General features: G+C 41.8%; 1 protein-coding gene across 4 annotated transcripts; it reads right to left on the reverse strand.

The window, feature by feature from the left end:
• Positions 1–46,195: 46,195 nt before the first annotated feature.
• On the reverse strand, positions 46,196–111,041 carry LOC103177660 (beta-amyrin 11-oxidase). 4 transcript variants are annotated; one of them, XM_007891921.2, is made up of 12 exons: positions 110,893–111,041; positions 106,432–106,649; positions 103,593–103,670; positions 93,727–93,811; positions 90,474–90,509; positions 86,637–86,776; positions 85,546–85,669; positions 82,696–82,840; positions 74,133–74,243; positions 72,126–72,253; positions 54,856–54,943; positions 46,196–46,684 (listed from the first exon to the last, which is right to left on the reverse strand). In XM_007891921.2, exons 2-12 carry the CDS (start codon positions 106,619–106,621, stop codon positions 46,544–46,546), a joined length of 1,266 nt encoding a protein of 421 aa, XP_007890112.2. In that variant the 5' UTR covers positions 106,622–106,649; positions 110,893–111,041; the 3' UTR covers positions 46,196–46,543. The 4 variants fall into 4 exon arrangements, with proteins under 4 accessions (XP_007890112.2, XP_007890111.2, XP_007890115.2 ...); XM_007891920.2 differs by lacking the exon at positions 103,593–103,670 and adding an exon at positions 103,788–103,865; XM_007891924.2 differs by lacking the exon at positions 103,593–103,670.
• Between the last annotated feature and the right edge of the window lie 8,620 nt (positions 111,042–119,661).

Here is a 119,661-nt window from a genome sequence, read left to right on the forward strand (position 1 = left end):
AGGCGGAACTTGAAAAAGGGGAGAGGGGGGGCAAGGCGGAGGGATTGAGAGAGAGTGTTCCACAGTTTTCGCGCGTAGTGGCTGAAAGTGGGACCTCCAATGGTGGAGCGGAGGGTGCGAGGGACGAGCAGGAGGCCGGTGCCAGTTGAGCAGAGGCGTTGGGTGGTGGATTGGGGAGTGAGGAGGTCGGAGAGGTAGGGAGGTGCCAGAGAGTGAAGGGATTTGAACACCAGAGTGAGGATGAGGATCTTGAAGTCGTTCCGTTTGGTGATGGGGAGCCAGTGGAGCCTGGCCAGAACTGGTGAGATGTGGGTACAGAGTTTGGTCGGGGTTAGTATGCGGGCGGCAGAGTTCTGAATGAGCTGGATCTTTTGAATAGTGGAGCTGGGGAGACCAGCGAGTAGAGCGTTTGAGTAATCCAGGCGGGAGGTGACAAATGCATGCACGAGTGTTTTGGCTGCATTCAGAGTAACGTACGGTCAGAGGCGGGCAATGTGGCAACCAGCGTGATCTCTAAAAGTTACTTCTTTAGTCACGGGTGCTTGGCCTGTTGCCTTAAGATTATCTATCTTTTAAGGTTGTGGATATTTTACCGTATAAAGCTTGTCAACAATAATAATAATAATAATAATCCTTGCATTTGATATAGCGCTTTTCACGTCGGGAGGACGTCCCAAAGCGCTTCACAGAACACACTGTAAAGTGAATTGACTGTATATTTGTGGGCGAACGCGGCAGCCAATTGCGCACAGCAATGTCCCACAAACAGTCGTAGATTGAAAATGACCAATTTATTATTGTTTTGTTTTGGAGGGATTATTATTAGGCTCTGTGTGGAGTAAGGAAACTTGCCCAAGGTTTCGCCCTGCCTGGAATTGAACTCAGGTCTCTCGCTTGCAAAGCGAGTGCTCTAATCACTAAGCTACAGGACTCCACTTACACATCAGAGGAACGATTCACAGAAGTTCAATGAAATTCATCTTCCCCATCAAGAACAGTGAAACTTTTTGGCTACAAACGACAACCTCCTAAAAATAAAGAATAATCCTGTCTTGAGATTTCCACTGGAATTCCAATGGGTATAGCTAACTCAAAACGGAACATCTTGTTCCCTTTGCACAAGCAGTCACTGCAAATTGTATGAAGCTGTCACACTGTCTGAAAATAGTCAATTCTGCAGCTATTCTGAAGTCAAATAGAATTGTTGAAATTATGCATCAAACCACTAAACCTTGGGACTTTCTTGTTCCACAAAATATTTTCAGTGAAAGCGCCTTGGGATGTCCTCCTGACATGAAAGGCACTCTATAAATGTAATTTTGTTGTTGTTGAAAGCAGCTTCTTGTGATAGATCAAAAAGGATACTTGTGAAAAATAAAATACCTTACTTAACCCAGTTCTAAACTCGAGGGAACATTTTAAATACCTTTGACAAGGTATCCCTTGCCTCCTTCAAGATCTGTCTCAAGACCCGCATCTTCGACCGTGCCTACAGTCACCCTCATACCCCTACCCTCCCCTTCCCTCCCCGCCCTTCACCCTTCCTGATTCCAACCACCAGCTCGGGTGCGGATCCCTGACTGGCCAGCGCCTTGGGACATCCTCCTGATATGAAAGGCGCTATACAAATGTCGTTGTTGTTATTCTTGTGTTGAGATAATTTACCCCTGAATACATTTCTACAGCCGAAATCTCATCTTAGATTCCCCATTCTATGTGACTTTGCCTTTAAATTTTCCCCACATCATCCTTGTGTCATATTGTTGTTCAACAGGTGGAGAAATTATTTTCTATGAATACCATTATACAAATGTGTCATATTTAAACAAAAGGGCAGTATAGTTTTCTTACTATTGAAGGTGAAGGCAAGCAATAAGTGCTGAAAACACCCATTTAAGGCAGGTTTTATGGCAATCACCCGATGCTAAATTATTAAACTGTTAACAAACATCACAAAAGTAACTTTGTTCTCTATCCCTGGAGGAGGTTTGATATTCAGTTGCTGGGATGCAGTCTCTTACCCTCCAGTGTATGAGTAGGGTCTGACCTAATCTGATTGTACAAGGCATACCAGGGGGCTGAGTGCTTGAACTGTTTATCTCCTGCATTGTTTTCATGTAAATATGAGTCATGTCCTCATTTTATCTCGTGAATATCCGGTGGTTTTGGCAGAATCATTCGTTCAAGTCCTGAATGATCCAGACTCACTGACTCCAGCTCCATGTCTGACAGCAAGCAGATGATGGCAACCATTCTGTTAGGAAGACACAGACAGGAGATTTTACTGCATATTTCCTGCAGCAGGAAAGTGGAAACATCGAGGCAAATACAATAACAACAACAAAATTACTTTTGTATAGCACCTTTCACATCGGGAGGACGTCGCAGGGCGCTGGACAACAACTTGCACTTACATAGCGCCCTCCACGCAGGGTAGCGTCTCAGAGTGCTTAACAGTGGTGGGTCTTGACTCCGAGCTGGGGGTAGGGGGCAGGTGGCCATGAGCATGGTCGAAGAGAAAGGTTTTCAGGCGGGACTTGAAAGAGGGGAGAGTGGGGGCAAAGCAGAAGGATTGAGGGAGGGTGTTCCAGAGTTTTGGGATGTAGTGACTGAAAGCGTGACTCCTGATGGTGGGGCGAAGGGTGCGAGGGACGAGCAGGAGGCCGGCACCAGTCGAGTGGAGGTGCCAGGTGGTGGATTGGGGAGTGAGGAGGTCGGAGAGATAGGGAGGTGCCAGGGAGTGAAGGGATTTAAACATGAGGAGATAGAACACCATTCTGTATAATAACTCAGGACATGCTGCCAGACTTTTTCTACATTACAACAACAACAACAACAAGATTCCATTTATAAAGCGCCTTTCACGTCAGGAGGACGTCCCAAGGCGCTGCACAGTTGGGTCATGACCCGAGCAGGGGGGAAATGGTCAGGGTGAGGGGAGGGAGGGAGCGAGAAGGGGGAAGAGAGTCGAGAGGGGAGCTGAAGGCTCGGTCAAAGCTGATACATTAAGCTGATAACTGGACTCACATGATCACAAGATTGGATGTTCAACATGCTCATTTGAACACCTTAATCTTTACATTTCCACCCTTCTATCCTCCCTCAGCCTCTGCTCTGACCACATCCTCATTCTGAGCAACTTCAATCTTCTCTTCACCCCTTCTTTCTCCACCTCTGCTGACTTCTGTTCCTTCCTCTCTTCTCTCAACCTTTACCTCCACATTAACTCCGCCTCCGCCCTCTCCCTTCTCCCAGCTCCACATCCTTTTCCCCCTGTTAACTGACATCCTCAACCTCTTTTTGTCTGCTTCCACAATTCTCATCCCCTACAAAATAGTTGTCATCACCCCATTCCCCCCAAAACCTTTAACTCCAACCTCCATCCCATTTCCAACCTTCCTTTCCTCACCAAAGTACTGGAAAGAGTCATTGCTTCCCAGGTTTACTCTTTCCTTTCCCTGCACTCCCTACATGAAACCTGCAATCTGGGTTCTGTACTGCTACAGACTGCCTTGGTCAAAGTCACAAATTACATTCTCACCATCTGTAACCAGGGCTGTTTATGCCTCCTTGTCCTCCTTTACCTGTCTGCCACCTTCGACATGGTCAACTATTCTATCTTTCTTCACCGCCTCTCCTCTCAGCTCCACCTTCCTGTTTCTATCCTTTCCTGTTTTCTTTCTTACCTATCCCAATGCCTCCATTTTGTATCTGTCAACAGCTTCTCCCTGCCTCGCACCATCACCTGCGGCGTTTCTCAGGGCTCTACCCTTGGTCCTCTCCTCTTTAATATTGATAGGCTCTGGTTCAGCAATATCATCCGCAGACATAAGGTTAACTTCCAAATGTATGAAGATGACACCCATTCTATCTCTCTGTCTCCACCCTTGATTCCATGACATGACAGATGCTGTCCTAACCAATTACTTGTTGGACATCAAAGTCCTGGATTAGAGCTAACTTTCTCTCATCTTTCTCCAGGAAAGACAGAGGCTCTCCTGCTTCTCGCCTATGCCGCCATCTCTTCTGAGGCCGCCGATACCCTGATCCATTTGCTTTTATCATTTCCAGGTTTGACTATGCTAACTCTCTGCTCACTGGATTTCCAATTCTTTCCTACACAAGCTGCAGACACAGAGGTACAGAATTATCTAGATCATTTCCTCTCCTGCCCCAGGCTCCACAAGTGTGTCATCCTCATCTTCATTCCCCTGCATTAGATTTCCATCCCCCAGTTCAAGATCCTTGTTCTTACCTTTAAATCTCTCCATGGTCTCTCTCCATCCTATCTCTGCAACCTCCTTCAACTATACTGACCCAGATTTCCTCTGTTCAGCCTCAATCATGTCCACAGCCCTGTCTACCCCACCATTGGCAGGCGGGCTTTCAGATGTTCCTCTTCACCTCATTTGACCACAGTTTGGGTCATCTTTTCCCTCCCCACCCCCCTCAGCTCCTACCCACAATTTGGATGCTCACCCAGCACTGTGAATGCACTTTGGGATGTCCTTCCAATATATAAATGTAAATTGTATTTTTCAGTATCAAACAATTCAGAATTGTGTCAGAAAAAATATGCACAATGTAAGTAACCTTTACCGCTGTGAATCACTTTATGGAAATTGGTTCCTGAAAATGGAGTTGTTGGACAGGTGGAGAGGAGTGGATTTGGAATATGGTCACTCACGGGAAGTGTCAACATTCTATTGAAGACATGTCTGTGCCCTGGCCCAGTGTGGTTAGAGGATACCTGTAGATACCTGCCAGCAGAAATGTAAGTTAGTAAATCATTGAATCATAGAATTATACAGCACAGAAGAAGGGCAATCAGCCCATTATATCCGTGCGTGCTCTTTGAAAAGAGCTATCCAAGTCAATCCCATTGCCCCACTCTCTCCCATAGCCCTGCAAACTTATCCTCCCTAAATAATTATCTACTTCTCTCTTAAACGTTGTTATCGAATCGGCTTCTGCCACCCTTTTAGGATTCCAGATCCAAACAACTCGCTATGTGAAAAAATTTCTCAACTCCCCGCTGTTTCTCTTAGCAACTATTTTAAATCGGTGCCCTCGGGTTACCGACAAACCCTCCAGTGGAAATAGTTTCTCCTTGTTCACCCTAATGAATCATCTGATAATTTTGAAAACTTCTATTAAGTCTCCTCTTAACCTTCTCTGCGCCAAGGAGAATAATCCCAGCTTCTCGAGCCTCTCCTGATAACTGACGTCCCTCACTCCTGGCACCATCCTGGTAAATCTCCTTTGCACCCTCTCCAATGCCTTGACATCCTTCCTAAAGTGTAGTGCCCAGAACTGAACACAGTACTCCAGCTGAGGCCTTACAGTGTTTTATAAAGGTTCATCATAACTTCCTGACTTTTGTATTCTATGCCCCTATTTATAAAGCCTGGTATCCCGTACGCTTTTTTAACAGCTTTATCTACCTGCCCTGCCACCTTCAAAGATGTACCTATTTGAACCCCCAGGTCTCTCTGTTCCTTCACCCCCTTTATGATTGTACCATCAGCTTATATTGCATCTCCTCATTCTTCCTCCCAAAATGCATCACTTTGCATTTCCCCACATTACATTTCATCTCCCACGTACTTGAGTTAAATACAAAATACATGTCACCCACAAAATAAATAAATAGGAATCCGGTTGTTAGTCGATTGGCAGATCGCTTTTCCGGGGCTAATATATCCTTAAAAAAAAATTCACTCAATCCACGACTGTTTGTAGTACACTGATGTGTGCAATTGGATGTTTCGTCCACAAAATATATAGTGAATTCACTTTACAGTATATTCTGTGAAGCACTTTGAGACGTCTTGAAGACATGATAAGGCGCTATCAAATGCAAGGATTATTATTATTATAAGATAACTGAGTTGGTAGATCCTGAGTTAGTAGATATATTAGTTAGTAGATACATGACTCAGTAGATACGTAAATAGTAGATCCATGAGTTAGTGAATAACTGAGTCCTTCCTTGTTTCTCACCTGCAAAGCATTTCTATTAATGGACTTTAAATCACACAGAGTCCAGTTGAATGTAAGCTGTGACAAGGGCAGGGACCTTAGAAGAATGTCTCTTGTGCTTGCTGAGACCTGCAAAATTGGTGTTGGAGACCCAGGAGATGTGCTCAGACATTTCAACCCTGACTCGGTAATCGATGGAAACTCCACACTTCATCTTCTGTGTTCACAAAACAAAGTTCCAATTGTTTCCAGGAGAGAGTTGCATAGAAAGGGAAAGGACTACCTGAAACTTGTGTTAGCATCAGACATTAGGATTGATAGGTGATGGAAGTGGAACAGAGCACCCAATGGCTTATTATGCTTCTCAGACAAAATCCTGCCAAGGTTTGCAGCCTGTAACACCATGACCTTGGAAGGATAGTTGTACTTGGATTTCCTATAGTGTCTTGTAATGTGGAAAATGCTAAACACAATGAGTTACTTTGAGATACAGTAGCTTTTCTTAACTAGTCAAATACATAATTTGCACCAGCAGCATCACATAAGCAGCAATGAAGTGAAAAACATTTTTTGGTGGTTCTGTTCTAAAATTGTACAAGAGCAGAGAATTAGAATTAGTCAGTAAGAAACATAGCCTCAATAGGTCTCCTGTGCTGAGGAGGAAAATGAGCCAGAAATCTGTACTCTTATTTGAAATATTACAAAGAGATATTTTAACCTCCCACAACATTGCCAAAGCAGTTATTCCTGTGTTCTGAAAGCCCATGTAAATATTTTAAAGCAAGTTTGCATGCTGAAGCATTGAGAACTGGCCTGCCTCTACATGTAGTTTTTAACACTGCACAGCCTAAATGGAAAGAGAATTGCACAAAACAACTATTGAGCTCAGCATACCAATTCATCCTCCCTGTGTGTCAACCATCATTAAATTCCTCCAGCATGAAAGCACTAAGATTTTCAGCTAAAGATTAACTTGACAGGTTATGAACAAGATGTGCTGTCGTTTTGTATACATTAAGAGCTTGTGCAATATTTCTGATTATAAGTGGTAATCGCTTTGCCGACAGGTTGGGATAAAAAGCATTGTGCACCCAATTATTTTGCTTATTGTGTTTCAAAAAGAAAGTCTAGAATGAAGAAAGTATTCAGTATATTTCTTCCACACACCAGGTACAATGGGTTTGTACCTTCTTAACTCACCCCCTCTCTCTGAGGGGAGAACTCTGCACAGATACCCCCTGACTCCTGCCCAGATACCCCCTGACTCCTGCCCAGATACCCCCAGATATATCTACACACCTCATATTGTGACACTGACCCTACAACAACAACAACAAGATTACATTTATAGAGCGCCTTTCACATCGGGAGGAAGTCCCTAGTCAGTTGTGCAAAGAGTACAGTTGGTTTCCCCAGGCCCAGCAGCACAACAATAACAACTTGCACTTATAAAGCACCCTCCACGCAGGGTAGCGTCTCAGAGCTCACAAGCTGGTTGGCAGACAGATCTACCACCGTGGTAAGAAATCTTGGGGTCATCTTATAATACTGGTGGTATTGATAAACTGCAGCAGATCTTAATTCATCAGTTTTCAATTTCAATTCTTTATTTGTCTCCACGAACAACCATAAGAAGATAAGAACATAAGAACATAAGAATTAGGAGCAGGAGTAGGCTATTCGGCCCTTCGTGCCTGCTCCGCCATTCAATAAGATCATGGCTGATCTTCTCAACTAACTCTGATTACCTGCCCTATCCCCATATCCCCTAATCCCTCTATTTTTCAAGAATCTATCAGTCTCAGCCTTGAAAATGTTCAAGGACTGAGCATCTACAGCCTTCTGGGGTAGTGAATTCCATAAGTTCACTACCCTCTGAGTGAAGAAATGTTTCCTCAACTCTGTTCTAAGAGGCTGACCCTTAATTTTAAGACTGTGACCCCTGGTTATAGATTCTCCTACCAGGGGAAACAGTCCCTCTGTGTCTACTTTATCAGCCCCTTAAGAATCTTATATGTTTCAATAAGATCCCCCCTAATTCTTCTGTACTCTAGAGAATACAGCCCTAGTTTATTCAGCCTATCCTCATAGGTCAGTCCCCTCATCCCAGGAACTAACCGAGTGAATCTACGCTGCACCCCCTCTAGGGCAAGTATGTCCTTTTTTAAATAAGGACCAAAACTGCACACAATACTCTAGGTGCGGTCTCACCAAGGCCCTATACAGTTGCATCAAAACTTCCCTACTCTTATATTCTAAACCTTTCGAAATGAACGCTAACATGCCGTTCGCCTTCTTAGTTGCTTGCTGCACCTGCAAACTAACTTTTTGGGACTGGTGTACAAGGACACCCAAATCCCTTTGAATACTAACACTATCTAACTTCTCCCCTTCCAGAAAATAATCTGTTCTTTTATTCTTGCTACCAAGGTGAATAATTTCACACTTGCTAACATTGAATTCCATCTGCCACCTACTTGCCCACTCCCCAGCCTATCTATATCTTGTTGCAATCTTTTTGCATCATCCTGAGAGGTCACTCTGCTACCTACCAAGACAACAACAAATTGCATTTATACAGCAGGAGGAAGTCAAATAGCGCGAATTTTGAAAATTAAAAACGTATCGCTTGGTTCAGATAAACAACAACAATAACAAATTGCATTTATATCACGTCTTTCACGATGGGAGGACATCCTAAGGGGCTGGACAGTGAAGGTTTGCAACCGAGCTTGGGTGTGGAATCAAGAGTGGTGGAGAGCAAGGCAGGTGAGGGTGGGAGAATGACCAAAGGCACGGTCAAAGAGGAAGTGTTGAGACAAACCTTGAAGGAGGCAAGGGAGAGGGCAAGGTGGGGGTTTGGGGTGGGGGGGTGGTGGGAAGGGAAGATCTTTCAGATGCTGCAACCTATCTACCAGAGTTACAGCAATACTCCCAAGACTGCTAATAACTCAAATCAAAGTGACAATAGCCATGAGCAGGTGAGTCACTGCCATCAGTTTGTATTCTTGGCCAGCTTCAGGTTGTAGCTTGCATTTAATAAGGTGTGGAAGTGCTGTTTCTGCAGAACTCTGCCAAGAGTCCTAGGTTATAAATTTCGGAAAGAAGAATAAGGATTTCTTCCAAAGAATAACATGGAAAAATCTTTCAAGCTGAGAAGGCAGGTGGACAAAGCTATCAAAGAAAGCAAACGGAATCCCAAGTTGTATAAGTAGAGTATAGAACATAAAACCTATACTCTACAAACTCAAATGCAAGGATTATTAGTATTAGTAGCGTGAACCAAAGAGGTAATGCCAAACTTATATAAATGTAAGTTGGACCTCAGTTAGAATATTGTGTCCAGTTTTGATCACCCCACTCCAGGAATAATGTTAAGGCAATACATTTACAGAGCACACAATCTGTCAAGAAACAGATGATTTATTGGGATGATGCCAGGGATGAGCAATTTGAACTTTGAGGGGAGACTGGGGGAACTTGGACTTTTTCCTTTGGAACAAAGAGGGTTGAGGGGTGACCCTAACTGACTCAGCAAAGGCCCTTCAGAATTCTCATGTTTTTCATCCATCAGGTATTTAGGAGCATTCAATATGGGTCAAATATCCAGCAACTGAGATCATTCATGCTTACATCACTGACTTCCAGCTTGACCACTCTGCTTACTGGACTCCCCAGATCTTCCCTAAACAAGCTGCAATCTATTCAGAATTCTGCAGCTCATGTCCTCTCCCACCCCAGTCTCCGTGAGCCTATCATCCCCATCCATGCTTGACTCCACTGGCAACGCATCTCCAGCAGATCAATTCTTCAAATTCAAGATGCTTGTTCTCACATTCAATTGACCCCCGACCCTCCCCTACCCTATTTCTGTGACCTCTTACAACCCTCTCTCTGCTAGGCAAACATTGGGCTGCTTCAGGCCCCACACCTTATCCATCCCACCATCAGAGAGCAAGTTTTCAGCCATTTTGCCCTTCCTCTCTGGAACTCCAGAGTCCCTCCAAGTGACTCCTTCCCTCACCTTGTTCAAGGTCCATCACAAAATCTACTTCTTTGATCGCACTTTCGGTCATCTTATTCCTACCCGTGCCCTCAGCTCCCACCCCCAGCTTAGGTATTGCAGCAGTGTGAGGTGCTATGAGATGTCCTCCTGACATGAAAGCTGCTTTATAAATATAAATGATATTATATTGAATCCCTCCACATATCTTGAAGGATATTCTTGACTTGTTAGTGAGAAACAATCATTCTTTTAGTGATTTTTGCAAGAAGACCACTGGATCTAGAAATAGGATTTGAGAGTTCGCTGTTCAGACATTTTGAAGAGCTACCTTTTATTGAAGCAATGCATCTGCTGCTGGTGTTTTTGGAATCAGAGCTGCTGGTTTGTCTCAATCCATTGTGTATGTGGTACATTTGTTTTTGGTCAGCGGGGAATCTGACACACCATGAAACCCATTACCAGGCTTAAGAGTTTTCGAATTAGACACATATCCACATATGCACGTCCCTCACATATGGATAGTCATTGGCCATTTGATATCCAACATACACAGGTTTGAGTCCTTATGAGGTGTATAGTAGGTACCAAGAACTCCCTGCAAGTGTCCCGACTGAGCAGCACAGCTCAGCATGAAATATTGTACACTTTAAAACAATATAATATATGATAATAATCCTTACATTTGATAAACATCTTATCACAAAATGTCTCAATTTTGCGGGCAGCATTAAATATGTTTTAAACATTTTAATATTTTGTTCAGGGAAACAACATTGAAATATTTTTATGTTTTGTTCAGAGAAAGACATCAATAGAAATGTACTGGTATTATTTGCAACTCTTCCAATGGCAATGGCTTCTGACGTTTGTCTGATAGGATGATCTGTTAAAGAGCTGCACCTCACTGCAGAGAACTGACTTTTGTCTAAAAGAGTATTGTGGACGACAGCTACAAAGCTGAAAGTAAAGTTTCACTTAAAGGAACATGTATTCCAATCTACCTGGACAGAAGGGACCTCAGTTTAATATCTCATGCAAAGGACAAGAAGTTTCAATGTATTTTAATGTGATACAATATGTGATAAATATAGTAATATATATTCTTACCGTTTGTTATATATTACATTGGAGCAGGACTATTCATGCTGGGGAGCTATATATATGCTCTGAAGAAGCTTGTTCCATTCTCCAAGATTTGCCTTTGAAGGTTGTCAGACAGTCCACTCCACGTAAACATTCGAGGCAAGATTCCCTGTCGTGACCAAGTGAGAGAATTCTAGTAGTGTAACAGTTCAATTACATTCAGGAGAACGAGTTCAAACAGGCGGATGTGGAAAGCTTTTGTGAATAAATCAAGTGTTATCTTTCTGGGATATCTGAGCTCTAATATAATTATGCAATGATGTAGAACCTATGGATTTATTTTATTCTAACCTGCACTTGATCTTGAAACAAAACAGATGAATGTTTCACCATGCAGTGGTGCAATTCCGTTCTGCTGCTCAGATGCCCATTAAGACTGCAACAATAGTGGCACTTCTGGCCTTGGCACTAGCTCTGATTGAATCTGACTAAATAAATCAAAGTACTATGAATGTCAGGCAGCAAATGCATTTTTCATCAGTAAGTGATTTTTTTTTCATGCTTAGGAAGACAGCTATAATATAATGTGACTCATGCGCTTAAACTGCACATTGCTTCCTCTGCTGTCCTTGAATGACAAAGTGACAATGATAGATGTGCTTGCAATTTTCAATCCAGTTTTGCTAAATTCCATTCAGTGTTAAGATGCATATTTAAAGTAATTTCAATTGATTGGAGAGAAAACTCTCTACTTCTAGTGTTAGGCAGACATTGGAAAATCTTTTAGTAAAAATATTACAGGCAGGAAGGAACTTAACTCCTCCTGGTCTCCAAAGTGTAATGTCTACATCAGCTGACAAAGTACTTTTCCCTTTGAGCAATGAGCTAAGACGGGTCTACCACAACCCTATCTATGCCACCGAATTGAAGCAGCCAGTTCTTTTCATGATTGATGAATCTAACTTGATCTTTGCTAAATTGAGGTAGTATATCCTGAGGGGTGTATTTGTGCAGACCAAGAAATGTACAACAATTGTGAATGATTGTGACCGCTTGTCATTAAGGGACAGGTGTTTTCCCATCACACAGCAGCAATGCCTCTTGTCCCCAAAGGAATCATTGACTTCAAACATCCAAACTAATTGAAGAACAGAACACAAGATCTTGTCCCACATTAACAAAGTTCTTCTGCACAGCCTGAGTATAACAATAATCCCTCCAAAAAACAAAAACAATAATAAATTGGTCATTTTCAATCTACAACTGTTTGTGGGACATTGCTGTGCGCAATTGGCTGCCGCGTTCGCCCAGAAATATGCAGTCAATTCACTTTACAGTATATTCTGTGAAGCGCTTTGGGATGTCCTCCCGACGTGAAAAGCGCTATATCAAATGCAAGGATTATTATTATTATTATGACCCTTGAAAACAATCTAAACTCAATTAATTTAGCAATGCAGCCCAGTATCCTCTTTGAATTCTTTTTAATGTCTCACACTGCGTTAACATAGTGAGCCATGAGTCAATTAACATCCATCTCCTTCAGTTTCTCGTGTGACAATGTTTATCTCATCCATGGAGTACATATGTCTCCTGTTCTTGCATCCTATATGTGTAGCTTAGTGGTTAGAGCACACACTCTGCAAGTGAGAGGACCTGGGTTTGATTCCTGGGCAGGGCGAAACATTGGACCAGTTTCCTTACTCCAAACACTTCTGTTTACCTAGCAGTAAATAGGAATCTGGTTGTTAGTTGATTGGCATATTGCTTTTCCGGTGGTAATATTCCCTTTAAGAAAATTTTGTCACTCAATCCACTATTGTTTGTGGGACACTGCTGTGCACAATTATAATAATAATAACAGTCCTTGCATTTGATATAGCACTTTTCATGTCTTCTAAACGTCTCAAAGTGCTTCACAGAATATACTGTAAAGTGAATTGACTGTATATTTGTGGGCAAAACGCGGCAGCTAATTGCGCATAGTAGTGCCCCGCAAACAGGTGTAGATTGAAAATGACCGACTTATTATTGTTTTGTTTTGGAGGGATTATTATTAGGCACGTGGAGTAAGGAAACTTGCCCAAGGTTTCGCCTGCCTGGAATTGACCCCGGGTGTCTTGCTTGCAAGGCGAGTGCTTTAACCACTGAGCTACACGACTCCCAATTGGCTGCTTCACCCACAAAATATATAGCCAATTCACTTTACAGTATATTCTGTGAAGTGGTTTGAGATGTCTAGAAGACGTGGTAAGCCCCACTATATCAAATGCAAGGAATATTATAATTTGTGTAGTACCTTGATTATATTCGTATTGAACTTCATTTGTCAGTTACCTGCCCTCTGTTTGCAGGACATGTGCTGCTTCCTCTGATTCTACAGTTCTCCCTTTAATATAAGAGCACATGCCAATGAAATGACATATATACAATATATACAATAAATGTATACAATACTATATATTATTATATTATATTAATATATACAATAAATAGGAAAGGGCCTATACAGACCCTTGAGACACCCCACTTTGTACCTCTCCCCATTTTGACCTCCGTCACCTAACAAGGACCCTCTGCTTCCTTCCTTTCAGCTAATTCTGAATCCACATCTTGCCCATGATAATCAATTACCACATTTTGTGAAAGAGTCTTCCTGTGGTACTTTGTCAAATGCCTTTCGGAAGTCTAGATACATGTCCTATGGCTTCCCACAGTCAATTTGGAATTTCACATGGTCTAATTAAGTTGGTCAACCAAGAGCTTTCTGAACACATGTTGGCTGTCATTTATTAGATTATTTTATATAAATAATATTTCACATCCTTTCTGATGAGTGACTCCCTCATTTTTCCTATTATTGAGGTCAGGCTAATGGGACCATAGGTTTAGTTTGGTGCCCCTCTTCAATTTGGGAACAACATCTGTTTGGTTCCAGTTTGTTTGATCCTCCCCAGTCCTGATTAACTTCCTTGTGATGTCTGTCAGTGCTACACAAATCTCCTGCCTTGTCTCCCTATGTACCCTGGCGTACAGTTAACTGTCTGTTAGTTTCTCACCAACAACTTCCTTCTGTTACAGTTTGTACAGGTGTTTGGCCACCTGCTAGCATACAAATATCAATTATACCTAGTCACAAGCCACATTTATTCTTTCCTCAGCACCTTATAGTTTTTTTCCTTTCATTAGACCAGTTCAGTGCTTCGGTATTCAAGGCTAGACGGTACTCCATTCCTCCATCACCTCTATTCTGCTACCCCACCTTCACTCTCAAGACAGTGCATAAAGAAGAACTTGTGCTCTGAAGGAGAACACAGCATTTTAATTATTTATTTTACCTACTTCTGATCCTTACAGCTTTGAAAAAATACACATGTCTTATGGTTATTGTTTGGATCTTTGTACTGCAAGTAAATTATTGATACAATCTGCTGTGTGTGTGTGTGGTGGAGGGGATGGGGGAGAGGGAAATTGATCTGAATTGCATGATTGAGTCATTTCATTGGCATGTGCTCTCAGCAACAATGTTCCAGTATAGGACTTGTGAACCCATCCATGACACTTGAAGAGTTAACAATAATGTTCATCATCACTTCAACAACAAGATTGCATTTATAGAACGCCTTTCACGTCGGGAGGACGTCCCAAGGTGCTGGACAGTTGGGTCGGGACCCGAGCAGGGGGGAAATGGTCAGGGGGAGGGGAGGGGAGGGAGGGAGCGAGGATGGGGTAGAGAGTCAAGAGGGGAGCTAAAGGCACTTGTTTCAAGTGCTTTACCTGCTAATGTTCACCACCAGACTACTGTACATTTCAAAAGAAAAATGAATAGCAGAAATCTTGCTGTGAGCTTTACCCGACATGCTGAATTTCCACATGTAACAATTGTTTTATTCTGGGAGTCTCAGTATCCATTTAAAAGATGACTCTCTTTGAAGCGAAACTACTGCTATGAAACACTAAGGAGTGTTCATTGTTATCATGTTATTTTTCCTTTAACCCCTGAAGTGCTGCAGACAAGTTCATAGCCCTCAAGTTCCAGTTTGGACACACAGTGAGTCTTGAAAGAACACCTGGTCTCACCTTGCAAGACCATTTTATCTTAAGATCAAACAGATTTGCCAAATTACTTTGATTCAATCTTGATTTTGAAGCTAGTTTTCTGAAGTTCTTGAAATAAACAACAAGCTCTAAATCAAGACTGAATTAAAGTTTTTTTTCACTGTTCTGAGTCATCTTACAGATTAAGACAAAATGGTTCCACATGTTAGGACAAGATGGAATTTCAGCCTCACTGTGTTGAGGAGTGACTCAGTTGTGGGACTGTCACACTTCCAAGTATCAGCTTGTCGCGGACTGCAAAACCCAACATAAAAAGAGCCCAGTACAAATTACCTTTAAAACACCCACCGAAATGGAGGGTGGAAACTGGAGGGAATAAAAATGAAGGGATGAAAAACGCGACATGGGAGAGAAAACTTGCAGCATGTACTGTATTGTGATAAATTATCAGTAGTTAAAATTATCACTCCAGGGCGTAACATTTAAAATAATAATCCTTACATGTGATGGGACAACTCAAAGTGCTTCACAGGATATACAGTATAGTGACTGTGTATTTTGTAGGTGAATGTGGTGGTCAATTTGAACCTCCAACCATGACTTCCGTACAATGGATTGCCTCAAAGCCTCCATGGCCATCAATGGAGCTGCCACTTAACGGTGCTGGGTTGAGATAAACTTGTGACATGGCATTCAAACACTCCACAGACAGCAGCTCCAATCATTCTGCCATGGAGGCAACAGCCCCTACCATTCAGTCTGAATTGGGAGGAGGGGTGAGGGGATCACATTGATGTTATATCACATTTTGTCCAGGTGATCATTATCAACTGGTCATAAATTATCACACCAGATGGCAGATTTTTTTTTCACTCCTAAATTTCTACAACAAAAATTACATTTGTATAGCACCTTTCATGTCGGGAGGACGTCCCAAGGTGCTAGACAATCAGTGTTTCGGACCCGAATTGGGGGTTGGGATTGGGGAGGCTGCAGGACAGGGGCGGAAGGAGGGTGACCAAAGGTACGGTTGAAGTGAACGGTCTTGAAACGAGTCTCGAAGGAGGCAAGAGAGGGGGTGAAGCGAAGGGACTGCAGAATGGAGTTCCAGAGAGTGGGTGCAGAGTGGCTGAAGGCCTGCCCACCAATGGTGGGGCGGACAAGGCAGGGGACATGAAGGCAATGGGGGACATAGAGGCAAGGGTCTTCAACTGTATCCTCTGTGTGATAGGAAGCCAGCGGAATCGAGCGAGGATGGGGGTGATAGGGTCATGGTGCCTGGTGCGGGAGAGGACATGGGTTGCAGAGTTCTGGATGATCTGCAGCCTATGGAGGGAGGAGTTGGAGATGCCGACAAGCAGGGAGTTTGCGTAGTCAAGCCTGGATGTCATGAAAGCGTGTATGAGGGTTTCGGCGGCCTGCAATGTGAGACTGTGGCAGAGCCGGGCGATGTTGCGGACGTGGGGGAAGGCGGAGCAGGTCATGGCATGGATGTGGGGTATGTAGGACAGTTGAGGGTTGAACAGTGCATCCATGGAGGGAGATGCTGTCAGCGTCCGAGGTATGGAGGTGCTGACAGGAGCCAAGCAGAAGACCCTCAGTCTTGTTGACATTCAACTGCAGGAAGTTAGCTCTCATCCAGGACGATGTCTCACAGACATTCTGTTACGAAGCAGTGATCCTGGAGTCAAGGGTGGAGGCAGAGAGATAGAGTTGGGTGTCATCCACATACATGTGGAAGTTGACCCCATGTCTGTGGATGATGTCACTAAGCATGTAGATATTGAAAAGGAGAGGGTCAAGGACAGAGCCCTGAGTGCGAGGGCTGGGATAGAAGCTGTTACTGGCGACAAAGAGGAGAAGGTGCAAGAGGGAGGATTTGAACCAAGCAATGACAGGCCCACGAAGATTGAGCTGAGAGGAGAGGCAGTGTAGGAGGATCGAATTGTCAACAGTGTTGAAGGCAGCAGAGAAGTCAAGGAGGACAAGAAGGCAGAGAGAGCTCTGGTCGCAGATGTTAAGTCACACTTATATATCATTTATATATAATTTGAAGTGGCAAATAGTCAAAGAAAATGGTTGAGGTAGAAAATAATAAAACAAAGGATCAAATTAAAAAGAACAGGAATAGGGAAAAAGAGGAAACAAGAAAAAGTGATGTCAGGAATGGGCAAAGATAAAGAAATTGTGGAGTGGTTAGAGTTTGAAGCAGTTTAAATGATTGTATTCCTTAACATAATCCCCTCTTTAATTAGCACAGGCAACACTTTAAGGAAAACTGCAAATTTCTCTCATATAAAGTGTTTTATGGATTATCTGCCAGCGGACTGAGGGAAGTGACTGTGGGAAATGGTGTCTGGGGGCAATGTGATGAGTTCAGCAAAGTATTTTTCTTTCTTTCTTTCTTTCTTTCTTTCTTTCTTTCTTTCTTTGTTTGTTTATTAAGTATTTAGTAAAGGTGATACAGGGTAAGTCATGGGGAAACAATTGTGAGTTTTTCATAACGTATTCCTTGTGCTAATTAAGACAAGGAACGTATTAAGCAATAAGGCAATGTTTGTCCCAATGATATAGTGATAATGTACCCTAATGGAGGAGTTTCTTTACCGTTGTAATTATTTATTTCTAATGTCACAGTGTTCAAGGTGAAAAATAGAGAGGCAAGCAGCCCACAGATTGCAGTTGCTGGGTTACAGTTAGAAACTGTTAGTGAAAAAGTTAGAATAAAAAGCAAATAGTAAAATTAATGTAATCCTCCAGGACAATTTGCTGCTGATTCTTAACCTATTCCTAACTTTATTATTATACTTAGCACTTGCACTGGATTATTATCATGCATCTGAACAGGCAGACAGGACTGCATTAGTATAGCACATACAATGTAAACATATCTCCAAGCGCTTCACATGTAATTTCTGTGAAGTATAATTAGAGTATTTTATAGGCAAACAGCACTCAAATTATACATATCACTGTCCCCCAAACTGCCAGGAAATGAATGACCATGTATGTGTTAGTAAAGAATAGAGGGAGGGGGAATGTGATCTTATGATATTGACCACTGCAAATTAGGCTTGAAGCCCTGAGCAAATTTTTGATTGCATTATTGGTCGATGTGATAATTATCAATGTAGAAATATCACATGGAGCATTGCCCCTGGAGATAAGAGGCACATTGCTGTTACTTGCACAGACAGATGACTCACATTGTTTGGACAGCTGCTGGCGTGACTGAGGGCAACACCAGAGCAGAGCAAACTTGTGACCAATGGTGTTTTTAGGTGAATGTTAAGAAAGTGGTCATTGGCGGTCACTGTGCGGGGACATCTTGAGTGTTATTTGCACCAATATTTCATCATCGGGATTTATGAAAAGATACTAACATTTTGAAACAAATAGTTAATTATGCATACCATTTGGCAAATTAATTATGAAGAGAGAAAGAAATCCTTCTGGGAAAAGGTTGCACATATAGAAAATTGGTCATCAATTTGCATGTACAGTATTTAAAGCTGTGCCCACCTCCATGATGCACACTGGTACTAATGATGTTTGAGGGATCAGTCATTCAGCAGCAAAATAGAAAAATAAAACTGGGTGTCAGATAAACCAGAAGTTTTCCTGTAAAATGTGCAGCTGGCAACCAAACAAAGCTCATAATTCTAAACACAGTGACCCATTCCACTCTCCTATCCTCAATGGCCTGACTCTCACCAGTGAGATCAGCATCTGAAACGATACTCAAAAGCAAACCAGTTCCCTTAGATCTGTTTACTCTGTTGTTTTGACTAATAATAATAATAATAATAATCCTTGCATTTGATATAGTGCCTTATCACGCTGTTGAGATGTCTCAAAGCGCTTCACAAGATATACTGCAAAGTGTATTAACTGTGTGCTCCACAGGCGAAACTTGGCAGTGAGTTTGTGCACAGTGACGTCCCTGCAAACAGCCATGATAATAATAGTCAATGCATTTGATATTGTGCCTTATTACATTAAAATTAAAATACCTCAAAAACTTTGTGTAACTTCCTGTTGTTTGCAGGTGAACACAGCAGCTATTTTGCACACAGCAATGCTCTACAACTGCCCGTAATTGAATGACTGTTTTATTTGCTCTTTCACACAGGGCATGGGCGCTACCCTAAATAATGCAAGTTGTTGTTTTAAATCTGGGGGATTATTGGCCTGGACAAATGGCAATCGTTTTCGAATAGTGGCACTGGATTATTATCATGCATCTGAACACGCAGACAGGACTGCGTTTTAACATCTTCTGACCCAGAGACGAGGGTGATATACCAACTGAATCTTAGTGGGAAGGTCGCAAGTAGAATTCAATACAATTATAGAAAAGCGGTGTTCCAATGGGAAAATAGCGTGAACAGTATCTAACAAAGCTCAGACTTAACTTCAATAAAGTCTTCTGACTAACGTTTCCTGAGTCATTTGTACTCTCCTAAGTGATAGTACATTGACTCATGCTAACCTCAGCCTATTTGTATGTCCTGAGATTACATACACTGTAACTCCCTGACACATAATCCAACCAAAATTGCAGCATTGCTAAAACATTCTGTTCCTTTATTATCACTGGTGCTCACTAAGAAGCATTACAAATTTGAGAACAAGTCCTAAACATGCTCTTCTAAAGATCTTCTAATGATCACCCCAACTTTGGGAGAATGATTTCTCCATGAGTTAATTTCTGGAATCAAAAAATCATAGAAATGTACAGCACATCTGTCGATGGGCTGAATAGAAGGTCGATCCCATTGCCCACCCTGTCCTATCCCCATACCTCTTCAAGCCTCTATTCTTCTACTTCCCTCTTGAAAGCTACAATGGACTCTGCCTCTACCACCCTACTCTATGTGAGGTCCACATCTCAACAACTCTTTGGGTGAAAAAATTCCTCCAAAATTCTCCTTTCACTATTTTTGTTGCTATCTTATAATTATGTCCTCCAGTTACTGATTTCCCTCTCAATGGAAATAGCGTTTCCCTATTTACCCTACAAAACCCCTCATAATTTTGTACACTTTTATTAAGTCCTCTCCAAAATAAACAGACCCAGCTTCTCCAGTCTCTCCTGATAACAATAGCCCTTCGTCCTTGGTAATTTGGGGCAGTAAATTTTCTTTTTAACTTTTTAACTTTAAAATTTTGCTTCTAAAACATTTTTTAGACCCAGCATCAGCAAAGAAATGTGAAATCCATGACCTATGCAGTCTGATGAATCTACTTTTCCATTTCTAGACCTAATTGATGTACTGTTCACTTACCTGTCAGACAACAAGGCCTGAATCAGCATCAATTTCTTGCAATTCAATACAGCCACCCTTCTTGGCTCCCGCCACCATCTCCTCACTTTTGACTCTGAAATTCTTAACCTCCCCAATCTCTCTCTCAAACTCAGCAAATCAGTAAACAACCTTGGGGTGTGATTCAACTTACAACTATCCTTTCTCTCTCAGATCTGCTATCTGACCAAAGTTGCTCCTATTCACCTCTGCCACATTGCCTGCCCCTTTTGCTCCTGAAACCTTTTCTCGTTGATCTCTCTAGCTCCACCATTCATAAGCTCCAGCTAAATCCAAAACTGCACTGCCAACATCCTCACCTGCACCAAACTCCATGTGTCATCACGCCAATCCTCGCCAGGCTTCACTGTCTGCCTAGCACTGACTTTTCTCTTTGATTTCCTACCCCATTCCTTCCCATTCCAATGTGGGCCTTGAATCCACAACCTTCTGACTCAGAAGCGAGAATGCTACCAACTGAGTCAGGCTGACACATAGTATTATTCTATGTGAAGAGCATTATGTAGTCCTGTAGAGCATATTGGTTGGATCACTCGCCTTGCAAATGAGAGGACACAGGTTTGATTCCTGGGCAGGGCGAAGCCTTCAGGAAGATTCCTTACTCCACATGCCCGTTTACTTAGCAGTAAGTAGGAACCCAGTTATTAATCGATTGGTGAACACTTTGTGGGGGTAATAATCCCTTCAAAACTTTTTTTTAAATTAAAATTTGGTCACCCAATCCACAGCTGTTTGGGGTACACTACTGTGATCAATTGGCTGCCGCATTTTATCCACAAAATATACAGTCAATTCACTTTTACAGTACATTCTGTGAAGCATTTTGAGACATCTCAATGGTGGATAAGGCGCGATATCAAATGCAAGTATCATTATTATTATTATATATAATTATAATTTGTTGATTTTAACTTTCAAGCACTTTTGCTTGACCAAGCAAGGTCAGTCTGAGCTTCTCTGCCAGATACTGGCCTAAAATGATTTTAAAAGTAACATTTTAAAGTTAAAAACCTGTTCTAGTGAGTGAGAAGGCATCAAAATCCTAACTCTCATTAAAATATAAAACATGGTATCCAAATTGATTGTGAGATACCTGAGGGAGAACCCATTCTCTCAAAGTCCAGAGGCTGTTCAGTCTCAAACATTTCCTTAAAGTCATTTTCCAGCCATAAAAGCCGTATCACCATTATCCCTGATGATGATGATTAGGGAATGGAATGCATTTAAGAATCCCATAATTGTGACCCTAGTATTCCTGTCCTAGGGCTGGCCAGTCCTGGGCTGGTGCTATCAGTGGAACTTGCTGCTGTTGGGCTATGTTCCTTTGGAAAATCTTAAAATGAAAAGTATTTTAAATTTAAAAAAAAACAGAATTGATTGTGAAAGAGGCTGTGACACCATTAAACAATCCCACTCACATGCCCTGAAGAAATGCTGATTATGTTGTTTAACAGGGAAAAGGCTCACAGCTGTCTATTAACCTTAAAAGAGCGTTTGTTTTCAGTGTGAAGCAACACTAATTAAGGCAAAGAGAATGCTAGTATTTCCAAATCAGCTGAGTGCAGATTCCCCTTGGAGTCCTCGCCCCGGCTTCACTGGCTTCCCATCACTCAGAGGATACGGTTCAAGATTCTGGTCCTCACCTTCAAAACCCTCCATGGCCTTGCGCCTCCCTACCTCTGGGACCTTCTAACCCCCTACCAATCTATCCGTTCCCTCCGCTCAACGGGCTCTGGCATGCTTCACATCCCCCGCCTCGCCCACCCCACCATAGCCAGGCAGGCCTTCAGCTTCTCCATCCACACCAACTGGAACTTCATCCCACAGTCCCTCTGCCTTGCCCCCTCCCTTGCCTCCTTGAAGACCCAGCTCAAGACCCTCCTTTTCGATCGTACCTTTGGTAGCCCTCCTACCCCTACCTTCTGCACCCCCCACCCCTCCTGATCCCCATCACCAGCTCAGGTGCAGATCTCTGACTGTCTAGCGCCTTGGGTTGTCCTGTCATCCTCCTGACGTGAAAGGCGCTATACAAATGTAATTTTGTTGTTATAATAAAATAATAATCCTTGCATTTGGTATAGCGCCTTATCATATCTTCTAGACGTCTCAAAGCACTTCACAGAATAGACTGTAAAATGAATTGACTGTGTATTTTGTGGGTGAAACGCGGCAGCCAATTGCACACAGCAGTGCCCCACATACAGTCGTGGATTGATTGAACATTTTTTTTATATTCCATGCAGATAACTTCTCCCCTACATTATTCATTTTTAACAAAGATGATAAGACAGCCAGGTCAGTTTTCTGCCACGCTAATTGAAACTTTGATTCCCACAGATTGCTGGCAAATTCTTGTTATATATTGTGAAGAGGGAGGCGGGGGGGAACACTGCTAAAACTTGTTTAACCACTGGCTTTTTCAACTTTTTCCAAGGATTTTTTTTTGAAGGTGGGCGGGGGGGCGGGGGAAGAGCAAGAAAAACACTGTCCGCAATCTCAACGTCCGTCCACTCTGCCAATACTGCCTTTTCAATCCCACTGTGAAATAGTAATTATTCTAATAAAAATATTCAACTCTCAGTTGTTATTTGAAATGCAATTGCACAAAAAAAAGGTTAGAGCGACTACTTCCTTCGCAACTTCCACAAGCAAGAAAATGGAAAGACAAGCTGATACTTTCTACTGAGCTCCAGTTAAGATGAACATGAGTATTGCATCCAGGTCTGTTCACAGTAGCATGAGGGGCTGTACGGGCCCCAGGGGAAGTGCATAGGTGAGCAACAAGGGCGATGCCCAGTGTTGGAAGATAACAAACAGATAAGCTATAGGTTTTCAACTTGAAACACTCTGGAATACTCTCCCTGAATCCTTCCACCTTGCTCCCGCTTTCCCTATGAAAATCAAATACAAAAAGTTCAATAAATGTAACTTTTGAGAAACCATAGACAAGATGCCAATGTGTACACTGCCTGACAGCAGCTGCTTCCTATTCTGAGGAAACAGCACAAAAACAGTCACTATACTTCTCATGATATAGATTGATACTCCCAAGTGTAGTGCTGTGGAAGCTGCAAAGTCTGAGGTGCCATCCTTCCGATGAGGCCTACAACATATTCGGACACTTTACAATCAACCCTGAAGTGCTTTGAGACTCGTCCCACTTGAAAGATGCTATATTGAATGCAAGAATTATTGTTATTATTTATTGTCCAATGTGCTGTTGAGGTAGATGTTAAAGATCCCATGGCACCATTCGAAAAGAGAAGCCTGCCACATTCACTTACAAATACATGGTTACTACATTCTACAGTAAATCCTATGAAGATCTTTGAAACGTTTCAACAACATGATCAGGCATTATATCAAGTTCAAGTCTGATTTCTTAGTATTTATTATGTTTTTATTTTGAAAGGGACGGCTAGTTGTTGGTGTTTGTGTAATGTTTTGACTCACTGGATATTTTAATTTAGATCACCAGAACAGAGGGCACATTTTCAGCACATTTTGCTGAAGGAAGAATTTGATTTCTTGAATCCCTGCCACTAGAATAGCTGTTTGATTTCAAACCTTTTACTTGAATTTTTTCTAAGATCACTACTTGCCAAAGAGGGTTGTATGCCAGCCAATATGAAAACCCTGAATCAGGAGAGAGTGCAGATTTCACATTTCTTGAAGTAGTTCAAAATATTGCCATTAATGGTTCTCATGGCTGTGATTCAGCCCCTAAAGAACAGCAATTTGAATTCAGATAGTGCCCTTCCCAAGCATCCCGGAGCACTTAAACACAATGGTTTCCTCAATAATTGTGAACAGGTCAAGGACTGCAAATTCCGTGCTTGTGATTATCATTACGAGTGATAATATCACCTACCACAAATGCTCCCCCCATGTAGTATACAGTACAACAACACAACAACAACAAGATTCCATTTATAAAGCGCCTTTCACGTCAGGAGGACGTCCCAAGGCGCTGCACAGTTGGGTCATGACCCGAGCAGGGGGGAAATGGTCAGGGTGAGGGGAGGGGAGGGAGCGAGGAGGGGGGAAATGGTCAGGGTGAGGGGAGGGATGGGAGGGAGCGAGAAGGGGGAAGAGAGTCAAGAGGGGAGCTGAAGGCTCGGTCAAAGAGAAGTACAACTATAAGAGAGAGCTGTCCATTAAACAGAAGTCAATGCCTTAAATTGCTTTGCTCGAACTGAATTAATTTGTTTAGTAACTCCAATGCATGCCTTTGGATTAGTCCCTGGAGTGTATATAAGATGATCAGGGCAGTACTTAAACTCTGTATCCCAGTAACCTGTTAAATAACTTCTTTCTTCTGGCTGATTGATTGGCACCTTCACAGAGTCAGAAAGGGTGCTGCCTAGTACTGTTAGTCATGATCATAAGTGAACATTCATGCATTGTTCATGCTGTGGAAACCATTAATCCCGCAGGTTTATTGATATAGGAATATAGCAACAGAGCTGCCTTTGGTGATAAATCCATTGACACTGTTCACACATGCCAGTCACTTCCCTTTCGCAAGAAGTCTCCAGAGGCACATGCAAGTGATATGGGATTTAGTGTCACAGTTGCTATGCCAACAGCTTATATTTGTCATTAAGCCTTGACAAGATGTAACGCATTTCTGTGAGTTCCATTGGCACAAGTTTTGCAGTTTATTGCAAGTGAGTGTATTTGCTCTGTTTACAGAGGCAAACAATAGCTGAGTCGTGTGAGCAGGGCTGGGGAGAACAAGCGATTGAAGTTTGCAATACACCCTTATTATGCTAGTACATTACTCATATTGTAATATGAAAGATTTTTCTGACACCAGATCCCCTGAGTCCTGACTGAATCTGATTGTATGTTACCTCCTCAAGCACGAGATATGACTTGATAGTGAAAAGCTGTTAGTTACAATGCATTGAGCTGGTGTTGTCGTCTGTTTTCAGGCCTCCTGGCCTCCATTACTGTTACTTAGTTAGTAGGGATAACCTGACCAAATTCTAATGGTGAATTATAGAAATATCTTAAAGTCAACACAATATTTATATGATGACTTTAAGATTCTGCACATACGCAGACGGTCTCCTTCCAGAGAGCTTCTGAATACATTGCTCCTCTTTAGCACCAAGTAACTGGGCTTGCATCTCTCTTTGACTGATCTAGGCCACGAAATAGCTGTTGGACAAACATACCATAAGTTAGATATTGCTTCAACAACATATTTACATTTGGAAAGCTGTTGTTTCAGACATTTGAGCTGATTTACGAGGCGAAGCTGCTCCACCTAATGGCAGTTATCACACATCCTTTTTAAAAAACACAAAGAATGCTAGAAAACCTCAAATTCTACCTAGAGCCGTTTTGTCATAGGTTTTTGCTCATTGATGGATTAATTTAATGCCATATTACATTTAGTTCAAATTTATTAGATGTTTTGGGAGTTAGACGGGTGTCTAACATATGCTTAAGAGTATCCAAACCAAGTTGAGATTTCCATGCATTCCACCTACACATGGAAATTCCAGAGATAGATTGTTGGAATGTGATGTGCACCCTCTCTGCCTGGAGGGATGCATCCTGTTTACCTACTTCCAGTAAGTATTAAGCGCAGATTGGCAAGAGCCAAGGATTTGGATCACCAGAGTGTACGTTGGGGTATTGCTGGAGTCTAACCAGCTATAACCTCATAGCTTGCCACTGATAGCACTGTCTGGCAAACTTCTTGTTCAGCTAGGACCACCCTACCCATTAAGGCTTTGGCTTGCAGGGTTAACAGGAGCTGAGTAGAAGGATTCCCTGCCCCCAGTGACTGGTCACTTTAGATTCCAACAGTTGAAGGTGGGAATATGGAACAACAACTTGCATTTATATAGCGTCTTCACGCTAGATGGTGTCTCAGAGTGCTTAAAAATCTTTGTGGTTCTTAATATTTTTATACTTACTCCAACTCATGGAAAGAGTGAGTATAAAGACTTTAAAGACCACAAATATTTTGGCTTTACATCCAAGGTCCCAGAGCCCATCTCCAACACTTTTGTGGTTCCAAATTTGTCATTCACCCCAGCCAGAGCTTATACCTTGAGAAAAATGCAAATTTGAAGATTTATCAGTCAGTTTAAGAAAGGAAAAAGCTCTCTTCAACCTGATTTAGGTGTAAGATGTGAGTGAGAATAATTCCAAACTAATAGTGAAGGATACTTTGTTACCTCCTGGTCAGATGCAGCAAAACTGCAAAATTAATGAGCTCTTTTCAAAGGAATGTGTAAGTTGTGGCGTGAAACTCAGACCATGATATCTTGCGTAAAAGTTTCACGTAACACAAAGATCAACATCAGGTCACTCTCACCAATACAGTGTTTATTTATGTGGCACAAGGTTTTGAATGATTATTGTGAATGATCGGTTAGCACGCAAGTGAGTTAGGTGTTGGAGTATATCAGCTGTGAGACAGACATTTAGATAAGTAGAGAGCTAATTATCAGCACTAGCTAGAACCGGCCCAATTACAGTGCAGATAATCAGACATCACACAAATTACAAACAGGATTCAATGCTAACTAAAGCATTGATCCATCAGGAGTATCTATACTTATCCATCAGAAGACATGTACCGTCCCTGAAGTACCAGACTTCCAGCCATTATTCCTCTGTGCCACTTTCTCTGAGACTCTCTCTCTTTTTCTGTAGTCCTTTTTCTCTGGTGTATTCTGCCTCTTTCTTTCTCTCCAAGTCTCTCTCTCTCTCTCTGCATGTGAGGCTCCTAGGGACATGATTTGCATGTATGGACACAAAGCACGTGTATAAACAGGATATTTTTTGTGCATATCTCCCAGACATGCATCCAACCAGAGATGTGAATAATCGTTGTGCAGATAACCTGTGTTCTACTGGATATGTCATAGAAGAACTGAATGGAATTGCTTAAAGGAAAATAGGTTTGGAGTCAGCAAAATTGGTGCCCAACTGTAATGACTCCACAAAGGAACGTAGTAAAAACTAAATAAAGGGAATCTCCAAGAGGGTGAAGGACAGGAAGTGATGCAAATGAAACATTAATTAAGTTGGTCACCAAGGCAGATGAGACAGCTTATCTGGAAGGTGAAGGGTCAACATAGAGTGATAGGAAGGAAGCATGCTGGAATGTGCATGAGGACTGTGATTGGGACAATGCTGGGACTATGCAAGAACACTGGATCACTGTTTGAAAGTTTATACCTAATAGAAGCATTAGCAAGGACTCGTTGCTGAGAGTGGGTGAGTGCATTTGGTTTCCCATTTAGCCTGAGGAAAAGGGGGCAAAGAGGACTGGGTATGGTGAGCGAGCAAATTTAACTTTTAATATCATACAGTGTTCATCAGGAGTCCTGGTCTCCAACTCTGGCCTTGGTTACCAGCAAATAATATTTATGGCCCCTACCCATCCCTCCCCCCACACCTTCAATCCTATCTGTCCCTCCACTCTCACCACCATAGTGAACAAAATGAAACCCACCACCTGCTCTCTCGACCCCATCCCTACCCCTCTCCTTACCTCCAGCTCCACCTCCTTACCCCTCGACTCACAGACATCATCAACCTCTTCCTATCCATTGGCACCATTCCCACCCCTTAAAAACAGCCGTCATCACCCCCATCATCAAAAAACCTCTTTGACCTCTCTGCTGCCTTCGACACTGTCAACTATTCTATCCTCCTCCGCTGCCTCTCCTCTCAGCTCAACCTTCATGGTTCTGTCCTTGACAGGTTCAGATCCTATCCCTCACACTGTCTCCACTTCATCACCACAGATGGCTTCTCCTCTAGCCCCCGCATTGTCTCGTGCAGGACTGTGATTGTCCTTGGTCATTTTCTCTTTAATATCTACATGCTCCTTCTTGGTGACATCAGCCACACACATGGAGTCAACTTTCACATGTATGTGGATGTACTTTATCTCTCTACCCCCACCCTCGACCCTAGGACCACTGCTATCCTGACAGAATGTCTATCAGACATCAAGTCCAGGATGAGAGTTAACTTTCTCCAGTTGAACATCAACAAGACCGAGGCTCTCCTGAGTGGCTCCCGTCAGCGCCTCCTCACCTCAGGTGCTGACAGCATCACCATCCAAGGATACACACTCTACCTTATTGAGCCAGTCCAGAACCTTGGTATCTTGTTTGACACTTAACTGTCCTTTCTACCCCACATCTGTGCCAAGATCCACTCTGCCTTCCTCCTCCTCCGCAACATTACCCGGCTCCATCACTGTCTCTCCTCCTCAGGCCGCTGAGACCATTATCCATGAATTCATTACCTCCAGGCTTGTCAGCCTCTCAACTCTTCTCTCCACAAGCTGCAGACGATTCAGAACTCTGCAGCTCAGGTCCTCTCCCGCACCAGGCTCTGTGAACCCATCAACCCCACCATCGCGCAACTCCCCATTCCCAAGAGGATAGAGTTTAAAATAAAGCCCTCCATGGCCTTGCTCCTTCCTACCTCTGTGAACTGTTAATTCTATATCGACCTGTCCGCTCCTTCTGTTCAGGAGGCTCTGGCCTGCTCCACATCACTCGCCTGGCCTGCCCCACCATCGGTGGTCAGGTCTTCAGCCTCTCTGCCTCCACCCTTCGGAACTCCATCCCAAGGTTCTTTCGCCTTGCTTCCTCCTTTGCCTCCTTGAAGGCACGTCTCAAGACTCTCCTGTTCGACCGTGCCTTCTGACACCCTCCTACCTCTACCCTCCCTGCCCTCCACCCTTCCTGATCCCAATCCCTCCTCGGGTCCACATCTCTGACTGCCCAACGCCTTGGCATGTCCTCTCAATGTGAAAGAAACTATGCAAATATAATTTGTTGTTGTGGTTGTGGAGTGTTGACAAACCTCCTCAGCACACAATGAAAACTGAAAGCTTGTAATCCTTTGTCTGTTGATCTAAATCTGAATCATTTTTGACCTTGTACAACAATAGGACTGGAATTGTAAAAGTGAGACAATAAAGGCCCTCCTGGTGAAAGCATCTGAAGGGACTGATCGTGTCCCTGACCTGGACAGGATTTGCAATGATTGTACAGTTAATCAGCCTCTGTCCCGAGTGCCCTGAATTGCTAATTTCATTCTTCCTGAACCAAGACAGCTATTAGCCTGAGGCTTGGCTTTATTTATTTACTTTCAATAGCTTGTAAACAAGAAGGTCTTTTCAGCCATGATAATGAATTTGACGCCAGCTACTCTCAATACTTTTCCTGTCTGATCGACTTTTCATCCTTTCACAAGATCATCTTTGAAAGACTACTTGTGAACTCAACTGGGCTAGTGATACAGATTAAAATGCTCTTTACATCATTGTGGGTCCATTTATAGTTATTCAGGGTCAACAGGGTTCAGTTCTAGTCATGCATGTCATGTGGCTTAGGCTGGCATCATAAATGCTCAGTGTGTGGAAACTTATTGCATTTAAAGGAAATAATAAACAAGGTTTACATTTGAAATCTCAAGCTCACAACAGAATCTTGTCAGGTAATTTGTGACCTTTAATTTGAATGTGTAGACTTTGAGTCAAAACCTAATTATCTGTAAAGAAAAAAGACTGCAGAGTAGTTTTACATAAAACTCCAGCTGTGGTGCTCACCCTTTAAACAGCTTTCAGATTATTTAGTATTTCTCTCTGTTTACCACAAGATCACAAGAGATTCAAATTAAAAGGCCTTTAGATGCTGCACGACTTACAGTTAAACATTTCCAAAATAAGAATGAATTGAAGAATTTTCCACAGTTTTGAGCGATCATAACTTGTAAGACAAAATTATTTTACAGACTACGATTAAGTGAAATTTCAGGCCAAGTGAGATTAGTTATTGTAAATTATTCCATAATTAATTAATTCATGGCTACTTCAGTGTCAATGACACTCAGTTATTGGTAAAGGGTTATTGAGAGAAGACATAAACCAAGAAATTTGCAATCCTAGTTAATAAAGCTAGAATAAACAAAATCGATAAAATCAGGAATGTGAAGGAGAGTCTAAGGGAAGAAAACAAAGGTCATCCTCTTGTGTCCATTGGTATTGGAAGTGAGTCAATCGACACTCTTTACCTCTGTAACCTGCTGATTCTATTTGAATAAGCGTGCTGATCCATTTAAGATCACAGACACTCCAATTCTCTCTCAAATGCTATCATATATAAATGCAAGTTGGTGTTGTGGTTGTATATACAAATCTAACAACGTAACAAGAATATTTAATTTAAATATTTTTTATACTAAAACCTTCATAATTTCTCCAGCCAATTCAGGGCATGCAGCTTAATATATAAGTAAACAAAATATATTAAACAGTGGTGTTAGGATCTCTCATCAGGTCATAAATTCTTCTCAATTTCTATCATTGTGGAATGGTCATCGGATTGAGGCAAGAGTCAAGGTTTGGGAATGCACCATCCCACAAAACCACGGAATAGGAATCGATTGAAAGATTCAAGAAGGAACCTTCTAGAAATATGCATGATTTTAACAGAGGTTAAGAAAATGAACCCAAAATAATATTTTCAAGTAAACTAAGGGAGCAGAACAATAAGACTCAGGTTCAGGGTTGCAAAGAGCAACTCAGGACACATATCAGGAAGGTTTTTCTTTACCAAGAGAGTAATTCATAATAATCCTTTTAGTAATCATTGCAATTGATATAGTGCCTTATCACGTCACCGTCAAGATGCCTCAAAGCATTTCACAGGATATACGGCATGTATTTTACATATCACAGGACTGTGTGTATTTTGTGGGGGAATGTGGCGCCATGTGCACACAGGAATAGATTGAGTGACTATTTTTTTATTTGAGAGATTGTTGGCTAGGACACCAAGAGAAACTCCCTTCTCTTTTTGAATAGTGCCATGGGATTTTTAACATCCACCTGGATAGGCAGCCGGACGTTGGTTTAAAGTTCAATTGAACAGGTTGCCAAGAAGCGTCGAGACCAGAAGTTTGACTCATTTTTGAAAAAACTTGGTGATGTGATGGCAGGAAGGTCGGGTAGCCATTCTAAAAGATGGATCAGATTACCTGAAGGAGCTTCTTCGTAACGTTCTCATCATGTTCTTCCTGAAGGATTAATGATTCTCGTCGAATCAGTGCAAAATGATTACATGTATAACCAGTATATATATTATAAATATTATAAAGCTTGACTTTGTGAGTGATTGTTTCTACCACATTCAATAATAAACTAAAACCCAAATCATTGTTTGAAATGTTTTACTTTAGCACGATTTTTTCAATCATTTAAACTATTTCTAAAGGTGAAAAGGGATCAACCATTCAGTGAGAAGTAATAAAAAACGAGTTTCAGGGCATCACCTACATGACGATTCTGCCCAAAATCAAACAAAATAATAATTCTTGCATTTATTATGGCGCCTTTCATGGTCAGGAGGATGTCTCAAAGAGCTTCACAGGATATACTGTAGAGTGACTGTTCTGTGGGCAAAATTACAAATCAGCTTGGTTCATATCAACAAAACTGACCCACTCTCTGAAATTCCATCCTAGTTTAAAAGTCGCTCTCCCTCCCTCCCTCCCTCCCTTCAAAACTCATCTTAAGATTTATCTTTTTGAGCACCCTTATGATTCCACCCCCGCTTTCAGCTCTCCCTACCAAACCCCATGACCCCAGACTTAGACTCCCAGTCAGCTGTGTGAAGCCTTTTAAGACATCTTTTTGATGTGGAATACAATAGATTATTGAAAATTATAATTGTTTAGAAGCAATGGGGTAAATATGAGAAGTTTTCTTAATTAAAAAGATTCAAAAGGAAATTCCTCTCATAACTGAAGTGCATGAGATGGATTGGAGGGAACCTCACTCCAATATTGATCGAGATTGAGCAGTAGGGTCGACCCTGCCTCCTGTACTTCCAAATTCTTCATTAAGAAATCCAATGAAGAAATATTGCAAAATTCACCAAATACAGTCTAGACAGAAAAATCTGATCATGAAAGCAGTTCCTATTTGTCTCTAAAGTTCTTTATCACACTAAGGAAAAGAAAATTCCTCAGTTTCCTCACTTGAAATTTTAAATAACTAAACAGCTGAAATTATAATTGAGACCAAACACAGACTTGAGGAAATCAGATTTTCTGACACATTGCTTTAAGACGTCTTCCTGGTGTGTAAGGGGTACTATGTAAATGTAAACTGTATTGTATTGTTTAGAGTTAATTATCATCTGCACACGTCAATCATAGACACAAACAGGCAACTCTTTGTAAATTCCCTAGTAGACAGGTTCTGTCTCAGTCAATAGCTTCAGAGCCAATGTGGAAAGTAAAGAGACCAGAGGTGCTGACAATCTGGAATCTCCAGGAGATATTCCCTTGCTGCTGAAGAGTATGGAGGAATTATGGCTCGAGTTTAATGGATTTTACATTCAGAAGGAGAAATCTCACCTGTGTCTATACTCTGTATAGCATTTCAGTGTCCAAATTGTTGGCAAATTTATGAATTCAGACTTAATTTTCAAGCCAATTTTCTACAGTTCTTAATAGATCTTACAGAAAACTGGCTTCCAAATTAAACTCTTTGAATGCTATACAAATAGAACTTTTTGCCCCGAGAGAGGTTTGGGGCTGTGGTTTTTTTGAAAAGTTTTGCTTTCAGTAGAAGTCACATAGAATTCCACAAAAGGATATTGAGGAAACATTTCAATATTTAAGGCAGAGTTTATTTCACAGCTATTTCAACTTTTAGTTGGGTGATTGGAAAAGTCTCACAGAGAATAAGCCTTGTCTTGTCTTGAGTTACAGAACAAACAAACTGGTGGGCATGGTTCAGGTAGAACACAGCATCAACTGCAAAGAACGGTTATTTCATAGTTACATTTGCTGAATGTTCATAACTACTTTTCATCATTCTATCTTTGTTAAATACATTTATTTATGTTTCAATTTTTTTTGCCAGCATGACATAATTGAAGGCTGATGCTTCACTAATTATTGATGGTCAAATTGCTAAGCCAGGTGACAGTTTATTAATAATAATAAGGTTTGTTTACCCAAGAGAGATGGTTGCTCCAAAACAAGGTAGACACCTCATCTGTTCATGAGACTTAAGTATTTTCTGAAGTTTTCAAAACCTACTGACTCTCCCTCTCCAGAGCCAATCCTCCTCCTTCCCCAGCATGATCCTAGAGGGAGAAAACAACCTGAGACTCCTCTTCTCTTTCCTCCCTCTACCTTATCATGGCCTTTTCAATCTCACCTTCAATGCCAAAAGCAAAGGTGTCATGGACTTTCTCATATCTAAAATTGAAACACTTATCCTCCATGTCCTCTTCCCTTCCTCTCTCTCCCCCACATTTTCTCTACTGCCTCACTCTTCACAACTTTGCTACCAGTATCTCCCTAATCTTTTCCATCCTCATTTCTGAAATGAAACCCTTTATATGCTACATTGATTCAATTCTACAACTCCATCCCCTCTGCATCACCATCAGTGGGTGAGCTTTCAGTCATTTTGGCCCACTCTCCTGAACTCTCTCCTTATATCTTTTTGCAAAACTCCTTCCCTCTCTGATTTCAAACCTTCAAACATAAACATGTATCAAATCAGGAAAGACTGGAGACAGAGAAGAATCCTTGTCTGCACCTCCTTGGATCCCTATGATTCTCCCCATGATTCGTGAACAAAGTGAATTCATTCCCAGGTTAAAGCAAAGCATCTTACAGCATGAGGGAAATAGCAGACTGAATTGATTCAGTTGGATCATATATACCCCCTTACTTATTATTTCCATTTGGTAGTTTAGTCAATATACAAGTACCGCAAAGGTCACAATGCCACCAAAATACAAATTCAATTAAGTAGTGCTATAACATTTAAAATCACTGTGGCTGCTTTATCTTAATTCCCATTGATTTTTCTTTTTTTGCTTTATTCTCTTCTTATTCATCCAATTTATAAATAATCCATGTCAGTGCCCAATGCCAAGAAATAAGTGCAACTTATTACAGCCCGAATATATCATCACATGTATTTGAGTTATTTTGCTCAGGTTATTAATTCCAAAATGTTTACTGCTTAAATGATTAAACTAAGTATATTCCAGACTTTCTCCAGGACTGGAGAAATTGTTTTGATGATTCTCTGGATCATGGCATTGCGTCATTTTCTTTAGGCTGGAATTCTCTTTACAATAACAACAACTTGCACTTATATGGCACCCTCCACACAGAGTAGCATCTCAGAGCGTTTAACAATGGTAGAGCCTGACTCCGAGCCAGGTTGGGGGTGGTGGGGGGGGAGGTGGTCATAAGCACGATCGAAGAGAAAGGTTTTCAGGCGGGACTTGAAAAAGGGGAGAGAGGGGGCAAGGTGGAGGGATTAAGGGAGAATGCTCCAGAGTTTTGGAGCGCAGTGGCTGAAGGCGCAACCTCCGATGGAGGGGTGGAGGGTGCAAGGGACGAGCAGGAGGCCGGTGCCAGTCGAGAGAAGGTGCTGGGTGGTGAAATGGGGAGTGAGGAGATCAAAAAGTTAGGGAGATGCCAGAGAGTGAAGGGATTTGAATACAAGCGTGAGGATCTCAATGTTGATCCATTTAGTGATGGGGAGCCAGTGGAGCCTGGCCAGAACTGGTGAGACATGGGTATGGAGTTCGGTGCGGGTCAGTATGCTGCAGCAGAGCTCTGAATGAGCTGGATCATTTGAATAGTGGAGCTGGGGAGACCGGTGAGGAGTGCGTTTGAGTAATCCAGGTGGGAGGTGACAAACACGTGCACAAGGGATTCGGCTGCATTTGGGGTAAGGTGCAGTCAGAGGCGGGTAATTTGGGTAACAAACTAAAGCTCTTCTACCTTTACACACTAAGGTAGAAGAATTCCTCCATTTGTTATGAATGGGGATGAAATTTTCAGTCCAGACTCTGATGTTAAGTTTTGGAAAGACTTTACATCCTCTTTGTTATAAATTTGCAAATGTAAGTTTCAAAATGCAAAAAGCATTAATAAATCTACCAATAACCAACAATTCTCCATATGAATTCATTATTCACCTCATGCCTTCTGACAAAACATATAAATATCTGCTTCTTAATACCGATACAAAATAACTGTTTGTTACTTAATAATCTGAAAGGTTGTGTGAACAGAGAGTGATTTTAATTCCTTTTTCCAGGCCCTTAAATGTTTGATTTCATCATGGATTTGTTGTATAAATACAGTATTTCAATCAATTGTTTCTTTTATTTTCCTACATTAGATTATAATTTAACAACAGTGCTTTCTCAAAATGCACATACAATAAGCAATTTGTAATTGTGCTTCTACTTCAGAACATAGGATAAAGAACATAAACTGTCCTGTGCCAGTGACTCATATTTTCTATTTTAAGTGGTGAATGACGTCTCCCAGGCATTTAAAGGATTAATGGGGGTTTTAGTGTTTATATACCTTTATATTTCATCATGCATGCACTTATTCCTCCCGGCGACTTGTGGCAAATGTGCATCTTATAATATCAAAAGCATTGCATTATCATTATCACTGAATGCTTATGGTGCTTGTTACGGATCCCTGGATCTGGTTAGCCATTTGTGTTGATGCATTAAATGAAATCTTCACCTTCTCTGAACTGCCATCAGAGGTTTCTCAAGGTCAACATAATAAATAGCACTAAGCGGGGGCTAATTGCTCTGCATCTTGGTTGATTGCACTGATTGCTTAGATGGCCCGGCATCAAAGCATCTTTGTTGGAACATCTGGTCTCCTGTTTACATCCTGTCAATTAAAAGAAACACTTCCTGTTTTATTTGCTGGACGTGTGCCAACCTTATACCTTTCTCAGTTACATTAGAACTGTAAGTATTACAATGAAATGTTAGATAAAGAAATAATAATTATCCTCACAGTTGCACTCGAGTTCAACCTTCAACAAGGTCCATCCTTACATTTCCCACTTTTAACTTTCCGCCTCATCTCCTCTATCTATCTTCAAATACAACCGTAAAACGACTTCTTCATCCGGACCTTTGGTCACTTTGCACTTTCCAAAACACCTCTGCCCGTGTTCTCCTCCACACCAAACTCTGCACAACAATCATACCAATCCTTGCCAGGCTCAACTGGTTCCCTGTCTCTGACTAGATCAACTTCAAGATCCTCACTCTCACATTTAAATCCCTTCATGCCCCAGGACCTCCCTACATCTCTGATCTCCTCATACTCCACTCTGTCTTATGCTCCTATGCTCAGCTAGCACAGGCCTACTGTGTATTCTCCCATCCCCTCTGCACCACCACCTGTGGCTGTACCTTCAATCATTATGTTGCCAATCTCTGGAACTTCCCACTTCTACCCCTCTGCCTCGCCTCCTCTCTATCAGTTGTTGTCGATGATGATATAATTTCAGGACAGATATCAGGGATTTTTTTTCTGTATGCAGTGGGGTCTCCTTGGAGCTGAACTGGTTCCAAGGTGACACGCTTGGCAATGGTATGTCAGAATCGAGCCAGTCCTCTGCGGCGGTCTCGGTATTCCAGTTCCTGTGCCAGGCGGGTCTGCAGTATTCCAGGGCATAGTGATAACAGTGCAACCAGCCTGGCTCATCAGCAGAAGGGCAGACCTGTCACTTAGGGCAGGGTGTCATCCCACTCAGCTCCTGTTAATCCTGCAAGCCAAAGCCCTAATGGCTAGAGTGGTCCAAGCTGGGCAAGCAAAAGGAAAGCTTGCCAGACAGCAATATCCATGGCAAGTTTTGCAGTTTTAGCTGGTTAGACTCCAGCAGTTACTCCAATGCACACTCTGACATCCTCAAGCCTTGTTCTTACCAACCTGCACCTAATACTTTCTGGAATTAGGTAAGCAGGATGCATCCTAAGAGTGCGCATTCCATTCCAACAATTTATCTCTGGGATTTCCATGTGTAGGTGGGATGCATGGAATTCTCAATTTGGTTTGGATACTCCACATGTGTCAGACAACCGGCTAACCTCAAAAAAATGTACGCAGAGATTAATAACTGAAAGAAGTAGCCAGGAAAGGTAGTAGAAGCCAGGTCACTGAGTCATTTTTGAAAAAAGAATGGGCCAAAGGGTCTTCTTCATCCCAACCAATCTTGTGAACCTTGGTGTCTTGTTTGACCCTCAATTATCCTATCTATCCCATATCCGTGCCATATCCCACTCTGCCATTCCCCACCTCCACAACATTGCCCGACTCTGCCACTGTCTCACACCCAAAGGACGCTGATTATTTATTTCCTTGCATTTGATATAGCACTTTTCACGTCTTCTAGACATCTCAAAGCGCTTCACAGAATAGACTGTAAAGTGAATTGACTGTATATTTGAGGGAGCTGAGACCCTCATACATGCATTCATAACATCCAGGCTCGACTATGCATACTTCCTTGCCTTTCGCCCTCCCCAACTCCTCCCTCCATAGGCTGCAGATCATCTAGAACTTTGCAGCCCATATCCTCTCCCGCACCAGGCTCCGTGATCCTTTCACCACCATCCTTGCCTGACTCCATTGGCTCCCCATCACACAGAGGATACAGTTCAAGATCCTGGTCCTCACCTTCAAAGCTCTCTATGGCGTTGCTCCCTCCTACGTCTGTGACCTTCTATCCCCTACCATCCTGCCCACCCCTCCGCTCAACGGGTTCTGGTCTGCTTTACGCCCCCCGCCTCGCCCAACCCACCATTGGCAGGCGGGACTTCTGCCACTCTGCCCCAACCCTCTGGAACTCCATCCCGCAGTCCCTCCACTTTACCTCCTCCCTTGCCTCCTTCAAGACCCATCTCAAGACCCTCCTCTTCGACTGCACCTTCGATCACCCTCCTTAACTCCCTGCTCTCCACCCTCCCTGATCCTGACCCCCATCTCGGGTCCGAAACACTGACTAGCCAGCACCTTGGGACATCCTTCCAACAAAAAAAGGCTCTTTATAAATGTAATTTTGTTGTTATTCCGATCTCATTACTCGTTTATAGGACCAAATATTGGCTCCTCCAATGCTTTAAATTTGGGTTCCAAAATATACTAAAGTCTGCAAAAATAATACGCCTGATACCTTTTTAATTCTGCAACTGATGATAAAAAAATGTAAAACATACAAAAGATAAACATTTATTTAGAATAACATTTATGTGGGAAAGCAATCTTCACTGTCTATCAAAACAGACTTAAATGCAGCTAATGATAAGTTATGATTACTGACTGGTCCTTGACATGGAAGCGACATGTGATGCTGTAATTGGAGATCAGTGAAGGTGCAGTTTGTGGGAAATATTTATAGCCTAGACATACGGTTGCTAGTGACTTATGGACTGATTGACCTGGACTGATTGTGACTAATGGAAAAACTGACACAGACAGGAACGTGGCTCTTAGTGAATAATGGAGTGACTGACATGTACTAGCAGCATGGCTCACACTGACTGATGAATTCAATGATATACTCCTGAAACTGCTACCACTCATTTTGTATTTCGCTCTTCACAGTCCCACCAGCTACTTTAAAATGCCAATTTTGCCTACTTGTTCTGACATTATGCTTTCGAGCAGTTATTTTCATTGACTGTTGCTAGAGGCCATTGGGTGATCTGACAATCTACACTGCAATTCAAGCTCACTGTATCAGTTTCCTGTCAGCCTGTATGTCAGTGCAGATGATTGGTTTTACGGTTGGTTGTGGGGGCGGGGGGGGGGCAAATCGGCGTTACCCCTACTCCAACAGCTCTCGGTGCTGGGTCCCTGGAGTGATCGTCGGGTTCAACATCCTCTGTATTGAACAAATCCATCTGCACTAGCCGCCCGCACCCTCCCCTCCCCCACCTCTCTGGGTCTGCCGCCACTGTGTCAGTGTACCATCTATCAACACCAGAGTGGTTGCATGTGAGCTCCTCATATGAATGTAATGTTCTGTGAGCTCATATTCTCAGCTTGGTTATTGTCATGGATGCTACGTGGAAGCCAATGATCCTTGCTGGTATCGGGTCAACCCTCTGGGGCGGTCTCTGATAGTCACGATTTGGAGGGAGATATCAATCACTAGGAGAAGGGATTGATCCTAGCAACACCGCAAGCCAAGGCCCTATTGGGTATAAAAATAATAACAATAATCTTTGCACTTTGATATAGCGTTTTTCATGTCTTCTAGACGTCTCAAAAAGTTTCACAGAATATACTGTCAAGTGAATTGACTGTATATTTGTGGGTGAAACGTGACAGCCAATTGAGCAGAGCAGTGTCCCACAGTCGTGGATTGAGTGACCAAATTGTTATTTTATTTATTTTCTTGAAGGATTATTGTTAGGCGTGTGGAGTAAGGAAACTTGTCTGAGGTTTCGCCTTGCCGGGAATCAAACCCAGGTCTCTCGCTTGCGTATAGTAGTGGGATAGTAGCAGGAAATGTACCAGACAGTGCTCTCAATTACATCAGTGTCTTTATGGTTTGTCATTGTCTAATGGGAGAACATGTGTAGGCCAACTTGTGATTATATCCAGTTATTAATATTTTTGGTGGTAATGGTCACTGCTGTCTAATGTGCCTCAGTGTTCAGGATATTTTGACGCCATAACAGGAATATCATAAATCATGAATATCAAAATATATATTCATTTGTAGATAGAATATATATTTACACTATCTCAAAGAAACAATTCCAGTGTCAGAAAGAAACAAACAATTCATTATTATCCCATTACGGGATGCAATAGAGCTGGTCCCTTGTGGCGGGGGTGGGGGGAATGGGGGTTGTCTCTACACACTCCACTTTGGTGGAGGGACCAAGGCTTCCCCTGCTCGGGTTCTGCTGCCTTTTGCAGGGCACAGTTACAAAGTGGATCTTGTCACCCCCTCCCTGACACCCTCCCCTCTCAATTTCTGTGTGTCTCTGTATGTGTCTCCCTCTCTGTTTGCGTGTGTCTTTGTATCTCTCTCTCTCTCTGCTGTGTGTGTCTCTGTATCTCTCTCTCTCTGTCTGCCTGTGTGTGTCTCTGTATCTCTCTGTCTGCCTGTGTGTGTCTGTATCTCTCTTTCTGTCTCTCTGCCTGTGTGTGTCTGTATCTCTCTCTCTGTCTGCCTGTGTGTGTCTCTGTGTGTGTCTCTCTCTCTCTCTCTCTCTCTCTCATTACTGCTTTGAAAGTGATTGACAGGTTCTGCTGCTAACTGACACCCTGCGGTGCTGTTTTTCCCATTGAGTCAGACCAAGCCTGGGGTCCGGACACACAGTGTTGGGACCAGAAGAAATCAATCCGCGGGCTGGATGCAGCCAAGAGCCATCAGTAGGACACCCTGGACTAATGAACATGGACTGGTTGAATGATGAGCAGTAAATGAAGAACATTGTCATTGGATCAATAAATCCTGACCTAGTTGCAAGCATGGATAGCAAGTGAAAAATAAAATAAATAAATTGCCAAACCTGAAAATACTGAAGTCATTGTTTACAGTGGACAATGTATGTTACTGGCTTGCCTTCACTTTGTAGTGACATTTCTATAAGCCAATGTCCACCCAGCCAAAGTTATGCATTTTCATTAGATTGGCTGCCAGTATCAGGCAGTGTATGGTCTAGTGACTAAATGGTAAAAAAAAACACTTTCTAACTTCTCTTTTTGCCAGCTGTGCCCAGGGCTGGTACAAGCACAATAAGCAATCAAACTTGGACTTTACCACCCAGAAATGGACCATCTCGGGTCCTGAAATCTTAAAACGTTACAGCACAGAAACAGGGCATTAAGCCTGTCTGTGTTATTTGTGATAGTTGTGGTCAGATGAGAGTGAAACTATAAGGGAGGAGAAATAGGAAAGAAAACTTGAAAGATGCATTATCTTGGATGCCTCATGTTCACTCGTTGAAGACCAATTATACCTTGAGATCAGCAGAAAGTTGTGAACAAGTTGCCTTTCTGCTGTCTTTGTTGGACAATGAGATTTTGTGTCTGAGTTGAAAAAGATAACCCTGAGAAAGATAGGAATACATAAAATATTTGAACTTCAAAACCACATCTGGTACTGTGACAATTAGGGAGCAACCTGATCTTATAGCTTGGTTATGTATTGATGTGGGGTATTAGAGGGATAAAAGAGACACAAGGCAATATTCAATATTTCAGAAATGAGAAAGTAACTAGCATGCATAAATTGTGTAGAAAAGCTGGCTGATAAGACAGTAGATAAGCAGTGAGAACTTTCAAAGCTGAGATAACCAAGGTACAAGATTCAATAACAAAGTACATATGTATAGCATCTTTCATGTCAGGTGGATGTTCCAAGGTGCTAGGCAGTCAAGGATTTGGACTTGAGCTGGGGGTTGAGATAAGGAGGGGTGGAGGGGTAGAGGTAGGATGGTGGCCAAAGACACGGTCAAAGAGGAGGGTCTTGAGATGGGCAATCAGTGTCTCGGACTCGAGCTGTGGGTCAAGATAGGAGAGGGTGTAGGGCAGTGGGGGAAGGAGGGTGATCGAAGGCACTGTCACAGAGGAGGGTCTTGAGATGGGTCTTGAAGGAGGCGAGGGAAGGGACTGTGGGAAGGAGTTCCAGTGGGTGGGGGCAAATTGGCTGAAGGCCCGCCTGCCAATGGTGGGGATGTGAAGCAGACTGGAGCCCACGGAGTGGAGGGAGCTGGTAGGTTGATAGGGGGTTAAGAGGTTGCAGAGGGTGAGCAAGGCCATGGAGGGCTTTAAAAGCGAGGACCAAGATCTTAAACTGTATCTTTTGTGTGATGGGAAGCCAGTGCAGTTGGGTAAGGATGGGGGTGATAGGGTGGCGGGGTTTGGTGTAGGAGAGGACACGGGCTGCAGAGTTCTGAATGATCTGCAGCCTTTGGAGGGAGGAGTTGGGCAGGCCAACAAGCAGGGAGTTTGCATGGTCGAGCCTGGATGTTATGAATGCACGTATGAGGATCTCGGTGGCCTGCTGTGTGAGACAGTGGCGGAGTCGGATGATTTTGCGGAAGTGGGGGAAGGCAGAGAAGGTCATGGTATGGATGTGGGGTATGAAGGACAGTTAAGAGTCAAACAACAACAACAACAACAACAACAAGATTCCATTTATAGAGCGCCTTTCACGTCAGGAGGACGTCCCAAGGCGCTGCACAGTTGGGTCATGACCCGAGCAGAATGCTGAGGTTCCATATTGGCCCTGTGAGATGCAGAGTGCATTCATGGATGGTGATGCTGTCAGTGCTTGAGGTGTGGAAGCGCTGATGGAAGCCAATCAGGAGAGCCTCGGTCTTGTTGACGTTCAACTGAAGAAAGTTATCTCTCATCCAGGACTTGATGTCTGACAGACATTCTGTTAGGACAGCAGTGGTCCTGGAGTCGAGGGTGGAGGCATACAAGTAAAGTTGGCGTCATCTGAATACATGTGGAAGTTGAACCCATGTCTGCAGATGATGTCACCAAGAGGGAGCATGCAGATATTGAAGAGGAGAGGACCCATGACAGAGCTCTGAGGAACGCTGCACAAGATGGTGCAGGGGCTAGAGGAGAAACCATTTGTTGAGATGAAGTGGGGATGATGTAAGAAATAGGATCTGAACCATTCAAGGACAGAACCATGAAGGCTGAGGTGAGAAGAGAGGCGGTGGAGGAGGATAGAGTGGTCAACAGTATCGAGGGGAAGCATGTAGATATTGAAGAGGAGAGGACTAAGACAGAGCCCTGAGGAATGCCACATAATATCACGTTTGCCCACAAATATACAGTCAATTCACTTTATAGTGTGTTCTGTGAAGCGCTTTGGGACGTCCTCCTGACGTGAAAAACGCTATATCAAATGCAAGGATTATTATTATTATTATAAGATGGTGTGAGGACAGGAGGAGAAGCCTTTCATGGCCACAAAGTGGCATATAAAGTAGGCATATGCCTACATCAATAAAGGGGCTACTGCTAAAACTAGGGTTCCTTTGATGACTAGAAAAATTAAAATGAAATAAGACTTACAAGAGAGGCATACAATAAATATAAATAATACCAAAGAAAATCAGGCAGTGTATAGGAAATAAAGAAGGGAAACAAAATAGCTAATGAAAAGGTAGGGCCAATTAAGCATTAAGCAAAGTCTAGGGTAGAAAATTAAGGTATTGCAGAGATACTTAATGAGTATCTGGCCTCAGTTTTTACAGAAGAGAGAAATAGTGAGGTTATAGAGTGTACAAGAGGAGAATGTGCAATTGGAAGTGAGAGCTATAGAGAAGGAAGTGCTGCTAAAGAAACTCAAAGAGGACAGGTCACCAGGGCCTGACGGCAGCACCTGAAAATGTTGAAGGAGTCGGGGAGAAAATAGCCAATGTTTTATAATTTTTCGAATATCTTTGGATTTGAAAGTTGTGCCAGGAGACTGGAGGATAGTTAATGTAATGCCTCTGTTTAGGAACGGAGAATGGGAAGAGCCAAGTAATTATAGACCAATTGATCTTAATGTTCATAGTTGGCAAACTTTTAAAGGTTATAATAGGGGATAATATTAAACCAAATGTAAGGATTATGTTAATATAAATAACCAGTTGGAAATAAATGGGTTGATTAAAGACAATCAGCATGGATTTGTTGAAATCAAGTCTTGCCTGACAAAGCTAAAAGTTTTTTTTGATAAAATAACCGAGTAAATAGTGAAGGCAATGCTGTGGATGTAGTATACAATACAAAATTACATCAGTAAAGTGCATTTCACATCGGGAGGACTTCCCAAGGCGCTGAACAGTCAGGAATTAGGACTCAAGTGGGGGGTTGGGATCAGGGAGGGTAGAGATGGTGGGGTAGGAGGGTGGCCGAAGGCACAGTCAAAGAGGAGGGTCTTGAGGTGTACCTTAAAGGAGGCAAGGGAGGGAGCGAGGAGAAGGGAATGTGGGATGGAGTTCCAGAGAGTGAGGGCAGAGAGGCTGAAGGCCATAGTATATATGGATTTTCTGAAAGCTTTTGCTAAGGTCCTGCATTGGAGGCATGTTAAAAAAGATTTAGTGCGAATGGTATTAATGGAAAGATAGCGACATGGATAGAAAGTTGGTTGGTTGAAATAGGCGGTGGGAGCACAGGGTTATTTGCAATGGAGAAATATAAATAGTAATGTCCCCCAGGGGTCAATGTTCAGACCACTGCTGTTCTTTTATATAAACGATGATCTGGATTCTGTATCAGGGACACAATTTCTAAATTTTCAGATGACACAAAAATAAGGAGTGTAACTAACATTGTAAGTAACTTCAGGGGGACAGAGACAGATTAGTTAATTGGGCAGGGAAATGGCAAATGGGATTTAATCCACACGAATGTTGAATTATACATTTTGAGAGGAAGAAAAAGGAGCACACGCATATGTCGGGTGGTAAATATTAAAAGGGGTGGAAGATCAAAGAGACTTGGGAGTTAATGTACATAAATCCTTGAAGGTGTGAAGCAGGTATGCAAAGCTGTTGAAAAAGCTAATGAAACTCATCAAGGATAACTTATCAATCTTTCCTTCAATACTCCAGCTATTCAAGTACTTTGTAGTTTTGAGATACTGTACTTTGAATAACTAGTCTACTCTGATAAGTAGGCATTTGAGCCATTACTCTTGGGGTGGCAAGATATCAGAGTTTCTCTGCAGGAGTGTATATTATTAAAAGCAAAGAGGTAATGCTAAATTTATATACATCATTAATTAGACCGCAATTAGAATATCGGTTTCTAGTATTGATCACCCCACTCAAGGCAATAGAGGGAGAACAGAGAAGATTTACTACGATGCTACTAGGGATGAGTGGTTTGGCGGATGAGTGGAGATTGAAGGAACTGGGACTTTTTCCACAGGAAAAAAAGTTGAGGAATGACCTGGTCTTTAAAATTACAAGGGGCTTTGATAAAGTCAATAGGGAGAAATTATTTCCACTGGTTGGTCAATCAATAACTAGAGGGCATCAACTTAAGATAATTTGTAAATAAGCAAATGGAGAGGTTAGGAAATTTTTTTTTATAGACAGAGAAATTAGGACATGGAATGCCCTGCTGGGAGCAGAGGTTGAGATAAAATCCATACTGGCCTTCGAGCAGGCACTCAACAAATACTTTAAAAAGAGTCAGCTACAAGGTTATGGGGAAAGGGCAGATAAGTGGGACTGAAAGGATTGCTCAAGGGAGCCAGCACAGACACAATGGGTCAAATGGCCTTCTTCTGGACCATAAATTTCTATGGTTCTGTAATAGATAGCAGTGACAGAAGAACTAACTCAGCCCAGAAACGTACCTGGCATGATAAAAGGAAAAAAATAATACAAGGGCTTGGTTAATAAGATAATCTGGTAATAAAATGGTTTGTTGTCACCATGGATAATGTGAGTCATAAATATAACTTGTGTTGCTAACATGGTAAATAGTAACAGAGGGACTAATAAACAGTGCTAGTGATTTGAAAGTCATGTGACAGAGGATGACCTTGACTGACAAAATTGAGCAAGACTCACATCGGTTGCTAATATGTATGGTAATGATTGAAACCAGCTTGCCTTGGGCTAAGTTGCATACAAACAGTGATGTATCCACTAAAATGGATCAGAACCATAATTGGTTGGGTGCTAATGAACTGTAATCATACTTCTTGACAGATTAAGCCTGTTCAGTTTATCCCTCTTTCATTTGTTGGATTTTACATGTCTTGGAGCACAAGTAGTTGGAATGAAGAAATTTGTTTCAGTTATAGAGCAGCTATTGGCACAATTCTATGCATTCCTTTATATTGATCCTGTTGACAGATGAGGTAATCAGGTGATGGTATAGTTGACAGTGATTTATTGATTACAGCAAATCTTAACATTACTCAATGTGCTACCAATGTTTAATAACTTACTATTGATTCCAAAGTCACACCTTTCACAATCAAATTAATAAATCTATATGTTGTAGTAAAACACCAACAGGACAGATCTTTAATTTTTTTCTGTCAAAGATAGTACATGATGGTGGCTGTTGTATATTTGATGATATAAAACTGAGAAAATCAGGTGGTGTTATTGAACTCAATTCCATCCTATCCTTTGAGACTGGAGTTACATTATGACTTATTGATCACGCAGATCTGTGATTGTTTGAAAATATGTTGAGTTATCCGTGTAGTTCACAACAGCATGACTTAGTGTTAGGTTTGGCAAAAATATGACATAAACTTAATTGTGGGATCTTCAGCAGGTCTAGAGACTGGAAGCCACTTGTAGTCCAGAGTTTGGGTAGGAGGGTCCAAGCTCCATGTGTAATGGCTCAGCAAATATCTGGCAGCAGCCTTAGAGAAAATCAGACATAGATCAGTTTCATCAAAGACTAATTCATGGGAAAGAATAATACAGTAACAATGTATACAATGAAGAGAAGTGGGTGGGTTGGAGCAACAGTGCAGAATTGTGTATGCTAATAAACTGTCAAATTTAGGATTGTCTCACTAGGCTCTGTATAACGAATTTACAATATTAGCAAAGGAACATTTTTTTGGGGGGGTGGGTGTCAGCTGGGTATCTGACACATGCAGAAACCCATCCCTATGCTTCAGAGTATCCAAACCAAGCTGAGATTTCCCTGCACCCCACCTATACATGGAAATCCCAGAGATAGATTGTTGGAATGGAATGTGCACTCTCTCCCTGGAGGGACACATCCTGCTTACCTGATTCCGGAAAGTATGCAATGGTGTGGTCTGCCCTTCCAGGTCCTGCCATCAGCAGTGCCCTGGAATACTGTGGACCCACCTGGCTCAGGAACTGGACTACCGAGACACTATAAGGACTGACTCGATTCCAACATTCCGTTGCCAGGCATGTCACCTTGGAGCCAGTTCAGCTCCAAGGAGACCTCGCTTACCTCCCCCCAAGGAGATTAGTCACTAGTTGGTCGTTTGACATCCGACAAGCCAGGTTTGCGAACTCACAAGGTGGTCAACACAGGAGTGGGATAGTGTCTCAGGACGCTTGAATAGGCAGACATCTGAGGATAACACAGTGCTCTCCTGGGGTGCTGGAGTGTCAGTCGAGATTATGAGCTTCTCCTGACATGAAAGGTGCTATACAAATGTAATTTGTTGTTGCTGTTATAAGATTTCATGAATTATGTTAAATAATTAAAAAATTACAGTCACCTAATAAAAATGCAAACTCATGTATTTCATAAAACTCTAGATGAACACCAATCCTAACTAGAAGATCAGGAAAGTAAATGCAGAAGTGGAAAACAGTTTTAAAATTTGAATTAGTCACCCCAAGATTTCATTCACAGTACAGTATTTATAGTGTAACTACAACAAGAACACATTAAACCTATGTGTCACTTGCATACAAATATATTAAAGTGCAAAATTGTCCATGTGTTGAATCCTGCTCTGTTGCATACCAAATGCTATAATGTACAAAGTTTTCTTGTGGAGAAAAAGGCTGCCTGCCAAGGCCATATGATTAAAATAAAAACATATAGCACCTTCAGAACAAACCTCTCAAAATGACTTTCAAAGACAATGGAAACCATCAACCAGGGAGGAGGAAGGAGTTTGGGGGATGTTGAACAAAGGCAGTGGTCAATGAGAATTTTGTAACAAATATTTGTCATTTTGCAAAGGTTAAGGCAGAAACATTATGTAAAATGTAACATCAAAATCAGAAGCTTGAATATTACTTGTCCTTAATCTATGAGGGATTCCATACAAGTCCTGGAGTCCTATAGGTTAGGGGTTAGAGCACTCGTCTCGCAAGCGAGAGACCAGGGTTCAATTCCTGACAGGGCGAAAGCTTGGGCAAGTTTCCTTACTCCACATGCCTGATAATAATCCCTCAAGAAAAAAAAACACGACTGTTTGTGGGACACTGCTGTGCGCAATTGGCTGCCGCGTTTCATCCACAAATATAGTCAATTCACTTTACAGTATATTCTGTGAAGCGCTTTGAGATGTCTAGAAGATGCCATTCACGGCCTTGCTCCCTCCTACCTCTCCAACCTACTATCCCCCTACCTACCTGCCCGTATCCTCCGTTCCTCTGGCTCTGGTCTGCTCCACGTCCCCCGCCCCAACCGCCCTACCATCGGTGGTCGGGCCTTCAGCCTCTCAGCCCCCAGGCTCTGGAACTCCATCCCCCAGTGCCTTCGCCTTGCTTCCTCCCTTTCCTCCTTCAAGGCCGGTCTCAAAACCTTTCTCTTTGACCGAGCCTTCAGCTCCCCTCTCGACTCTCTTCCCCCTCCTCGCTCCCTCCCTTCCCTCCCCTCACCCTGACCATTTCCCCCCTCCTTGCTCCCTCCCTTCCCTCCCTCACCCTGACCATTTCCCCCCTGCTCGGGTCATGACCCAACTGTGCAGCGCCTTGGGACGTCCTCCTGACGTGAAAGGCGCTTTATAAATGGAATCTTGTTGTTGTTGTTGTTGTTGTTGATGTGATAAGGCTCTATATTAAATGCAAGGATTATTATTATATATAACAAGATACCTTTAAGCATCATAACATTGTTTATACATAATCTGTTATCTATATCAAGCGAACATTTGATACAGCATTTTAGCCAAATATGATGTATGAATAATTAAGAAGAAAATTTATTCCATTGCTTGTATAATGAGTCAATTCTTTTGTGCTCCATTTGAAGCCATTACAATTTAGAAGGAAATATCACAATTTATAAACATATCAAAGAGATAATGCTTTTGTAGCTCTAAACAAAAGTAGCCTACGCCCAATGGATTTATGTATACTGCTGAAAATAAATGTATTTAATAGTTTAAATATGTAATATTTATTTTAGTATTCTCTGATTTTTAATTTTGATATAAAACGTACTTTAAATATTTATTTATGGTTGAATTCTTTTAAAAAATAAATAGCTAGTAAATCAAAGAAAACCCCAGTGGAAAAAACACCTGGGTTCCTATTTAATGCTAGGTGAACAGAGGCGTGTGAAGTAAGGAAACGCTTCGCCCTGCCGGGAATCAAACCCAGGTCCCCTCGTTTGTGAAGCGAGTGTTCGAACCACTAAGCTACAGGACTCCACAGACTGAGTCTGATGCCGTGCATGATCCATGAACCACAACAGCATTGAAAACCCCCACTCTCCTCCCCCCGGCAGCATTGAATCAGCTTCTGAGTGCAACCGTATCATTAAAATATCATATCTTGCAATTTTCACCCCAGGTCTACTGTCTGTATGATATCGGTGGCTTCTGGAAGACCTGTCAGCTATGCAGAGAGCTCCACGTAAGGTATGATTAAAGTACTAGCTCAGACCCAGCATCTGTAAAAATAACAACTTGCGTTTTATCCAAGGTCTTTGACAAGGGTAATGTCTCGAAACTTGGTACAGAGAAATCCCCATCAGAGAGAGTGGGAAAGAATAAGATGACCATAGCCATGCTTGAAGAGTTTTTCAGGCGGCTCTGAAAGACAGATAGAGAGGGGGCAAGTCAGAGGGGTTTAGGAGGGCATTCCAGACAGTAGAGGCATAGTGGCTGCAGGTTGTTGGGGCAGCCGGGATGGGAACATACAACAGATCACAGGTATATGTAGGGGTGAGAGCAAGTAACAATTTGAAAATCAGAATGAGGATCTTGATGGTAGTCAGGAAGTTCTGGTAATGGGCATGCAAACTTAGTGTGGATAAGAATGTGAGCTACAGAATTTTGAATGAGCTGGAGCTTGTGGATGGTACATTTAGAGAGTACATTTGTGAAGGAGGGCATTGAAGAAGTCCAGTCAGGAAGTAACAAGGAAATGGACATAGATCGTCTACCATATATATGATCATGTTTTATAAAATTCTTCTTATAATGTGCCAATCCACCGATTCAGTAACCTTTCACACATCCTTTCTATGTCATACGTCCAAGTCAATGATGGTGCTAACAACAATAATACTTGCATTTGGTACAGTGTTTTTCATGTCAGGAGAACATCTCCAAGCAATTCACAGGATATACTGTAAAGTAATTTTAGGTGAATGCAGCTGCAAGTTTGTGCACAGCTGTCCTTCCTTCCTCATATCTGATCCCTGACCAGGACCGCTTTCCTCCACCTTCGCCACATTGCCAACCTCTAAACATACTTTACATCCAACGCAGCTGAAACCCTCATTCATGCTTTCGTCACCTTGAGTCTACTTTCTCCAATGTCTTCCTTGACTGTCTCACCAGCTTCAACACCACAAAATCCAACTGATCCCAAACTCCACTGCTCGTATTCTCCCATCTGTTCAGGCTCAGCACCATCATCAACACAGTCCTTGTCAGGCTCCACTGGCTCCCCATTGCAGAACTGATCAAGTTCAAGATTCCCACACTCACTTACAAATCAATTCATGCCCTAGTACTTCCCTACCTCTCCAATCTGCTTGCAACACCTCCACCACTCAGCCTTCTACATGGCCCTCATCCCCTCCACTCCACCATTGATTGCCGTGCTTTCAGGAACTATGCCTCGAATCTCTGGAATGCTCTGCCTGAATCCCTCTTGGTGACATCATCCACAGACATTGGGTCAATTTCAACATGTGGATGACACCCAACTCTACCTCTCTGCCTCCACCCTTGACCCTAGAATGTCCGTCAGACATCAAGTCCTGGATGAGAGCCAACTTTCTTCAGTTGAATGTCAACAAGACCGAGGCTCTCCTAACTGGCTCCCATCAGCGCCTCCACACCTCAGGCGCTGACAGCATCACCATCCATGGATGCACTCTCCAAATTACTAGGCCAGAACCACGGCATCTTGTTTATAATAATAATCCTTGCATTTGATATAGTTTTATCCTCAACTATCCTTTCTACCCCACATCAGTGCCATGACCCGCTCTGCCTTCCCCCACCTCTGATACACTGCCCCACTGACTCACACCTCAAGCTGCCGAGACCCTCATACATGCATTCATAAAATCCAGGTTCGACTACGCAAACTATCTGCTTGTTCGCCTCCCCAACTCCTCCGTCCATAAGCTGCAGATCATCCAGAACTGTACAGCTCATGTCCTTTTCCACACGAGGCCTTGTGACCCTATCACCCCCATCCTCGCCTGACTCCACTGGCTTCCCAGCACACAGAGGATACAGTTCAAGATCCTGGTCCTCACCTTCAAAACCCTCCATGGCCTTGCTCCCTCCTACCTCTGCCACTTCCTAAACTCCCTACCAACTTGCGCGCTCCCTCTGCTTAGTGGACTCTGACCTGCTTCATGTCCCCCACCTCACGCGACCCACCATTGGCGGGAGGGGTTTCTGCCACTCTGCCTCCACCCTCTGGAATTCCATCCCGCAGTCCCTCCACCTCGCCTCCTCCCTTGTCTCCTTCAAGACCCTTTTCAAAACCCTCCTATTCGACCGAGCCTGCGGTCAACCTCTTTTGCTCCCTGCCCGATCCCGACCCCCTGCTCAGGTCCGAAACACTGATTGTCCAGCGCCTTGGGATGTCCTCCCTACATGAAAGGTGCTATACAAATGTAATTTTGTTGTTGCATGACTTTAGATCTCATCTGAAGTCCTTCCTCTTTGATCATGCCTACAGTCACCTCCCCTCTCTCACTGGTTCACATCAAGCTGTTCCACTGTTAAGTGCTCTGAAACGCTGCCTGTGAGAAGGGCATTCTATAAAAGCATGTTGCTGTTGAGCTGAATCTGCCAGCTTGTATAATGCTGAGAGTAGTTCCATTCTCCAGCACTGAGAACCCTCACTATCACCCAAAATTGAAAAATGAAAATTACTTTTGTCTGAGTTTCCTCCCCAGAAGAGAAGCTGCGGTGGCAATGAAGACAATGGCAGCCTTGGCTGACTGAAGGCACAAAATATAATAGGAATTTTTTTTGGAAAGTTTCATATATAAAAACTTTAAAAGGCAGATCATATGCATATCTGATAGAACATTCATACTGTAAATGAGACGCTGTCCGACATGAAGTGTTGTGCTCGTTGTTGTAATAGTAAGTACCACCACCGGCCTTGATTGTCTTCTACAGTGGAACAACTAACTCACTCCGTTTCTACCAGAACGGTCGTCACGTAATTAACTGTTATGTATTCATTCACTGCATGGCTAAAATTATACATAATGATAATGGCCCATATGGTTCCACCTACTCAGCTCCATCAAATGCTGTTAACTTGACTTGATCAGCATTTCTAACAAACACTTTCGACAGCTAATCTTCGTCATGCTGCACTTCCTGCTCCCTTCGGCATTACTAATAAAATGAATGACACAAGGAAAAAAAAACTGTTCCAGTGATTAATGTGAGCAGCATTTATGCTGATGCCTTGTGGCAGCAAACCATTTCTCAAAGCCAGATGAAGATCATTGAAAAATGCAAAATCAATTCTGCCGCTCACTGAACAGGAAGAATTCTGACGAACTCATGGGCAAGAGTAAAAGAATATAATACTGTGACGTTGGCAGTTGTACATTTACTACCAATGAACTGGTAACAATGGATTTGCATAGTTAAGTCTGGATGTTATGAATGCGAGTATGAGGATCTTGGCGGCCTGTGGTGGAGCCGGGCAATGAATACACAGGAACATAGGAATTTGAAGCAGGAGTAGGCCATTCGGACCCTCGAGCCTGCGCCCCCATTCAATAAGATCATGGCTGATTTTCTAACCTAACTCCATCTGCCTGCCTTATCCCCATATCCTTTAATCCCTTAGTCTTTTAGAAACCTATCAATCGCAGTCTTGAATATGTTCAAGGACTGATCATCTACTGCCTTCTGGGGTGGAGAATTCCATAAATTCACTACCCTCTGAGCGAAGAAGTGTTTCCTCAACTCTATTCGAAAGGGCTGGCCCTTAATCTCAAGACCGTGATCCTTAGTTCTAGATTCTCCTAATAGTCTCATACTGTCTACTCTGTCAAGCCCAATAAGAATTTTATATGCTTCTATAAGATCACCCCTAATTCTTCTATATTCTAGAGAATATAGGCCTAGTTTACTCAACCTATCCTCATAGGTCAACCCCCTCTTATAATAATAATAATAATCCTTGCATTTGATATAACGCTTTTCACTTCGGGAGGACGTCCCAAAGCACTTCACAGAACAAACTGTAAAGTGTAAAGTGAATTGACTGCATATTTGTGGGCGAACGCGGCAGCCAATTGCGCACAGCAATTCTTCCCAGGAACTAACCTAGTGAATCTACGCTGCACCCCCTCTAAGGCAAGTATGACCTTTCTTAAATAAGAAGACCAAAACTGCACACAATATTCTAGGTGCCGTCTTACCAAGGCCCTATACAGTTGCAATAAGACTTTCCTACTCTTGTATTCTAACCCTTTTGCAATAAATGCCAACATGGCATTATCCTAGTTGCTTGCTGTACCTGAATACTAACTTTTTGTGACTGGTGTACAAGGACTCCCAAATCCCTCTGAACACTAACTAGTCTCTCCCCCTCTAGAAAATAATCTGCTTTTCTGTTTTTACTACCTAGGTGAATAATTTCACATTTCCCCATATTATATTCCATCTGCCACCTTCTTGCCCATTCACCTAGCCTATCTACAATCCCTTTGCAATCTTTTTGTATGATCCTCAGAGCTTACTCTCCCACCCAGCTTTGTATCATCCACAAAATTAGATATCTTAAGTTTTATGTCCTCGTCTAGATTATTGATATAGATTGTAAATAGTTGAGGCCCAAGCACTGATCCTTGTGGCACTCCACTAGTCACATCCCAACAATCTGAGAAGGACCAGTTTATCCCTACTCTCTGTTTTCTTCCCGTTAACCACTATTCAATCCATGCTAATATATTGCCTTTAATTCCATGGGCCCTAATCTTGTGTAGCAGCCTTTTATGTGGCACCTTGTCCAATAGCCCAATCTGGAGACAACAGCTGATCACCACCCACTTGTCTGACTGACAGGTGACCTGGCTGTCCCCCCTCCCTCATTTAATCCTGTTTTGGGGGCTATTTTATTGGGTCCTAGTTTAAAGCTTCTATTTCCAATGATTAAGTATCATTGGTGTTTATGACTGGAAAGAGATACTTATTGGGTACCCAGACACTTAGACCCTAGCATTGGGAATCACAGATACTTGGTTCCTGGTACTGGGTGAGGGGGCAGAGACAGGTTACAGATACCTAAACCTCTGTATTGGGGACCCAGACACTCACATCCCAGCAATGGGGGTTTCAGATACCCTGATCCCACCATTGAGGGACCTCGACACTTAATTCCCAGTATTAGTCATTCCAGTAACCCAACCCCTTGCACTGGCATTCTGAGAAACCCGCTCCCAATATTGGGGAAAATACTAAATTTAAATACAAAATATAAAGTCTGTCTACTACACTTCTCCCCACTGGTAACATCAAAGCAAGGAAAACCAGAATCAGATTTAGAATATATTATTGTCTGGAGTTCTGAAATATGGGACTTAATCCTCATTTTGAGTTGCTGGAATTTATCCCGCAACATAAAGAGTAGAAATAAATACCTTCACGATCATGTTGTTTAGTTCAATGCCAATGCAATTCCTCGGGCCATTCCCAAAACAACATAGAACATTTTCTTGTCCGGCATTTCTGGAAAACAAAACCATTTTGATTATTACAGCTTTTTGCAGTATACTTTCACTTTTCACATAAAACCACATATTTTAGATATAAAACTATAGACAGAAAACCACATATTAAACAGTCCCATTCGGAGTCCAATGTTGTATTTATTTCTCCGTTGCTAATTTGGTTGAATTTAAAGAGTATTTTTCTTGTTTATAATAATCTTTGCATTTGATATTGAGCCTTTCACATTGGAGGATGTCTCAAAGTGCTTCATAAGATTAACTTCATTATTTATGATTATATTTTGAGGCGAACACAGCAGCCAATTTGCACACAGCAGTGTCCCACAAACAGCCATGGAATGATTAACCAATTTTATTTGGGGGATTGTTGGCCAGGACCCTGGGACAATCCCCCTTCTCTTTTTGAATAGTGCCAAGGAATCTGACAACAACAACAACAGTTTGATTTATATAGCGGTTATATCAGGATAGTGTCTCAGAGCGCTTAAAAGTGGCAGAGCTTGACGCCAAGTCAGGGAGAGAAGGGAGGTGACCTTAGGCTGCACAGGCAGGAGGGAATTCAGTTTAATGCAGGATCCGAAGGCTGCTACCTCCGACATTGCAGCACTCCTCCAACACTGCATTAGAGTGTCAGCTGAGACTGTGTTCAAAATCCCAAAGTGTGGCTTGAACCCACAATCTTCTGACTCAGAGATGAGGGTGCATCTAACTGAACAAGGCTGACACCCGTTAGTCAACAAACGTATCTGCATTAAAAAGAATCATTGTATTAGAATACTTTACATTACTTGAATTTAATTTCAAATTTAAATCGCATAGAGGCAACAATCGATAATAATTGATGTACCAAAGGCTTTATGCTATTTTTATATTGTGGTTCTGGAAACTTAAGTCTGGAGTGAAAGCAGAGCTTGTATAACACAACCTCTTCAGGCAAACGATATTCCACGTCCACGTGAAAATCTTCATATCATTGTCCAAATGATATCAGACTATTTTTCCAATTCCCCAAAATACACCTATTGGTGGTTTGCATATATGTGAATATCTATACATGACTGCAATGCTCTCACGATAATGTTAAGGCATCTGCACAAAAACAAATGGTTATTGGGCTCACTTGTCCTGCAACTTGTCACCAGAGTCTCCATCTATAGACGTGTCTTCTGTAGGTAGAGACAATCATTATCTCTATTGTCAGATCTGCATTTGAGCAATTCTGAACTCAGGAAAACCAGCCATTCCAAATCCACAAGTATCCTTCAGCATCTCACCCAGGTGATCTTTCTGAAGTATGACAGGAAGTGCCTGCAGGCTCTATTGCACTTTAGACAGCACCCTGTCATTACCCAACTTCCATCCACACAAAGCGTTTCAATAGAAATCACTAAGTAGGATCAGGAGTGGAGTGTACCTTGTACTTGCCCCATCAAGTTTAATCCTTGTAGGATTAATCCTTGTGGAGTCCTGTAGCTCAGTGGTTAGAGCACTCGCTTTGGAAGCGAGAGACCCGAGTTCAATTCCAGACAGGGCGAAACCTTGGGCAAGTTTCCTTACTCCACACGCCTAATAATAATCCCTCCAAAAAACAAAACAATAATAAATTGGTCATTTTCAATCAACAACTGTTTGTGGGACATTGCTGTGCTACCGCGTTCGCCCACAAATATACAGTCAATTCACTTTACAGTGTGTTCTGTGAAGCGCTTTGGGACGTCCTCCCGAAGTGAAAAGCGCTACATCAAATGCAAGGATTATTATTATTATTATTATTATCCAGCCCTGCATGTCCCCGCTCTGCCTGCTCCACTATCGGCAGTCGGGCGTTCCACCTTTCTGCCCCCACCCTCAGGAACTCCACCCTTCCGCCTGGCCCCCTCCCTTGCTCTCTTCAAAGTCCATCTCAAGACCTGCCTTCTTGAACGTGCCTTTGGTCACCTTCCCTCCTCCACCAACCTTCCTGTGGGACCTTCCTGGTGTGTTTGGTTCAATGTACACGCCGAGTGTGCACACATTGAGCCATCAAGGCTGCATCACTCTGCTTTTAGAAAACATAATTCACAGATCTGTAATTTTAGCATTACAGAAGTATCATATTTCAGAATAAAACTACATAAAATCAGAGTAAAAGCACATAATGTAATTGTAACATGGAAACAATGCAAGTATAAATGGCAGGAGTGGAGCTGAGGTAAAAAAAAACTTTTCAGACTAGGAAATCCACCAGTTTGGCTACAAAGATCAAGCTGATTTTATCTGTGAAAAGGAGCAGTGACCCTATTAGAATGTGGCCAGTTGTATACCAGCCAGCAGAAAATCGAGGTCATAACAATTACACTAGGACTAAAATCAGCAGAAAATAAACAGCTGAACACAACATATAGAGAAACCCTACCGTAAAACTATGCCCTCATCTATCAAAATAATTTAATTTATAAATTTCAGTCTAACGTTTTCATATCAATCACATTTGCACAAGTTAAATGCTGTTTTAAATCCCCTTCTGCCACTGGCAACACAAGGAAGAAGACAGCATGAGGTAATATTGTCTTTGATTCTCTAATGAACCAGACAGGAGCTCTTTAAAGAGCCTGGCATTACTCTACTGATTGTCTGCTGAGCACATCTGATTCAATCTAAGATCGAGCACATCACAGTCAACAAGAGTAACACACTACACAGTGGAGAGGAAATTAAGCGACTTGATTTTGTATTTTGAGTAATAGGTGCTAATTGTATCCTGTGGCCTGGTATCTCCCATTAATCAGCAGGAAGGAAGTGAATGATTAGCCTCGATCTAGTCTCATAGTGTATGATTGGGCTTTCAGATTGTCCAGTTTAATTCTCAAACAAAGGCTAATGACGGGCAATGTGACTGATACTGTTCTGTGGATGACATGTGCTGAATGATTTGTTTCATTTGCTACAAATGCCCCTTCCATCCTGTACTCTTCCTGGGATTGCAAGTCATTGAACAAGTCCCCTCTGTTCTCCGTTCTGAACAAATTGTACATGGTATAAACAGGAATAACGATTAAGATTTATGCTTAAGGATATATTTTCATGGGATGGTTCCAAAAGCATTTGAGATTGATAAAATTGAGCTACAGCACAAAAATAAACAATCTTTGCAGCTTTCAGAAGCTATCCAGAATCTCAGTTAAATCAGAATAAACAGCACTGTGGACAACATAATCTAGTTATAACATTTTTAAAAAACAATAAATGTTAGGAGTGCAGCTGAGGTAAGAGAAACATATTCAGAATAGGAAACAATAATAGCTAAGATCTAACTCCAAAGGAATATAATCAGAAATTTGGAAAATGTACAAAGTGAGAGCTGTATTTTTATAGTTCCTTTTTATGTTCGCTAAATGTAATGACTGTTTTTTAAGGCAAATCTGATAGTCTTTTGCAGCAGCAAAATCCCACAAACAGCCACCAAATGAATGACCAATTAATTTGGAAGATTGTTGGACAGGACACCAGAAAAAACTCTTTTTGTGAATCGTGCCTTTATAATAAATAATAATAATAATAATCCTTGCATTTGATATAGCGCTTTTCACGTCAGGAGGACGTCCCAAAGCGCTTCACAGAACACACTGTAAAGTGAATTGACTGTATATTTGTGGGCGAACGCGGCAGCCAATTGCGCACAGCAATGTCCCACAAACAGTCGTAGATTGAAAATGACCAATTTAATTATTGTTTTTGGTTTTTGGAGGGATTATTATTAGCGTGTGGAGTAAGGAAACTTGCCCAAGGTTTCGCCCTGCCTGGAATTGAACTCAGGTCTCTCACTTGCAAAGCGAGTGCTCTAACCACTGAGCTACAGGACTCCACGAATGGCACTTTGAATCTTTAACGTCCTCTTGAGCAGATGGGACCTCCGATTTTTAACTGAGGGAAGGTAGCGAAGGCAATGTAACACTTCCCAGTAATACACTGTAGTGTATTTGGGTTGAAGCCACAAACCTCAGGCCTAGAGATGAGAATACTACTAAAGGAGTCATGCTGACACATAAGGATCTTAAAGAGATGGGTCAAGATTTCAGGTTTCACTCTTTATAAGAACTGAAATGGTGGGGAACACCTATATACAACACCAATATGTTTAATATTATGAAGTCTCTATGTATAGACTGTTTCCACTTGTTGATGAGTCCATAACAGAACTATAAAAGGTTTAGGGGAACGTCTTTACACAAACCAGTGTGGGAATGTGGAACTAAACAAACAAATTATATTTGTATAGTGCCTTTCACTTTGGGAGGGCTTCCGAAGGTGCTGGACAATCAGGGATTTGGAACTGAGCTGGGGGTTGGGGTCAGGAGGGGTGGAGGGCAGGGAGGGTAGGAAGGAGATCCAAATCGTAGTCGAAGAGCAAGGTCTTGAGATGGTCCTTGAGGGGGGCAATGGAGGGAGTGGGGCAAAGGGACTGTAGGATGCAGTTCCATAGGGTGGAGACAGAAAGGCTGAAGGGCAAACCGCTGATGGTGGGGTTGGGCTGCAGAATAGCTTTTTCGATTTCTGAGTGTGCAGGAGAAATTGCTTAGAATGATTAAACATGAAAAGGCTCCTTAAGTTGTCATATTAAGTTGTCTTCTCTCAGCTAAATCAGGAAGAGAGAATGAATGTCATATGTCTCCTTACTGATTTTATCTCTGCACACTAGATTATAGGAGAATATATTAAAAAAAGCAGATTCCAATAGGAATCTAAGCAGCAGCCAGCTGACATCATTGGCCAACAAGTGGTGTTTATTTGAAGGATTTGAAGCTGTGCACTGAAAAATAATTCACACAATATAGCTTAACGATAAACAGCAGCAATTTTGATAAAATTAGCTATCCCTAACTCTAATAATAATCCTTGCATTCGACATAACAACTTATCATGTTGTCAGGTTTCAAAATGCTTTACAGGATTTTCTGTACAAAGTAGTGTATTTGAAGGCAAATGTCTGCAAGTTAAATAAAATACATAAGTAAGCTGAATAGCATTATAAAATATTGGGATGGGTAAAATGGTAGTCCAGTACTCATCAAGTTCAATGCTGAGCTGCAACAAACAGACAAAAACATTTTACTATATAGTATTGTATTACCTTCCCAATGAGCAGTATTTCAATATTCAATCATTTCATAGCATTGCAGTAAAATTTTATCGTGAAAGGATACTGACATTCCAATATGGTTTGCAATACTGTAGTAGTAATATCTTTCTCTATCTCTCTGCCTCCACCCTCAACTCCAGGACCACTGCTGTCCTGACAGACTGTCTGTTGAACATCAAGTCCTGGATGAGGGCAAATTTCCTACAGTTGAATGTGAACGAGACTGAGGCCTTCCTGATTGGCACCTCAGGCTCTGGCAGCATCAACCTCCATGGTTACACACTTCAGCTCACCAAGCCAGTCAGGAACCCAGGTGTCTTGTTGACTCACTCTGCCTTCCCTCACCTCCGTAAAATCACCTGACACCGCCACTACCTCAGCCCTCAGGCCGCTGAAACTCTTGTTCACTCCTTCATCACCTCCAGGCTCGACTATGAAAACCCCCTGCTTGTCGGCCTTCCCAACTCCTCCCTCCACAGGCTGCAGATAATCCAGAACTCTGCAGCCCGTGTCCTCTCCCGCACCAAACTCTGTGACCCCATCTCCCCCATTCTTACCCGACTCCATTGGAGGATCCAGTTCAAGATCCTGGTCCTTACTTACAAAGCCCTCCATGGCCTCGCCCCACCCTACCTCTGCGACCTCCTACCAACCCACCTGCTCCTTCCGCTCAACCGGCTCTGGTCTGCTCCAGGTGTCCTGACCCATCCGCCCCACCATTGGCAGGAGAGCCTTCAGCCACTCTGCCCCCAACCTCTGGAATTCCATCCCCCAATCACTCTGCCTCGCCCCCTCCTTAGCCTGCTTTAAGTCCCGCCTCAAAACCTTCCTCTTTGACCATGCCATCAGTCAACCCCCTTCCCCAACCTTCTTCCTGACCCCAGCTCGGGTCTGAAATGCTGTACACTATCCAGCTCCTTGGGACGTCCTCTCGACGTGAAAGGCGCTATACAAATGTAATCTTGTTGTTGTAATAATAATAACGGTAAATATATTTGCAGTCAGCATTTAGTTCAGGGATGAATTAGGGACTGGACATCCAGCACTTCCATATCACTGTGTATTAATTGTGACTTCTAGAACACTTTGATATCCACAAGAACAGCAACAACAAAATTACATTTATAGAGCACCTTTCATGTTAGGAGGACGTCCCAAAGCCCTGAACAGTCAGGTGTCATGGCCCGAGCATGGAGGAGGAGTGGTGTAGGGGTGAGGGAAGGCAGAGAGGTGGGAGGGTGACCAAAGGCACTCTGGTGATAGTGGGGTTGAACTTGCAATACTTTGTTTGCAAACCTCAATGCACCAGGCAAATTACAGTTTAGGAATGAAATGCAAAATTCACTATGAAAGAAACGTAGAAAATCCTGATCCTAAGGTCTGCAAAGTGCTGGTATTTCGGTCTCCAGCTTTCTGTCAAACTTCCAGCCCGGAAACAACCTGAAAGCAAAAGCCAGTTGCCACACAAACAGTGAGTGCAACCCAGATGGCTAGGATGATTCAGGTAGTAAAATTCTTAACCTGTACAATGCTGTGAGTGAGTTCACTAATCTGCTGCTACCTGTCTCAAACAGTCTCAATAAGCTGATTTATTTGTGCACTCTATTTTGGTAATTTAGATTTGAAAATCACATCAAGGTGAAGTCAACATTCACATCACATTGATATCTTGTTACTTCTATATAGTGAAGCAAAGCCAATGGTCAATCTTTCACCTACATGCTGCCTGCAAAACTAGTCTGATTTCACACAAAAGAAAAACATTTGGAAAACAATCTTGCCCCTGCCTCCCAAAAATGGATAGTGGAAGCTGAGAGACAAATATAAGATTTGAACATTAAAATCATAAAGGTTCAAATGAGTACAAAAGAGTAGAAAATAGTAAAATAGTTAATATAAAATGAGAACCGCCAAAACTGAAAAGAAAATAGAAACAAAGTGATAGAAGGACAAAGACAGTTAAAAGTTTTTAAAATGTTTATTTACCATCATGAAACATTGGTATATGTCTTGGAGGATATACTTCCATCCTCCTCAAGGTGCGACAGGTTTGAAGATGTATGGATATCTTCAAGGCTCATTGATAAACCAGATAAGCTAGATGACAATCAGGAATTCAATGAAGGACTGCAGATGTCTGGCTCTTTGAAAACATGTCTCCTCAGAACTAGTTTAACCCAGGAAAAACCCACTTACTTCCCCCTGCAAGTGGGATATTTCTGGATGTCACGCTTATTTCATCATCCTTGGGATTTGAACCCTCTGGACCCAAGTCTGAGATTTGGACATTTTCTTTTATTTGATTTAGTCAAATATTTTGGAAATGCATCTTAGTGATTGATTAGGTTTGTTAATAAAATGATTTGGGCATTTGACATGGCATCTTATTATGCTAAAACATCTCAAAGTGCTTCAGAGATTTCTGTAAAGTGTTGGGACTGTATTAGTCAGTTAAGGTATCAGGTACTTCACACACAGCATTGTCCCACAAACAACCATCAAGCAAATTACTTTGTTTAAACAGACCAGAACACTTTCAGAAACCCCCTTCTCTTTTCGAAAAATACCATGGAATCTTTAAAAACTGAATAGGTAAACGGGACCTCGATTTAAAGTCTCACCTGAAGGATGACTCCTCTGACAATGCAATGCTCTCCCCAGCCTAGACTGTGAACTCAAAGTTCAGACATGACTGCAACTATTGTACGTTGAAAGGAAGTTAAAGAATCCTGACACTTTACAGCAGAAAGCTGAACATGCTTCTGCCAGCTCTCGATAAGAACAATCCATTTAACTTTTGTTTACTAATCTTTATGCATTTTTCTTTTCCAAATACTTTTTAATTCCCTTTTAAAAACTATTATGGATTCTCCTTAAATCACCATTTTTGGTGAGAAATTCCTACCAATCCTAAAACAACAGCAACAACAAACTGCATCAAATGCAAGGATTATTATTATTATTTATATAGCACCTTTCACATAGGGAGGACTTCCCAATGCCCTGGAATCTTTCTAACCATTCTCTTTGGAGCTTTTTGGGAAGTTATGTCATCTTGTTACCAACTCACAAATAGTGGAAATAAAGTAGTTGTTCTCTAGTTTAAAACCATCAATAATTTTGAACACGTTTATAAGGTTTTTTTCAACTCTGTAAAACAGTCTCAGTCTCTCTGGTTCCCTACTCATAAGTCTTTCTTTCTTGGTATCACCCCAATAAATGACTCCCTAGCTTTGACAACTTTCCTAAAGTGGGGCTCCTGGACACAGTACTCCACCTGCAGCCTAACCAACGACTTGCACCGATTTAGCATTACTTTTGTTTGTATTCTATGCCTCTATTTCTGAAACTTAGCATCCAATTAGCTTTTTTTTAAAAAAACAGTTTTGTTAACTTACCCTCCCACTTTTAAAAATTTGTCTATGTTAACCCACGGAGCACTCTATCACTCCTTGTAAGATTTCATCCTTTTGTATACATTTGCTCTCAATCTTCTTCCCAAAATGTGCTACCTCACAGTTTTCTGCATTAAATGTCATCTGTCTTCCCAATTCACTAATCTCTCTATTCTCCTGAAGTCACTTACAGGCCTCATCGCAGTTAGCCACACTCCCATAAAGCCGGAATGATGAATGATCACACTTAACATCTACTGATAATGATAAACCTTAATTATTGTGCTCCTGTTTATTGCTTTGTGTTCTAATAAATATTACCTGAAATTGAATTAAATTAAATAATAATAATCCTTGCATTTGAAATAGTGTCTTATCATGTTGTTAAACATCTCAGAGTGCTTTGCAGGAGTTATTATAAGATGTATTGACTGCGTATTTGTAGGCGATCATGGTAACCAATTTGCACACAACAATGTGCTGCAAACATCCATTAAATGAATGACCAATTTTATAAAGGGGATTGTTGCTCAATACAATAATCCTGGCCAAACCTTGCCCAGTAGTGGATTTCTTTGGCATTCCTTGCCCACCTGCTTAAGGGGTCCTTATCTGTCAACATGCATCACATTTGGATAATTGATTTTCAATGTTTGAGGAATTTTCTATTGAAATGACATATGCACTTCACATACAGTGGGGATTTTACTTTCCATACAAAGCACACAGGTACTACACTTCTCATTAAATCAGTATGAGATGTGCTTCTCATCTGAAAGGCACTATATCAAATGCAAGGATTATTGCAGTATTATATTATGCAAATTTGTTTTTTTTACAGTAGTCACATTTTACGAGTATTAGATAATATATTAGAAATAAAAATACTGAATTAAAAGTGAGCGATAAACTGGAGGAGTGAATTGTTCCTCAGTCAACTGACTGTTTGACTTCCAGCCAAGTTACATAAATTCAAGCCCCAAAGTTTTTCAGTACTGTGACTCACTTGCTGGTTACATGTAATCAATTTTCAGTTGTGTTGTTGAGAGATTGCCAAGCGATCTGAGAACATCTTACAACAGTGATTAAGTTCATGCATTTTCAATAAGGAACGGCACCAAAATTGGTGAAATTAGTCAAGGTTCATCCTTCAGGATGGAGAAGGGTACGTGATGGAGAACAGCTTCCAGGAACAGAATATTTTGGAGCATTTGAGTGCAACTTCACAGCTTCATTACAAGAATATATGAGCAAGGAAACAACAACTTGCATTAATAAAGGGCCCTTCACATAGGATAATGTCTCAAAGTGAATTACAGCAATTACTCAATTCATTAAAGATAAAACTTCACAAGTAATTACTGCCAAGTGTAATATCTACAAGATGCCAAGGGCAAGATTCTACAAACAGTCAGGAGGTGATTGACCAACTAGTCTAGTTAATTGTTGACAGGACATCTGCGCTGAGCAAGGAAGAAATAGGTTCAAATGATAGCACTGTCACCTCTGGGCCAGAAAGCTATGAGTTCAGGTCAGTACTGGAGGAAAATTGCATGGCTAGAGATATCTTTCTGATGAAACATTAAAGCAATGTTGCATGAATATTAAAGATGACACTTTGACATGGGAGTTTCTCCCAGATGCTCTGTCAACAATTTTTAACCAGATTAGTTGGTCATTCACCTCCTGACTGTTTGTAGAATCTTGCAATTGGCATCTTGTAGACATTACACTTGGCAGTAATCACTTGTGAAGTACTTTGAAGTGTTATAAAATTGTAACACGTTTTATCTTTAATTAATTGAGTAAGTAGGGAAATTAAATAAGGAATAACACTTTATTTCAGTTAGTAATCAATGACATAACCTTAGAATTAGAGCTCAGGTGCTGAATAGATAGTCCAGAAAAAATATCTTTATACAAAACATTCTGAGAATATGGAACACATTACCTAGATAAACCATAGACACAGAGTATTGAGGAGATATAATTTGGTAAATAATGGTTTGGAGAAAAGCTATGGAAATAGTATTGGAGACTTGCCACAGATTAATGCTAAAACAGTCCTTACACATGGATTTTGGACACCTGTTCACATACTCCTATCTAATGTGGCTAAATGTGACTGTGGTGTAAATCACCCAGTACATGCTGTGCTTGAATCTTCAAAGTTTTAGATGGAGTAAACCTAAACAAACATGCCCTATTTATAATAGTCAACTGATGGGTAAAACTGTATGCCAAGACTATCACTTGTCAAAGGCTCTTTTCTGCCTTCCTGTTAAGATACTATACACATCAGACAGTTACTGGGTGGTAAATTACCACCTGGTAATAGAGAATTATTACTTTGTTTTTCTGAGCACCACAATTTAATCTCTTGCTTGATAACCATTTTCAAGAACCCTCTAATGGCCATACTACATATTAACGCAATATACAATTTCAATAATTTCACCACAAAAAAATAAATAGGACCAATAATTGTATTGTTATTATTAAGCTAACCTAATTTATTAGGGTCCTTTAAGTTATTTCACAGAAGCTGGGAAAGTCTTACCTCCCATACAACTTTTTTTCCCCTTTTTTGGCTCAATAGGAAAAAAGGCAAACGGAAAAGCACTTAATGCAATCTTCCTCAATGTCCCAAAGGTTGTGAACACAAACAGAGCAAATGGAGTAGAACATTTGCTGAGGACCACAGGTCAGCTAGATGGCAAATGACTCTTGGGCAATATTTAAGTGCACTGTAATAATAACACTGTGATAGAAGATTAACTATCCCAAATTATTCTATGCAAATATCTGTGAGGTCTCAACCTGATACTAAGGTCCTTTCCTTGCAGTATTCCTTGTCTTTCATGCAGAAATCTATTCTGAGTTGAGACAATATTTCTGAGCTCCCAGTGGCTGATAGGATTAAATGTGTCTGTACAAAATGTACTCTTGTTAAGGGTGACTCCAGCTACATCCTCTTGTGCCAATTAAACACAATCATAAATATCATTTGATTTGATTCCTGAGAGCACGTATTGTTATTGTGTGTTTGAATTATTGGAGGAACTTTTCAGATGATAGCCTTTACTCAAAAGCTTTCCAACCTTCAGTAATTTATCAGCATGTCACATCCATCTGTCCTACAACAGGATTGTGACTCACACCTGACTCATTAGTAGCCAGGCAGCAACCTCCAACCTATTTCCTGTGAGAAGCATCTGTTAGTCTCCCCTAAAAGATTAGAGGAGCTACTATAAACCAGAGTGTGCACTGCAACAGGATGAGGCCAATGAATGGATTCAGTGTGCTTGACAGAAGAATGCCTCTAGGATACATACTAGTTACTCATCGAACTGAATGATAAAACATGTTCACACCTTGACTTACAGAATATCAGCCTCTCTTAAGTTGTACAGAAACTATGATAGAACATGTGAATCAACTGACAATCAACAACAACAACTTGCACTTATGTAGCACCCACTACCCAAGGTAGTGTCTCAGAGCGGCTACAGTGAAATGTAGATTTCACTACTTTTTAAAAAAAAAATGTGTTCCTTTTTAAATGTAGATGTTACGTGAAGGAACTACATTTGTTTATGCATTTTTTGTTTTGCATTTAGTTACATTGTAACTAACTATCCTTTCTACCCCACATCCATGCCATGATCCACTCTGCTTTCCTCCACCTCCGCAACATCGCCCGGCTTCGCCACTGTTTCACATTGGAGGCTACCAAGACCCTCGTACACACATTCATAACATCCAGCTTGACTATGAAAACTTCCTGCTTGTTCGCCTCCGCAACTCCTCACTCCAAAGGCTGCAGATCATCCAGAACTCTGCAGCCTGTGTCCTCTCCCGCACCAGGCTCTGTGACCCTATCACCCCCATCCTTAACTGACTCCACTGGCTTCCCAACACATAGAAGATATAGTTCAAGATGCTGGTCCTCAGTTTCAAAGCCCTCCACGGTCTTGCTCCCCCCTACTTCTGTAACCTTCTAACCCCCTACCAACCTGCCCGCAACTTCCATTCAGTGGGCTCTGGCTGCTTCACGTCCCCTGCCTCGCCCGCCCCACCACTGGCAGGCGAGCCTTCAGCCACTCTGCCCCCACAATCTGGAACTCCATTCCACAATCCCTCTGCCTCGCCCCCTCTGTTGCTTCCTTCAAGACCCGACTCAAGTCCCTCCTCTTCGACCGTGTCTTCGATCACACCCCTACCCTCCAGCCTACCTGATCCCGAACCCCAGGTCAGAAATACTGATTGTCCAGCGCCTTGGGACATCCTCCCAATGTGAAAGGCGCTATACACATATGATTTTGTTGTTGTAACTAGGCAGGAATATCAATGAAATTCAAAATCTTTTTGATGATTGTTTTCTTATTAGGTTTGACATGGAAATTGGCAGTGTAGGTCACAAATGCACAAACATTACCTAGGCAGGTATTTTGCCCTTAAACCTGGACAACAGTCTGCCTCTTCAGATGGATGTTAAAGATTTCATGGCACTATTTGAAAAGAGGAGTTTTTTTCCTCAGTGTCCTAACCAACAATTCCCCAGATAAAACATTTCATGGCTGCTGGGACATGGAATAGGGACATTGCTGTACACAAAATATACTACCTTCCTATCAAATGGAAGTATTATTATTACATGGACCAGTTGTAAGGATCTTATTAGAAATGTTAAGCCATTAGGTTTGCCAACACACCATGCAACAATCGTTTTATAAAGGGAATTTAGGAAGGAAAGTGTCATAGCAACGGTAGTGTAATAGCACAGATGGATTGCTGTTTTCCGTGAGTGGTAAAAGGCTTAGGGTCCTGAAATACAGTAACTGTACACTTTCTATTAATTGATGTGTGTACTACTTGTAGGATTGGTCAATTCACAATTGATTAAATGTACGAGTGGCAATGCAAATGAACTCTGGGGTCTGGGTGCTCCAAACATTGGTGAATGTTATTAGGAGCCTGTCATTCATTCCACTTTGAAAAGATTGGAATGTTTCCAAGCATGCAGAATGTGAGAAGGTCCTTTAAAGAAGAAATCATGATACATTTTGGACTTATGTTTTCAAGAATTGCTCCAACAATATAGCTTCAAAAATAATGAATCTGCAAATTGTTTCAAATACAGTTAAGGCTAGAAGTTTACAGACCTATTTGATATGCTCTTGCCGACATATGTAAAGGCAACTGCAGATCAGTGGTTAGAGCACTCGCCTTGCAAACGAGAGACCTGGGGTTCAGTTTACTTACTTCACACTCTTCTGTTCACCTAGCAGTAAGTAGGAACCTGGTTGTTAGTCAATTGGCAGATCACTTTTCTGGGTGTACTAATTTATTTTTTAAAAAATAATAATTTGGTCACTTAATCCACGACTGTTTGTGGGACACTGCTGTGTACGATTGGCTGCGGCGTTTCCCCCACAAAATATATAGTCAATTCACTTTACATTATATTTTGTGAAGCACTTTAAGAGGTCTCGAAGACATGATAAGGCGCTTTATCAAATGCAAGGATTAGTATTATAGAACACCGCACATGTGCATCCCAACATAAATCACCCTCCACTCTCCTCGTCCTCCCTCCCAAGGGTGAAACACCAACGTCATCACGCACAGCAGCGGGGCGGGAGGGGGCTGAGAGAGGAAAGTGTGGCACCTGATCACGTGGTTAGCGCGTGGGTGGGGAATACCTGATCACCTGGAGAGTGAAGAGACCCATCACTGTGTATTATGAATGTAGCTGGAGCACAGCCTCATGGCTATAATAGCAGTGCTGTACTCACTTGCCTGCTTTCAGGTTTTCCCCAACTGACAGCTGTGTAAAGTATAAGGCAACACATATCTCCCTTTATAACTGGAGTCCTGTAGCTCAGTGGTTAGAGCACTCGCTTTGCAAGTGAGAGACCTGAGTTCAATTCCAGGCAGGTCAGGGCGAAACCTTGGGCAAGTTTCCTTACTCCACACGCCTAATAATAATCCCTCCAAAACCAAAAACAATAATAAATTGGTCATTTTCAATCTACGACTGTTTGTGGGACATTGCTGTGCGCAATTGGCTGCCGCGTTCGCCCACAAATATACAGTCAATTCACTTTACAGTGTGTTCTGTGAAGCGCTTTGGGACGTCCTCCCGACGTGAAAAGCGCTATATCAAATGCAAGGATTATTATTATTATTAATATTATTATTAACTGAGACAATTAAGTGGACTCTTAACAAACCCTCTTAAATAACTCATCAATTTGATCTGTGCAGTCATTGCCTTCTGCATACTCAGAGAATTTGCCCATTTCCTGTAATATTGTCCCAGACCAGCAATGGGAAGCCCAAACATTTTATAATTACATGAGTTTATACAATGTCTCAGAATAAATAACAATCACATTGAACATGGCCACGCTGAAGCCATCTCCAAGCATTCTGAAGGCAATGACTGCACAGGCCAAATTGATGAATTATTTAAGAGGAGGATGTTAATAATATTATACTTAATAATAATTAAATGGACCCTTAAATAATTCACCCATTTGTATCATCTCCCACTGCAAGAAAAATCAAATCAAATCAGGGAAGGCAACAGGAACATTCAAATAAAACATTTACAGATAATAAAACAGGATGAAAAGTACATGAAAATGATTGAAAATAAAAATTTACAGTTTGAAACCTTGTCTTAATATCACCACCAGTTCAGTACTTGTGTATTTGTTATGTGCAAGTCATATAAAATCTGACTTATACATAACTTTACTTATATCATATATGATACGACTTATGCAAGTTTGACGTAACTCATACTTTGCATAGTATGGGACGCCCTCCGGCGTGGAGGATGCTACATAATTCCAAGTTGTTGTTTATATGATTTATGTGAGGTTTACTGTAGTTGCTGAATTCAACTCTTCAAAGAGTCGGTACAGACACAATGGGCCGAATGGCCTCCTTCTGTGCTGTATAATTCTATGATTCGATGAACGTTGAGTTTTCTCATTGTTCCAGGAAGTCAGGGAGTTGAAAATGGTCATGTATAATGTATATGTTTCTTGTTCTGAGACATTTTATATTTGTGTAATTATAAAATATTTTGATTTCCCAATGCTGGTCTGGGACAATATTACAAGCAATGGGCAAATTCTCTGAGCCTGCTGAAGGCAATGACTGCACAGGTCAGATTGATGAACATGACTGTTAACTCATAGAAGACTCTGCAGATATGTTTCTGTTATAATAATAATAATCCTTGCATTTAATATAGCGCTTTTCACGTCTTCTAGACTTCCCAAAGCGCTTCACAGAATATACTGTAAAGTGAATTGACTGTATATTTGTGGGCGAACGTGGCAGTCAATTGCGCACAGCAGTGTCCCACAAACAGTCGTAGATTAAAAATGATCAATTTATTATTGTTTTGTTTTTTTGGAGGGATTATTATTAGGCATGTGAAGTAAGGAAACTTGCCTAAGGTTTCGCCCTGCCTGGAATTGAATTCAGGTCAATTCTGCGGCATTCTACCAACAGTCTTAAATCTGGACTAAGTGACTGCTGGTACGATAGGACTCCTTCAAAATACACTGAAAAACGTGCCTCTTTGACTGTGCCTTCAGCCACTTCCTACTACTGCCCCTTTACTCTCTCTCATTCTGCTCAGGCTTCCAGTGCACCTCTGTAAAGTGCTTTGAGTTGTTGAACTACGTGAAGGTGCTATATAAGTTTTTGTTGCATGCTGCTCTGATAGAAGCTGATCATATAGAAGCATTAATTTCCGAACAAATCTAATTTCTTATCCCTGAAATAAATAATTTGAATGATTTGCTAATATCCACTACAAGAACAAATTGCATTTGTATAACCGCCTTTCATATCAGAAGGCTATCCCAAGGCAGTCGAGGGTTTGCACCTGAGCTGGGATTGGATTTGGAAGGAGTGGGGGCCAATGGAGGTGGGTGGAGGTGGGGGTAGGAAGATGACCGAAGGTTAAAGAGTACTTTGAAGGAGGGAGAAAAAAGGAGCAAGGCCAAGGGATTCTGGGATGGAGTTCTACTAATACCAGAACTTCACACAAGTCTTAACTAAAATGATTATGTGAGCTCTTCATATAAAAATTCATTGGTTGTTAAACAAGTTACACACTTGTGACAGGAAGCTATAATCCTGACCATCTAACTCTAAAGGCCATCTCCTTTGACAACAGCTACACAACACCACTCTATTCAGTGTAAGACTGTGTTCCTGTAAGTAATACCAGCCTTGTATTCTGTCCTCTCCTTCCTATGATGTGGTATATATGATTCAGAGAACCTGGGACATGTACAAACTAAATGAATCCTATGTTTGTTCAAGAACAACCCATGGAATACTTCAATAATTATTTTTAACGTATTTTGAAATAATTTTTGAAATTGTCAGCAATAGATGTGATGATAATAACATGGATATAAGCTTTTTCAGAAATGTAAGCATTTAATATAGAGAAGAAAGTTGTCATAGGTCCATCCATTCCATGGACAGTTTGCCAAAATATAAATAATGCACAGGATTATTAATCTTGATTAAGTGTTTTTAATTAACAGTTAACATTTCAGTTAAATGACACACAATGATTGTTATTTACTAACAACATTTAAACTATGTTTAAAAAAAAAGCTACAAACCTTTCAGACCATCTTTCCGGGAGAAACTCATCAGGATGATCAAAATAATCAGGATCCCTATGGACAGCAAAGGCTATGAACATCACTGAATACCCTTTTGGAATTATGTAACCACAGAGTGTAGTGTCCTGCGAAAAGAAGACCAGACTTACAATCTAGTTTGGTCAAAGAGTGACTTTTAAATTCATATGTTCATCTCTACAAATCAGTATAGCTACAACACTGAAGTAACAAAGTTATTTTTCTTATTCTTCCAATATGAACAATATATGTATCAGCCTGGCACAGTTGGTAGCATTATCGCCTCAAATAATAATCCTTGCATTTGTTATAGCACCTTATAAGTCTTCGAGACATCTCAAAGTGCTTCACAGAATACACTTTAAAATGTTGTGTGGGCGAAACGCGGCAGCCAATCCCACAAACAGTTGTGGATTGAGTGACCAATTTATTATTATTGTTGTGATTTCAAGGTTGTGGTGCTGCAGGTGCCCAGCATCATCAGCATTATCCTTCAGGTTACTTGTTAAACCAAGGTCCAGTCTGCCTGTTTAAGTGCATGTGAAAGATCCCATGGCACTATTCTCCAACAGTCCCCAGTTAAATGGGGTCATTCACTTCATGGATGTCTGTGGGATATTGTTGTGCACAAATTGGCTTCCATGTTCACCCACAACACACACACAGTCAATGCACTACATGTCAGTGGCTGTTTTGTGCAAAGCAACTGACATCATCAGCAACCTGACAACTCAACAGTCAGTCATTATTTCTCACTTGCTTATAACACAACACATTTGCCCATGAAAGTGATTGCAGTTCACAATATATCCTCTGAAGCGCTTTGGGACATCCTCCTGACATGTAGAGCACTATACCAAATATAAGTATTATTTATTATATATTTATAGCACGGCCTCTGAGTTAATGGACCCAAACGACTGGGTTTGATAGGCCAAATGACCTGTGGTGTAACGTTTTATGAGTCAATGTTTATTTTCAAATGCAATTTTCCAGCAGGTAATTAGCACTGTGACAGCAAAATATATATGGGAAAACGGTGAGTAAGAACACAGCTCTCTCCTCAATGGGACCTGCCATAAAAAATCATCCCATTCATCCTGATGAATGAAACAGTAATCCTCAACATCATTTTACAAGACAGCTTTTACTGGTGTTTACTAAGCTGACTTTTTTTCTCTCTGTATCTTTCTCTTTGGCTCAGTCCCTGGCCCTCAATTTTCTCCTCAAGCTAATTAACAGACACAGATGGTGCATATTCCTCCTGGGAGTAAAATTGTAACATTCTGCCAATTACTACCTGCAGATTCTCCTGCCTCTTGAAATACCACTATCAGTGGAAATACATACATAGATATGTGTAAAATATAATCTAGTAGTGAATACCCACATCTCACCAGTTCTGGCCAGGCTCCACTGGCTCCCCATTGCCAAACGGATCGACTTCAAGATCCGCACACTTGTATTCAAATCTTTTCACTCTCTAGCACCTCCCTACCTCTCCGACCTCTGCTCGACTGGCACCGGCCTCCTGCTCATCCCTCGCACCCTCCACCCCACCATCGGAGGTCGCGCTTTCTGCCACTATGCCCCAACACTCTGGAACACTAGGAATCCTGTAGCTCAGTGGTTAGAGCACTCGCTTTGCAAGCGAGAGACCCGAGTTCAATTCCAGGCAGGGCGAAACCTTGGGCAAGTTTCCTTACTCCACACGCCTAATAATAATCCCTCCAACTTCTCACCAGCTGACCGAGTATCCACATGGCCAAAGATCCTAACAACCATTATGCTCCAGAACGCTCAGACTAAGTCTCCTGCCAAGGAGAGATCCATCTTTGTTAACAAATATTAGCCAAATGTACTGGAAAATGTAAGAAACACATTGTGCAAATTTATACACTTCTTATTGATCTGATACAAGTAATCTGTATTCACCCTCAATTCAAGAAGGTTTGTGAGTCTGCTTGATTTAAATTAAAAAAATACCTGTTTTGCGATTCTCCGTCCACCAATAAAAGAGGGCCAAAGTCTCTGGACCTCCAGCAGCACATTGTTCAGATAGTCTTCACTTTCTTGTGCACATTTATGAATATGGATCTGAGTAGGGATAAAGTATGAGCAAATAGCAGCATCTTTCTACATTGTAAATAAATCAATGGGTGGAGCATGCATCTTTATTATTTAACTATGAATGGTTTTAAGCATTGCATATAAAAAATTAGCATTCATATTTCCATCCCATATTGCTCTTAGTTCCAACTTTACATTATGTGGGAAATGTACTCGCATTGTGAGCATGGGATTTTAATATTACCGTTGGATCCAATTTAGAAATGATATAGAAACCACATGAATCACCAACCAGATGAATTCACACCAACAGTAGAACGGTCACGGTATAAGCAAAAGATTGCATCAAAAACCTTAATTTATGTAGCATATATCATGTAAGATAACATCCTTGACTGCTTCACAATTTTGAGCAAGAAAACATAGGTGAAGAGGTAGGTTTTTAGGCAGGATTTTAAAGCATAGAGAGGTGGAGGGAGGGAGTTCCAGAGTTTAGAGGACTAGTTGGTGAAAGCTCAGCCATTGATGCAAGCTTGAAAGGGACAGGGGACATCTAGAGGGCATGAGTTAGCTGAGCAGGAGTGAGCAGTAGTGTAGAAGATCACAGAGACAGGGAGATGCAAAATCATGAAGGGGATTATGAGCACCTTGAAGTCAATCCCTTGTGAGCTAGTGCAGCCTGGCAAGGATTGGGGCGATGGGAAAGTGAAGTTTGGTGTGGGTGAGGAATTTTGCTTCAGCTTTAGAACAGTGGAACGTCAAGGAGTGTATTTGGGAAGTTGAATTGGAAGATAAAGGCAAGAATGAGGGTTTTTAGCTGTGTTAGGTGTGAGGTAGGGGTGAAGGTGGACAATGTGGCAAAGATGAAGAAAAACAGTCTTGGCTTAGTAAGCTGGAGTGTGCATCTTTGGATGGTGATGCTGTAAGTGCCGAGATGTGGAGGTACTGATGGGAACCATTCAGGAGAGCCTCGGTCTTGTTGATGTTCAACTGAAGAAACTTAGCTCTCATCTTGGACTTGATGTCTGTCAGACATCAGTGAGTTTGATAGAGAGGCCAGGAAGGAGGAGAATCATAGAATCCTACAGCACAGAAGGAGGCCATTTGGCCCATCGTGTCTGTGCCAACTCTTTGAAAAGAGCTATCCAATTCAATCCCACTCTCCCGCGCTCTCCTCATAGCCCTGCAAACTTGTCCGCCCCAAATAATTATATACTTCTCCCTTAAAAGTTAACTGAAAAGTTGTTATCGAATCGGCTGCCATCACCCATTCAGGCAGAGAAGGGCAGAGTGTCGGACTGCCTTGCTATAAAATTTAAGATGGACTATAATTGTGAATAATTCCTAAAATCAGTCTTAATTGATTATTTTTAAGCACTGTGGAAAACTTATTTCCAAATTAAGTTTCTGTATGATATTACATTTTAAGACAAAATGGTCCAATTGGCTAAGACTTGTTGAAATTTTGAGCCTCTGGAGAGCAAAGAGAAATGAAATTGCATACATTTTGCTTATAGAGAGCAAATGTTTAGAAATTAGTTCACTTAACTTACACTATACGTAAGCTGAGTCCACATCATTATACGTTTTGTAGCTACCCCCACCCCCAACCAGAATCTATAATTTGTACTGAGTCTGATGCTGTTTCTCAATTATCAGCCCCTAAAACAGATGATCTGAAAAAATCCCAAACTGTAACTGGAGGATTGAAGGGTTAAATTCTAATTAATCTTAGTCTATAAAGTACTACAAATAGACACTTGTCACAAAATCAGGGCCATGTTTTACACTAGAAATCAGAGCTTCAGAGCATCACCATCTCACCACCAACTTCATTGCCATCTTCTGCTCCTCTATGACCTGGTATAAACTGACTTGTTATGTTGTATTCCTGCTGGTTAGTTTTAATTAGACATTTGAATGGATGCTGATTGATTCTGCAGACAATCGGGGGATTGGTGTTCTTGTGCTCTGCTTCCTGCCAAGAGTGGGGGAAAGTCTAATTGATGATCGTTTGATTCTGATCCTAATTAAATTGCTTACATTTCTAGATTGACACTGTCTGGCTGATTGCTCTGAGGGGTTAGATGAGTTATTATTTTATTCATATAGCCGTTGTACTTTTTAATCCGTCAACAAGCACATGCATATTGATCTGCCGTGACTTTGACTTCTGTATTTCACAAAAAAAAATTAAAATTTGGTCACTCATTCCACAAATTATATTTTTATGTGTGGAATCTTTAATGTCCACCTGATCATGCAGGTAACCTGGAATTCTTTATGACCTCATCTAAAATATTGTAAAACAAAGATTGAGGAACAAAGTTTTAAGTAAGTCATCTGCATTGGTACATTAGGTCTTAGAGAGGGTGGCATTGGTGCCTGTTGAAGACATCGGGGAATGAAGGCACCAGTTTCCAGCATCAAAATCAGAGCATCTAACACTCTGTAGCTTCTATTTTAAGGCTATGAGGATTTCAACCCCCACTCTTCTGATCCAGAAGCAAGTGTGCTACCAACTGAGCCAAACAATCCGTTAGTTCCTGCAATTATGGTACTCAGGCTATTTGCCTTTCCTAGGGTTTCCTTTCCTGATTTGGCACGTGATCAAATCTCAGAATCTTACAGGACAGAAATAGGCCCCTTGGTCTGTCAATTTTAAACTGGTGTTTTTCTCCACATGAACTATCCAATCTAATCCTGCTCGCTTACTCACTCTCCATGCCCTTTCATTTTTTTCAAGCAACTATTAATTCCCTTTTAGAACAATAATAGGTGAACTTTGAGTCAACAACAGTTCACATTCCAACTACCCTTGGTAGAAAGAATGTTTTTCTAACCTTGCCTTTAATTCTTTTTAAACTTTAAGTTTTGCCCTCTCATTACCAACTAGCAAAAGTAATTTATTACTATTTTCCCTATAATAACCCTTCATTATCCTTTAAGAACTCTACCAAGTCTGTTCCAGTTCACAAAGCCTCTACAAATTCTTGCAGTTTGGTTTAACCATCATTTCACCTTTCATCCGGACTCTGGCCAAATCTACTTTTCTTCACCTTTGCAACATTGCCCAATTCTATCACTTATCCCCAATGCAACTGAAACACTCATCACCCATCCAATAACAACTTGCACTTATATAGCACCCTCCAGTGTAGGGTCTCAGGGCGCTTAACAGTGGCGGAACCTGACTCCAAGCCGGGGGGGTGGTGGTGCGGGAGGTGGCCATAAGCTCAGTCGAAGAGGAAGGTTTTCAGGCGGGACTTGAAAAAGACAGAGGGATTGAGGGAGAGTGTTCCAGAGTTTCAGGGCATAGTGGCTGAAAGGGCGACCTCCAATGGTGTGGCAGAGGGTGCGAGGGGCAAGCAGGAGGTTAGTGCCAGTTGAGCGGAGGCGCCGGGTGGTGGATAGGGGAGTGAGGAGGTCAGAGAGGTAGGGAGGTGCCAGAGAGTGAAGGGATTTGAACAAATGTGAGGATCTTGAAGTCGATCTGTTGGGTGATAAGGAGCCAATGGAGCCTGGCCAGAACTGGTGAGATGTGGGTACGGAGTTTGGTTCGGGTCAGTAGGCAGGTGGCAGAATTCTGAATGAGCTGGAATTTTTGAATGGTGGAGCTGGGGAGACCGGCGAGGAGTGAGTTGGAGTAATCCAGGCGGGAGGTGACAAACCATTGGGGGTAAGGTACGGTCGGAGGCGGGCAATGTGGTGGAGGTGGAAGAAAGCGGTCCTGGTCAGGGACCAGATGTGGGGGAGGAAGGATAGTTTGGGGTCAACCGGATGCCGAGGTTGTACACTGGTTCGGTTATTCTGAGGGAGAGCCCAGGGATGTTGAGGAGTTGGGTAATGGGGAGACAGTGGAGTGAAGACGTTGACGGGAGCCAAGCAGTATGGCTTTCGTCTTTTCCATGTTCAGCTGCAGGAAATTTACACTCATCCAGGCCCTGATGTATGCCAGACAAGCTGATAGAACATCAGTGGACCTGGAGTTGGTACTGTAGGAGGTAAAGTAGATTTGTGTGTCATCCACAAACATGTGTAAGGTTACCCCATATCTGGGGATGACATCACCCAGAGGGAGCATATAGATCATGAAAAGAAGGGGGCCAAGGATGGAGCCCTGGGGTACCCCGCAGGTGACCAGCCGGGGGCGTGAGGAGAAACCATTTGCCGAGATGAAATGGAGGCAGTTGGTTAAGTAGGACTTGAACCATGTGTGTGCAGTCCCACTAAGGTAGATGAGGGAGGAGAGGCGATGGAGGAAGATGATGTGGTAGACTGTTTCAAACGTGGCAGAGAGATCCAGGAGGATGAGAAGGCAGAGGGAGCCCTGGTCACAGATAGAGAGAATGTCATTTGTGACTTAGACAAGTGTGGTCTCTGTGTTGCAGGCAGAGCGAAAACCAGACTACAGGGGCTCGAAAAGAGAGTGGAGGGAGAGGTGTGACTGAAGTTGACCTGCAACAATGTGTTCCAGGATTTTGGAAGGACTTCAAGGAAGGGTAAATTGGAGTTGGGAGAGGGGGAGGGATAAACTAGAGGATATTGAGGGAGAGAAAGGAGGGATGGTAGAGGGTGAGGTGCTCAAAGAAGGAGAAACAACCAGAGGAATAGGGGGATAGACAAAGGGAAGCTTGGGAGCTGAGGGCCACCCCGCCGCCATGTTGGTTGGGGCGGGGGTTATGGTGAAGAGTGTAGCCAGGAGGGGAGGCTTCAATGAGGGGGACGGGGTCACTGGGGGAGAGCCAGGTTTCTGTAAGCCTAAGAATATAAATGTGCACATCCAGGATGAGGGCATGGATAGCAAGGGCTTTATTGGAGAGGGAGTGGACATTTTGGAGGGAAATGCGGATAGATTTGCTGGTAGGGGGGAGGTGTTGAGGAGAGTGGTAGAGAGAGGATTTGGGATCGTGGGGGGGAAGCGACCATGGAGTTTGAGGAGCAGGCAATGTTGGGCAGGGTATGGATGAGGGAGGGGGAAGGGGTGTTTACCTTTTGGAGGCGGTTGCTGCGGAAAGAGTGAGGCAGAGAAATAAAAGGCAGAGGAACAGAGGAACTGATGGGGAACAATCAATCAGATTTAGATCTTTCAGAAATTGCCAGAAGCTCACAGGTGCATGCAGTTTAATGTGAATTAACATAAAATAATTGGTGTGGAAACAAAGAAGCAACTTGAATTATTATAGTGCCTTATCACATAAAATTTCTCAAAACACTTCACAGGTAATTACTGTTGAACATAGTGACTATTCCTCTATTAGGGCGAATAAGAGAAACCTACTATTCTCCAAGCCGGGGGAAAAGAAGAGGTAAATCTGTTTAAAATTTTAAATGCCTCTATAAAATTTCTAGCTTATCTAATCATATTTTTTCTGGGGATCATTCTCATTGTTGTGCTCATTGCTCTACCTCTAAGGCAGACCCCTTCTGTTGCAGTGACCAGAACTGCATGCATTACAACAGCAACAAGATTCCATTTATAGAGCGCCTTTCATGTCGGGAGGACATCCCAAGGCGCTGGACAGTTGGGTCAGGACCCGAGCAGGGGGGAAATGGTCAGGATGAGGGGAGGGAAGGGAGGGAGCGAGGAGGGGTAGAGAGTTGAGAGGGGAGCTGAAGGCTCGGTCAAAGAGAAAGGTCTTGAGACCGGCCTTGAAGGAGGAAAGGGAAGAGGCGGCGAAGGCACTGGGGGATGGAGTTCCAGAGCCTCGGGGCTGAGAGGCTGAAGGCCCGGCCACCGATGGTAGGGCGGTTGGGGCGGGGGATGTGGAGCAGACCGGAGCCAGAGGAACGGAGGGTACGGGCGGGTAGGTAGGGGGATAATAGGTCAGAGAGGTAGGAGGGAGCAAGGCTGTGAATGGCCTTGTAGGTGAGGATGAGGATCTTGAATTCGATTAGTCTAGGTGCAGCCTTACCAGAGCACTATATAGCTCACGAGTACAACATCTTAGCCCAGCTGATTTGGTAATGTAGCCTAGCATCCTGTTTGCCTTATTTTTGGTGTTTCAACAGCTTTGACAGAAGTGGTTAGATTATAAAGCAGAGTCCATAAAGGGAATCAGAGAGATGGAGAAAAAGGAGAAATATTAAAAGGTATATGGGGAGCGACCAGTACAGTGGAATTAGATTTGGTGGCTCTTGTGGAGAATGTGGACTTGATGGGCTGAATTGATTGTAATGTTATAGGAATCTGTGAAATGATCCGGTTGCTCAACAGAAAAGAACAGTGGGGTGGCATGAATTTTTTCCTGCACTTAGACATTATAAATTTAGTAGTCGAAAATTTATGATTGCAAAGTATGTTTTTGGTAATACTCTTGAACTGTTTAATGCTCAGTAAATTATTTCCATGTTTTCGATACGAATCAATTTAAAGCAAATTTCACAATGAAAAACATACAATAAAGCTTTGCATAAATCTCCATGGAGCAATTTGTATAGTGACATGCTATGTGCAAAATCCCATAAGCCTAAATTCAAAATATTCCATTTACATTGTACATGAAAGGAGTCCTGTAGCTCAGTGGTTAGAGCTCTTGTCTCAAAAGCGAGAGACCTGGGTTTGATTCCCGGCAAAGCGAATTTGGGCAAATTTTCTTATTACACACGCCTGATGACAATCCCTCAAGAAAAAAAACCAGTAAGTCTCTCAATCCACGACTGTTTGTTGGAGACTGCTGTGCAAATGGCTGTCGCGTTTCGCCCGCAAAATATACAGTCAATTCACTTTATAATATATTCTGTGAAGCACTTTGAGATGTCTAGAAGTCGTAAAAAGTGCTATATCAAATGCAAGGATTATTAGTAGTCGTAGTAGTATTATAAAAGCGGATTTGCTGCAAGATCCACTCGATTAGAAAAAATAGTTTCTTGGAACACTGTGGCCCCCTGCTGGTGAGAACCCAATACTCTACGCTGCAACATCAAAATTCTTACAATTTCCAGAGATCGATTGTTTTAAGGCCATCAAATTCTGGACTGTCTGGAGATGTTTTTTCAAGAAAATTTTCTTCGAAAAATAGACATCAAGGAAGATGTTTGCTATCTCAATAAATAAAAATGGCAAGGCTTTTCAAATCTCTTTCCAACTATGGTTACTGTAAATGACGGTGCTGGACCAGGAGAAGTTGTTGGCAAATATGAAGTGGAGATGTTGGGATAGGAAAGAATGAAGGCTGCCAAGGACAGAACTATCAAAGTGGAGCTGAGAGGAAAGGCAGTGGAAAAGAATAGAGTGATTGACAGTGTATAAGGAAGCAGAGAGGTAAAGAAAGGCAAGGAGGCAGATCTAGTCCTGGTCACAAATGGAGAGAATATAATTTGTGACTTTGACCGGGGAAGTCTTAGTACTCTGGGCAGTGTGGAAGCCAGACCGGAAGGGTTCATGCAGGGAGCGCATAGAAAGGAAAGAGCAAAGCTGGGATGCAACAACCCATTCCAGTACCCATTCCAGAGGGAAGGAAGGTTGGAGATGGGATGACAGTTAAGGAACAGGGATGGGTGATGGGAAGTTTATTGATGATGGGGTGATGACAGGTGTTTTGAAGGGGATGGGAAGTGTGCTGGTGGACAAAGAAAGTCCGGGAGCAAGAGGTCAAGGATTAAAAGGATTATTATTACTATCCAGCCTTACACTGCTGGGTGCAAATGCCTGCCACATTTCGCCCACAAATATACAGTTAATTCACTTTACAGTATATTCTATGAAGCGCTTTAAGACATCTAGAAGATAATAATAATAATCCTTGCATTTGATATAGCGCTTTTCACATCGGGAGGACGTCCCAAAGCGCTTCACAGAAGACACTGTAAAGTGAATTGACTGCATATTTGTGGGCGAACGCGGCAGCCAATTGCGCACAGCAATGTCCCACAAGCAGTCGTAGATTGAAAATGACCAATTTATTATTGTTTTTGGTTTTGGAGGGATTATTATTAGGCTCTGTGTGGAGTAAGGAAACTTGCCCAAGGTTTCGCCCTCTGCCTGGAATTGAACTCCGGTCTCTCACTTGCAAAGCGAGTGCTCTAACCTCTGAGCTACAGGACTCCACGACTCAATTGCAAGATGTAATTGTACTTTTGTTTTACAGACCCCCCACACCATTCTTCTCATGGTATTTGAAGATGTTCTTCAAATTTTCCAGGTCTTCAATCTGGGCATCAAATTCTTGCAGAAAAGTAGATATGAACATTTCTGAGGTCACACTCTGTAGAGTCTCCTGAAGAAGTGGAATCTTCACTGACAGTACTGCAAGCAGCACTTTAGTGATTAGGGTCCATTGGGAGGGTCGGTGAAGGATATTTGTGTTTGTTAGCCTGAATGTTTTTAATATGTGAAAAGCCATATATCAAATGCAAGGATTATTATTATAAACAGATCACTTTGATCAGTAATAATTCACCAGTAATGAATGCGACATTCTGATCAGTCTAGTTCAGTCTTTAATTAACATTAAAATCATGAGGAGAGATGGTGTACCTGGTTTGATCCAGCCAGTGCGAGGGTGAAAGAGGTCAGCAGGGAAGCCAGTGCCTTTGGAATCAGTGCCGAAATAAACAGGAGAAGGTGTTGTGTTGCACTGGTGTTTTCCGGGAAGGGTATGTTCTTTATTTTATTGACAAACCTGTTTAAATTGAAACAAGTTTGTACACATTTGCCAATTAGCTTTAATTTTAATCTTGTTAAAAACAATTCTAAAACTTATGCTTCAGTTCATACTGCACCTTTGAGGTGCATGTGGGGCAGACAATAAGAATTATTGTTGACCTCAGGAGCAGTGCTGTAGACAGCTCCTACACTACAAAATACATTGGGCCCACTCCCCTTTGTTCATCAAATGGTCTTGGGACTGGAGGGAACTTTCAATGACTATTTAATGTTATTCAAGAAGTAGATTCTGATTTAGTGTTCTACCACATTCACACACTGAAATCAGACACTTCTCTTTTACTGGTCTCAATTTGATGTGATTTCAAGTGGGCAAATATAAATTGGGCTTCCTGCTCCACATTGCTTTATTGGTGGAACTTTTGTTGCCATAAGAGAATCAAAGGCCCTTAAAAAGATATAAAAGGTCAATTAAATATAACAAATACATCCCCCACTTCCTTTAATCAACAGCTATTACTGAGGAGTCTGCTGAACAGATTAGTGTAAACTGATGAAAGATATGTTAATGACAGTGATTGTGCTAACTGATAAGTACACAATGAATACTCAGTACATTAAATGGTCGGAGCAAAACTGAAACAGGGCGAGGGTTGTATTGGTTTGAGAGCAAACTCATATTCTGCCCTTGTTCATAAAGGAACACCGGATGGGTGAAAAAGATGTCACGTACAAAGTTCAGACTACCATTACTGCAACATTGCTAAATTAATATGTTGAACCACATTATGGATCTTAAGGATCCAAATGTAGTACTATCCCATCACAGGATTACATTGCAAGATACAGAATCACATCTGTGTGCACTGCTACAGTTTCCATGTTATAGGCTTTTCTCTTAACATGAAAGTACATATTTGGGATCTGATTTTTTGGTTAACCTCTTCACGTTTACTTCAAAGTCTCAATCTCTGAACTGTAAAACAGAATAATGTGTTATACTGAGAAATTAAGGTTGATTGGCACAGTTAACGAGAACAGAAAAGGAACAGTTTGAAAGGTACAAAATGTTCTCTTAGTCTCCAAGTACAATTATGTAGCTTGGCTAAGATGGTAACACTCTCGCCTCTGGATCACTGGTGCTTTGGATGGTTACAAATCCTACATCAGGCTTGAGCTCACGGTCAAGGGTCAAACTCTTGTGCAGTGCCAGGCAAGTGTACATTTGGAGGTTCTGTTTTTGAATGAGACTTAAACCAAGGTCTCATCTGCCTGTTCATCAGTTAGACATTCAAAACAGAAAGCCATGTAAATACATGGCCAAATCTTGGACTTCAAAATAGAAGGGAATTTCTCCCGGTGTCTGACCACCTATCCCCTAGATAAGTTGGTCATTCATCTTAAGGCTATTTATGGGACTTTGACCCTTATTTATGGGAAAGGCAGCAGATCTGGACAGCATTAATGCTGAGTTCTTAAAAGCTGCTGGGGGAGGGGAGTAGAACAGTAAGGATCTTATAGATCAAAGTGAGAAACCCCCAACTCGCCTTGGAGCTGCCATCCTAGCACTGGTCAACAGGACTCTCTCTGAGGGACGCACCCCGACAGTGTTCCAGAGTGCAATTCTGGTTTCTATCTAGAAGAAGGGTGACTATAGCGAGACCAATAACTATAGAGGGATATCACTAATCTCAGTGGCTCGTAAACTGGTGCTTCGGGTGGTCACTGCATGTGAATCATACCCACTGGACCCTTGTGGCTTAATCAGGAAGGAACATGAACGTTCTGTTCTTGTGAGAAATGTGCAGGACAGGTTGTGGCTCTGTATGAGACTGCAGAACGTTGCAAGGTTAAAGAGAAACCCACCTAGGTTATGTTGACAGAATTGTACAAGGCTTTCAATCTAGTATTTCATGAAGCCCTCATGATGAAACTGAAAGTCATGTAAATACATGGCCAATTCTTGGATTTTATTGGAATGTGTATTCCAGCTCCCAGATCTGTGTAAAGATTGATGGTGGACTTACTGAGCCCATCACTATTGAAAGAGCCCATTGTCACCCACCCTATTTGATGTATTCATTAACAACAACAGCTTGCACTTATATAGCCCCCTCCATGCAGGGTAGCGTCTCAGAGCAATGTTGGATGGCATTGAGGGTGATGGACTTGCTGTATCTGTCTCAGGCCTCTCTGATAGGATTGCGGCGCTCACGTTTGTGGACAATGTTGTGCTGCTGGTGGTCTCACCTGGGGACCTTATGTGCTGCACTAATCATCTTGAACACTGAGCAACCCAATGGGTCATGGTGGTGGGTGACCCCAATTGGATTTGGAGAACTTCAGAGTGGCTGGCATGTTACAAGCTGTGCTGTGAAAATCAAATCCTCCCACCATTTTATCCTCAGCTGTATTGCACCAGTAAGCTGACAGGGAGTTCCTGGGACCTGCCACCCACCTAGTGAGGGCTCAAAAAAATGCTGGTCGTATTTCAAATGGCCGACTTGTGACTATCCTCGGCAGGTGGGGTGGGTGTTAAGCAGTGTCTCCGCAGAGCTGAAATGGCTCACGGAGTGAGGACCTGCTTTATGGCAACTGAGGAGCACCTAGAAATATGTTGGTGTTCATGCTGTCTCACCAGGGAGATTGAAGTAATGTCTTTCTGACAATAAAGAAAAATTAGAAACATGGGACATTATTATTGTTTTGTATAATGCTTACCCATCTTCATCACTCTTAAGGCGTTCATTGATGATTTTTAATAGCTTTTCTTTAGCCTCTAGAGCCAGCGAAAATCCTGAAGTCCACACAGGCACTTTCAGGTTGACAGGTGCAGAGATTAACCCTGTTAATCAAAAAATAATATTAAGTGAACCAACCTGTTTGACACCAACTATTCAGGGTGAATCAAAAGTCCTTCCACATAGGTCTATGTAAGATGTTCAAATTGCTGCCATGTAGATAAACGTTTACACATATAAACTGGGTGACAACAACTTTCACGAATGAAATGAAATACACCTGTAATAGCTGCACACTCTCTACCAATGTTGTCTTAAAAACAAGTTTGTCTTACAGTGTTATGAAGAGGGACATCTGATTGTATATTGAGAATAGTACAGAGAATCTGGAGGACTAGAACTGAAGGGTTTCTTTACCTTGATTTCTGCTTGTGATGGATTCGTTCTCAAATCTATGGAATTGAATTATAATGTAAACTGGGAGGTGACTTTTAAATGTAATTTTAAAGTGAAGGCTATCCCAAAAATCTGATCAATCTTAGCCTGTAAGAACATTTTAATTAGACAAAATTCTAAACTTTGTTTTTAATTTGGAAGGCATTTTTCTGCTATTTTTAGGAAGTACCAACTTAAAAATTAAGATGAAATTGAGAATTTTCCACAATTCTGTGGAATTGTGAAAATTAAGACAACATGGACTTGTCAGCTGAGATTTGGTGGAATCTTGATTGACTGTATTTTCTCACTTATTTTGTGCATGGTGGTTATTAAATGTACCCTTCATATACTAGATCCATGGGAAAAAATTTACATGCATCTGTTTTTATTCTCTGTTACGTGGGTGTATAGTACTGACAAATATATTTTCAATTCTGTTGATTAACACAATACCCAACTTATGGTAATGAATTCCAACCCCTAAACAACCCTATAAGTGAAGAAATTCCTTGTAACCTTTCCCCTAATTTTTCTGCTGAGTCAGTGCTCTTTGGCACTAATTCTACAATTAAAGGGCAAGGAGAGGAGGAGATTTGGGAACAATGTCACATCACACCCAACTTGAATGCTTACCATGCCAATGTTGTGTTGTAAGCTGAATAATCTGTTTGGTGAGTGCTGCAGATTCCTCTGCGTCAACATTAAGAAAAAGTCCCAAGGACAGTTCTGTAGCCAAACGTTTGAACAGACGGTATATGGCAACAGGTTCACTACTGTAGAAAATAAATTTGGAAAGAGGTCAGAATTCAACAATGACTACAATGTATTTAAATACCTTTGGTTCTATGACAGATTCAAATATCAATATTTTAGCGATATCTAAAATAAATGTTACACTTTATGTAGTCCCTTATGTCAAAATGCTTCAAAGTATGACACAAAATGAGTTAGTTTGAGGTGCAGAGGCTACTGTTAAACCAAGCAAATTTGGCAGCGAATCTTCAACCCCCACAAATAACATTGTTAACAATCAGCTCAGATAAGCATGATGCAACAGAACATGTGATATGCTCAGATATTTAAATAATAATAATCCTTGCATCTGATGTAGCGCCTTATCACGTCTTCGAGACGTCTCAAAGCACTTCACAGAATATACTGTAAAGTGAAATGATTGTATATTTTGCGGGCGAAACGTGGTAGCCAATTGCACACAGCAGTGTCCCACAAACAATCGTGGATTGAGTGACCAATTTATTATTATTATTATTATTTCTTTTGAAGGAATTATTAACCCTGGAATAGCGATCTGCCAATCGACTAACAACCGGATTCCTACTTGCTAGGTAAACAAAGGTGTGTGGAGTAAGGAAACTTGCCCAAAGTTTTGCAACCTTGCCCAAATGTAGAACTAGTTTGACATGCTTCTGGTTTCTAGTAAATTTGACATAATTATTGGGTGCAAAATAAGTTTTTTTTTAAAAAAAATCTCATTTGGTATTTGATTTCTTTTTATTTTCATCATTGTTTCTGATGAATTTGGATGAGCTAGAAATATTGGGCAGAATGCTAAAATACCTTCCTGTTCTTCAGAGTATTTCTCTGGATCCTTAATTTTCATCTGAGCAGACAGATTGGATCTCAGTGCAAAACTCACACTCAAATATATCACTACCAATGCTGCAGTGCCTCACCACTGAACTGGAGTGTCAGTCTAAATTATAAACTCAACTTCTGATGTTAGATCTTCCTGAAGACCTTCCCCCTCTCCCTGGCTCGGCCTTGGTATCCACCATTGTTAAGGGCTCTGAGATGCCACCCGGAGTGGAGGGCGCTATATAAGTGTAAGTTGTTGTTGTTAGATATGGACTTGAAAAAGTGCACCTCAGCAAAGTAATAGCTCTACAGCTATCTTGTTGTCACTACTTCATAGTGTAAACTGTCAGCTCAGCAGAGAACAACACATACGTTGCTAACTTGTGAGATCTCAGTTCCAAAGCGATCTTGAGTCAAAGCCAGTCCTCATGACGTAGCAAGTCTTAGCAAGTCCTCATGATGTACTTTGTGGTCCAGAATGCAGATTATACCTCTTAACACCTTGCTTTTGAGGCAATGAGATGACAATAATGCTATTGGTTTCAACCCCACAAACTCAATTTTCAGACCTTGAGGCCAACTGAGACATTCTGAGTCTCAAATAAAAGAGAAAACCCAGATTTCACAAAAAGGAAGATTCAGTATGTCAATCAATTTATTGAACCCATCCAGTGTCAACTCTGATTCTTAAATCATTCCTCTCCATGTATTATGAACAGTTCTCCCAAAGACATACCACTCTTTTTAATCATTACAGCAGACAAACCCATTCCATGTAGTTTTTACATAGTTGAATGGTATTTATTCAAATTGAATTTACAAAGCAGCAAAATGGAGTTTCATTTGCAATATTTGCCAACTGAGTGTGGTGTGATAAATATGATGAAGTGTTTCACAGCAAATGCTAGATAATCAAAATCCACCAGGATTTTATTTGTTTTATTACTGCTTCTCTTCAATATCTACTTGGTGACATCATCTGCAGATATGGAGTCAACTTCTACATGTATGCAAATGACACCCAACTCTATCCCTCTGCCTCCACCCTCGACTCCAGGACCACTGCTGTACTGACAGAATGAGATGAGAGCTAACTTTTTCCAGTTGAATGTCAACAAGACCGAGGCTTTCCTGATTGGCTCCCGTCAGCGCCTCCACACCTCAAACGCTGACAGCATCACCATCCAAGGATGCACACTCCACCTCACTGAGCCAGTCATCTTGGCATCTTGTTTGATCCTCGACTGTCCTTTCTACCCCACATCTGTGCCATGACCCACTCTGCCTTCCCCCACCTCAGCAACATCGCCCGGCTCCCCCACTGATTCTCCCATCATCCATGCACTCATAAGATCCAGGCTCAACTATACCAACTCCCTGCTTGTTGGCCTTTGCAGCTCTTCCCTGCACAAGCAGCAGATCATTCAGAATGCTGCAGCTCATGTCCTCTCCTGCACCAGGCTCCGTGACCCTATCACCCCCACCCTCGTCCAGATCCACTGGTTCCCATCCCCCAGAAGATAGAGTTCAAAATCCTCCTCCTCGCCTTCAAAGCTCTCCACAGCCTTGCTCCTTCCTATTTCTGTGGCCTGCTAACTCCATATCGACCTGTCTGCTCCATCTGCTCAGCAAGCTCCATGTCCTCCGCCCAGCCCACCATTGGCAGTCAGGCCTTCAGCCTCTCTGCCTCCACCCTTTGGAAGTCCATCCCCCATCCCGTTGCCTCGCTCCCTCCCTTGCCTCCTTTCAAGGCACATCTCAAGATCCTCTTCTTCGACTGCACCTTCAGTAACCTTCCTACCTCTACCCTCCCTGCCCTCCACTTCACCTGATCCCAAACCCCTGCTTGAGTCCAAATCCCTGACTGTCCAGCGTTTACCTGGGACGTCTTCCTGACATGAAAGGCATTATACAATATAATTTGCTGTTATTGAATGTTGCTTGCTTGGGATTTGCAATTCATTAGATTCAAAATTCATCAGACTCAATTTTGGTATCCATCTTATTTGCAGGCATAATTTGCATCCAGTTCATGAAAGTAAAAAATATTAGAAATTAGACCCAATGCTTCACTCATGCACACTGACTAAACAATACAGCTGTAAAGATAAGGGCTTGCCATAAATTTCGTAGTGCTACATCTTGAGCTACAGGCTTTAATTTTATTCATAAGCCTTGTGGATTTCAGGATTCACACATTAGCTTACCAGCTTTGCTGTGGCTCGTACATGTACTCACAAAAGCAGTTTCAAAATCGATGAGGGCCGGCAGACAGAATGCTGAATAAATTATTCAGTTACAGCAATTAATATTGATACATTGTGTAAGGAAGATGGCTTTTCTGTTCCTCAAATACCATTCGTCATGTATGAGTTACAGCAACAAATGTCAGCATTATATACATCTAGAGAGCATCAGTTTTGAAGCACAAGCTTGTCCTTAACCAATGTCCATACAACTGTACCCAGTGCAGGATACTGATCCAGAGTGTACACCTCAGGACCACTAGTTGTACTATTTTTTTTAAAGAAATCATCATAAACATCCTTTTTTTTGGTAAAAAGAAAATTTTAACTATTTCAGGCACAGCGACGGTGTTTACCAATAAAGCAACTTGTATTTTTTTAGTATCTGACTTGCTATTCTGAGGTTCTGTTGCAAAATGAATCCAAGTTTTCACCAGGTTTACCCTCTATCAAAATTTTCCTCTTCAATTGTATCCTGCTTTTATGACATAAAAAATAGACTTGAAAAAAACCTGAAACTATCTGGGTTTTTATTTTGGAGATTACAAAACACCCTTTAATGGCCTTTATGTGCATTCCAGTGTTAAGCTCTTTATACCAGTTTTAGGTCAAGGATTTACTTTCTTACCTCAGCGCGAGGTCCCTCAGATTCCTCTCACATACCCTGGAGGTAAAATAAACCATTTGAGAATATATATATATATACACACACACATATATACACAATAATAATCCTTGCATTTGATATAGCACCTTATCATGTCTTTGACACGTCTCAAAGCGCTTCACAGGAATATGTGGAGTCCTGTAGCTCAGTGGTTAGAGCACTCGCTTTGCAAGCGAGAGACCTGAGTTCAATTCCAGGCAGGGCGAAACCTTGGGCAAGTTTCCTTACTCCACACAGAGCCTAATAATAATCCCTCCAAAAAAACAAAACAATAATAAATTGGTCATTTTCAATCCATGACTGTTTGTGGGACATTGCTGTGCGCTATTGGCTGTCGCGTTCGCCCACAAATATACAGTCAATTCACTTTACAGTGTGTTCTGTGAAGCGCTTTGGGACGTCCTCCCGACGTGAAAAGCGCTATATCAAATGCAAGGATTATTATTATTATACAATAAAGTGGATTGACTGTGTATTTTGTGGGCAAAACACAGCAGCCAATTGTGCACAGCAGTGTCCCACAAACCATCGTGGAGTGAGTGACCAAATTATTATTTTTTATTTTTACCACCCCGGGAATTATTACCCCTGGAATAATATGTAACAGAATTTTAAAAAATCAAAGAAAAATAATATACTTCAATAAATCTCGCAATATTTAAATATCAAAATACATTATGAATTTATTGTAACTCCTCCTTTAACCCATAGAGATTCAATGAGGTGATTAACAACAACAACTTCCATTTATATATTACCCTCATGCAGGGTAGCATCCCAGAGCACTTGACAGTGATGGAGCATCACAATTAATGAATTACCAAATTAACAATGAACTTAAATAAAAATTAAATTAACAATTAACAAATTAACCACTGGATTCCATCCAATTCATGAATTTGAAACTCTAAGAAGCAGTACAGTATCATTGACTGCACTTGCAATTTGAATAAAATTCAGGATAACAACAGGGAAAGACTTAAGAATGATCAACTCTTTCAGAAATTGGTGAAATTGCTCTCACCTGCACAAGTTGCAGACAATCAGAAATCTGCAGCCTATCTCCCGTACAAGGCTCTGCAAAACTTACACCCACATCCTTGCTCAGCTCCACTGGTTCCCCAGTCCTCAGCGGATCAAATTCAAGAACTTCATGCTCACATTTAAATTCTTTTTGCCCACGTTCTCATCCACCCTACCTCTGAAACCACCTTCAACCTTATTAACCCTGCCATTCCCTTTATTCGGCAAACATTGGCCCACTCCATTCAGCCACTTGTCACCCGCTCTCAGAACTCCAACCACCAACTTGCTATCTCTCCTCTTTCAAGTACGCCTCAAAATGTACTTCTTTAACCACCCTTTTGCCATCTTTCCTCCCCTCACCACTCAGAATCATCCAGAATTGTCGATCTCTTTGGGATATCCTCCTGACGTGAGCTCTATACAAGTATAATGTTTATTGTATTGTATCTGACTCAATTGTACTAACAGTGAGAGAGTGGTCTTTCGAAATGGACAAAAAAATAATAAAATTTGATCTCCACTAACACCTGCTCTCCTTCCCCCCGCACCATTCCATGCCAGTGTAGGAGATACAACACCTGCCCATTCACCTCCTCTGATACCACTGTCCAGGACCACAAACACTGCTTTCGGGTGAAACAGTGATTTACAAGTACTTCCACGAAAGCAGTTTACTGTATTCACTACTCACAATGTGGTCTCCTCTACATCAGGGAGACCAAGCACAGATTGGTTGATCGCTTTGCCAAACACCTCCATTCTGTCCGCAAATGCAATCCAGAGCCTCTGGTTGCTTGCCACTTTAATTCTCCTTCCCTCTCTGACCTCTCTGTCCATGGCCTCCTACGCAATTCCAATAAAGCACAACGCAAGCTCGAGGAACAGCACTTAATCTACATTTTAGTTACTTTGCAGCCCTCTAGCATTGATTTTAACTACTTCAGACCTTAACTACAGCTCACATCTTCTATAACCATTCACACATACTCTGGGTCGCAGATATATCTTTTCTTTCTCTAATCTCCCACTCTTGCTTTCTTTTGTCTTGCACCATCAACACCTCTGTGATCTTATCATCTCCTGTTCTCTATCTAATTTTTTCCCTTGTCTTTCTGCCCGCCCCCACACCCCGGCCTTTTCTGTTTGTCCTTATAAAATGCTCCCTTCCAACATCCCCCAGTTCTGATGAAAGGTCATTGACGTGAAACGTTAACTCACTTTCCTCTCTCCGTAGATGCTGCCAGACCTACTGAGGGTTCCCAGCAACTTCTGCTTTTATACTATACTTGCTGTACCCATTGCAGCTTCGCTTGCTACCAAAGGATCCAATATGGAATGTAAATTGACACACGCACATAGACCCACAGAGAGACATTTCACCTTTATCTAAACTCATCGGGAGAACTCCAGTGGGGTGAGCGGGGGGGGGCGGGGGAGACTCTGTGGGGGGGAAACTCCAGTGGGTTGGGGGAAATCCAGTGTGGGGGGGGGGAAACTCCAGTGGGGGTGGGGGAAACTCCAGTGGGGGGACTCAGCACTTTAAAAATGTAATTTTGTTGTTGTTGCCGTGGCTTAGCTTCGTCTGTGTTCTTTATTTCGTCCCCACGGCTTGGCTACGTGCGTGCTCTGTGATGCAGGATGCCACAGTGCCACAGCCATCAGGTGTAACTACAATGCGTGTGTACATATGTACATTCTCTGTGTCGCCACAGCACCATGGCCATCCAGCATGGCCACCAGAAATAACTGCAGTGCGTGTGTACGTACATACACACAGCGCCACAATGACTTGGCAGCCACCAGGTGTAACTGCAGTAAAAAATACACATCCAAAAATAACTCATGAAAAATAGGAGATAACCAAAATCAAATATGCGCATGTACTCCTAGATGCAAGACCTTTCCGATGAGGTATAAATAATGTCTCTACGTCAACGGGTTATTGAGATCCTTCCTGAAGCACAGACAGACATTGTCGTTTTATTAGTATAAGATAGAAGAAGATAGAGGATAGAAGATAAATGCAATTTGTTGTTGTCAATTTATTCAGCAGTGTATATCAACAACAAAAAAACTCAGAGCAGATTAATGTGAACAGTGGAGATATGTTGTTTTCTACAGGAGCTCAATAAGATACCATAAAAGTCACCATTAAATTTATGTGATTAATATCTACAGAAAATCCTACCTGTTAATGTAATCTCCATACGCATCTAGTGATTTCTCTTTAAACAGCTGCATGAGTGATAATCTCAATAAATGAGCTTCTTCTCCTGAACAGATGTGGAAATGATTAATTGAGAAAATATTTAAAAAGCCACCACCATTAGAGAGATTTATAACAATACGTAAAACATGTCACAAACAACGGGCTTAAATCTCAATAAGTTTTACAAACTGAATCAATAACCTTAATCAATTAAAGCTATTGTTATTATATCATGCAAACTAATAGGCAAACAGCATCTTTACTAATGTTTGTCAGTTTGCTCTTTCTGCTTAAATACTTTACAGTGCATTTTCTTTTAAAATTCAACAAGTTTTTGTTTTCAATTGTTTAAACATACATTTTGTGAAGTCATTGTACATTTTTGTAGTCGAGAAGTGTATTGGAATATTAGACTTGTTGGCATGGCTGTGCACACACTAGCATTGTTATGGGTTTAAAGTGGACACAATTTGTTTTGTCTGAAAACGTGGGTTCTGTTGTGCTGGATGGAGAAGAGAGGGTTACAGAGATGCTCTCTACCTTGACTAAAAGTTCTGTCACTGTCCTTGCCTTGCTTATTTCCCCACTGGAAGTGTCCTGTTTTCCTCTACTGGGGCAGCTTGTGGTAAGAAGGAACTTATTTTTCAAGTGATTCGACAACAACAACAACTTGGATTTATATAGCGCCCTCCACGCCGGACGGTGACTTAGAGCGCTTCACAGTAACAGATCCGGGGCTCCAAGCCAGTGGGAGGGGGAGGAAGGTGACCAAAGGCGCGATCGAAAGGAAAGGTCTTCAGCCGAGACCTGAAAATAAGAAGAGAGGGAGCAAGGCGAAGGGAGTGAGGAAGGGATTTCCTGAGCTTCGGGGCATAGTAGCTGAAGGCACGGCCGCCGAGGGTGGAGCGGAGGACTCGGGGGACAAGGAGGAGGCCAGACCCGGTGGAACGAAGGCAACGGCCACTGTTGTGAGGAGGAGGTCAGAGAGTTAGGGGCGTACAGAGGAGTGGAGGAATTTGAAGACAAGGGTGAGGATCTTGAAGTTGATCCTCTCTGGGACAAGCAGCCAATGCAGTCTGGGAAGGACTGGGGTAATCCAGGAGCGGAGTTTGATGCGGGTAAGAATGCGGGCGGCAGAGTTTTGTATGACCTGGATTTTATGGACGGTAGTGGTGGGGAAACTGGCAAAGAGGGCATTAGAATAGTCCAGCCGAGAGGTGACAAAGGCATGGACCAGGGTTTCAGTGGATTCATTAAGACGGGGTCCAGGTTACAACAACAACTTGCACTTAAAAAGCACCCATTACACAGGGTAGTGTCTCAGAGCGCTTAACAGTAGTGGAGCCTGATTCCAAGCGGGGTGGGGGTGTGGTGGGAGGTGACCGTAAGCACAGTCGAAAATAATAATAATAATCCTTGAATTTGATATAGCGCTTTTCACATCGGGAGGACGTCCCAAAGCGCTTCACAGAATACACTGTAAAGTGAATTGACTGTATATTTGTGGGCGAACTTGGCAGAATTGCGCAGAGCAATGTCCCACAAACAGTCATAGATTGAAAATGACCAATTTTTACTATTGTTTTGGTTTTTGGAGGGATTATTATTAGGCGTGTGGAGTAAGGAAACTTGCCCAAGGTTTCGCCCTGCCTGGAATTGAACTCAGGTCTCTCGCTTGCAAAGCAAGTGCTCTAACCACTGAGCTACAGGACTCCACAAAAGGAAGGTTTTCTGGCGGGACTTGAAAAAGGGGAGAGAGGGGGCAAGGGATTGATGGAGTGTTCCAGAGCTTCGGGGCACGGTGGCTGAATGTGCGACCCCCACTGATGGAGCAGAGGTCATGAGGGACAAGCAGGAGGCTGGTGCCAGTCGAGCAGAGGCACCATTTGGTTTATTGGGGAGTGAGGAAGATCGGAGAGTTAGGGAGGTGCCATGGAGTGAAGGGATTTGAAAACGAGTGTGAGGATCTTGAAGTCGATCTGTTTGATGATGGAGAGCCAGTTACCTGGTATTTTTTCAGTCCAGCCAGAAGCCAAAGATCATTCCTCCTGATTTGAGGAAAAAATGCATTTCAGTCATCCGCTTGCCAAAAGCTGTGATTTGCGGTTCTCTTTTGCAGCTTACGAGATAAATATTTGATAGCAGTGGGCTTTGCAAATTCTCAAGTTTGGAAAAGATGCATAAAAGAGCATTGTTCAGTCTCTTTAGTCTAGATGTTTTGTGGAATATCAACCCAAACAAGAATTCTTCTACCTCTGAACACCTGCTGATATTTGCAGAGTCATGAAGCAAACGCATATCAGGGCCAAACCCATCATACCTCTGTTTGGTTTGGCTATTTTTAAGCACAGTGATGGGTTTCCACATGAGTCAGACACCCGGCTGCTCCCAAGACTAAAGGTTATACGTTCAAGTGTTCTCGGAGCTGCCAACAAATATATGTCATTGTTTACTGGTAAATAAGAATAATATGGCCAGAACTTTAAAGTGCTCTTGTCAATCCTCACTGTTCTGACTTTACCTTTCAAAAATATTTACTAAAGTAGTGCATGTAAACTGGAAGGTAAGAGAAAGAAAGTATTAATTTGGATCTAATCTTGGTTAGTTACCTGGTTAGTTTTGTGTGAGAGCTATTTCACTCCAAAGAGCTTTTGTGTGATTCATAATGACTTTGCACTTTCTAAAGATATCAAGCAGCACTAACAAAAATGATAATTGGATTTCAAATTCAGATCGTTCTTCAGTGATAGAAGAAATATCGTATGATATTATAATTTCAACACAGTCTACATAAGAACTTTACTACAGTGAAACTCTGATAACTCACCTCTAGGATAAGTTCCATCAACCTCACATAACTCATCACTCATCAATATTCCAGCTGTTTAACTTAAGAAATGTTAATTATGATTTCTTGGATAACTTGTCACTCTGGATATAATGTGTTAAGTTTTCACACTTTTAAGACAGTGCTTCCATGTAAAATACCTCTGATAACTCATCAATTGAAAAAGCAAATCCATAGTTGCAACAGGACTACTGGGCACTTTATACTTGGTTGCAACTGTGGATATGCAACTTATGATTGTATGGCAAACAAAGATTATTCTGTGTCTGTGTCATTTTTGCTGTGCATTGTGTTATTAGCTTGCAATTGATGTATCCATACAGTTAATGTATACCAATTACTGCAATTGTTTGCTCCTATTCAGTTTCTTGCATCGTATGAGTTAAATGTCTTAAAGATTTACGCAAGCATTTTAAATTTAAAAAAACTTAAATTTAGAAACTTCTTTCTCACACCAATTCAAATACCCACACACATGTTTGGTCGGGATAACAATATCTAATTTTATATTCAGTTAAATATCTTATGCCATGTATTGGGTATTCAAATAAATAATACAGTATATATGCATTTTGAATGATAAAGTGTTTATTTATCAGTGGCTATGCCAATTATTAAATAAAGCACTGATATAGAGTAGCCCACATACACTATGGCTAATAGCAATGATACTTTGGATAACTCGTCAGCTCTGATAAGTCATAATTTAAGCTATCTCTCTTAGGGTAATGAGAGTTATCAGTTATCAGAATTTCACTGTATTCTTTGGTACACAGTAAAATAACTAAAAAAAGTAACTAAAGTTCTAGGAAATACATAAAGTTCAAGAGAACAGAAATTTACAAATTTACAATTTATTGATACAATTTATGAGCAGCAATTAACACAAAAGAAACAGTTCACTGATGTAAGAAGAAAACTGAAGTGTAGAATCTAGGGTTCAGATTTAAGTTGGGGCTGAATACGATTGAATGAATATTGTGTAAAAGTACTAATAACCAAAATCAGTACAACTGTCTTTGTGTAAGCTGTTGAAGTATAATTCTTAAATAATTTCCATAAGTCAACATTAACACACTCTGCAGCCAATTTTTTGAGTTAAAGTTCAGTGCAAGAGCTTTCACCTTTATTGGATTCTTTGAAGAAATAATAGATAAACAAGCAAAACACAGTGCCTGTGCTATATATGGACTTCCAGAAGGCTTTTAATAAGGTGCTATACATGAGACTCACAACTAAAATCTAGCTATATGGAGTCAAGGAAAAGATAGCAGAGTGGATTGAGATGGTGTGGGAGTTGGGATCCAGAATGCCATAATGTTTGTGAGGGAGTTTTGTAGGCGCTTGACTGAGGAGGAAAGGTCTTGTTTGGAGGAGGAGGGGTCCTGTGGGTGGGGCAGGAGTATGGATTACTCAAGAGCAGCAGAGAAGGAATGGCAGGGTGGTGGGGGGGGGGCAAATTCCTTTCGGGGCAGGAGACAATAGAGGGTTGGGTGGCAGGGAGAAGTTGAGGGAAATATTCCTGTGCTGGTGAGAGAAGAAGCTTATATTTGAGTTCAGTGGAATAATACTGAAAATACTTCATAATTTTAATTCAAAAATAGTTAGTAAACCAGTAAATAAAGATAGTAAACTTTAAGAATGTTTCTACTGAACAGGAAATCACAGACCAGTCACGTTAGCATTGTTTATGGGCAAGGCTTTTAGCACAACTAAATAAACTAGTCACTTGGAGAAAGAGAATATAATTAAGAACAGCCAGCATGGACTTACAAAAATAGGTCATGCTTGACAAACCTTATCAAATTGTTTGAAGATGTAACCAGTAAAATAGATGAGGGAAATGCGGTGGATGTAGCCTATCTGAATTTCCATAAGGCCTTTGATAAAGTGCCATATGAGAGGCTCATAACTAAAACAGGGGCATGTAGAAACATAGGAAAAGTAGCAGAATGGATTAAAGAACAGTTAGGAAACCGAAAGCAAAAGGTAGGAGTTAAGGGCATCATCTCAGGATGGCAAGAAGTAGAAAGTGGTGTTCCATAGCGATCTGTGTTGGGACCGCTACTGTTCTAATATGCATATATCATCTGGATTCAGGTTTTGTAGGGTCAAAATTTGCTAATGACACCAACTTGGGCCTGAGGGTTGGTAAACAGTGAATCAGATTGCAAAAGAATGCAGGAAGACATAAACAGGCTAACAGAATGGGCAATTAGATGGCCAATTACGTTTAATGTAGGAAAATTGCAAAGTAATTCACTTCGGCAGGAAAAATAAAGAAGCCGTCTATAATCCAGATGGTAGGAACCCAAGAGGAATAGAGGAGCAAAGAGATTTGGAAATTCAGATCCATAACTCTCTAAAACTAGCTACACGGGTAGATAGGGCTATAAAAGGCCAATAGAGTCTTGAATGAGGACTCTATCCAGTGGATAGAATACAAACGTGAGTAGGTGATTTTGAATTCATGCAAAACTTTATTTAGGCCACATTTGGAGTATTATGTCCAATTCTGCAGTCTCCACACTACAAGGATATAGCAGTGATGGAAAAAGTACAGCATAGATTTACTAGGATGATACCAGGGCTGGCAGGTAACTGATATCAGGATAGACTGAATAGGTTTGGCCTTTTTTTAAAACTAAAGAAGAAATCTTTGAGATGGGCCTAATGGAGGCATTTAAAATTATAAAAGAATTTGATAAGGTTAACATAAATAGGCTGTTTCCCTGGCTCGGGAAACCGTAACCAGGGGACACAAGCATAACACAGCGACTAGGGGATCTAAGATAATTTAGGAGGTATTTACTTCATGCAAAGATAGGGGTGCCACCTCCTAGACTCAAAAATACTGGCCACAGACTCAAAAGGCACATCCTCGTTGACCCTCCACAATTCACTGGGCACCCTGCTACATAGCACTTCTCCTCTCAGGACTTTGACTTATTTCCTTGAGCACAGTACATTAAACCATGGGACCTTCAATGTGCAGCTTGAATAAATAGAATGTTAGACACCAGAACCATAATTTGAATGCTCCAGACCCATCCTGTACACGCAATCTCACCTCACCTGAAAAAAAATGGCAATTACATTTTTCACTGGCACTGCTGAGATTGTGTAATTCGCAGCCTAAAGCAATGGTTGAATCAGATAGTGTATTTGCATTCAAGAGGAAGCTATATCTACACATCAGGGAAAGGAGAACAGAAGAGATTGGGAGGAGTAAGGAGTCGGTGGAGAATCATGTGGACTGTAAACAACAGGAATGGCCTATTTCCATGCCATACATTCTTTGTAAATCTTTGAACAGAGGGGGGGCATGTGGCACTCCACCCAAGCAAAGAACTTTGAATTACTTGAAATCAAGAAAAAACTTTGTAAGTAGGGAATTTAGAACAATATCGTTGGAGAATTGTGTACAAGGCTTATAGATATAGTTAGCAGGAAACGATTTAAGAAAATTATAACATAGCAAGTCTAAGTCTTTTCAGATTTTAGTTTGGAACCTTAAGTTTCTTGGCAACAATGTGGGATAAAGCGGTTAAACTGGTTTCCCACAGCTCAACCGAGAAATTGTTAACAATAATAATTTGATAATTCTTGCTTTTGATATAGTGCCTCATCACGTCTTCTAGACGTCTCAAAGCGCTTCACAGAATATACTGTGAAGTGAATTGACTGTATATTTTGTGAGCGAAACGCATCAGCCAATTGAAGGGAATGGACAGGTTGATATGGGGTCAACAGGTCAGAGGTAGGAAGGGGCAAGGCCATGGAGGGCCTTGAAGGCAAGGATTTTGAACTGTATCCTCTGAGGAATGGGGAGCCACTGGAGCCAGGCGAGGGAGGGGGTAATGGGGTCACGGAGCCTGGTGCAGAAGAGGACACAAACTGCAGAGTTCTGGATGATCTGCAGCTTGTGGAGGGAAAAATGGGAAGGCCGACAAAAACACGGTGTTGGTGTAGTTGAGCCAGATGTGATGAATACATGGATGAGGGTTTCGGCGGCCTGAGGGGTGAGGCAGTGGTGGAGCCGGCCGATGTTGCGGAGCTGGGGGAAAGCAGAACGGTTTATAACACGGACATGGGGTAGAAAGGATAGTTGAGGGTCAAACAAAACCCCAAGGTTCCAGACTGGCTCAGTGAGGTGGAGTGTGCAGCCATGGATGGTGATTCTGTCAATGCCTGATGTGTGGAGATGCTGATGGGAGTCAATCAGGAGAACTTTGGTCTTGGACTCAGGGACCTAGTATTGGATTCCAATGAGGATGATGAGATAAGTATTGAGACCACTGACAAGGTAAGATAAACAAATGTAGAGATCCCACATGAGTTGAGCCAGAAACAATACAGTTTAAGTGTATCACAATAATAATAATAATCCTTGCATTTGATATAGTACTTTTCACGTCTTCTAGACATCTCAAAGCGCTTCACAGAGTATACTGTAAATATTGACCGTATATTTGTGAGCGAAACGCGGCAGCCAGTTGCACACAGCAGTGTCCCACAAACAGTCATGGATTGAAAATGACCAATTTTTTTATTGTTTTGGAGGGATTATTATCAGGCGTGAGGTGTAAGGAAACGTGCCCAAGGTTTCGCCCTGCCTGGAATTGAATCCAGGTGTCTCGCTTGCAAAGCGAGTGCTCTAACAACTGAGCTACAGGACTCCACAATGGAGAAGACATGAGGTTACCAGTTACGCCATGGTATTCAGGGACTCATCAATGTTTGTGGACAAGAAGATCTGCAAGGAAGATAACATAAATAAGGCTGTATATGGCAAAGATTGTGATATAAAAATAAGGTCAGATGAAATTATGAGGGAAAGTTAATCCAGTCGTAGCGACAGATTACATCATAGAAAGAAGATCTGAGAGTTAAGCAAGAAGCTGTGGGGCTGGTGAGGAGTTTTGAAGAGAATGGGGAATGGTGCTGGTGTCTGGGTTACTATCTGTATTATCCAGGAGTATGGATAAACGAGCAAGAGAGTCGCTTCAACAACTGGTTAGGGAGAGTGTGTGTGCAGAAGGGAATCAAGTTTGTGGATAACCCGGAAATATTTTGTAGCAAAGTGTCTATAGGAAAAATGTGTTCACCTAACTAAATGAGGAGCTACACTGTTGGTACAAACATAGAAGCAGCAATTGTGGTTCATTCAAACTAGATTTGGAAGGGGTGGGGGGGAAGCTTTGGTTGAAAAAGAGCTCTGGCATGCTGACTACCAGGAAGAGACAAGTAAAGTTGAAATTATTATAAAACAAAAAATACGGAAAATACCTAAAAGGGCAAGAATCCCCAAAAGCAACAGATAACAAGACTCGGAAACTGATAGGAAAGTTAAAGGGGTAAAGGGTAACAATTAGATGCATAACTAAATGCTAGAAGTATCTGAAATAAAATGATAGAGTTTGGTGCCATCTGCATACGTATGGAAGTTAACCCCATGTCTGCAGACGATGTTACCAAGGGGGAGCATATAGATATTGAAAAGGAGGTGGCCAAAGATCGTGAAAGTTGAACTGAGAGGGGAGGCAGTGGAGGAGGATAGCATAGTCAACAGTGTTGAGAGTAGCAGAGAGGTCAAGAAGGATGAGGAGGCAAAATGTTGTTTGTGATCTTGACTAAGGCTGTTTCTGTACTATGGGCAGTGCGGAAACACAATTGAAGGGGTTTGTAAGGGAGTGGTGGGAGAGGAAGGAGCAAAGCTGGGAAGCAACAATTTGTTCGATGACCTTGGAAAGAAAGGGTTGGTTGGAGATGCTTCGGTAATTTGAGAGCAGGGATGGGTCCAGGGAGTTTTTTTTTGAGGAATAGGGGTGATGATGGCTGTTTTTTAAGCGGGTAGGAATAGTGGTCGAGATTAAGCACAGGTTAATGTCTGTTAATGGAGAAGCAAGGAGGTGGAGCAGGGAGGTAAGGAGAGGGGTAGGGATAGGGGTCTAGGAAGTAGGTGGTGGGCTTCATTTTGGACATGGAGATGCGAGGAGAGGGAGACAGGATAGAAGGTGTGGAGGGAGGGAATAGGTTGGGGCTGTAGTGTGACAGGGAGGTGGAGAGGGGGTAGGGGTACGGAAGGCAGAAGTAGCAGCCAAGTGTATCCCCTCGATTTTGGTCTTGAGAAAGTCCGGCATCTCCTCGCGATTGGAGTTGGGGATGGCTAAGGCCAAGGAGATGGAGTAGAAGGACAATTTAGTGGAGTCGAGGGTGGAGCATTAGATTTTGATGTGGTCCAGCCAGATCTGTCAATGGATCATTAGGTAGGATTTCAGCCAGGTGCCATGACCTAGGAATGACCAAGTTGGGTAGGCTGTTGGAGGAGAAAGCCCAGGAATTCAGATGATTCCATGGCAGCAGAGAGGGAGTTGGGGAGGGTAATTATTTACAATTTTTTTTCCAACCTGTAGTATACTTTAGGTATGCAAACTTCAGAGTATGAGGGCTGAGCTAAAAGATATAGACTGGGAGGCATTACTCAAGCACAAATCAACTGAGGATCAATGGACATTGTTAAGGAATATTCTACAGTGCATGCAGGACAAGTTTATACCCAAGTGCAGCAGGGAAAAATAAACAAAAACACACTAAAATGTATCAATAGGAAAATAAGAAATAAAGAAAGGGAAGATTTAATAAGCGGGAAAAAATAGAATCTAATTCATATTCATCATTCTAAAAAAAATTGACCAAAAGTTTTGCTGTTTATTAATCCATGCAGCATTTAATTTGGACAAATTTATTAACCAAATGTAGTTAAAACAAATCTTCAAGTACATACAATAATCATACTCTGATTATGGGATTATCATATCTGCAGTCTGAAGCATTTTTCAATATTTAAGAAATAATTACCTTTTAGGATAGTGGGGGTAATGTTTTTCTAATAACTAGATTTTCACTTTATGCTCTACTGAGATCATATCCTGTGATTTCATAACTTTAATGTAGTTACACTGTTTTCTTCAAATAAATACTATAGGGAACATACCATTACAGAAGCAGATGGTGTCTCCAAACAGCTTACACATAGAAGCAGTATAGGCCGTGTCAAAAACATTGACTTTTTCTGTAAAATAGTGACACATATGATGCTGTGGATACCCCAGAGTGATCATTCACCTTCAGTGTTCTTCAGACATATTTTACATTAATACTGTTTTTATTTACAACTGTTCTATCTTACCATTTGTTGTTACTAGATTGGCACCATATAACTGATGTAAAACCGTAGAAGGATCCTTTGCAAATATTGACATTTTATCTGCAAAAGCAATTTGTTAGAACTCCAGATTAAAATGGATTAAATTATGCATATAGACATTCTAGCAAGTCATTCAAAAACACACAGTTCAGGGAAGCTTGTGTAGTTGCACAGAGTGACCTCATAGAATTGTCAATGAATTATGCCAAAACAATCATAGCATTTTATATACATTACCCACTGAACACAATAACCTTGCTTCTGGTTACCTTTATACAAACACAATGCAAACATCTACCAAAAATAGGAACAATTAAAGACTCAAAAAATCATTATGGTACATCAAATACACATCATCAAGTAGATCATAACAATTGGTGCTGCTTAGTTCAACGCTGCATATAAATCCAGGTTGATAAATACTTTTCATGATGTATATATGGACCTTGCTTATTAGCGTAATGTGTTACTTCATATTGCAATGAGGTGCTCATTCTGTTATAGCGCTATATCCAATGCAAAGATTAATTTTAAATTATATTCATGACCTGATTTTCAGGCACATTTTCAGATGACACCAAGTTGGGAGGAGGTGGGTAGGTGGGGTGGGGGAAGACTGTGGAATCAAAGGAGGCAGCAAAGACATCTGTGTGTCAGCCTGGTCCAGTTGGAATCACTCTCGCCTCTGAGTCAAAAGGTTGTGGATTCAAGCCTATGTTGGGACTTTGAACTTGCATGCTACTCCAATACAATACTGAGAGTGCTACATGTAGAAAGAGAAGCAAGTTTCTCCGAGTGTCTTGTCAACATTTTACAAGTGAAAATTGGTTATTCACTTCATGGCTGTTTGTGGGACATTGCTGTGAGCAAAATTGACTGCTACGTTCACAACCAAAAATACACTGTCAATAAATTCGCAGAATATCCTGTGAAATGCTTTGAGATGGTTTCTTGACATGAAAGGTGCTATACCAAACGCAAGGAAAAATCAGAAGTATATATATATATATATATATATATATATAAGCACCTTCAGGATATAGACCAGTAGATTGATTCAAGAGATGGCAGATTAAATATCATACTTACAGTAAAGTATGAGCTAATAGATTTTTGGAGGAAGAATAAGGAGACCAAATATGATAAATGGTAACATTTTGAAAGGATTTGGAGAGCAGAGAGAGTGGGTTAAAATATACAAATCCTTAAAGGTGAAAAAGCTGTGAAGAAAGCTAATGGGATCCTAGGTTTTATAAACAAGGGTATAGAATATAAAACAAAACAGTTGATGTTTAAATTGTACAAATTGTGAGTTAGACCAGAGTTAGAGTATTGTGCCTAGTTTTGGTCCCTCCACTTTAGGAAGGATGTCAAAGCTATAGAGAGGGTGCAGAGGAAAATGCAGGTAAATGGAACTGAAAGTATTGCTCTTAAAAGAGACAGCACAGATACTATGGGCCAATTGACCTTCTTCTGTGTTATACATTTATAATGATAAATAATAATCCTTACATTTGGTATGGAGTCTTTCACATCAGGAGGACATCTCAAAGAGCTTCACGGGATGCAATATAAAGTGTGCATGTAGTTGTTTCAGTTCATTGAACAGATTTTCATTTTTGAGACTTACTTCAGGGAAGCCCAAAGAAATACTAAAATGATTCTCCATTTAATGAGTAAATACTGTATAAAGTAGCAACATTTATTTTCATCAGCCAGGCATCTAAATCCATTACGATGCTTAAAATTCTCCAAACTAAGCGTTGTGAGTTTTCCACATATGCATTTTTTCCATTAGCCTAGTATGCAGTGCACACTCTCACCCTGGACACACATTGCTAACCTAATCCAAATAATTTAGGGGCAAATTAGCAGGAGTCAAGCATTAAGAACCCCCAAATTAATAATAATAAAAATAATAATCCTTGGATTTCATTTTGCCCCTTATCGCGTCTCCGAGATGTCTCAAAGCACTTCACAGAATATACGGTAAAGTGAATTGACTGTGTTTTGCAGGAAAAATGCAGCAGCCATTTACACAGAGCAGTGTCCCAGAAACAGTTCTGGATTGAGAGGCCAAAATTTGTTAATTTATTTATTGTTTTGAAGGGATATTAACCCCAGAAAAGCCAACAACAACAACAATAGAGTTGCTACTTACTGCTGGGTAGACAAGGAAACTTGCCCAATGTTTCGTCCTGCCCGGGAATCGAACCCAGGTCCTCTCGCTTGCGAGGCGAGTGGTCAAATCAGTAAGTTATGGGACTCCATGCTACAGAGTACTGTGGTTATAAACAAACATTATAGGAAACAATACTTGAATAGAGAACAGAAAATCCTCTTGAAGCACCAATCAGAAATAATGCTTTCATGAGGCTGGGGATTTCAAAACTGAATGCAACAATAAGTAGATATTAATTAAAAAAACAAAATCATTCAATTGTAGCAATAGTTCTGATACACTAAAGTTTGCATCTTACCCAATAGGAATCAAGGATTCTGTGAGCATCGTTCAATGATTCAATAAGAATTGTTTTCACCAGATAAGTATAATGATAGCTTGTGGGACATAATCTTACAATGTGGTACTTTTTGTCCACTCTAACTGCAAAATAAGTTTACTTACCACACAACATTTCTTTCATCCCTTTCACAGAGCATACAAATACAGTTGGTTTGTTGAGGAGACGTGCTTGGAAAACTCTGCTCCCAGTGTTGTGGATTCGGCTAGTGCAAAAATTCACAGGATCCTTATAAAACTCCATTGATTTATCACTCATTAAAGCAAATCCTGAACTGCCAGGAATATGAGACATCTTGCTTCAAGACTTCCTGGATTAAAATCTGAAAAGGGATCATTAAAAATAATAATTTATATTACACAACCATCACTCCCTATTGATTATTTTAATACCTTCCAATTGTGTAACGATGGATATAATATGTAATAAGGCATTCTGACCCATGTAACAGCTTTAAAAATATAGGATCATATTTAATAATCCTATCATTTGGTATAGTCACATCGGGAGGACATCCCAAAGCGCTTCACAGGATTTACTGTGAAGTGACTGTGTATTTGTGGACGATACTTAAATAAAATCCATCTATTAAAATGTTTGTGTATATAAGCTGTACATCTGTTCAGTTAATATCACTCACAAGATTGGGGGGATGGGGTGGGGGGAGAAATGCAGGTTTACATTCCACCAATTGTCTGTCACTATGTAGCACTCAGATAATGAAGGAATAAACCAGCCAACATTTTTGCATGTTTTGAGTAGTAATGAGCTGCTCAAAGAATCACAAAAAAGTTTTAATAAAAAACTATTTTTAAAATACAGAAGGATGACTGTATTTATGGTAGAATTGTAGTTTTAGAAAAACCAATTACCTTAAGTATTCTTCTAAAAAGGAGTCTCACTAACTCAAATCTGATGTTAAAGTCAACTTGGATTTTCATTCCTGTATCTTTTAGCCTTAAAGCAATAAGAATATTCAAAGCTGACTTGGAGGGAATCATTTGGAGGAGTAATGTAATCAAATTGCATAGGGAAATGTGGTCATTTCCAGTGCTAATAAAAGGCTTACAGCACATGGTTTACAAGTGCTGCATTATCCAGCTTTTGGCATAGGGAGGAAGCTAGTGAAACAATAAAAAACTGGATTTCCATAAATGTTTATACAATGAGAAATAAAATTACAACAATGCGATTGCTTTGGGCGTCTAGATGTTAAATGCAGATGTGCAGAAAGCCAGAGCTGAACCCAAGTAGGATAAGCACTGTGACAACAACAAATATTCAACATGCAACAAATGATATCAAACTAATGTGGGGGGAGGGTATCCCACCCCACCTACACAAACACATGTATGCAGTGACTGAATCTCTCTGGTACTCTCACACACACAGTGACGGGCTCTCACACACACAGTGTCGGGCTCTCACACACACAGTGTCGGGCTCTCACACACACACACAGTGACGGGCTCTCACACACACACACAGTGACGGCTCTCTCTCACACACACAGTGACTGAGGCTCTCTCACACACACACAGTGACTGAGGCTCTCACACAGACAGTGGCTGAGGCTCTCGCACACACAGTGACTGAGGCTCTCTCACACACACACCGTGACTGAGGCTCTCTCACACACACACCGTGACTGAGGCTCTCTCACACACACACCGTGACTGAGGCTCTCACACACACCGTGACTGAGGCTCTCATACACACCGTGACTGAGGCTCTCTCACACACACACACACACACACACACACAGTGACTGAGGCTCTCTCACACACACAAAGTGACTGAGGCTCTCTCTCTCACACACACACACACAGTGACTGAGGCGCTCACTCACACACATACAGTGACTGAAGCTCTCACTCTCACACACAGTGACTGAGGCTGTCACTCACACACACACACAGTGACTGAGGCTCTCTCACACACACACACACAGTGACTGAGGCTCTCACTCACATACACACACACAGTGACTGAGGCTCTCTCTCACACACACACACACACACACACACACACAGTGACTGAGGCTCTCTCTCACACACACACACAGAGTGACTGAGGCTCTCACTCACACACAGTGACTGAGGCTCTCTCACACACACACACAGTGACTGAAGCTCTCACTCTCACACACAGTGACTGAGGCTCTCACACACACACACACACAGTGACTGAGGCTCTCTCTCACACACACACAGTGACTGAGGCTCTCTCTCACACACACACACACAGTGACTGAGGCTCTCCCTCACACACACACACACACACACAGTGACTGAGGCTCTCTCACACACACACAGTGACTGGGGCTCTCTCTCTCACACACACAGTGACTGAGGCTCTCTCTCACACACACAGTGACTGAGTCTCTCACACACACACAGTGACTGAGGCTCTCTCTCACACACACAGTGACTGAGGCTCTCACACACACACAGTGACTGAGGCTCTCTCACACACACACAGTGACTGAGGCTCTCTCACACACACACGGTGACTGAGGCTCTCTCTCTCACACACACAGTGACTGAGGCTCTCTCACACACACACACAGTGACTGAGGCTCTCTCACACACACACAGTGACTGAGGCTCTCTCTCACACACACAGTGACTGAGGCTCTCTCACTCACAGTGACTGAGGCTCTCACTCACACACACACACAGTGACTGAGGCGCTCACTCACACACACACAGTGACTGAGGCTCTCACTCACTCACACACACACACACACACAGTGACTGAGGCTCTCACTCACACACACACAGTGACTGAAGCTCTCACTCTCACACACAGTGACTGAGGCTGTCACTCAGACACAGACACAGTGACTGAGGCTCTCTCACACACACACACACAGTGACTGAGGCTCTCACTCACATACACACACACAGTGACTGAGGCTCTCTCTCACACACACACACACACACACACAGTGACTGAGGCTCTCTCTCACACACACACACAGCGTGACTGAGGCTCTCACTCACACACAGTGACTGAGGCTCTCTCACACACACACACACAGTGACTGAAGCTCTCACTCTCACACACAGTGACTGAGGCTCTCACACACACCGTGACTGAGGCTCTCTCTCACACACACACACAGTGACTGAGGCTCTCTCACACACACACACACAGTGACTGAGGCTCTCTCTCACACACACACACACAGTGACTGAGGCTCTCTCACACACACACACAGTGACTGAGGCTCTCTCTCTCACACACACACAGTGACTGAGGCTCTCTCACACACACAGTGACTGAGGCTCTCTCACACACACAGTGACTGAGGCTCTCTCACACACACACAGTGACTGAGGCTCTCTCACACACACACACAGTGACTGAGGCTCTCTCTCTCTCACACACACAGTGCCTGAGGCTCTCTCACACACACAGTGACTGAGGCTCTCTCACACACACACAGTGTCTGAGGCTCTCTCTCTCACACACACAGTGACTGAGGCTCTCTCACTCACACACAGTGACTGAGGCTCTCACTCACACACACACAGTGACTGAGGCTCTCTCTCTCACACACACAGTGACTGAGGCTCTCTCTCTCACACACACAGTGACTGAGGCTCTCACTCACACACACACACAGTGACTGAAGCTCTCACTCTCACACACAGTGACTGAGGCTCTCACTCACACACACAGTGACTGAGGCTCTCACTCACACACACACACAGAGTGACTGAGGCTCTCTCACACACACACACACACACACACACAGTGACTGAGGCTCTCTCTCTCACACACACACACAGTGACTGAGACTCTCTCTCTCACACACACACACACAGAGTGACTGAGGCTCTCACTCACACACAGTGACTGAGGCTCTCACTCACACACAGTGACTGAGGCTCTCACTCACACACAGTGACTGAGGCTCTCTCTCTCACACACACAGTGATTGAGGCTCTCTCACACACACACAGTGACTGAGGCTCTCACTCACACACACACACAGTGACTGAGGCTCTCTCACACACACACAGTGACTGAGGCTCTCTCTCTCACACACACAGTGACTGAGGCTCTCTCTCTCACACACACAGTGACTGAGGCTCTCACTCACACACACACACACAGTGACTGAGGCTCTCACTCATACACACACAGTGACTGAAGCTCTCTCTCACACACACAGTGACTGAGGCTCTCACTCATACACACACAGTGACTGAAGCTCTCACTCTCACACACAATGACTGAGGCTCTCACTCACACACACACACACACAGTGACTGAGGCTCTCACACACACACACACACACAGAGTGACTGAGGCTCTCACACACACACACACACACAGAGTGACTGAGGCTCTCACTCACACACACACACACACAGTGACTGAGGCTCACACACACACACACACACACACACACACACAGTGACTGAGGCTCTCACTCACACACACACACACAGTGACTGAGGCTCTCACTCAGACACACACACAGTGACTGAGGCTCTCACTCACACACACACACAGTGACCGAGTCTCTCTCACTCTCTCTCTCACCCACTCACCACTGCTCTCTGCCGTCCGCCCCCCGCACTTCCCCCTCAACAGTGGGTCAACGTGTCGGGTTGTCGCTGCCTCGGCCGAGCAATCCTGTGACACCTTCACCAGTGATGGAGCGCTGCGCTGAGCAGATGGCAGCTCTTCCGCATGTCCCTGACCGGGATGAGCATCACCTCGATGGCTCTCCTCGCCAGGTACCTCTCGCCTCCAGCACCCATTGGTCAGGGAAGTGATTGACAGCTGTCCAAGACCTACCTGTGGTGAGGATCCCAGCTCAGCCCTGCCATTTGCACCCCCGGCAAAAGACTCCGGATTCTGCAACGAGTTAACCTTTCTTTTTTTTCCCCCCAGCAATTGGAGCCGAGAGAAAATGATTTGCAACATTGCCTGGTTTTTAAATGTCAATGTAATGTATTCTTTTGAAGGTGTCAGCTTGGCTCACAGGGGCAATGCTGCCACTTCATGTGCAGCAGTGGATTTCGAATTGAAGTTGGTTTATGTTAGTTCTGGGTCAGAGGGTTGGGGTTCAGGCAAGTTGGACCTTAAGCTGATGTCCAGGTTGACATTTCGGGGCAGAACTGTCACACTCAAGTGGGATGTTAAACAGTGCTCTAAGATGCTATCCCGCATAAATACAGGTTGTTATTGTTTGTTGTTCTTGTTTGGTTGGGTGTAACAGATCACATTACACTATTTGTAAAGACAAGAGAGTTTATACCATTGTCTGAACCACAACCCTCCAGATCAGTCATTTACTTTATAGCTATTTATCAAATCTATTTCAACAAAGCTGTCACATTTACATAGAAAAAAACTGTAACAATGGTTGTCGTAAAGAGCATTGGAATTTTATTGCATTTAAGGTGCTACAACAGTGAAAACTCTTACTTTTTAATGTTGCCTGAATGGGAATTTTTGGACCAAACCAAGTGGAATTTACAAGACACTAAATGCTGAAATAAATGACAACAACTTGCATTTATATCATGTCCCTCATGCAGGGTAACGTACCAGTGCATTTATAATACTTCATATAATAAACCTTCCATTTAATATAGCACTTTATCATGTTGATGTGCCTCATTTCAGAGGAGGTAAGGAAGACCACCCATTATCACCCATCTTATTCGATGTGCTCATCAATGACGTGTTTGATGGTATCAAGGGGGAAAGACTTGGTGTATCTGTTCCAAGCCTTTCTAACAGGATTGTTTGCTGGAATAGTATTGTGCTGCTGGTGGACTTACCTGGGGACCTGTTGTGCTGTACCCTTCATCTTGAACATTGGACCACCCAGTTGGAGATGATTGTGGATGCCCCCAAGTGCGGAATCTTGGTTCTGCACTGCTCAAGAGAAGATATTAAGGGCAATGATTGAAAGATACATCAGTCCCAGTCCTTTTGTTTGGACACTGTCCTGAAGGACCTCCCAGAGAAGGGACGAAGGGCATTCTAGTCATGTTTGTCCTGTAGCTCAGTGGTTAGAGCACTCGCTTTGCAAGTGAGAGACCTGGGTTCAATTCCAGGCAGAGGGCGAAACCTTGGGCAAGTTTCCTTACTCACACGCCCAATAATAATCCTCCAAAACTAAAAACAATAATTAAATTGGTCATTTTCAATCTACGACTGTTTGTGGGACATTGCTGTGCGCAATTGGCTGCCGCGTTCGCCCACACATATACAGTCAATTCACTTTACAGTGTGTTCTGTGAAGCGCTTTGGGACGTCCTCCCGACGTGAAATGCGCTATATCAAATGCAAGGATTATTATTATTATTATTATTTGTTTCTCTTCAAGGACAACAAGGTATGTCATACATTTCCTGTGTGCAAACAGTCCTCCTTTATGGTTCTAATCTCTGGGGGATGCAGTTGAGAGGCTTGCCATAGCCATTTGCAAAATCTAGGATCAAGCAGTGAAGTGGATTGGTGGCAAACACATGAAGCAGCTGGAGGAAGGGTGGTAGAGACCTAGGACTCATTTAAGAAACATCTCACTTGCTGTAATGCAATACTGGGAGGGTCAAATGGGACATAGACTTTCTTCATCAAAATATTTGTATGATATAATGCAGGATTTTTTTCATAAACCTTATATTTTTTAATAATACTTTTATTAAATATTTATTGAATACCTTTCTCTGTAGTTGTTGCATGGTGCACTCAGTTGTGAATGTTGAATATCTCACATAGCTTTACCTTTTTTGATAATAACAATCCTTGCATTTGATATAACGCCTTATCACATCTTCGAGACGTCTTAAAGCGCTTCACAAAATATATTGTAAAGTGAATTGACTGTATATTTTGTGGGTGAAACACAGCAGCAATTGTGCACAGACGTGTCCCACAAACAGCCGTGGATTGAGTGACCAAATTATTTTTATTTATTTTGAAGGAATTATTACTCCCAGAAAACTGATCCGTCAATCAACTAACAACCAGGTTCCTACTAGGGGGGAACCAGTAGATGTAGTTTATTTAGATTTTAAAAAGGCTTTTGACAAAGTGCCACACAAAAGGTTATTGCACAAGGTTAAGGTCCACGGGATTAATGGGAACATATTAGCATGGATTGAAGAGTGGCTAACGGGTAGCAAACAGAGAGTACGGATAAACGGGTCATTCTCGAATTGGCAGGTTGTGACTAGTGGAGTGCCACAAGGATCAGTGCTTGGGCCTCAGCTATTTACAATTTACATCAATGATCTAGACGAGGACATTGAATGTAACGTATCTAAATTCGCGGATGACACTAAACTAGGTGGGAGAGTAAGCTCTGAGGATGATGCAAAAAGATTGCAACGAGATATAGATAGGCCTGGGGAGTGGGCGAGTAGGTGGCAGATGGAATTTAATGTGGGGAAGTGTGAAGTTATTCACCTAGGTAGAAAAAATAGAAAAAGATTATTTTCTAGAGGGGGAGAGATTAGATTGTGTTAGTGTTCAGAGGGATTTGGGTGTCCTTGTACACCAGTCTCAAAAAGTTAGTTTGCAGGTGCAGCAAGAGCTAAGAAGGCGAACGGCATGTTAGCGTTCATTGCAAAAGGTTTAGAGTACAAGAGTAGGGAAGTCTTGCTGCAACTGTATAGGGCCTTGGTGAGACCGCACCTAGAGTATTGTGTGCAGTTTTGGTCTCCTTATTTAAGAAAGGACATACTTGCCCTGGAGGGGGTGCAGCGTAGATTCACTCGGTTAGTTCCTGGGATGAGGGGACTGACCTATGAGGATAGGCTGAATAAACTAGGGCTATATTCTCTAGAGTACAGAAAAATTAGGGGAGATCTTATTGAAACATATAAGATTCTTAAGGGGCTGGATAAAGTAGACACTGAGGGTCTGTTTCCCCTGGTAGGAGAATCTATAACCAGGGGTCACAGTCTTAAAATTAAGGGTCAGCCTTTTAGAACAGAGTTGAGGAAACATTTCTTCACTTTATGGAATTCACTACCCCAGTGTTTCACCCTGCTGGGAATCAAACCCAGGTCCTCTCTCTTGCAAGGCGATTGGTCTAACCAGTACGCTACAGAACTCCTTATTCATAGTGCTCCATATTGAAGGTTGGCAGAGCCGGAATCATTCACTGAGAAGTGGGAGGAATATAACGTGAGTAGGATTGATTGCTCAGGGGATTGGGATTGCGCAATGTTCAGTGATTTGTCGTCTTTGTATTTGTGTGAGCGGATGGGAATTGAGGCCTATGGCTAATGTTTCTATGTTCACTTCTCCTTATGGGGCCATTGGCAGCTGGGGTTGTTTCTTACTGCAACTTTGGTGCTAAAGTTCCAAGCACTTCCAATTTAACAGCTGATTTCTCTTCATCAAAACACAAAAGAAAATCTCGTACAAACCTATATTTGCTCTCTAAGCAACCACACTGCCAAGAATAAATAAGAGGTATATAAAGACCCATTAGAAGAATCCCTGAAGGCAGTCACAGCAGTAACTGCAGGTTTGTTTACCATTTTAAGATGAACTTCCTTTCTTTATGACATTGTGCCCACATATCGCCTGCAAATATACAGTCAATTCACTTTACAGTATATTCTGTGAAGCGCTTTGAAACATCTAGAAGACATGAAAAGTGCTATATCAAATGCAAGGTTTATTATTATTGTGGCAATCCACGTTGAGTCATTTTTATTACAATTTTTATTTTGGTAGTTATAAATCATAATAATTATAATAAATCATTTAAGTGAATATTGAAAACGCAAGTATAGCAAAGTGTAAGAAACAACAACAAATTTATATACAGTAATGCCTTTCACGTCAAGAAAATAAAAGAAACTTAAACTGGAAGCTGTCTGAATGAAATTGTAAATCTAATCATTTCAGAAATAATTTTCTAAAGAATGTGACATTTAAAGTCTGCCCTCTGCGTTGAGATTCGCACCACTGCAATGACCTGCTTTGAACTATATTCCAATCTACTGAGAATACAGCCCAAGTGAATGTTTGATTTAATTACACAGATTTACATAGAACATTATAGCACAGAAACAGACCATCTGGTTCATTACTCCATGCCAGTATTTACACTCCACACAAACCTCCACCCTTAGTGAAAACCTCTATGTCCCCTTCTCATTCCTTTATATATCAAGTTTCATTTGCATATTTTCCATTAAACATCAGGGCCTAAGAATTGTTTCCATTCAACATGATATTTGCGTTCTTCCTCGCCTCCATCGGATTGTGCACCAGGAAATTACATACCATTTCTTCCACATCACTGAACAGTTGATTACTGTGCCATTGAAATGATTCCCATGCACTGTTCATTGCAAAAGGAAGTGTCAGTTAATAAAATGCACCAAAAGGATAGTTAAACAAAGATGCCTCTTCAGTCAATAGGATGTGGCTATAATCACAACAAAATGTATTCCATGGACTGAAACACGACAAAGTTTTCTCATTTTTATTCACTGTTTATATTGCAAAAATGCCCTCGGCATGTTGGGTCAAGCCACATTTTGAGGTGTCATTCCTTATCTCTACAGTAACCATAGAGCTGCCTCATTCTGTTAGCTTGTTTAGTTTGGCCAGTACACCAAGTTCCTCAAGAGCTTTTCTTTTTTTGTCTTCAGTCACAGATATTTTCTTGGGAACATGGAGACTTGGTTTGTTGCCAAACCATAACGAGTTACGGCCAACATTCAATACATTTATTGAATTTTGCTTAAAACGTTTATCATAATTGTTCCTCAACAACATTACTGGACACAAGTTCAGTGTTTCAACACTAAATTCTGTTCTGAATTCATATCTTGCTGCATAAAACTCAACAGTTTTGTCCATATACTGGGATTGTCACATTCACTTGGCATTGACCAGCTATAACGTTCCTCCATGTGGACTTTATGTTTATTTTGTGCCAAATGCAGCACGTGTTATCCAGGACACCAGGCTACAGAGGACTGTGGAATCAGAGGAGACAGCCATGATGTTACCAAGAGAGCTTGCAAGGTATGCACTTGGACTGAACACTGACATCTGAAGTGCATTACAGATAAATGTAATGCACAGGCCGACCCAATTAGAATGAGCCCTGCTTCTCTTGAATCTTCTGTGAACCTGCACAAAATCAGAAAGTGCAGCACATTCAGTTTTGGTCTGACTAGCATCTTCCCAGGTCCCAGGAGGGTGCAAGCATTTTATGCAGAGTTGCCCGGCTCACCACAAGGGGTTGCTGGTACCTGGTATCACCTCGTATCCTGGCCAAACATCCATCAAATAAAATTGTCATTCATTTCATGGCTGTTTGTGGAACATTGCATGTGCAAATTGGCCCTCGCATTCACATACAAATTACACAGAGACTACAATTTACAGTAAATCATGTGAAGTGCTTTGAGGCATCTGAATGATTTGATAAAGTGCTATGTACAATGCAAGAATTAATATTATTCCATATAGTGAGGGCTCAAACCTGTGCTTGTCAAATGTTGAACTACACCTAATGCAGCTGAAACCTTCATACATACATTCATCATCTCCTCAATGATTCCAATGCTGGTCTCCCCAGCTCCACCATTCATAAAATCTAATTAATGAAAAGCAAGTTGTTGTTGAATGACCAACTAGTGATTCCTTGGGTGAGAAAATTGGGATCTTCTTGGGGCTGAGATGGCCCCAATTAATTCAAAACCACCACCCCTATCTTCACCCACACTAAATCCCACACCCCCATCTTCCAGTCCTTCCCAGGCTCCATTGATTGCCTATTGCAGAATGCATCGATTTCAAAATCCTCATACTCATATACTAACCACTTCATGACTGACCATGAAAAATTGGAATCAAGTTGTGAGTTTTCTTAGTCCACTCTGCCAAATCAGGCAGGGCCACTCCATTGCACTCAAAGATACTGCTGTGGCAGACCACCAGCCTGGCTCATCAACAGGATTTAGAGGGGTAGTCCAAGTAATGGAGGCAGATATTTTTCCAATGCAGCTCCTGTTAGCCCAGCAATCCAAAGCCCTAATGAGTAGGGCAATCCTAATTGGACAAATAGTAGGAAACTTGTACAGTACTTATACAAGATACAGAACCGTGCAATCTTCTCCAGTCTTAATTTCCAACCTTCACTTCTTTATTGAAATACCTGTTCTTCCAGGAGCCCCCACCAACACTTTACCTGTTATATAAATATGCTAAAGCCTATCCCTCCTTACTTACAAGCTTGCATGCTGCCACTGCTTCCACATCATCATGTTTGGTAGCTGAATATGCATATTGCATAAACCTCCTGGTTAAGATAATGTCACAGGCTTTGGAATGCAGTGTGAGGACCTGCTCATAAAGTGATTGAATGGTGATTTAGAAATGATAGAGCAGGGAGATGTGAGTACTTGAGTGGAGTGGGAACCATGAGTATAAAAATTAGAGTATGGGCTGGAGGGGGGTGAAATTATTATCAGTGCATCAATTCTCACATTGATATTTCTATCTGTCTCTATCTCTATGTATACATTGTGTGTGAAAGGAATGCAGAGAAGCACATGTGCTTCCATAACTCAGGCAGTCTAAGGCAATTCTAGTTAATACCTTATCACTGTTAAACATTCCTCTCGGACAAATCTCATGAACCATCCTTATATACCTGAGGTAGAACTAAAATCAAAGTGAGATATGAAGTTTGGATAATTCTGTTCTTTTCTAAAGCGAGGAAAGTTTTCCAGCTGATACAAGCACTATGCAACTTGACATTGTGCAGACACACATTGTGAATGAAAAAGGTTGGATTACAAGGCTTGCCAAACCTAAAAGGCCTAACCAACATCTTTAGTTGAAATTTATAGTGGCTTTTTATTTATTCTTTGAGAGTCTGAGTTTCTCCACCATTGAGGCTTCTCAGGAACGCGAAGAGTAGATAAAAACATTTAGAAATGATCTTCCACACTGGTAGTAATGATTCACGATGAGAGATTTAGGAGCAGCCAGTAAATCTATTTGGGTTATGTTTGAAATAAGTGGGTAAAATACATCAGCAATCCGTTTTCTGTAAAAAGAGTAGTAATGTAAGAGTAGGGCAAAATTCCCTAAGGAAATGGTGACTACAACACAATTATAAAAATAGAATAAAACACAATGGAAAAATGAAAAGGAGAAGAACAGTCAAAGATGGAGGAACTTGACTGGGAAAAGCAAATCTGGATAAACTTAAGAGCGGAATTGGTCTAGAAAATCTTAGCTGTGCCCCCTCAGGTCACCTTTGTGCTGCCAACTGAGTCAGGCTAACACTTTACTACATATAGGAAGTACGAATAGGAGACAAGTATACTCCATGTGTACAACAACTTTTGAGGGAAAGGTAGATAATTATTTGGGGAGGACAAGTTTGCATGGCTGTGGGGAGAAAGCGGGGCAGTGGGTTTGAATTGGAAAACTCTTTTCAAAGAACCGGCACAGACACGATGGACCGAATGGCCTCCTTCTGTGCTGTTTAATTCTATGTGAATGGAATAAAACTTACCAAGGGGAAGCTGAAAGAGATCTTTAGATGCAAGAAGATTCATGGCTGACTATGTTTACACAATGTGAGATAGTAATAAAGAAGGCAAACAGGATGAGTTCAGTTCAAGTCCCCAGAAGGTATGTCTTAACCATACAGTGCTCAAGTTAGGCTGCTCAGGCTCTATAATAAATAATGGTAATCCTTGAATTTGATATAGCACCTTATCATGTCTTCTAGACGTCTCAAAGCACTTCACAGGATATATTGGAAAGTGAATTGACTGTATATTGTGTGGGAAAAACCCAGCAGCCAATTGTGCACAGCAGTGTCCCACAAATAGTTGTGGATTGGGTGTCCAAATTCGTCTTTATTATTTATTTATGAAAGGATTATTATCCCTGGAAAAGCAATCCGACAATTGACTAACAATCGGGTGCTCACTTACTGCTAGGTAAACAGAGGTGTGTGGAGTAAGGAAACTTGCCCAACATTTTGCCCTGCCTGGGAATTAAACATAGGTCCTCTCACTTGCGAGGTGAGTGCTCGAACCACTAAACAACAGGACTCGAGGATCTGAGCAGCTGCCCTTTGTCGTGAAAGCATGAGGATGATCCCAGTCTGAGATTAAATGGCTGAGCAACCATTAGACAAGCTAAGGATCTTCAATCTTCGAAAGAGATGTCTTAGAGCTATAGATGTAAACAACTTTTAAAATGGGATTGAAAATGAAAACACAGAATAATATTTTCAGATGCAGCAAGACATAAGGGGACACAGTTTAATCATTGCAACGGACATCTTTTAGACAAGAAAC

Source organism: Callorhinchus milii, unplaced genomic scaffold (genome assembly GCF_018977255.1).
Source record: "Callorhinchus milii isolate IMCB2004 unplaced genomic scaffold, IMCB_Cmil_1.0 Scaffold1, whole genome shotgun sequence".
NCBI lineage: Eukaryota > Metazoa > Chordata > Chondrichthyes > Chimaeriformes > Callorhinchidae > Callorhinchus > Callorhinchus milii.

Bases quoted from the DNA above. Each gene is read 5' to 3' on its own strand.
- LOC103177660 (XM_007891921.2), bottom strand. From the start codon at position 106,621: ATGTCTCATATTCCTGGCAGTTCAGGATTTGCTTTAATGAGTGATAAA. The intron at 103,671-106,431 runs GTAAGTAAACTT...ACTATTTTACAG, and splicing joins GATGAAAGAAATGTTGTGTG to AAAAAGTCAATGTTTTTGAC. The intron at 82,841-85,545 runs GTAAGCATTATA...CAATTTAAACAG, and splicing joins CTTAAGAGTGATGAAGATGG to GTTTGTCAATAAAATAAAGA.